General features: G+C 43.3%; 3 protein-coding genes across 9 annotated transcripts; all 3 read right to left on the reverse strand.

Moving 5' to 3' along the window:
- Positions 1-1,113: 1,113 nt before the first annotated feature.
- On the reverse strand, positions 1,114-30,079 carry syt12 (synaptotagmin XII). Of its 3 annotated transcripts, none has more exons than XM_072386272.1 (8): positions 29,489-30,079; positions 18,768-18,828; positions 18,016-18,209; positions 17,030-17,425; positions 11,302-11,517; positions 10,273-10,393; positions 9,886-10,019; positions 1,114-3,139 (listed from the first exon to the last, which is right to left on the reverse strand). In XM_072386272.1, exons 2-8 carry the CDS (start codon positions 18,811-18,813, stop codon positions 2,966-2,968), a joined length of 1,281 nt encoding a protein of 426 aa, XP_072242373.1. In that variant the 5' UTR covers positions 18,814-18,828; positions 29,489-30,079; the 3' UTR covers positions 1,114-2,965. The 3 variants fall into 3 exon arrangements, with proteins under 3 accessions (XP_072242373.1, XP_072242372.1, XP_072242374.1); XM_072386271.1 differs by having other exon boundaries at positions 18,768-18,831; positions 29,489-30,078; XM_072386273.1 differs by lacking the exons at positions 18,016-18,209; positions 18,768-18,828; positions 29,489-30,079 and adding an exon at positions 17,944-18,008.
- Positions 30,080-31,690: 1,611 nt separating this feature from the next.
- Positions 31,691-106,566, reverse strand: peak1 (pseudopodium-enriched atypical kinase 1). 2 transcript variants are annotated; one of them, XM_072386274.1, is made up of 7 exons: positions 106,368-106,566; positions 92,555-92,663; positions 67,607-67,683; positions 47,519-51,063; positions 42,754-42,995; positions 36,979-37,772; positions 31,691-35,456 (listed from the first exon to the last, which is right to left on the reverse strand). In XM_072386274.1, the coding sequence occupies exons 4-7, from the start codon at positions 50,926-50,928 to the stop codon at positions 34,101-34,103; spliced, it is 5,802 nt and encodes a 1,933-aa protein (XP_072242375.1). In that variant the 5' UTR covers positions 50,929-51,063; positions 67,607-67,683; positions 92,555-92,663; positions 106,368-106,566; the 3' UTR covers positions 31,691-34,100. The 2 variants fall into 2 exon arrangements, with proteins under 2 accessions (XP_072242375.1, XP_072242376.1); XM_072386275.1 differs by lacking the exon at positions 67,607-67,683.
- A 6,244-nt stretch (positions 106,567-112,810) lies between these two features.
- Positions 112,811-122,785, reverse strand: hmg20a (high mobility group 20A). 4 transcript variants are annotated; one of them, XM_072386279.1, is made up of 9 exons: positions 122,711-122,785; positions 120,156-120,245; positions 119,804-120,013; positions 118,459-118,591; positions 117,672-117,709; positions 116,097-116,172; positions 115,684-115,899; positions 113,514-113,646; positions 112,811-113,309 (listed from the first exon to the last, which is right to left on the reverse strand). In XM_072386279.1, the coding sequence occupies exons 2-9, from the start codon at positions 120,219-120,221 to the stop codon at positions 113,306-113,308; spliced, it is 876 nt and encodes a 291-aa protein (XP_072242380.1). In that variant the 5' UTR covers positions 120,222-120,245; positions 122,711-122,785; the 3' UTR covers positions 112,811-113,305. The 4 variants fall into 4 exon arrangements, with proteins under 4 accessions (XP_072242380.1, XP_072242378.1, XP_072242379.1 ...); XM_072386277.1 differs by having other exon boundaries at positions 115,663-115,899; XM_072386278.1 differs by having other exon boundaries at positions 115,663-115,899; positions 122,732-122,754.
- Positions 122,786-144,179: the final 21,394 nt, after the last annotated feature.

A 144,179-nucleotide genomic window follows, 5' to 3' on the forward strand; every position in this document is an offset into this window, starting at 1 on the left:
GACTTTATCCGGCATAACCCCGCCCCCCGCCTGCGCCCCTCGTTTCTGATTGGCTGATAGAAGTGCATTGACCTACTTTTGAGACTAAAGGAGTAAGGTCCAAACTCAGGTCATCCGCTTCCTTAAGTGCTCAGAATTTCTCTTTGTTTTGTCACCGTTAAACAATGAATGTTGACTTATAGCTAAGTGATTTGTGCTGGAGTCGAACGCAAAAAATCTTAAAACTCCAAAGCTCCTATAAACAAACAGATCACAGAGTTGATGCAAACACTTACTACCCCAATAAACCTGTTATAACTTCTATTTGATTTATCGAATAGTGAGCAACACCGCTGTCATTTACATGGCCACAGGGTAAGATAAAAGAAATTCTGAATAGTAATTCTGAGCGAGAAGTACATCAATGGAAACTGTTTTACGTTACAATGTTTTATCACATTTTAATCCATAGTTAAAGGTTACTCTACTTGCATCGTTTGCATTTTCACGATGTTTTTTGCTTTTTTTGCTTGCTGTCTGTTGTGTTTGATTCTTAATCAAAGTTTCATAATTAACTCTGGATAAAGCACGATGGCATTAATAAACTTAATTATGTAGTTTTGCGAAAAATATTAAAATCAACCAAGAGTCAGTATCATGAGATAAATTACTAGGTTATACAAAAATTAAAATAAAAGAGTAACTTGAGCATCAACAGGGGAATGTGTATGTAAACTGACCCTTTAAAAAAAAGGAGTAATTATCCATCCCATGATCTGCACAGGAGGATCATGTGATGGATACTTAGCAAAGGCATGCTCATTCATTTAAAAATCTGTTTTTTTAAAGAGTTTACAGACTGTGAGGCGTGATAAGGCACCCAGGCTTTTATCTGCATTAAGGCCTTACTTGGTGAATTTTCCCAATATAGTTTATAAGGTATATTTAAATATCAGGAAAACAGATTTCTGGCCAGATGTTGTCCATGTTCCACAGATTTCCCGGTCGAAACCAACAACCTTTAATTTAAGATGATATTCATTTGTTCGAGTACCAATCCCATGACTACCAGTGGCAGCCATGCTGAATGTTTTTTGCCGATCGAGATCCGACAATTCAAGCGCTTCAACAGTCTTATTGTTGAACTGATTTTTATTTGAAACAGCATTCACACAATACACTGGATTCTTGAGGCACATTCACATCAAGTGCTAAATAACTTCATGCATGATCGAATGTTGGCTACAGCTCTGTGGAATCAAATGCAAATTCTGACTGTAAATGAAAATATTGCTTCATTATTTGGCACAGTAGGAAATATTGTGTATCATATGAGCAAAGGTGTTACTTCCTTTTTTTTTTTTTCCTCAGAGAGATTTTCAAATGAGAAGAGAACTGGATCAAACAAACTCTGCTTGAAATAAATAAATGAATAAATCAAACGATGCGTGAAGCTGATTATGCTGTCAGAGTTAGATCATTTACATGATAAGTTACATTCAAAAGTTACAACAAAACACTATTTCACAATGTTGTGGAGAATACCTCAGGCAGATAAAAAGCCACCTTGACAATCTGACAATATGAGACCGCTTGTCACACTGTTTCCATTTGAACTGAAACCTCTTGTTTTTTTTTTTTTAAGACTTTTTCCAGTCAGCTTTCAAGCTCCAACATGTTGCCGGTTGAATATAACTTAGAACAGCTTCAGTGCTGATTTTAAAAAGTAGCTCTACGACAAAAGCTAAAATACATGTGACAATTGCCTGGTGAAAAACAACTATAGATTTATTCAGAATATTAAGGTGTTTTCTCCAACATAAAATTAACCCATAGAAAGAGGTTAGTATATTTTACATCACAAGTTAAATTCCCAGAGATGTTGTAATTATAGTTTTATAGTCAGCAATGGTATCCATGTTAAATATAGTGGTGTATGATGGAGTTTGGTGTTTATTGATAGTCGTACAGTGATAAACATGATTTGCACCCAGAATTTTGAGGAACAAATGTCAATGAGAAGAATGTTGTAGTGCACTATTTACAGTCGTAAATATGCGTATGCAACTGGTATTGCATTAAAAATAGAACAATGTTAACATTACATTTATTTGATGATTACATCTGATTTGGCCATCCTGCAACAACTGCTACAAGTTACGATTATTTCACCTGGATTAAGAGTACCTGGATATTTTCAAAAGCACATTAAATACTGAACATACCAAAACCTCTGCTATTTGTCAGTCTAACGGTTAATACATTACACAAGCAAATCCAACAGAGCTAACTCGAGTCAGTTCAAAATCCAATACGGAATCAATCAAGAAGGCGCAATCAATGACTGATTTGAAAAGACAAATGTGTGTTTTCCTGAAAGAGAAGCAATGTCACCCCTCCATCTAGTCCACCATTGTCTACAAAGCTATAAGAGGCTACAACCAGAGTTGGCACCATGCAGAGGGAGGGGCTGCGCCCGCCGAGGCTGGGCTTCTTTTTTGAATTTGAACTCACCCCAAAGTGAAAAATGAAAGGTTTAATCCTGACTTGTGAGAAGGAAATAAATGCTCACATATTTACGTCCCCTGCTGCTTTTCGTAGAGAAGTAATCACATTTCAAACATATCCCCCTGTTAAGCCAAATAAGCATGGTAAGGATGAAGAATACTTACCATCTGAAAACCCACCACTTACATGCCAGCATTATAAATACCAGCCTTACTTATAATACACCTGATGCAGGATTGAGAAGAAATATAAATAAAGGATTAAACTAGATTTTCAGATTCTTACCCCTTTATAATGAAGATAAGGTGTTAATTCCAATGTGTTATCAGAGATAGATACCCTCTGTTGGTCTCAATTTAATTAACTAAACACTGTAACAGATCTAAACATGGCACCAAACAAGGCAAGAGTCCAAAGGAACGTGAAGAAGTGAGTGTTTTACTGCAGACGGGTCGGGTGTGAACGTGAGCAAAGAGGGCTAGATCCTGCGGAGAGGGTGCCACATGGATACAGGCTTCCTCAGAGTGGCCAGCATCTGATTCCAGTGGGTGATCCCCATTCCGCTGGCTTCAGGGCCGATGATCACGTGACCAAGGTTCTCCCCCCGGCCGTCGTCTGTGGCCTCTGCCACTGTAATCCTCAGGGAGAGCTCCTGCAAACAAAACAGCATGGTTACAAAACAAAGTCCGTAAGCATGAATCAGCTCCTTTTCATCCATATCGTCATGGAGATAAGTGTGCGACAGCATTACTCACTATGTATTGCTTTTAATTTTGCGACCTCACCACATTTCATCCCCATTTCATTTCACTACCGTCTGGCTAATTTGCTAATTGTAATAAATGCAATTGCGTTTTTGGCCAATAAAGGTCCAGTGTATAGGATTCAGTTATATCTGGCAGCATAAACTGAAAATTGTAACCAAGTGATCAGCCCCGTCTCATCCCCTCTTTTCAAGAGAAGAGGAAAAAACTACAGAGAGAACTTAAAAGGCCTGCTGTAGAGCCGATGTTTGGTTTGTCCCATGTGAGATTATGTAAATATGTTGGGGTGCAACATGTTGGAGGGGCGAGGAGGGGGACCCACTGCATCTATAGATAACTTTGATGTAAAAACAACAATTCTTTTACATGTAATTCTGCTGTAATGTTTTCCTGGTTATGATGTTGAAATTGCATTTTTACCAATAAATCCCCATAAATGTAGCACAGTGGAACTTTAAAGATCATTGAATACTGATGCATTTATCAAACAGGCACATTTTACAATCCAATAAGATTTTAATCAGGCTGCCATTATTTGGGTTAAATGTAACCACATAAACATTTACTGATGGCAATATAAGCCTGTGATTCTGAACCTGAAATATTTCAACAAATAGTGACAGCTCTGAAATTTGGTACATACTTTTAATGATACATTTGTTGAACCTTTGCACTTGATCAAGAGCCATATTGATTATTAGTGAAGACAAATATCAGATCATGAACATAGTAAATATCATCTGCTAAAAGCTAGCATGCTAATGTTCTTAACAGCATGTCAGCTGTTACATCCCAGTCAAATTAACTCTGGCTGTTTCGACTGAAGTGGACTCCACAGGGTATTCGGCAATGTTTTGAAAAGATTCCAAATCATAGAGAGCAGAAATCAATTCAAAGGGAAGTCAAAGTCAGAGTCAATTAAAAGGGAAATGTGAACAGTGTTATATAGAACTGAACAATTTTTTTTTTTTAATTTAAAAATGATTTATCAAAGAAATTATGTTCTCATTTTCTTGTAATTCAATAGTCTGTTACTCAAAACAATGTTTAAAATTCTAACATCTTTAGGACAACAATTAAAATGAGCCTAGTATCTAGTCAAGTATGAGGGGACAGGGATGCCGAAAAAAACTCCTTTTGTATTTGACAGCTTCAAAGACTCTCTCCCTGTAAGGTGACCTGGGTGTTGGTTGTATGATAAGAGTCCCAGGAATCCTCAATACTGTGAGGGTGGGGGGAGAACAGACAGTTAATAATGAACATAAGAGTCTCAAAAATCCTGCTTTGTTATTGTTTCAGTAAGAGTCCAGGATTCCTCCATCTCGCCTGTTAAGCTTTACATCTGGCTATATCAGACTGACCTACTCACACCGTGAGGCTGAACTGCCAGGGATTGCAAGAATGCCCCATACTGTGAGGGTGAACAGTCAGGGTCTTTGTTTTAGTTCACAAGTAAACAGATTAAATAAATCTGTAACTGATCGTAGGATGGGAGTAGAGTAAAGGTGAAGAATCGGTGTATAAAAAAAAAAAAGTGTCAATACAATTTCTTAGGAAAGAAAATGAGAGTTGAAATCCACAGACTTCCATTGAACAATTCTGAGGATATCTCAGGACTGTTCAGCAGTAAGTAAACAGCCTTAAGAATGAATGTATATGTATGTATACTTATATTCCATCATGACGCATTTCTAACTCTTATTCTTCAGAACCCGTTGCAGAGGATTTGCAGGTTTTGTTTTAACACAATCGGACTACGGTGCTGTTTGACATACGAAGTGATTTGATAAAAGAACAAACAATTATAGCTACTTACTGATCTGATTAGTGCTGTGAAGGTAAGCTGTCAGTTAAGGTCACAGTGTTCCCTTTTACACTTCAACTTTCCTTTCTCTTCATTGTGTGCTTATCAGCCTCGACATCACAGAGTAGTGCGTGCATGACTGCGTGTGTGTGTGTGTGTGTGTGTGTGTGTGTGCACACCTCCAGCTGCCCTGTTGTGAAACACTGCAGGCATCCCATGCTGTAAGAGACAAGACAACCACAAGAGGGAAAGGTCTCGTGCAAACATACCAAACAATATAGAAGCATTCAATAAGACACAGAGTACGCCTACTTTTCTTTTTCTTTTTTTAATGTCCAGCTACTTGTGAGATATTAGTTCATATATGATAAGGAACATAGTATAAAAACATTTTTTTTAAAAAGGTTCACTGATCTGATGGAACAATGTGATCATTTCACCCTGTTTCTTACAGAAATCAAAGTAATTATGCAAAAATGTCAAGAAAGATTATTCAAGAAAACCCCTAAACCAGGTTAATCTGCACAGGGAGCAGTTAATGTAATCTCACACCAGCTGTTTATCTGCATCTGAACCGGGCAAGAATAACTCAATAAACTGGCTTTTGTTGCCAGTATAAAGAACATTTCAGGAACCTTGTTACTCATCCTTATAACTTACTCAACATTTAATTAGCTATATTCAATGTGATCTTCATTGCAATTTATTATTAATCAAGGTAATCCCACACAGCCAAAGACAAACAACTAAGTTTTCAGTACTGCAGACATTTTCCTGTGTGTTAATCTGAGAGAAACTTCATCCGAGGTCAAATAGTAAACCAGACAGATTTGTCGGCCTACTTCAGGTGGGCTACTTCTAAATAGGAGTCGGCACACCTATTAACTAGCCCAGAGTGAATGAAAGCTTTAAAAAAAATTATTCTTTCATTATGCTGCAACAGCAGCGGTAGGAATTTTCATGAGTGACGATAACTGTTGTGCAACAGCCCTGAAGTCCATCTCCTTGGGTTGTTTAGAGTTGATATTAAGAAATAGAAGTTAAAAAAAACACACAGATGTAAAAAACCTCCGAACAACATGCAAAGGAAACAACTACAGTCAAAATAAAGTTTTCAAACAGAGTGCAACATGTCAAGATGATTCAATGAAAGTCAGCATTTAATAAACTTCAGAATTTTATTTTCCAAAGTGGAAAAATTATCACCATCACCTGCATGGATTAGCAGTTTAGTCATGTATGTTCTCATGAGATAAACCAGGGCACGCCCAAGTGATTTGGCAACTACAGGCTTCGGAAAACTTATTTGGAGATAATGGTAGGTCACTTTTTCAGCAGGGTTCCTGGTTGGACAATGGCATTGCACCCCCATAAGGCTTTGTGGAAAGCTAACTCTTGACTGCATTTCAGTGTGTGCGCATTTCAGTCTTTTGCTGCTGAGAAAATTTACTCCACATTTGAGTTAACAGCTCGCCAGTAACAGCAAATGCAGGATAGGACTTGTACGTCTAACTATCTGTTACACATATCAAATACAAACATTTAACTGGAAATTCAAGAGATCTCAGACTAAAAGATGGAATCAAACATTCGTAGTTCTCAGGGTGACAGCTGAGAACCTGACCCTGCTAGTTGCCTAATCATTTGGGCGTGCCCTGGTTTATCTCATGAGAACATACATGACTAAACTGCTAATTCATGCAGGTGATGGTGATCATTTTTCCACTTTGGAAAATAAAATTCTGAAGTTTATTAAATGCTGACTTTAATTTAATCATCTTATCACTTCTGATCACTTCGTGGTTAACTCGATGCTCAGGTGCTTTAGGAACATGCTGCACTCTGATTAAAAACTTTATCTTGACTGTAGTTGTTTCCTTTGCATGTTGTTCGGAGGTTTTTTACATCTGTTAGTTTTTTTTTTTAACTTCTATTTCTTAATATCAACTCTAAACAACCCAAGGAGACGCACTTCAGGGCTGTTGCACAACAGTTATCGTCACTCATGAAAATTCCTACCTTTACTATTTGACCTCAGATGAAGTTTCTCTCAGATTAACACAAAGGAAACTGTCTGCAGTCCTGAAAACTTAATTGTTTGTCTTTGGCTGTGTGTGATTACCTTGATTAATAATAAATTGCAATGAAGATCACATCGAATATAGCTGATTAAATGTTGAGTAAGTTATAAGGATGAGTAACAAGGTTCCTGAAATGTTCCTTATACTGGTCAACTGAAGGTAGATAAATCTTTTAGTAGAAAAGTAACAAAGTATTTTTTGGGGCAACAAAAGCCAGCTTATTGAGTAATTCTTGCCCGGTTCAGATGCAGATATACAGCTGGTGTGAGATTACATTAACAGCTCCCTGTGCAGATTAACCTGATTTAGGGGTTTTCTTGAATAATCTTTCTTGACATTTGTGCATAATTACTTTGATTTCTGTAAGAAACAGGGTGAAATGATCTCATTGTTCCATCAGATCAGTGAGCCTTTTTTAAAAAAAATGTTTATACTATGTTCCTTATTTCATATGAACTAATATCTCATAAGTAGCTGGACATTAAAAAAAGAAAAAGAAAAGTAGGCGTACTCTCAGTGTCTTATTGAATGCTTCTATATTGTTTGGTATGTTTGCACGAGACCTTTCCCTCTTGTGGTTGTCTTGTCTCTTACAGCATGGGATGCCTGCAGTGTTTCACAACAGGGCAGCTGGAGGTGCACACACACACACACACACACACACACACACAGTCATGCACGCACTACTCTGGGATGTCGAGGCTGATAAACACACGATGAAGAGAAAGGAAAGCTGAAGTGTAAAAGGGAACACTGTGACCTTAACTGACAGCTTACCTTCGCAGCACTAATCAGATCAGTAAGTAGCTATAATTGTTTGTTCTTTTATCAAATCACTTCGTATGTCAAACATCACCGTAGTCCGATTGTGTTAAAACAAAACCTACAAATCCTCTGCAACGGGTTCTGAAGAATAAGAGTTAGAAATGCGTATATGATGGAATATAAGTATAAGTATACATACATATACATTCATTATTAAGGCTGTTTACTTACTGCTGAACAGTCCTGAGATTGCCTCAGAATTGTTCAATGGAAGTCTTTGAAGCTGTCCGACACCCCTGTCCCCGACTCATACCAGACTCAAATGTTGTCAGCTTCTTTTCTAAAACTATCTGCATTTTGACACACATTGGCACCTGTCTTTTTTTTTTTTTTAAATCCGACAGCCGATAAGAGATCAATTTCAAACCGGGTTATTTTGGCTCTGATGCAGCAGCGCCTCTCTGTCTGTAGTCTCTACTCTGTCTCCAGCATTGTCCCACCCACAACACCATCTGGTTGGTTACACACAGAGCCAGGTAACAGCACACTGATCACACACAGCACAGAGGAGAAACTGTTTTGTAGAGAGAAGCTAAGGAGAGCCGATATATGTTTCCAAGGTAAGTTAAGGCAGCGAACTCTCCCAAAATTGTAATAAACATCCCAGACCCCTAGAACTCACAACTACTAGTAACGTTACTGGGAGCCCACTAACATTATATAAACATAAGTGACAGATCTGCTCGCTTGCAGCCCCTCCAGGCGAGCTGCTGAACTTATCGATATGGAAATAGAGAGAGAGAAACAAAGCTAATGAACTCAGTTCAGTCCAGTTTTATTGCAGGGAACCACGTTGAGGGGATGGCCGGAGAGCAGTGTGAGTCTCTCCTATTGCTATTGTACTATTCTTTCAGCTATAGTAACATTAATCGTTAGTAATGTAGCAGCCTTGTTTTGAATGACAGGGTCCCTGCTATCACGTTAAAATATAACATTTACAGAATAAAATCAACTACAAGCGTCCCAAATGCTGCAATAAATTAAGCATTAGACACACTGCTGAGCCTTGGAGCTCCCTGCACTTTCTGTTAGACAATAGACAAAATTCCAAGAAAAGAAAGCTTTGACATTTTCTGTTATCTGAAAATCTATTTCATAAACATATGCTTAAAGGCATTTAAACGAATTTAAGTGTTGGAGTTTGTATCATGCAAAATTTTGACGTCAGTATTTTCACTTTTACTGGAAATGAATATCGGCTCCTAATATCGGTTATCGTCCTCCTTGACTACTAATAATCGTATCGGCCCTGAAAAATACATATCAGTCTATCTCTATCTAAAACTTACCCTTTCCTATTTTGAAATGAACCATCCTTTTATTTATACATTCAACAGATATATTTCACTCTAATGTCTTATTCACCTAGCTGTAACCTGCCTAAACCCTCCCCTAAACCCTCCCCTCTCCTAACAGCCTCTCAGAGGCCACCTGTCAAATTAGTTTGATTGAAGGGTGCTTATATATATATATATATATATATTGTTTATTTTGTTTGAGGAACTCATTCAAATTCATCAAAAGGGGTGCCAGCATCTGTGTCTGGTGAACTTTTCCTGTCTCTATCGTTATTTCACCAAATTTCTGAACCAGTGCTAATATTTGTTTTATGGTGCTGTTACACTGTTTATTATTTTGTGAATTTATTGCATCTTTATTGAAACAGGAAGTGTCTTGAGATCTTTTTTTGGATGAAAGGAGTCCACACGGAGTCATAAAACACACAATAAATCTGTGACAAAATAATAAAGAACAATAAAACAAGACCAGGTTTGACGGAGACGGGCTTGTTGTGTTCGGCTATAGCTATTTGCCAGTGCTGTTTTCTCACTTTGTTTTTCCCACTTTAAATATGAAATTAAGAAATAAATTATGGTCAGTATTTGTTCGTGCGGGAAAAGTTTGGGCACGGTTAAAGTGTCACCTGCAGGACGATGGACGGCACAGAGAAGATCATGGCTTCATTGAAAATGGGGTTTGTATCGTCCCTCTTTGTGGAAGTCTTCTTCTTGCTGATCTTTCTGCCATCTTGCAGGAGATACACTTTGACAAACGGATCTGAGGAAGAGAAGGAGGAAATGAGTGAGCAGCAGGTGACCTGAATGTTTGAGTACAAATCAATTAAGCCCTCTTTCTGAGTGAAGATTCATGTTCACGCTGACATTCAAAGTCAATTATTACTGAGTCCCAAAACATTTTCTTGAGGAGGGAGATAAGAGTCCTTTTGCTAACTTTACACACCCTGCATAGTTCACACAAAAAGAAACAGAAACGCAGAAAACAGTAAAAAAAAAACATGAATGTCGCTGACCTGCAGTGTTTTTGTCGTTGGTCCACACCAGGTTCTTGCACTTGGCCACGACCACAGTGAGGCGCTCTGCTGTCGGCAAATAGCTGAGAGACAACAAGATCTCACCAACGGCATCCACAGCCTGTTGAGTCAAACAGAATACGGCAGATAAAAAAAAAGGGGAATCTTTGAACTTTTAATGTTAATTAATGTGTTAACAGTGTGGATTTGGCTGCTCAGAGCTTCTGATTCCAGACCGTGAACTGTATTTACATTAATTTCTAAGCATTTCACTGCTTACAGATCTTTAACTGAAAGACACTGTTACAAAGTTAAAAACGAGCACTACATGGAAACTGTGAATGTTTCAACAGACATTTTATTGAATGTAATAATTCCAAAATATTAAACATTCAAAATCTTGAATTGTTGGGATTCAATTTTAACATCAAACTGCTTGATCGATTTACCATTTAACGAGGAATTCAATTACTGCAAAGAAAGTGGAGACCGGATCTCTTATTTGACGTCCACTCTCTTTTTGCTCTTTGGCAGCTTTCATATGATCATTCTTTGTTTTATAGGGATTGCAATTATAAAATATTCAGCTGTAAAAAAAAAAAAAAAAGAATGTGTCTATATTTCTAGGGAATATGTAGGTAACAATGAGGTATCCTGATGGATCCAAAATATTTTTAAAAAATTTTAAAAATATTTTTTTATTAGAATAAAAGCAACAACATTACTAATAATGTATTAACATGAATTGTTTTGGGAGAAATTCACTCTACTTAATCTACCTGAAATGCTTCTTTACTGTATTTATTGAATCTGACATGTAGTTTTGTTTAATGTCCAGGAGGGGGTCTCAGACACCGTCGTGCTGTGCAGACAGTTATTAGATGCTTCAGGTAACATTAAAAGTCCGCAGGCTACACATTAAACAGAGGAAAAGTGCTTCAAATCCTAAACAGAACCATTTACAATTTAGTATTCTTCTGTTATGACACGTTACGGTACTCTGCTATGCATCACCACTTTCCAATGTACCTTATTGACATCTTGAAGGTAGAGCCAGGCGTTGAATGGTCTGATGGTCAGGTCCAGGTCTGACAGCTTGAGCTCTGCTAAGCCAGCACTGATGTTTCTTTCATCAGCATCAATACCAAACGCGGCAAAGCGCAGGCTGCACTCGTCCAGAGCAGACAGGTCCATGGGCACAGAAAAGCGCTCATCAAAGATAACGGTGAATGCATTCGCCTGGACCTGCGGGAAGCAGATGAAGAGAGGCTGAAATGTAGGCTCACCTAACTTATTAAAGGAGAACCAAATATCTAACCCAATGTTATGGACACTGCAGAGCTGTGGAAGCTTCTATCAAACTTGTTGCGTCTCCACTGATGAGAACACGTACATTCAAGTGAAAAAGAAAATATACCTGCTTTCAGTTCTGAGGTTGTATGTGTCAGGGCACTACGAAAAATAATGTGATCCTTACCAAGTCTTAAAAACAAGGGAATCCAGCCTCAGATGAGCCAAAAACAAATTGAAAATTACACCAAGTCATGATCTATTTTACAAAAACTAACTAAACTAAGTGTACCTTACGATTCAGCTTGTAGAACCACCTTTAGCAGCAATAACTTAAAGTCATTGTTTTCTGTATGACTTTTTCAGTCTTTTACATCTTTATGGAGGAGGTTTAATCCACTTTTCCTTACAATGTTGCTTCAGTTCAATGCTTTTTTCATGCACAGCTCTCTTAAGGTCCCTCCAAAGCACTTCAGTCAGGTTGAGGTCTGAACTTTGACTGGACCACTGCAGACATTCTGTTGTAGATTTGCTGCTATTTTGGGGATCACTGTTCTGTTGGTGACCCAGCTTCAGCCAAGCTTTATTTGTCGGACATATGGCCTCACATTTGACCCTAGAATATATTGGTATACAGAGGAGTTTGTGATTGTCTCAATGGCTGTGAGGTGCTCAGGTACTGTAGCTGCAAAACAAGCCCAAATCATCAGCCCTCCACCACCGTGCTTGACAGTTAGTATGAGGCGTTTGTGGTGAATTGCTGTGTTTGGTTTTCTCCAAACATTCTGCTGTGCATTATGACCAAACATCTGCACTTTGGTCTCATCTGTCCAAAGCACATTGCTCTGGCTTTACAAACTTAAGCCTCGATACGCTGTTCTTTTCAGAGAAAAGAGGCTTTTTCCTGTTCTCTGTCTTTTTCTTTCTTTGTTATAAACGTTAATAAATAAAACGCTAACTGAGGCCTGCAGAGTCTGAGACGTAGCTCTTGGGTTATTTGGAGTTTCTCTGAGCATTGCTCAGTCTGACCTTGGGATGAACTGGATGGGATATCCACGACTGGGAAGCTTGGCAACTGTTTTGAATGTTGGTTAGGTTGTATTTACCTAAATTTAAGACCTGGTGGGGACAGGAGAAGTTGTAATTATGTCCAGTCATGTAAAACCTTAGAAATGACAGAAAATGCACTTTCTTTTTCTCATGACGGTAAAAATCACAAGGGGAACAAGATCATCAAGGCCTTCCCCTGTGTGCCTGATATCTGAACGGTCCTGCACCCTGCCGCTACACGGTGCTTTACATTCATGCCATCTTGGAAACAACATGAGCAGTATAACCTGCAGGGTGAGAATGCCACCTACCTGCTTGGCAGCCAAACAGATTTTCACAAACAGGAATACAGTCTAAAGGCACTTTGGGAATATTAGCAGAACTCATAGTGATTACTTTAGATCAAAATGACACGATACTGCTGCCAAAGCTACATCTGTAATGCTTATTTAAAGCCTTAAGATCTAGAATCACCAATGAGGTCCAAAGTTACCGAGCACCTAGTAATGTGAAGACGAGAGCCGATTTCAATAGAGCCCTTTTTCCACACATGCGAGTGAAATACAGTGAGAATTAAACATGTTTCTGTAAAAATGGCTTTCAGATTTTGCACCAGCCGTTACTTATAAATGGTAAAACATCAACTCATCATGTCATAAAACAATTAAGAATGCACAGGCTCTTCAAATTAGCTTTTGAGGCTAACTTTGGACTGTGCCTCTTATCAACCAGCAAAACAGCAGCACAATCAAACACTCAACACCTACAGAATGAAAGAAGAAGCTGCAGAAATTCACATGAAAGTATAAAGTATCCAAAGCAGGAGGTACCTTTCTGCCAGCCCTTTCCTGCATGCACAACATGAAGCTGTCTGTCTGCAGGGTCGGGGGCTTAATCTCTCGGGAGATAACAATGAGGATGTGTGCGGGGCATAAACGAGGCAATAAAAAAAAAGAGAAAGTGTGTGGATAATGTGGGAGTGTGAGCTAGAGACAGAGAGATTATTACAAGCCAAACAAAAGCAAGGAGCAGCCACAGCAAGTAGATGGGGAGAAAACAAGATGAGAGGAAAAGAAAGGACAAGCGAGAGAGGAGAAGAGGGGGACAGATGGGGAAAATACAAAGCAGTGACAGCGACAAGATGCTGGTGAAGAGAATGAAGCAGGAAAAGCATAGAGAAGAGGACAGAGGGGCTAGATCATCAGAGGCGAGTGGAGCTGACATCAGCATTTCCCCTGGTATTCCTTCACATTCAACAGGGAGCTGCTACAGCATCAGTGGCTGCATCTAGCATTATCATCATTATTATGATTATTATTAGTTGCAGATAATATCATAATACAAGCCTGGACACATTCAAACCACATGTAAAAGACGGAATCTAATGAGTCTGTGTGTGCATGCGTGTGTGTGAGTATGTCAGCCTGCAAAAACTGTGCAGAAGCCAAGTCACATGGCAGAGCGATGACTCACAGCCAGGCCGGACTTAAGAGTATTTTTTGGCACCGCTGAGCTGAGAGCAGAAGGCAAGTGGCAGGCGTAGCAGATGGAGGAATGTGGCCGCCTTCTTTTCTTGTCAGAACGTTTGTTTCATATTAGAATTGAAAGCTTTCTTATCAAAATGACTGATGGTAATGTGAGGAAAAGAAAATCCACCCACTCTCAATTCTATGGTTTTTCATATCAGGGCATAATCAAAACAATATCTGGTCCTACCAGATCTTAAGGTAGCAGGCACTTGGCTGCTACTTAAAGGGTAAGTAGCAGCCAAGTGTCGTTCATCAAATGTACTGGATTAAATCATATAGAGGTGAGCACCTCTATAAAAGCAGGAGTTTTGCCCATTCAGTGGTGTGATGAAGGAAAGACATCAGCAATGATCTTAGAGAAGCAATTGTCGCGGCCCGTTACTCTGGGAGGGATTATAAGGTCATTTCCCAAATATTTGGAGTCCATAATTCTAACCCTAACCCAAAGAGAAAGATTATTCACAAATGAAAAACATCCAAGACAGTTGTCAAACGTTCATGTAAGTTCACCCCAAGGTCAGACCGTGCAATCCTCAGAGAAACATCTCAAACTCCACAGGCCTCCGTTAGCATGTTAGCATAAGACTGATGAGTGGCACCTCTGCAAGGGAATGCTTCCAAAAAATGTCAGTGTGGAAAAGACAAAGGATTATGTGTTTTCCCCCTCTTTTCTGTCTTCTCAAACCCCAGCTGGTCGAGGCGGATGGCCACCCTTCCTGAGTCTGGTTCTGCCAGAGGTTTCTTCCTGTTAAAAGGGAGTCGTTCCTTTCCACAGTCGCCACAGGCATGCTCAGGACGGGAGATTGGACTGAAGACAAGTTTCAGTGCAATCTGTTGGTTTCCTTAGCTAGGATATCATTTTTTGAATTGGCTCTATAGGAATTAATTGGATTATGATTACAATGAATTGAATTCCAATTGGCTTGAATTGTACTATATTATTTAAGTGCCTTGAGATGACAATTGTTGTAATTTGGCGCTATATAAATAAAATTGAATTGAATTGAATTATATTAGATTTTTAAAGGAAACAACTTAACATGCAAATAACGAGGAGTTTGCTTTTGATATTAACTGTGAAATATTTTTTGTAAAAAAAAAAAAAATCTGTTTTTGGATAATCTGGTTATTGAAGAGATCAAATAACTCCATCACATTGAGTTGTCTCTCGATTTGCACAAGTTTTCAAATACATCCACAGATTGTTTAAACTGGTTTATAGTCTGTCACCTGGAGTCTCACTGTATGCTGCTACAATGCGTCGTCATTATCATCTAAAGTACAGGTAATTACAAGCTACAAACTGAGGGAAAGTGTCCATTTAATTTGGTCCTCGTGACAGTAAAGGAAAGTGAACTCAACCTTCCTGACTTCAGCTCCTAGGAGACCAGCCCCTCAAGCAAATGACATGGGCTCCTCTGTTGGACAGGAAACGACTGGCTTGTCAGGCTGCAGGATCGAGCTTCTTAACCCGCGGGACGGATCGCTGTCTATATCAACCGTGTTTCAGCTGAGCTCAAACCGAGAGATTCAGTGCAACATTATTCCTTTTCCTCAGTATCTGATGCCACTCTTTACCTCCGGTCCTGTGCTTTTAAATCCTCTCACTGCATTTTAACTGCTAATCACCAACCTGAGCTATGCTTTCCTTGGAATCCCTTATGCATTACCACTCCAGAGGCGGTTCTACTCTTTTTGACACGATATTGCAAGCTGATGGGAACCCCCACATCTTAAATGATTATATGTTTGAAAAACTGAAAAAAGGAGCATATTATATCAATATTCTGCAAGTAAGGCCCCACTTGATTATGTATTTATGAGTTGGGGCTGAAATAATCAATCAAAAGACTTCGCAGAGGGATCACATCACTTTTCTTCTTTTTTTTTTTTACCCTTTTACAGTCTTACTCAATGGATGGAACTGTCAGTCAGTCCGCTGCTTGGGCAAGATGTGAATATTTCAACAAGTTGGCAATCGGCCTGTCCCAATGACTGCATCGCTGCCTGATCACTTTGTATAATGAAATGTCATTTTTCAAATTTGACATTTGGCCATCAGCCTGTTGGTCTTTTTTGGAGCTGGAAGTGACCATATCCGGACCAGAAGGTGGAGCTGTAGAGGCTTAAACTTGTAAGCTGATTAGACAAAAATAACTATCTTTGAGAACTAATATTTCAGGACCCCCAGCTCACTAATCCCAGCGAGGGAATCCAGCTAATGACACTTTAATGACCTGAGAGAAAAATAAATACGATAACTTTGTATCGCATGACAGAAGTAGATGTTGTTCGAATGGTGGTTTATTTGAGCAAGAGCCACTACAACATCCATTTTTTATGCAGTCCATGCTAAACATAAAGATACATGGATAGGTCTTAAGTTTTAACCCTTTGATTCTGTTTAGATTGATGAAATGGTGTAAATTCCTGAAACACTTCGTATGAAAAACATCTGAATAAAACTCATCTCCCCACATTGGTTTTGACAATTAACTGAGAGTAATAATTTACACCATTTTAACAATCTAATTGAGCCACCGTCTTCTGCTATGGACATGTTATATTTGCATTTTTAATTGTATTTTTATTGTATTTAAATGTATTTTTAATTTAGAGAGCCTTAAAGCTTTTTTATGTCCTTGTACTCATATCCAATAAATGGTTGTTATTCTTAATCATGGTTCTGTAAGTTTTTTTCATTTTTATTAGGCTTGTAGTTTTAACTGGCACAAAATTAAAGGAAGACAATACAATTATAAATTACAGTTATTTGAATGACAAGCAGGCATATTTGTGTTCTTGTAAGCTTTACAAATCAATAAAGTTGGTCCCCCAGGCTACATATATGTAAATAGGGGGAAAATACAAGAAAGGTAATTTCTTACCCTTGTGACTCCCACACTAATCTCCTCTGGCCCCAGCGAGACTCGAATAAAGCAGCCAGGAAAGTCTCCTTCCTCCTTCTCCAGCAGGTCTTTGCCCTGGTGCAGGGTGATGTGGAGCATTCCTGTCCTCTGCCGAGATGGCTCAAACTCAAGGGTCACTTCCAGCTGGCCGACCGTGAAGTCATGGCCGAAGTTGTTGGCGATGGAGGATATGGAGCTGAGCGAGTCGGTAGAGATGGATCGGTTGAGCTGAGCAATGCCGGTCGAGTCCAGCTCCCTGTTCATCAACTCCAGGTGACCCAGGTCTCTGAGACCATCAGGGGTGTCACCAAGGGCCAGGCTGGGCTTGCGGCTGGAGGTGGTTGAGGTCCGCCGGTGGTTGTTGGCCGCCACTCTCTTAAGGGAGGGAAGGAAAAAGGACAATTAGGATTAGTTTTGGTTTGATTTTTGGCTTTTTTATCTACAAATAAATGCTCTTCCCTTTGTTTTTCACCTTAAGAATTTTATCACATAATGCATTTGAAGAGGCTGTCTAACATATCTATACTTACTTATTCTTTCCGAATAGGGAAGGTATATGTAATAACTTCCGTACTCACTCTTTATATTTTCTAAAATGATGTATTATTTTAGTTTAGCAGTATATTGTATTCAGTGTTGCCTTGTTGTAATAACTTTAACATTAAACCTGGATGAACAAATTATGCCACTTGGGGCAGTGGAAATGAACACTGGCAGCATCACTATTTATTATGGTGATCTTGTCTATAAAAAGTTTTAGCAGTTAAGCTCTGAATTATGCTCACTTGCTGCTCAATAAACGTGTTATAATGTTGTGCTATGGGTTATGTATTCATTATGTAAATCACACAAGAGATAAAGCTAGAAATTGTCAGTTATGTTCTATCACGTACCTACAGTTGCTACAGGCAGCAGCGACCTGCTCTGGCAACTGGTGGCTCACATTTCTGCAAGTGGAAATCTACCTTTTGTCTGACTTCTGAAAAGGAGGTTCCATATTTTTCCTGCAAGTATCGATAGTCAAAGTTAGGGAATGGGGACGGTGCGGGGAAGGTTCCAGATTTCCACAACTTCCAGATGTTGAGCCCGGCTGCGCCCAGCAGCAAGAGGAAGCCCACCAAGTAGATCCCCACCTCCCAGCCTGGTGGGTTACGCACCACTGAATCAGACACACAAACAACAAATCCATATAAAAGCAATCCTGATACACTTCGATTCCATCTACAAGAGCCTCGTGACTATACTTAATGGCTGATGGGGGCATTCGATCACTGGTGGATCAGTTTAAGTTCCTCTCTTTAACAGTGAGTAGAGACTGTCTGAACACAGAAGTTTTCTAAATCTGTTTGAGGAAAAAATTAAAAAAAAAAAATATAGATAAATCAAAATGCCTCTCTGCAAATAAGTGCTTGCCTTTTTCATCATGACTAACACCTGTGGGGGTAGATTGACATCTTTTCAGGACAATAAATAAACCACTTATTGTGCAAGCTAATGTGTTTTCAAGCATCAGTGATGTTTAACAACAAATGAGGCCAGATGTGAGACACCTGCTTTCAGACAGACGTCAGAACAAAAGACACGAGGCAGATGCCACAGGTGGTGTCCTTCATACATTAACAGTTCAGTCGCACAGCTGTCATGCATTCTTCCACACAATGGATGTGTGCATGCAGAAAAATATAGAAACGTGCCACAGTCAGTGGCATCTACTCACCACTCAGATGGTAGCCTGCTATATCTTCGCTTTGAGCAGAGGACATGGTTCTGCAGCCAGCCTACTAACACATCCAAACAAGAATCTTTTCAATCATCTGCATTTCACATCTGAAAACCACAACATCATTTTGCACAAGTTTCATTTGAATACACGGCAACCATTCTGGAAACGGTCACCATTACAACACCTCACTCTCTTCAATCTTCTCCGTTCAGCATTAATCACAGTAAATGTGGCTGCGCTAACTAGTTTAGGGACACAACGTGCCCAGAGACCCTTATAATTCCTGACATCCAGGATGCATGAGCAGGCAGAACGTGAATGCAATAGCCTCCAACCATAGATCTATTGATTAGAACAACTACAGGTGGACGGCGAAACCTCTTTAGTGATTGCAGATTGATCGAAAACCTGCTGACTTTAGGTTCAAAATGAAACAAATAGCAGTCACCTTGACATCCTTTTTGTTTCAGCTAATCGCACAACCAACTTCTTCTTATCAGCAGGACAATAATGTTTCATCAGTCAAGGCACATGAAGCAACTAATGGTAAAGGATAGATTGTAATGGTGGTGCTCTGTTTTAGCACTCCTATAACTTGTCTTGACCTAAGGTGAACAATTAAGAAGAGACAAGAAAAACTGATTTTATTTGGACTTTATCGTCTAATTCCAGCCCCGAAACCAGCAACTCCAACTGCAAGTATACAGTGGTGTAGCACCCTGTCTGACACTGTTGAAGAGACACTTGTTGCCCCATTCTCAGTTCACAAAAAGCTCCATACAACATTTTCACATATTCGGTTGTGTTTTCCTTAGGTGTGTAAAGCTGCATTCCCCTTTTAAGGAGCCATTTTGATGGCATTGATACTTGGACACAAGAGAGTTTATGGTGGTTTGAATGAACATGCAAAAGCATAAGATCTTTGCTGCAAATTCAAAAGAAATAAATAACTTCAATTTACATGGTCTTTTCTTATCAAAGAGACAAAGAAAAACGAATGAATGCGCCCTTCTCTTCTTTAGCAAACTGAAAAAAGAAGGGGAAAAAAGATGGTCGCTGGTGTGTGACTCATTCCTCTTGCCCTCCTACTTTGCTTGTTGGAATCTCCCCATTTCTCAGCAGCTTGGGGAAATGGGAGCATTACACTAATGATATAGAAAAAAGCTGGGGGATGGCAGCAGGGTGTGTGTGTGTGTGTGTGTGTGTCTCTCAATTCCACTGAGCACTTTGCAGACCACAACCAGGCAGGCCAATTAAAGTGGCTGACGCAGTGCGGGGCCCACTGATAGTTTGTGATGTGCAATTAGCAAAGCGTGGAGAATCTCTGACACAGAGGGAAGCTCTGAGAACCACCCACACATGGGCACAGTGTGATTCAGTGTGGCTCACCTGAGCGTAAGGTAATATATCTGAGTAAAGGAGCTCTGGGAGGAGCTTTAAAGCTTTAAAGAGGAAGAGGAGCGAGACAAGATTGAGAGCGGGGAGGGAAAGAAGAGAAGAGATATTGAGGCAATATCTCAGACAGATTTAATAAAAATGAGGCAGCGTACTAACAATGAGGTCGAACATATTCCAACAGAAACCTCAAAGACTGCTACGCTTACTTTAGTGCCCTAAAGCGTAAACGGTGTTAATTTCAGTGCCAGCGTCTTTTTGGAAGCTATTTAATCAATCACAGAGCTGCAATTATCCTCTGACACAGTGGTTCCCACAGTGTTTTACTAATTGTTCATTCTGGTCAACTAAATATTAGAATCTAGACCAATGTGATCCAACATCGGAACTGATAAAGTTTTTTTTTAAAAAGTATATAATTCAAGGAGAAAAAAAGGCACCGAACTCAAGTGATGACGCAGTTTTGTGTCCTTACTAAAAAGAAAGTACAGAGTAGTAGTACAGAGCCATTTTCAAATGGTGTCTTTTGGCAACTCATTTTAAGTCACAGTTTCTTTAGTAGCATGCACAAAAACTACCAGAGATAATACAGTTTTAAACGTATAACTTTGAGAATCACCTCGTTGGAGCAAAATTATAAAGAGCTATTAACCCAAAACTTGGCATATAACTTCTACATGGCGTGCAGGGCGTTCTGAGAAGAAAATTAGGATACTGGACAAGTAGAGGACAATAGAAATGGCAGGCCTACTATCTACAGTCAGATGAGCAAGATTTGAAAATGGTATCCTTAAGAAATAGTAAAAAAATAAATAAAAATCCAGCGAAGACATGACACAGGACCTGAGAGACGTATCTGACTTTTCAGTTGATCCATCTACCGTTCACTGAAGCCTCGTCAGAAATGGTCTCCATGGAGGGGCGGCTGTCAAGAAGCCAGGGAAGGAAAACAGGGAGAAAAGACTCAAGTATGCCAAATAACGCAATCACTGCCAACAGGTCCAATGGAGTGATGAATCCGTTTTATGTCATGTGGTTGCAGCTTGTAGACACAGAAAACCGCAAACCACTGCAGTCTATATGCACTGAATATGTTATCACCCATGCTTTTCACAGAATAAACTGCTCGCCTTTTACAAAAAAAAACAAAAACAAACCTCCTACAGCCTTTAAATGGCATGGGGTGGGATTACACCTTTTACCGGAGTATGTTCATCTGGTTACAGACATATCCTTACCCAACGACATGTGACACCATCTGTCCCGTTTACTCAGACTGTTTAAAACATCTAATGTTGGGCTACTTCAGCTGTAAAATGTTTGAAACTCGGTGCATCTGAAGAGGATGAAGCTAAGTTATACAAAGTTTGCAATTGGAACTACCAGAATGTTCACGTCTTCATTTTCTATAATTTTCTACAATATTGGAAATGTGCCATTTGGCTCACTCCTTTCAGGCTACAACTGAGAGAACCGGGTTAGTCTAAATCTTCTATGTAGAACAAGCAGGCTATCTTCGCCTTTCACTGTACGTGCTGCTCTGCACGTTCACAGCAGAAATCCACAGCCGCAGCACTGGTGGGTGATTCTGCCCATTATATGCACTGCAACAAATACAAAACATCTTAAAGACACATTAACAAGGTTAAAGTTTTTTTTAAAGATTTTTGTTCTGTTTTCTGCTCCACTTTTGTCTTTTTTAAGCAACACTGTAAAGAAGACTGGGAGAAAACTCCTCCACAGTAACATCACACGGGACACATTCATTTCAAGTTCTTGCTTCAGAAGGTGGTTCTAAAAGCTGTTGAATTATCTGGTGTACTGCTTCTGCATTTGAGCACTTTGCCTTTTAAATGAATAATGACAACGTGCAGCATGTGAAGTGTTCTTCATCTGAGCTTATATTTATCTAATTCTAAGACCTGGTCAGGACCATGTGATTATGTCCTGGTATATGTAATCTTCTGCGAATGTATGTTAGAAGAAGGCAGAGATTTCAATAGAGTTGCTGGTTCCGGTGAGTCGATATAACTCACCGGCAGGCAAAATTAAAGACTTAGATGGAGGATAAGAAAAATAACTTGTTGTTTCTTTGGGTTTTGCTGTGGTCTCAGTTCCTTTTCCGTGATTCATCTGAACGTAAATGCGGTTCAGACACAGATTTTTAAAAAAACCTATTCAGTCCACAGAGGATTATGAACACGCTGGATTTACATAAACTGCTGTTTGCTGCTCACAACAGCGAAAAAAAAGAGGGGAAAAAAAAGAGGAATGCCTTCTGTTGCAGCTGCATATTTAAGTAGGCTTGTTCAATAAGAACAGACACACTGACTGATGGTGTCTTTCTTCCACACTCAATAAAAAGAAAAGAGGAGAGGCTAGATAAGGAGAGAATGAGATCACAATCAGATAGGTAACGGAAACGGTAAGTGATAAAAAGAAAAAAGTGTGTGTCTGTGAGGGAGAGCGGTGAGAAACGCACTGGGTGGGAGGAATACAAGAAGAAGGGATCACAGGCCTGTCAGCTGCTCTCGTGCTCTTTCTCACTCGCTCTCGCAGCAACCCAAGCAATCAATTCTGCTTTTAATCTTGCCCAATAACTCATAATCAAATGCTGCTACGCTTTGATATAACAACACAGCACTCTGTGTGCAGCAGGCACAGAAATACGTCTCTGTCCCTTTCCCTCCCTCCTCCCTCCTCACATATCAGTCAGTTTCCAAGCCAACTACACTTTGACTTTCTGCCTTAGCTCATTTGGTGCATGGTTAAGTAAAAGTAGCACCCACTGGCAACAGTTTTTAAATGTCAGCGTTGGCACCAAGGAAGGAGGGAAGAATATGCGCTTTAGCCAAATAACTCCATCACTCAGCTAAAACGACAAACCCGGGGTTTTGAAGCCTTGTTGAGAACCTTCCCCAATCTAAAGGCGACAAAAAGGGTGGACACGTATTACCAGCAGTACATAAAGCATGAAACTACAAAAATCCCATTAGATCTAATCAAATTAGATCTTCAGGACAGACTGTTCATGCTGTTATGTGCAAGTTATCTGCAACAGTTGCTGTGGTAACGATGTAGGTGTCAGTAATAGCCGTCAGGGTGTGTATGAGGGACCCAAACACAGGTTTATTTCAGCTCTTTATTTAAAGATAAATAAAGAACTAATTCATTTGTCCATGAGCAACATCCAGGGCACAAAAAAACTTAGTATCACAGAGCAAAACAGGAACAAACAAGGAGGCAGTGATGGCAATCTGGCAAAGAAAAGCTAAAGTTAGGAAGTGCAGATGAATTGTTGCTCTAAGGTTTCTGATTTGGCCATTTTGGTTGGATCTGGATTCTCTTCCCCATAAACAGCTGGGGAGCTGCCATGAGGGCCGTGGCCCTGTACACCAGGAGAGCCTTGGGGAAATCTTGACAGCTCTTTCGGCTTCTCTATTGCAAAAGGGAAATCTGAAGCAATTTGTCAGATATGTGAAGTCAGAGACTTTTGTAAAAAAAAAAAAAAAACAGGTTAACTCAGAACCGGAGAATTGTGGTCCCTCACCAGTGATAAGAACCTCTGTGCATCCAAACTTTGTGAAGACAGCTTGGCACCTCTCAGTGACATGTTTTGCTAAAGCGTTGCAGAGCAAATTACACACCTGCCGTATATCTTAAGAAGTATTCGTTCAAGAGCAAACCATAGAGAAGATCTAACACCACCCCCTGCCTGCTAGGTGGGTCTGTTGTGAGCATCAGTTCGCCTGGTGTTGGAGTTTCTTGGACACAACTCTCACATAGTTCCTACCATTTGTTTTATCTGTGATGTGATCCTTGGTCACCATACAGATTATCTGGCAAGTTGATCCTTTGCTGCTCCTGTTTGAAGTTTCTTCAGGACATCCATCCTCAATCATTCTAAGACCACTTTCTTTCTCTTTATCAGCATTTCTTCCTCCTTCTGACAAGGCCATCCTTTTGATATCCTTCTGCTTTTATCTGATTCTTTCCATCCACACACACAATATCAAAGCTGAACCTAAGCAATCACACCTGAACCTGCGTAATTCTGGGTGGCATTCTCTCAACCCGAGTAGTGTTACTGTTATCTGTTCACACAAATAGACCTGGCAAGTAACCAATCAGGCGTTCACATGCCCTGGTCACCACAAGGCCTCTTTCTTGATTTGTACATACATTCACTCTGTTGAAGTGAGACCCGTGGATATGAAGATGACTCGTCTCCACAATCCATCTGGCTGTTTTTGTCTCAAGACTACCCTGAGACCACAGGAAGAAGCATCTGCAGATACAGTTTTCTCTCATGTGGGGCTATACTGAGCCAACGGAGCATCTGAGCTGATCTTTCTTTGGATTTGCCAAAAATTAGATTGGGCTTGGCAGTCTGAAGGTTAAAGCCACCAGCCACATAGGTGCCTTTACAAAGCTGAACTGAGCTGAGTACTAGATATCAGATTGCTAACATATACAAGCAAAGTGTGTTTACATGGCACCAGAAAAAAAACTAAATGTTTTGTTAATACGACAGAAGCCAGACTCCTAAAATACATGTAAACACGTTGGTCCGTCCAAAATCGGACGAAATCGAGTTTTTCTAAACCGGATAAATACACACAGAGAATGCAATTGCTCCCCAATTTACCCCTGCGTGTTTGCGCTCAAATAAGACTCAACTAGGCAATGGCATTCTGTACATATGGTTCCATCCTCTTGAATCTTTTATCAAAAATAGGAAAGTAAGTGTATATTAATGCAGCTGAAATCCCAAAAAGCTGCTTTTATTCACATATTTTTGTGTTTTCTTTGTCTGATGGCTAAAGACATCAGATGACATTTCATTAAGATTATGTGTGACCTTGTGATTACTTAAAGCCATTCCAGACAGTGGCTCTGCTCTAATAAAAATCCTGGTTTTATAATTACAGCATCACCTGACAAAATCCCCTTTCCAGTAACTTAAAGACATCTGTGCAGTGAATTCAGCTAAACTCACATTCTATGATGATCTCCAGAAAGATAGTTAGAAGCAGGAGAATGTCTTAAATATTTTCTCACACAGTCCGCAGCGTCATGCATCGGACAATCATTCCAGTTCATGTATACTAATACAAGGATAATGGTCCAGTTTGTGATGTAATTGTAGCTCCGCTCAACTGTGTATGCAACAGTTCTAATAATGCTGAGTGGAACCCTTTCTATACTGATAAAAAAAAAAAAACTGCTAACATCTGTTTTTTTTGTGCAAAGGGGGAAGTGTTTAATTGGCATCGGCGCTGATGGGAACACAACACCCAGGTGCGCAAATTCATTTTCAAACAAGGTGCTGCACTGGCGGCTACAAGAGTGGGCACAGCTCCCTTTTTCTTCGCAGAAATCCATATTTGCTGTCTCTAATGTCTCACATAGTAGGTGTGAAAACGATAGCTAAGACTTAAAGACAGCAATGATCGATTTACACCTGACAGCAAGCCAGCCGGCAGCTCACTTTCTGTCTCACTGAGTGGGATTAACGCCTGTTGTCCAGTAAAAAAAAGAAAATAATTTGGCCTAATTTTCTCAGAGTTTTGATCATCAGAAAATGTGATCCAATAGAGCCTTGCAAGATACAGTGTTGCAGTGTTGTTGTCACAGGTTTGTCACCTGTGAGGTACAGTAGTAATTACTGGAAAAACTGGGAAAAACATGCTCTACTGGAAATGTGAAAGGATGTAACTGGCTTTTTTTAGCGACTGTATCCTGTTTTTTTTGTTTGTTTTTTTAAATGTAAACAGTATAAATGCACTTATTTGGGGCAAAACCAGCACAAGAGCCTGTTTTTTAGCATAAAACACAATTTCTAATGTTACTAGTTTGGTAGGTAGACCTATGTGGCGACCAACAAAATTGTAGCATTGACCAGATGGTAGTGCCCCATACAAGACAAAATGAGACAAATGAGATAACAGTTAGTGACAGCTTTAAATGAAAAGTTTGAGCTTGATTTAAGTTGTTGTGGGCACCATGAAGGTTTCACAATTTCATGGATTCATCTAGAACAACCCTGCATTTATTCTACACCTCTTTACCTCAGTTAACTAACTTTAATAGATCTGTAGAGCTGCAGAGTGAGACGCAATGCAAACCTCAAGTGTGCTAAAAAATAATGCCAAGCACAAGCACCCCGACAACTCCAATAACTCCCCCAATATGGAATGGGATTTAACTCGGAGGTTCAATATTTTCCCTGTCTTCTCAAAGGCAAACAGAAGCTCCATCCGCATTCTGTGGGGAGTTTGTGAGAGAAAGTCAGCAGCTTTCACTCTAAACGACTTTAAACATCAGAAAGTCCGAAATACTAACACTCAGCATTGAGAGGATGGGTCCACACACAAAGCCAGTCCAATAAATGACAGTTAGAAGTGTCCACGTATTTCCACGCCTTACTGGAACATTTCCATCCACTTTTCATCAGCTTTGTAATCTTGAGCTGCAGTCTGGTGCCTTGGCATAAAACCGCTTTTTATTAGAAGATACATTAAGTGAGATTTACAACCTCACAATTAAGCAACACCAAAAGCAAAGCAAAGGCACTTAATGGTGCAAAGACGCCTGTTAGACCTGACTTAATGTTTAGGCCAAAAAGTTAATGAACTTTTGGTAATGTGAAAGTAGGAAGAAGGACCAAAAGTCTCAGAGTGGAGAAGGGCTGTGAGTGTACTTTTATTGATTAGCTATTTGATAACTGCACACGTTTTTCAGATTTTCAGCTTTAAAGTAAAACGAAAAGAATTCTCCTCACTTTCAGTTGCATGAAAAAAAAAATACAAGGCGAGCACATGAACCACTCCTTAAGGCAAAATGGAGAAAATTAAAAAACTAGTCGAAACGAAATATAGAGATATCTGTAATTCAGTTTTGTCTTGGCACAACTATGACGTCACTTGGGATTTGTCATTACAGATACAATTCAGTTGCAGATATCTGCTGTGTAAATTACGGATATCTTTAAGTGAATTACGACTAGTAGTAATTCCAGTTTCAGATATCTACAACGTCATTTCGCCTAGTCAAAACTTAATTTAAGATATCTGAAAAGGGACATGTAGATAATTGAGGTGAATTAAAGATATCTTGAACTGGAATTATGACTAGTCAGAATCAAATTGTAGATATCTCAAACTGGAATTACTAGTAGTCATAATTCAGTTACAGATATCCGTAATTCACATAGTGGATATCCGCAACTGAATTGTAGATATTTGTGACACATGAACGGCAAAGTGACGTCATTTGTCCAAGCGAGAATGTAGTTGCGAATATCTAAAATGTTCTTTCTGACAAGGCAAAACTGAATGCCAGATATCTGCATATCCAGTCTGGCTTTTAAATGTTGAAATGGCTTGCCATATCCACCACTGTTTAATGCTTGATAACTTCTCAGAGCTTTCATGTCATAAAGGTGATTCATCTTCTGATACTTGACTTTACGATTCCCCCTCCGGCCTGCGGCGTCACCAGGCATCTGCAAACTGCTCTGACCAGAGGGAATCTCCATAAAACGAGACAATCCATCACGGGATACATTCTGGAATTATTAGCTGAGACACATTAAGGCCTCAGACACGGCTGGGTGTGGGTTTTAGGTGTGTAGACTCACAGAGTCTCTGCTGTCCATCTAAGTGCTCTTAGTTCTCTTAATGCGATCACACTTCTCTTCAAAGGAGTTCAGCGAGGACAGCATCTGCGCGTGAGAGATGGAATTAAATGAATAGCTGAGATGATTGCAAATGCCGGTGGAGGAGATTTAGTTCTGAGCAGGTCGTGTTTCAGCTCAACGAAGGGAAACCTGTTCAAGGCACGCTCGCCCTCTTTATCCCACTTACGCAGGCTTGGGCAGCCCAATGAAACACCTTAAAGTCATTTCACAACTGACTCTAACCGGGACCCCAGAAATTAACACCAAGTTCTGGTCCTTATGAGTTCTGGGACTGCAGGTTATGACAAGGTTGGAGTTCACAGGTCCTGAGGAGTAGACAAAAGTCGAGTGCACAAACAAGCACACTTGGTGACGTCACATCGGGAGAAACGACAACAACGAGTTTTCTTTGTGTTTGAAATGTCAAAAGAGGGTGTTTTCAATCTCCCTTTAAATTCTAAATGTGCTTTATCCTATTCGATTGTCTGAAGTCTGCTCCCACACACCGGTGCAAAAAGCTACAATCAAGTCTCCTTGACTGACAACAAAAGGGAACCGAAACGAGCTTCAAAAGTCCCTTCCAAGCATTCAGTCACTGGAGAAAACACCAGGCAGCTTCTGAGACCGAACAGTCAGGAGCATCCAGCCACATTCTAACATTCTGCCGCTGCAAGGGATCATTACGAGCATCGTTACCAACTAAACGCCCATTTTCCTCACCATGCACGGATAACTAACCACTTCAGCGTCTGAACGCAGAATCCACGTGTAACCCCCTTGGTGGAGGTTGCATAATGTCTGAGCTGTCAGCAGCTGAGCTGGAGAGTGACGTTATCTTTTCAGACTGTGTCATTTGAATGAGTAAAAAGCAGAAATGAGGCACGGGGTCGATGTGTTGGGAGGTTTAGGAGCTGAGCACAAACTACAATGTGACAGCCCCTTGCTCTCCATCTGGCCTCTCTCCATTGTGGAAAACAGCTCAGGGAAAGCAAAAAAAAAAAAAAAACTGCTGGCATGATGGGAAGAACAGAATCTGACTTGATCTGGCACGCTGGCGTTCTTATCCTGTGGGACTTTAACTGAAAATACATTCAACCGAAAGGTTTTGTAGCTTAACACGTCTACGTTACAACTGCGCTCCAGGCATACCCAACTTTACCCCGATTTGCGTGTGCTGGAGCGCTAATGACACGCGTGCACGTCTCCGGGATCTGCTCAGCCTCGTACTTTCATCTGTTGCCGTTTTCCCCACTAACAGCCCTCGGCTGCTCACCAGAACAGCGCCAACTTCAGCGTCTCCGTGCCGCACGGATGGCTCACGGTGCCATTCGTTATCCCCCGCCTCTCATCCCTGCCGCCACTGAAGGCCAACAACCCAGCTCCCCACTCAGCTCCACGAGCGAGTCAATATTTGGCTCGAGCATAAAAGGAATACGCCGCGCCAGAGCAGATCTACCATCCAGTCTGAGGAGACGCATTCAGAAGCGTCGCTAATCCCCCGCACGCTTTAAATTAATCCGCTCGGTGTGCACAAAGACGCCGGGGAGAGGAGAGGAGAGACGCATGCGGGTCTGGCTGCGATGCCTTGCTGTTCATGGAGGAGCGCAGCGGCCTGAGTGAGTGAGCACGCATTTCTTACCCGGAGTTTTCTTCTGCTGCAGTAGGGAGGAAGAGGGGGAGGAGGAGGAGGAGAGGGGGGGTAGACCAACTCCACCGGCTCTCCTTTTTTCAAGCGCCTCTCTCCATCCAATGACTCCCGGTGTGCGGGTCGGGTTTATCTGCCCCGGAGGAGGAGAAGCTGGAGAGGATGGATGAGAGGGAGGGCAACGGCGTCCAAACCTCCTGCTGTCTCAGCGCATCCGGAAGCGGTTCGAGACGCGGTCGGTAGGAGGAGGAGGAGGAGGAGGAAGAGGAGGGTGAAGGTTTCTCCTCAACTCTGAGGTGTGAGTCCGTCCCTGCTGCTCGGCCGAGTCTGGGAAGCTGCGGCGAGATGCATCTCTGAGCCACAGCTCAGCCCCGACTGCAGGAAGAAAGTCCCTCCCCTGCAGCGCAACTTGTTCCACCGGGCCGCTCAATAACAACACGACCACCGCCGAGGAGGGCCCGCCTGTCTACCTGCTTCACACACACACGCGCGCACGCACACGCACACTTCTACCGCTGTTACGCAACGCGATCACTGGGAGGTGTGCGAGTGTTTGGGGGACATCCTCGAAACTTTACAGGTCTTCCCTCGGCATCCCTCCCCAATCTGATTCTCATTAAACCCTCCCGATTCCCCCCCAAGCTGATCAAATTAGCCCCAAAGAACAACCCCACCTCCTCCTCCTCCTCTTTTCTCCCTCTGAGATCTAAGCCGTCAGGAATGATTCAGTGTACCGTCATCTGTACAGAAGGCGGACAGGGTGCGAGAACAACACCTCAGATGGCAAAAACGCATCTTTATTCCACCTATCATGGAGGCATTACTCAGGCTCTTCATCCTCGTGCCAAAAGCACAGTGGCTCCACAGAATACGCACTTCATTGCTGTGTATCTGCATGTGAAACACACATCCCAACCTGTAGGAGAAGGGGATCAGCGCACGTGTTCCGTCTTTTCACAGCCCATTCGAGTCCCCATCCAGCAGCTGTGAATCCCCTAAAAAGTCCCCCGTGCTCCTTAAAATGGGACATTTAAAACTTTTTAAATTTTTTTTTCGAAAATGACCCGTAAAATGAAAGCTCTCCAGACTCACTCGGCCTCTCGTTTGGACGTTTTCTGCACACAGCTCGCGCCGCCTCATCAGCTTCTCAGAAACCTCCATCCACTGCCAGCTGTTCGGCTTTGACCGCGCTCAGCTCGATTATCGATTAAAGCGGTGACCCGTAACAAGAGACCCAACGTGGCTGGCGAGGACTGTGATGAACTGCCAATACTGGAGGGGAATGATGAACATCACGCGCTGTGGGACTCCAGCGTAACGCCGCATCCCGCGTGCCCCTGTAGCACTGACACGGTCCACAGTGAGCGAATGTTTGTTTTTTTGGCAGAAAGCCTTTTCCTCCTCTACAGTGCAAATGAATGGGTAGTTTCTTACACAGACGCAGATGATGGACCCCCCCCCCCCCCCCCCCAAAACAAAACATCTGAATAAAACTCACAGAAATGCCATCTCCCACATTGTTTTTGACAGTTAACTGAGAGTAATAATTTACACCATTTAAACAATCTAATCGAGCCACCGTCTTATGCTCTGGACTTGTTATATTTGCAGTATGTATTTTTAATTTAGAGAACCTGAAAGGCAAATAGACATCCTTTTTACATTTTTTTTATGTCCATTGTCACTTGTACCCCCCCCCAATCCTGACATCGGATCTGCACCCCTGCGGGCGACACACACATAGCTTTTTGTATCAAAGCTTTCTTTCACTTAAACACTAATACTTTCACCCAATACTTTATGTTAGATGAGAGTATAATCTCATCCTTTTCTCCATATTATCTGTAAAGACATTCACTATGACCCTCTGAATGGATGATGGCGTCTGCTGAAGCCAAATAAGCGGAAGAGGGGCTTTCCTTTGCCTTTAGAATGTCGCCCTCTGGTGGCAGTGGACTGAAACGGCATGTTCTGATAAAAGCAACCGAGTAGGCGCTTGAAAGCGTTTTTAGTTTCGGTTTAGACTCTGAATCTGGACTTTGAACTGCTAAAAAGACTAATATGTTTCCAGCTTTAGTGAGGCCAGCATAAATAATTGAAAGGCTCATTATCACCCAGTCCTGACAGTGTGTGTGTGTGTGTTTGACGGCTGGGATCAAATCAAGCCCACTCTTAGAGACACAAGCACACATGAAGTATATATAAAAACATATATTTATTGTTCTGTTACATTTGGTTAACTTGATCGACAATAAATGGCGGCAGGTCAGCAGACAAACTGTACACACCTTTAAAGGAAAGCCTTGTTTTGGGTTCAGTGGCAAAAAAAAAAAGAAAGAAGAAGAAACATTTTCCGTTGTTTGTAGGTTGATGAGAGTTGGGTTTCAATGCTATGTCCAAAAGCCATCCTTCAGCCAAAGTGGTTCTTCTCCTAAACAGGTCAATTTACACGAGGGGTAAAAACACTGTACATTGTTCAGAGTGTGACTGCGTTAACCTTCTCTGATTGATCCTTTGTGAGGGACAGTGATAACTACTCATCTTTTTTTCTTCCCCCAGAACATGCGAGGTGGAAGAAAGTCAAGTAAAGCTTTAAATGGATAAACGATTATTAGATTCTAAAAGACAGAAATAGAGGTGCTCTGTACTCGACAAAATAGTGTGTGGATTAAAATAGATAAAAGGTTATGTTTATAATATATAAAGGCTTAAATCTCTGGACACAAGGTCAGCCACCAGTGCTGTCCCACACACACATTCCTCAATACACTTAAAGTCAGCAACACACTCGCTTCTGCTGCTGCTCATTTTCACTCTGTGGACCATCAAGTTTCTGCTGTACATCTGGAGAAAAACAAACACGGGACGCTGATCCCAAAAGGACGAGCGCGAGCTGATCTGCTGCGGAAAGACAAACTGAACCAGAGCAAAGGAACACGCGAGAGAGCAGAGTTGAAGATGTCGCCTGGAGCTGGCAAACGAGAGGCTCTGTGCAGTACAGCAGAGTAAGTCTGCAGACTGACAACCAGGAAGCGCAGGTGCAGGATCTGGCCTGTGATTGGCCGGATAACAACAAGAGGACGGGGAAACAAGGCAGGAGGAAGGGAAGCGAGTCTCAGTGGTTGAGTCGTCCCTCGCTCTTCCAAGATTTCTTGTACAAAGTGGTTGGATTGGAAGATGAGTGCGTTTCTCGAGAGAACGAGACGAGGTTTGAATGTCTGTTTCAGTCCGAAGAGAAACGGCTCGCGAGACGAGTCCGACCCAGAGCCTCAAATTCACAGGAACGTTTCCCCCCCGACTTCAGCCTCGCCGTGACCTCCGGGCTCCACGGAGACGCCACCGCTCAGACCGAATGTGCAAATGTGAGCCGTAACATGGAGCCGTTCGAAAACGACGACAAAAACAAGCGCGACAGACGAAGAAGAACCTTTTAATCCGGTTTCAGTCCCTGAAACGTCCCATCCTCCGGAGGAAGTTCCGTCCACTTTAACTTCTGAAGTCGCAGGATCGATATCAAATGAATCAGTTTATGTGCCACAAATCTAATGGAAGAGAGAATCAGTGAAAGGCTGCGTGGAAAGGAACTGATGCCGGGACCTCCAGACGAACTAAAACAAAGACGTTAATTGCACATACTCGGACGAGAGTCCAGACCGGCAGCCAGCTCAGACACTCACGATGCCACTCAACCAGACTATCTGAGTGATTTGCAGAGTCTCAACTATCAGAAATCCACCTGCTCTCACTCATGTGCAGCTGTGTTGTGCAATGAAATGTAACATTTCTGCTAAAAACCTGTCAAAGCATCTTTAAATGGACAGAGTGTGGCTGTTCTTTGGCTTCACTGGTGACACGCGGTCCCACCTTAGCGTCTCAGTCCAGGCTCAAAGCGCAGCGACGCGGTTCGATTAGCTTTTCATCTCTCGAAAACCTTTGAAAAACACCGGTTTTCCTTATTCCCTTCATTTCAAATGCTCTCCTATCATTTCTCCTTGCAGTCCAGAATAAATCGGCGCTTAAAAACATCATGTAAAAATAAAACCTCTGCCAATTTCTGATGCCGTCTCAAGTTTCTATTCCAAAATTCTGACTGCGGCTTGCGTTTCCGTGCTCAGAGAAACTTTTCTATAGACTATTAATGCGCATCGATATAAAAACTCTGGTTTATTCCATTTCATACTCTCGAGAAAAACCTGCAGGCAGCTGCCATGCAGACTGTATCCAGATCACATCCCTCACAGCTTGCAGTTCTGGTTTAAAATACATATTGAATCCAGTCCTGGTGAAGTTAAAAGCACACGACATGTGAGGATGTGGAGTTCTCCGATGAAAGCCAACAATCTCTGTGTTTAAGTTAGTTCCGGACTTGATTTGGGAACACGGCTGCACTCTGCGTGTCACAGCGGTGACCGTGACGTGAAGCGTTCCCGTTTGATGAATTAGCGTCTCTCTGGGAGAACTGATGGAAAAAAAAAACCAGCTGTGAGGTGAGCACCGGATGCTGCAACAAGGCTAACTATTAGATTACATCACACCCCGGCATCAGCTGAGGGACCACAAAGGAGAAGTTGGATCTGTTGCCATGGTAACAGTTGGGCAGAGGAACTCAGAGTGGCTGCGACTGAGCCAAGTGCAGTGTGTGTGTTAGGTGTGTTTGGGTTTGGCTGGGCGCCGCCTGCGTGGGCTGGTTCTGGTTGTGAGACGGAGGGTGCTGCTGCGCCTGCTGGAGGATGTGCACCACCCGGCTCAGAGTCTCTGTGGTGGCAAACGCCAGGTACTGGCAGCACAGCCAGTCCTCCAGGCTCACGCTGCAGGCCGTGTCCAGCGAGCGTTCGGCGAACTTGATCATCATCAGCGTCCGCTTCAGGTCCAGCCAGTTCTGCAGCGTGGCTTCGCGCTGGTTTGCGGTGGCGCCGGACATGGGGCCGGTGCTGCTGCAGCCCAGCGCCTGGAACAAGTCCTCCCGGGGGCCCCAGAGAAGGCACTGCAGGCAGGCTCGGGCCTCAGACATCCGGATCCTCTCAGAGGGGTTGACGGTGAGCAGTAGCCTGGCCAGCTGCTGGAGGCCCTGTGAGTAGAGCGATCTGACGGGCAGCGGCGGCAGGTCGGCCCACGTGTACTCGCGCTCCTTCAGTTCCGGCGTCTCCTCGAACGGGTTGGGTCGGTGCAGCATCTCATAGATGAGAATCCCCGTCTGGAACTCGTCACATTTGCGGTACTGCGTGGCTGTGATGATTTCAGGCGCCAGCCTCGACTGGTCGCGCAGCGCTCCGGGGTCGGTGGCGATGAGGTTGCTCTTCTGCTTCGCCTGTGAGAAGTTGCTGATGATGAGGCGGGCGGGGCAGGTGGCGTTGGCGGCGGCGCTGGCGGCGGTCGCACCGGAGCTGCCGCCGCCGCTGCTGCTGTTGTTGTTGGGCTCAAGTATGTCCAGATTCCAGGGGTTGCCAGGTTGGCACTGGACCAGCAGCAGGTTCTCCAGCCTCAGGTCGCAGTGGGTCACATGATAGGGTTTCATGTGCTCCAGGCCGGAGCACAGCTGCAGCAACAGCAGGCAGACCTGACGCTCGTACAGCTCGGGGTTATGAGCATGTCTGGTCAGGCCTTCTCTTACAAAGTCAGCCACTGTCTGGAAGGGCACCTCCCGCGTTATAACAACCACTCGGCTCCTCAAGCGGCCTGTGGTGTTCATGTTACCTGCTGCTGGGGCTTCATCTAATTCAACATGTGGAGCAGACGCTTTGGTGTCCATCTTAACTTCCTTCTCCGTCTCCGTTGGTCCTTCTTCCTTTTCACCCTCTTTTGTCTCCTCCTCTTCCTCTACCCAGGGCAGCAGGCGGGTGGGGACATCAGCCAGGAAGTGCCCGCAGTCCTGCTGGATGTTGAAGTGCAGCGGCAGGCTTTGCCTCACCGCGAGGCTGTGGAAGAACTGCTGCTGGGTCTCTTTCACGTGGCTCCGACAGATCTGGGGAAGCAAGACAAACAACATATTGGTTGACATTCAGGTGTGAGTGACGGGGCTGTTTTATTGAAAAGAAAAGGGATCTATAAAAGATGATCTTCTCTGAAAGTTTTGTACCAATCAAACGCTCCAAAAGCAGGTCTGAACAGTTCAGACTGCGCTGATCCACAGTCAGACGGGTCGTGTAAAAAGGAAGGGAACTCAAGACCATTGTTATTCCCGCCAGGAGCCTCTGTTCCCCTAAAAGAAACACTGCTGCCCATCTGCAGTTGGTCCATGATCACATGAACGGGCCGGACTTAGATGAAGGACTGCTTGTTATCTGTCATTATCAGACATTTCTTTTTTTTTCTGCACTGGAAGAGGCTCGGGGCTACACCTGCAAACTGAATGCTTTCATTTTCACCCTTTTAAATACCACGTTGCTGTTATTGCAGCGCTCCGGGTTCACAGGCAGTTTAAATTCACCGATCTGTCTCTTTTTGATGTTACGCTGATGTTTCAGAGGTGCTGTGAAGTTCTGAAGCTCACCGAAGTCCTCGGAGAGAAGAGAAATCACACGCAGAGGGTAGATTATGAATTATTAGCGCCGGATTAAAAATATCACAGCATGTAAAATCTCATTTGCAGAGGGGCCGACTGCACTTTGGGGCTTGAGGAGGGTGTGTTTAAGCCACCTTCAGATGGGGACTTTGGGGAAAATCTTGTGTTTTGCTGCTCCCGGTCGCCTTATTTCATAAAGCATCAAAACAAAACAGGACTTCTTTGAAGTCTCGCACAGCCCAGATTGTTTCATATTCTGTGAATAATGCAACCTCCAACCGTATCTACTTTGCACTGAGCTTCAGAACTCTTCCAGCAAGCTCTGCCCCCGCCGCCCACGTCTCTGCAGTCCTACAAAAATCACACGCACAATAAGGATCAGACGGCTGACAAAACCACGACGAGCGGAAGGAGACAGAAAGAAAAACAAAGAAAAAAAAAAACAGGTTTTATTGCTCAAGGTCCTCCCCTCGGGGTTCAAAGTTGAAGTGCCGCCATTTCAGCATAAACACCTTCCCTCCAGCTCTGCGGAGGCAGCGAGACGAGAATCCACAAAACAAACAAAACACGAGGATTTAAAAGAGAAAATGCATCTATTCCAAGAGCAACAACAGCCAGACAACAGAGTTATTTAAAATCCCCCAAAGCTGGGAGAATTCAGAGCTCACTCTTTAAAAAAAAACGAAAAAGAAGCCCACGGACACTGATTAATTCCTACTGATAACAGACTGAAAACGAAGCCGCTCCGCCCCGATCATAAAGCGTAAACTGGAGCTTTTGGGAAGGAGTCGGGGGCTGTGATCGGAAAGTAGGACAAACCTGTTTAGGTTGGTGTTTCAGGCTTGAACAAAGCTTTCGGGGACTTTAATATAACACGTATTATCCATCTAATCATGACCCAGTCTAAAACTTTAAGAATTCTCTTGACTGGTACATAACTGTGCAGAACTATCTGATCTAAAACCAGACAAAGACATCTCACCTTGATTGCGTAGTTGACCAGTGGGTCCTTGGCATAGGAGGCGGTGTAGTAAACGGCGTCCCCCGCCTCGCAGCACGGTTTGCCAGTGGTCAACCTGAAGTGGGACCAGCTGTCGGTGCCAAATCTCAAGTGATCCTTCTGGCCAGCCATGAAACGATCCTCGCACTTTGATGACAACTTGCGCAGCGTATCTGTGTGGAGCCCTCGGATCCTCCCTACCACTTCGTCCCAGCTGTCCAACCCCCTGTACAGGGCAGCTCTCTGTGGTTTGGAGCCTCCTCCTGCAGCGGCGCCCCGACCTGCTGTGCGACCCCTTCCGGCCAGAGACTCTGTGCTGGGGAAGACTCTCCTCTCCCTGCCAGAGGCCTGCCCACTGGGTGCAGCAGGCGCAGGCTGGGGAACCAGGCGGCTCTTGTTACCAGCTGCGTTAGCAGATGGCCTCTCCAAAGAGTCACCGCTCTGCTGAGCTTGATGAGGCTCAGAGCTGTGGGAGGAGCTCTGGCTGGCTGTCTCCCAGGTGGAGTCCAGGTCGTACAGAGGGTTGGCCACACTCAGGTTGGTTCCTCCTGGTTTAGCCTCAGCCCGGGGTCTCAGGGCTCCCTGGGTGGACTCTTTGACTCCCAGGGCGGGTTCAGTGCTGGAGCGAGGAACGGCCTTCTTGGGGAGCGGTGGGGGCGTGGCTTTGGGTGCCGGCTGCTCGGTGAAGCCGTCGAGGTCGATGGAGGCTAAGGTGTCGTTGGATGCTTTGATACTCCGTGGCTGTTTCAGTGGGATCATATTGGCTCGTGATTGACCTAAGAAGAAAAGAAACACGTTTTACATGAATTTGATTCAAACAAACACGCTGAGCTATGCCAAGGTTTTGGCAAATGGCTCGAAGTTAAAAGCAACTAAAGAAATACGAAAAAAATGCTGTTTCTTTGTACCAGGCTGCTCGTAACAAAGTGTCTAAAGAACTTAAAAAGGGTTTCTTTGCATAGTTGTCCCTCATTTGGTGACACAACACTAGTTCATCAGTTAGGTGCCATTTTTATGCTTGCGGGGAAATAAAAGAGGGAAAAAGCAGCCAATGTCTAAAGAAAAACTAAGAGGCTCTCAGAAAGCCTGAAGAACTATGGCTGAAAACTTCTGAGCAGCACCGTAAAACAGGAAAATAAGATTTTTTTTATTGATTTTTGGTACCAGCCATGGAAAAACGGTCAGGATCGAGCTGAACTTCAGGAACCAGTTTCAGACGTACAAAACAGCACGTCATCCTACAGGATAATGTGTTTCAAGTCAGCTGCATCAAAATAACTTCTCTGAAGCTACTGACAGCACTAACATCCTGCTTATATGACAGAAGAACTAAACATAAAAGTCTGAACACGATTACTTTGTTTACCCCAAACAAGTGAGAGAGAAAAACTCCAACTTATAGCCCATAAAGACCCAATGAAACACACACAAATGAATTCAACTTCCTGCCTTTCTTCCAGCAGATCAGCCTCTGGAGTTTATTTAGGATTTTCCATCTTTGGATTATTTGAGCATTTTTATTCTAAAGACACATTCAGAGGAACTGTGAAAGTCAAAAGTTCCTCAGTTTGTAAAGACTGAGAGTAAGAATGAGACTAAAAGTGATATATTTGAATGAAGCTTTCATAAAACAAAAGTCATCCTGAATTCAAAGCACACACAATCAACATCTGAATCTCCTCCTAAGCTACTTGCTCCCAGGATCCACCGGCTTGTTGCCCCACGTGGCAACGGCGGGCTGACGACTGCTTGTGTGCCGCGGCACGTGAGGGAACCGGTGGCCCTGAAGAGAACTGGAGCCAGAGAGCAGAACAGCTGGGAACAAGCTGTCCCTCTGACCATCCGGCTGCCCGACTCAATCTGTGCTTCTGCTCTGCAGCCAAGCTTCCAGAGGCAGCGCCGAGAGCAAATTCAGCAGAGGCCTGACACGACCTTGTTTTTCTGAGATGGCTGGTTGGTGGAAATCGACGGGTTAAGGGGTTGATTGGACTCAGTCTACATTCTGAAGTTGAGGGCCGCAGAGGCAGATGAGTCAGAGACAAGTGTGCGACAGCACGAAAAGAGCAAAGAGGTCGCCCTGTTTGCACGATGGGAACGAAAGAGCCCGAGAGATGACCCGTCTGTGCTGACTCAGCTCTCCAGGGAATACCCCCTTTTCTTGAAAGATAACAGATAATAAGAAGAGGATTTCTTCCATAGCCTCCCTCCCCTCCCTGTAGAATTCCTTCTCCCATCCCCGGAGTAAAGGCGTCCACTGAGGAACTTATTATTTCTACTTGCTACAGGGAGCAAATTCTAGTTAAACTGGATGAGTAACTCCCCAAGTCACGCTGCCGTCGTCTTAAGAATGCAGCTGAAGCCTTAAGATGGAGCCGTCAGGACAGAGTAAATGAGTCTTGGTAATCCTCCCTGGAACGAATACATTTAATGTGTTCCTCCACCAATCTTAAATAATCCAGGCAAGCGGGAGTCTCCTTCGTCCTTCGGCTCTTTTATTGCAGTAACGTGGCCGGGACTCAACTGAATTACGTAAGACCAGCACAGTTACACTAATTCATCTAAACAAACCAAAAAAAAAAAAAGGTCACTGAACAAAAAAAGCTGTAAATATCTTCGAACCCGGGAATCGATATATGCCGACTGGTCGGTTTGACGATCAACAGTTTTTAGTGTTTCAGGTGCTTTAATGTTACTGTGAAGGGATCAGAGCGGATTTAGAAACTGGAAACCTGCCTTCTAATCTGAGCCTGGAGATTCAACCGAACGTGTGACAGAAGCAACCTCCCAAAACAAAGCAAAAAAAGCAAAGCAAAGTAACTGGAAGTGATGAGCGCGACTTTCTTTGATGTGCATCTCTCTCTGTTGGAGAGAAGCCAGCAGAGATTGAGCCCGTCTCGTCAAAATCGGTTGAGTTTGAGGGATGTGTTCGAAATCGTTCATTTATTATTGCAGCGAATCCATATTTAGCCCCCAGTGCTACTGATCTCAAAACTCATCAGTGTTCAGATACATTTACTGCCAAGTCATCCCCTCACAGCCTGCAGACAGCACAGCTACAATTTCAAATGGAAAATATATATATATATAGCTCTTAAACTTGATTTGCCAACATTTCTTTAAGAAGGGGATGAAGAACTTGTTGCGGCAGCAGAGCGATGACTGCTGAGCCGCCGTAAAGCCACATAACTAACTCTGACACCGCAACGAGAGGAAGCGATGGAGGAGGCGGGGAGAATGAAGAGGACCAGAGGGTGAGAGCGAAGCGAGAGCAGAGGAGTGGGCGGCTGCTGGTGGTGGAAGCAACGCGGGGCGGACTAAAGGAAAGAGGCGAGAGGCTGAGCAGGAGGCGCATGAAAGGCCGAGATGAGAAGGCGATGACAGAAATGAGATAACAGAAAAAAAAAAAAACTAGAAAAACAAGCCTACCTCAATTCCACTAATGACTCAAAAGTTTTCGCAGCTTAACGCGATGCAGCAGCTGAGTGGGGGAGGCGGAGGGAAAGGCTCCTCTCTGCTCACATCTCTGAGTCTGCGAGGAGCCGCTGGTGCCAGCAGGCAGGCTCAAACGCTCCCAACACAGGAGCTTTTTCTCAGCGAGTGAGGCGGCGAGCGCTCTGCCTCCTCCCGTCTGACGCTCTGATTAAAACACAAGTGCGTGAGAGAGAGAGAGAGAGAGAGAGAGAGAGAGACACTTCTGCTCGGGGAACGGGAAGAATATGCAAGAAAAGGGCGAGCAAAGAATCTCGAGAGGGGAAAAAAAAAAAAAAAGTGTTTTTTTGGGTTTCTCGAGGTTTGACGAGGAGAAAAAGATGAGACGGATGTCAAAGAAAACGCGCTGCCAAAAAATGACGCACTGCACTGTGCAATGTCTGTCAGGAGGCAAACGCTTGCTTCGGCACGCTCTCCTGTCGGGCTCCTCATTACCCGCACGCAGCAGAGTAAAATTAGACTGTCGGCGCCTCGCCGCACACCATCCAGGGAGCTTTTAACACATTTACAACGCGTCTACCCACAGAAATACAGCACACGCAGTGCCAAAACGCGACCGAAACGGCCCGATTAGTGCCACGGGGACGCCGAAAAGCAAACAAACACGTTGTCCCCGATGAATCATTCAACAGGAAGCAACTCACAGACCCACGCGTCCACATGTGAAACACAAAGTGGAGACCCTTCAACAATCCATCAGCTCCACAAAGCCACACTCTCCACCCGATCGCTTCATGTTTCTATTTCTTTCGCCACTTGATCGGAGCGAGACGCTTTCCCAACTCGCTTTGATGATTTAAGTGGCCCGGTGCAGCCTGACGGCTGCGCTTACCTTCCCCTCCTCCCACCAGCTGAAGCCTGCTTCTGCGCTCAAACCTGCGACACCGAGCGGCTGACAAAGTGTACGGATGAAACGGTAACTGTCAGGGAGAAAGGAAGCAGTCCTCAAACAGAGCTCCATCGTTGCTGTCTGTATTTTCCATTAATCAACGCCCGGCACTTTGTTGTCGTGCCTTTCACTTATTGACCATTTCTATAGGCCAGACAGACTGTTCAAAAACTTCTTCTCTGGTTAGACTCTGATGAGGCCGTGTCACAGCAGACAATGAGGATGATTCAGAGAACAAAGGGAGCGTATAATTGCTACTGGATCATATTGGGAGTCGGCAGTAACAGCCAACCTGAAGTCAGTCATGCAGTGAATGGGCTGATCGATGCACTGATAGTTTCATCAAACCAGGTACAGTTATGGTACCAGACAATCAAATTAATTTGATGTTATGTCAGATAACCCGTGTCCTCGGTTAATCTGCGTTTGTATCGCTCACACCGCCAGGACAGCTCCGCCCCCCCCTCCACATGGAGCAAACTCCATGAGGCCACTTTTTGGATAAACTGTAGTTGATTATTATGTCATTTCTAGATGTCTGGCCAGACTTCTACATGTCTCCATCCATCGTGTGCACAGCTTTGGGCACCGAAACTGAAAGTTTCTGGAAAGATTTTTACTCCAACAGTAAAATCCAGCTTAAAAATGTAAAGATATTACTTTTAGTCCACATCCTTCAGCCCTAACTGTGGTGAAGTCGAATATATCCAGATAATCCTGCAACTTATGTATCTTGAATACAAAACACAAACACAACAAACAGGCTTAAGATGAAAAGAGGAATAATTCGAATGAGTCGTCCACTCAAATCAGTTGGATGGACCAGAGTTTTGATCCCAACGGGGTCACAACCAGAATCCCAAACAGGAATGTTTGCATCAGGGCAAAGATATCCGACCTTTAGCTGACAAACAATATTTCAAGTTACTCCCGGGTGCAGACTGAGGGAGGCGAGGTGTGTTGAGACTGTGAGCGCCAGTCGTTTCAGCGGGGAATAAATTAGGACTTCACACGTAAAGAAGCGTGTTGATGTTGGAGAAAAGTCAAATCAGCCACTTCGGGGGGGGGGGGGAGAGAGAGAAGTGTACACACTGAACAGTGAAGGCTTGTGGTAAAATTCACCCACTGGTTTGTTCTGTTTTTCTGCTTTCAGCACCACTAAATGAAATCCTGCTGAAACAAAAACCTTTTCGAGGTTACAAAAACAATCCCCAAATTCCATTTTAACATTTTAATTTCTCTTTACTTCTTTAACTGTGACACCAAAGTCAGTACGAGGGTGTTCAGTACCATCCTTCCAACTCCACATCAGCAGTCTTCAGCACCAACGCAAAGCATCTCTCTCACACACACAAACGCACACACATCTTTGTTCTTACCCAGGTTGCTGTAGGTGGCACTGCACTGGCTGGAGGCGGGAGAGTGGGAGTGATGAGAGAGGTTCCCGTCCTCCTCGGGTTCTCCCAGGCTGGCGCTGCCCTCGCTGGCGGAGGCTGGAGTGACAGTCTGGCTGGCGTGGCCCTCCTCTCCCTCCCCAAACACCAGCCCCAGATTGACTTTGGCAGGCAGGGACGTGGCAGTCGGCGCCTCCCGATCCCTGGCATCGCTGACCGGCACCTGGCTGCACACGACACAGAAAGGCGTGGCTTTTTCAATTAGGAGCGCGTGGAAAACTTGGCTCGGTTAAAACACTTATTTTCCCTCCATTTCTGCTTATTACTTTAGTTTCAGACGAGGTTTATTTGTGCAAAACAAGCAGGATGATAACAGTGAGTGTGACTCAGACAATAGTGCCGCTGAAAGATAAACAAACTGCTTTTGATAAAGATTTCAATCTATCATCTGTCACTTGGAGCACAAAAGATGAGTCTACCGAAGATTACGGGATCTGAAAAAAAACAAAAAACACATTCACTGTTTCAGCACACGTCCTCTATCTGAGCAGATGATGGAGTGGAGACTGAGCGGCTGTCAGATTTTTTTGGGGGGGGGGGGGGGGGCTTTTGATGTCTTGAGGTGGAAAGAAGAGGCACAGCGGGTCACAGAAGAGTGTGATGACACTCCCCCCCGTGACGGGGAGTGACTATGACTTGAAGCTTTAATAAAGAGGTGGGATATTCTATCATTATAGTTCTAATCATAGGTTATTAAACTTTTTTATTTCTGCTTAACAAAAGAATAATGTGATTAGCAACACACTGCATGACCTCTTTGTGGTTTTGGTTGCATTTAACCCATGTTGTAATCCTGCTTTTAAGCATGTGAGCACATGATGCCTCCAATAAAAACAGGAGGCAAAGTCTCTCTGATGAGCTGACAGGCCGATTTGGGTCATATCTCGCATGTTTCTCAGGTGTTCTCACGGTGAGAGCTGAGATTGCAAGAAATAACTCAAAAATGAGCTCATTCGTGGCAGAGAAGCACCTTGTGCGGGATCTTTCTGTCTGTGCTCGCAAAGGGAAGTGACGGTTAACGGTTCCTCCACAGCGGTTGTGTGCTTTCAACATCAAATGTTTGATCTCCTGCTGTTAATTCCTCTCATGTCAAGTCAACTGAAGCACAACTGAAAAACAAGAAGGAAGTAAAAGACGGTCTGTCTTTTACTTCCCTGGTTTGCACCAATCATACCTCAGGATATCTGTGGACCCCAGAGTAATAAAAAATAAAAAAAACTGTCCCGGTCACAGTTCAGCCCCTGTGTTTCCATGTAATCTGCCTGAGATGTGACAGCTCTGGGCCACCCAGACTGGGCCCTGCCAACGTAACCGTGTATTATTCTTGGAATGTCCGAAATGCCTCAATCTTTCATGTTTAATGTCAGAAAAACATGTCATAAAAGTAAAAGGTCACGAAACGTTCATAGCCACAGGTCACGTCATGGGTGGGACAGACTGGTAATGAGGTTTGTCCCGATGTGTCATTTCCTGCGACTGTAACGGTAATTACACAGCTCCCTAATGTGACTAATGGTTTCTGAAAACAGGCAAAAAGTCCACAGAGGACTGGCTTAAGAGGCTGACCACTGAGGGTTTTGTCCAGTTTAATGCACCGCAGGACACTTTGCTCCAAACCTCGAAGCTCTAACTGCTGTCGCCGACATGTTATTTAAAGCCAGTCAGCGGCGGCGTAAACATCAAGCATTCACACCTTCCTGCATTCACTCATGACAGATTATATATAACTGTAAGTAAATGTGTTGTTGGGTTTAGCCTAAAAGCAGACGTTGGAAAAAATGTCAAAACATTTGAATAATTTGCTAAAACGAGCGTCAAAAACAGAAGAACAAACAAAACGGTGCGGCGACTGTCCGTAGACGACTTTAAAAGCAAACCTTTTCTGTACTCCAATTCAGATTCTATTCTTTTCTATCCTCCAGCTTCCGTTTGCTGTAACAAACGCAGCCGCCACAACAAGGTGATGAAACGAGCAAGGAGCTCTGGAGGAGGACACCTCAGCTCACGTGTCAGTCTCTGTCCTCAGGCGCTGCGTTTGAGGAAAACATCCGAGCAGACGCGTTTATGGTGCCTCTGTTGGGCGTCTGCGTCTCTTTTAAAGACAGCGGAACCGCGCGCTGCAGCACTTCCGATGAAAATAAAGATCACAATGTTGTGAACCAACGAGAACTCGGAGAGGGACGGAGGCTCCAAGACTGAAAACCGAGAGGCGAGTCGAGGAATTAAAGAAGAAAACACCACATAGTGTGTTGATCTGGTAGGTGTCAGCTCGATTTCCTCCTCCCTGTTCTTTACGTGACACAAGGAAATAAATGACACTGCTGCCACACGGCCAACTGATCAATAACCTCCCCATTAAACTGCCTGAAAGGAAAAGAAAATCTCAAAGCATACAAAGCACCCAGAGCAAATACACGCCTCGAGAGGCCCTTGATACAATAAATACCTTTATGGCTGCAACACGTTTCCATGTCAGGACCTGACTTGTTCAGACAGCACAGGCGCCCTCTGTGCATTTCACTTTATTCTCACATCTGCGCTGCAAATGCCCAAAGATAGAAAGCAGACCAACTCAAAACGTCCCTCCACCCTGCTAAGTCAACATTACTTCACCTGACCTGGGTGGTCACAGGTTACAGAGGTGTGGAAAAGACTTCAGCTCTTACCCACTGTACTGGCTCACACAGCTTCCCATCTGGCAACCCTGAAGGCAAGACAAAGACGAATTCACATCCCAGGTCACGTAAGGCAGGTTGGACCGGCAGGTGGGATTCCTACAGTGTCGTTCCTACGTTATGTTCCCTCTTCGACGTCTCTCTCTCTCTCTCTTTGAATGTTTTCACCTGTCTGAGGTAATGTGCGCTTTTGCCAGCCCAGACGAGCACGCCCACTCGTCACCAATAAAACCGAGTTAACCCTTTATTTGCCAAACAAAACCAAAAGCTTTTCAGCGTGTAAAACCTCAATATGCACAACTAAAACACCTGGGGCCATATATTTGATCTTCTTCCCAGCACATCACCAAAGGAATACATTAGCTACCAAGGACAAAGCTTTTGGGTACAGACAAATGGCATCTGGTATCTGAGAAATCAGCCATCAGTAAAAAAAAAAGCTTGTAGGTTTCTGGCATCAAACGTTTGGGCAACATGTTCCCTTCACTACGCACAGCACATCCTAGCTTAGCATTAACCAGATATCCGGTATTAATAGCTAACCGAGGGCAAACTCGACTCTTTTAACGGTTGTTGTAAAGTGAGAGTGAAGGAAAGGCACGATGATGACAGTTTAAGCTGGAAAAGTTGGAAAAGAGACAGAATGAGGCCGAAGTTATGACAGCACAGAGGAGTAAAATATTTAAGAGTTCACAGTGCGTCGGGCTCAAAGGATGCAGAAAGAGTGAATTAAGAGCACACAATTAAATTAAACAGAAAGGCATGGTGGGAAACAGAGTTTGTCAGGGGAGGGGAGGGGGAGGTGTAAATCAGAAAACCATATAAAAGACGACAGAAGAAACACCGCAGCTGTGCAAGAAGAAGGTATGAAGCATCCGGATGCTGCGAGACAGCCAGCTGCTAAAAGCTGTCAGAGATCACAATGTGGCACTATGGCGTATAGCATCAAACAATAAAAACAGGAAGGTACTCGTTACTCAAACCCTAAAATAGCAAGAAAACATGAAAATACTGCGACATGTTGAGGAAGGGTTACTGATAAAAATAGTTCCTTACAGCTGAAGTGTTACATAACAAAGTTAGAGCTTCATATACTAAATAAAAGTAAAGTGCGTCTGTATCTAACATCATTAGTCATGCAACATAAATGTCCCCTCCGGACGTGCTGAGGTTAATGGCAGGGCAAAGACAAATCATGAAAGTACAAGACTATAACTTTTAGAGAGACTATGTGTACTGAGTGAAGCTTATTCAAAATTTGGCTCCAAAGTGTTTAAAAGAGCGAGTTCAAAGGCGGCAGGTCAGGAAGCATAAATAACAGGAGAGACCACAGAGAGCAGTCAGGTGGGCAAACTGCCAAGCAGACGTGCCAAAATCTGTTCATGAGGAAGGTATCTGTCAGAGGAGAATCAAATCTGCCACGTTAGAGCAGCAGCTGACAGTTGAATAGCTTTATTTTCATCTGAAACCCGAATGTCCACTCCTGGAGATTCACATCAATGGTAATGCTGAGTAACATGTGAAATCATTCATTAGATCATCCAGGGATAACAGAAGAACTGAGCAGACAGATCGCTAGAGGTTCCCTCTACTGTTATTACCTTTACAGAGGGGGAGAAGTTGTTCACCTGAGTGATTAAGTTTGAAATCGGCGTTCAGGATTTATTCTGTTCAGCGTTGTTGGAGGTTTCCAGTCTGAGGCCACTCTTACTTCTTCTAAATGAGCTTTAACCGCTAAATTTAATGTGGAAACTTGGCTACTTTTTAAACGCTAACCAGACGTTACAAATAGCAATACCCACTGTAACCAGGTCACTGTAACTGGTTCTGAGATGATCAAATATATAACTGCCAAATCCTCTTCAATATAGAGTTAGTTTCCTGCATAACGTTTAGAAGACAAATAAATGCTGGTGTTGTGATCTAAAGCTACATTTTTGTTTAGAGTAACACATTGAAGCAAACTCTGCTGTGATGTCATCTGTTAATGAAAAAAAAAAGAAACCTGGACATACCTGATGACTTCTCCTTCGGCGGTTTCTGAGGATGGCGTTTGACCTGAGCTCGAAGCTGCAGATTCCTTGCCCTCATTGGCTGATACGATATCAGTCTCTCTGCACTCCTCTATTCGCAGTTCTCCCTCTCCGTTGCCAGGACTACCGCTTGTGTCTGGTTTGAATGTGAAGATAATTGTGGGCTTCTGGGTGGGATCCTCTGGTTTGGCCTCAGCAAACCAGTGTTGGTGCTGGGCAGGTGGAGGTGGAAGCACATGAATGACTGTCCCATCAAGCCCGACCAGCTTGCCCTTCTCCTTGTCCTTCTCAGCCTTCTCTCTCTGCTCATCCTCGTCTTTCCGCCGACGGAAAAAGCTCTTGAAGGAGATCCAGCGTTTAGGTTTGGAACTTTCATTTGGAACACGTCTCCCCTCTCCGCCGGGGCTTGCTTCGCCTTCACTGGGTCGTACGGGAGAACTGGACGCCGAGCTCTTCGTCCAGTTCCCAAAATGTCTCTGGAGGATGTTAGAAGCATGGTAAGGGGAGGATGTGGATCTTGGAGGGGGGAAGGGGGCACTGGGCTCTGATCTGGGACTGGAGAGTGGGATAGCAGCAGAGGCACTCTGGGATTTTGACAAAATCTTTGACGGGTTGTCCTTCTTTGGCTTGGAAAGACAGCCTTCATGGGTGGAAAAGAGAGACTTAGGTCGACTAAGTGTCTCCTTCATGGCATCAGGTGGGAGGGCGTACAGCTCCTCAGAACTGAAAGTCTTTGACTGTGCTGAAGGTGACTCTGGAGGAGACTGAGGAGGCTGGATGGAGGCTACAATCTGTGATAGCACAGCACTGGCCTCCTCTCTATGGCTTACCGCCGTCCCAGACGACAAAGTTAAGCGTGCGTCATCATCTTTAACACAAGCGACATCTCCACCCGTCTTATAAGAATGTGTAACAGCATTAGCAGCAGGGCTGCTTTTAGTTAGGTTCGCAGTGATGGCAAGGCTGGCGGGAGCATTTGTTGATAAAGTAGGAGAGAGGGCCCCAGCTGTGGAGGTCCATACAGTGCTTGATACAGTGCTCGAATCTGTAGTGGTTCTAGGTTGCAAATTTGCTGCTTTCGATCCCGCTTCAAGTGGAAGTTTCGTCTCCTCGAACGAGGCTCGTGCCGATGTGCCTCTACCAGAATGAGTTTTCTCAGTTGATGAGGACTGGACGCTCTCAGAGGACCCAATCTCTTCATAGGTGTGGCTGGCTATCCTACTGCCAACCCCTTTTGCCTGTGGCAGTTCTCCATGGAGTCCCAAGAAGCTCTTATACACAGCTAAGTTGTCATATGCACTTGGATTTATGACAATAGGTACCTTGACAGCATTCTTTGAGCTGCGGGCATAGGCAGGCTCATCTCGAATAATAATGGGAAACGGAGGCATGCCTGCATTATTAAAACTGTTGAACTTGATCTCTGATAAATTCGGGGATTTCACAGGTACAGTTCGGGAGGAGGACAGCCCGGCAATGGGAGAAGTGGGAGCTGACTTGTGACTGCAGAACTGGGTAGTGATGGAGGGGCCAGGATTACCTCCAGCCCCTAGGTCCACTTTCGCTATCTTTTGCCGAGGACTGGTGCTTGAAGTCCACACTTCCTGGTAGCGTATGCTGCCTGCTTTCTTTCGGGGGGACAGAACAGCAGAAGGAGGCGACGTTGGCATCAGAGGAGAAGATGGAAAAACGGGGGACATTGGCGAGAGGGGCTGGACTACAGGAGTGCTACTGAATGATGCAGGGCTGGAGGGCTTTGACGGGTTTTTGGGTTGTAGGGAAGAATCAGGAAAGTGTTCATCTTTATTAGCCATGGATGCAGACACATCAACTACAGTGTAAGGCTTACATATGAGTGATTTCTCCAAATTTACTACGCGGTATGGTTTCGCTTGCTCTTCCGTGGGACTAAAACTTATAGTGACTGGTTGACCAGGGAGTGCTTTGGGCATTGGCATTCCTTCTCTGCCATCCTGGTCTTCTAATCTAATTGCCAGGACGGCCTTGTGTGTTTCAGCCACCTTGAGTGGACTGAGTGCTCTGCTAACAGACTCCTTGTTTGGGGGTGAAGTATACAGGGCGGGTGGCTTACAAGATTTGGGTGAATGTAAACCATTTCTAAGGGCGCAGTGGGAACTGCCCCCACTGCTGGAAGTTGTTCGAGAATCTTCTGGTAGTGATGATGATGATTCTGGAGAAGTAGTAGTCTCTGAATTTGACAGGAAAGCACTGCCTTGCATGTCACGAGTACCATAGGGAAGAAGGCTTCCATTGGAACCCATTGAGGGGTATCCATTCAAGATCTCATCATAGCTATCATCATAGTCCACGGCACATATCCTCTGTAGTGAGCGGTTGCGAAGTGGCACGGTGTTCCATTTTTTCCCGGCAGCGAAGGGCACAGGAGACAATGTGGCAGCGCGGAAATTTGCGAACCGCGGTTGGCCTCGCATACGGATCTCCATGGCGAGTAGCTCCTCGTCACTTTCATCCCAGCTCTCATGCTCATCATCATCTTTCTCAGTCTCTTCATCCTCATCATCATCCTCCTCCTCATCGTCGTCGTCATAATCATCATCATCATCATCATCATCAGCCTCACCTTCACAGGAAAACTCTGGGTAGCAGAAGCGGCCACCTTCTGTGCTGATGATCTCAGTACTATCACTAAGGGATACCCGTTTTTGGGCAGTGCCACCTCCACCGCTGTTGCTGCTTCCCATGGCCAGACAGCTGGAGGCTGGCAGGCCTCTTTCTAAGGACCTTTGATATGAACTACTGATTCGTCCCCAAAATAAGTCCTTGGACCCAGACGGGGGTGTGAGGCTAGAGCCAGGGCCCAGACCAGCAATCTCCTTAAGGACATCTGTCAATCCACTGTTGTTGTTATTTCCACTAGGCGTCCTTGGGCTGAGCTGCCCATAACCCTCAATCTCCTCGCTGCCGTCCTCTCCTTCGTTGTTGTTGCTGGGCCCACCGGGTCTCTTACGGTTAAGTCCATTGCGATTGCACACCGTGAAGACTGATGTTTTGCCTTGCTCTACTACATTCGGTGGTTGCTGTGGGTTGCCATCTGAATCCAATCCAGCAGAAGAGCAAGGCAGCATCATAGTGGGCTTAACAGCAATGGTGGGTTTCTTTGCCACTGGTGGACGGAAGTGTCCTGAGCGTGCAGATCCACTGCCAGCCCTCTGGGAGTGCGTAGTAAGGTTAGGGTTAGCTCTAGCCCCGGTAGGAAGGGGATTTTGTTGCTGATTTGATGCAGGCCTCTGCTCAGACGGAGGTTTCACTCCACCACTCTGAGCCAGACAGTGCAGACTTTTAGGTTTAAAGCAGTTCTTGCACTCGCCTGGTTTCCACACATGCTCTGTAAAGGTGCTGCAGGCTGACATGGCTGCTGGTCCGGAAAGGCAGCCTATTAGGTCAGTGGACAGGAAACCCCTCCATTAAGCTACAGTGTACAGGATGTGACTGTAGAGTAACAATGATCTGCACTATTCAACCATCAAATGTGGGGGACACCGGCTCTGAAAAAGACAACAAGAGAGAGGACATTTTAGACATCATCTATTTTAGAATTCATTGTTAGGTAAAACATTAATTTGATTGATTTGCCACAAATAATTCATCTGGACACAAGGCACACAGTTGAATCTTAGCTAACAATAAAGTGATACCAATGCAACACAAAAAAACATTGACCTAAACTAAGAAAATTAGATCACACAATACAGTGGCACTGAAAAAAAAGGAGTTACACTGATTTAGAAAGAAAAAGGGAGGAAAAGAATCTGTGGGTAAGTAGAATGATGGCAGTGCTGAAATGTCTCCCCTAGGTGGCAAACTTCCCCAACACAAACCCAATTCATCCTAATGGGCAGTGATCTGTCTCCCTAACCCACCAATGGACCTGTAAATCAAGAAAAAGGAGAGAGAAGGAGGATTAAGAGAGTTTATTTCCGAATAGCTGCCCTTTGTCGATGTTGGCAGTTGTTTCAGTTAGGCTTAGGTGAGATAAAAGGCACTGATCCTGAGACTGAGAAAAAACCTCAAAGTCAAAAATCTTTCAAACACAAGCAGCTAAATGGAAATCACAACCAAGTGGAGTTCATGTGCGCTGACAGCTGATGGTGTTTGGGTAATATTGTTAAAGTTTGAAGGTAGAACAGAGATAAAGTTGGATTATACTACATCAAACCACACTGATCATCTAGTATCCAAATGCATCTTATAGATTTTTTATTTTATTTTACTTTTTATTTCACATACAGTCGATGTCTCTCAGCACTTCATCCGATGACACGGGTCACTACAATTTTAAAACAATTTTGGAAAATGATCTTTAAAACATAAAATTAAGAGAGGGTTAGTTTTGAAAGTCTGCGATTGGTCAGGTACTGACTGCGCAGAACTTAGATTTTCTTTAAGTTTAATTTGTTCAGTACTACTTCCCTCCATTAAAGAGGGAGACTGCAAACATTGGCTAATATTTCTATACACTTTACACCGGATTGAAATGTAAACAACCGTAAACCTGAAAGTAGGCATTTAAACCTGGTAGTCATTCTTAAATTCAATTAATGAAATAATCTCTCGACGAGAAGCTGCCAAAAAAAAAAAGGGAAAAAAACTAGAGACCAGTCTGTATACAAAAGAACTGGGTTTTAAAAGTTCACACAATTGAATCTGTAGGATAAAAGCTGACATTTAAAAAACGTGGGCCCGAGTATGTTCTCAGGTTATCGGCGCCAGACACATCCTGTTTTCTCTGCTAACCAGGTCACACTTCTATACTTTTACAATTACACACCGGCAGAGCTCCTGCGTTAAACCCTTTCAGGTTATCACACACACCAGACCCCAGTTATTTGCTAGATATAGTCAAAGAAAGAAAAGACGGGATTAAACGTCTTTGTGGAGCACGTGTTAAATTAGTTTAAGCCCCATTTCAATGCAAACCGTGAATCTAATGGAGGCGGAAAGACAAAGGGAAACCCATTAACATTCAAATTTGCTTCATCCCAATTGACCTGTCCACTTTCACACAACCAATTATAAGAAGCTCTCAAATGCACCGTTTACATCAAAACCCGTGGATAATAAGCGGTGTGATGCTGAAATAGTCAATTAAAACGGAACTGTTACCCCTCTTTAAGATTGCACAGGAGTTTGCATGATAAATCATCGGTTTTCACTTCATTTCTACAACTAGCTCACTCCGCAGAGCTTCTTCAAGGACTTAAGACACAGGATTAAGTACAAAACAAAAAGTATAGAAAAACCTTGGGTCGAAGAATGGAACAGTAATACAAAAACAGACAAAGAAACTCAGTCGCTTAACAAAGTTTAGTTACAGAGGTTTAGTTTCTTTTAAAAACTGCCTGAAAGTACATAATGATTAACAAATAAGTTTACTACCTAAAGATCTGAAAAAGAGAGAGAGACTGGCTTCAAGGCACATCCTGTTTGATGCAGTCCAAAGTTCAGCTTTAAACTGGGTATCGATCTTCCATGAAATTAGTATAAAACCAATAAATGATGCCAATATGGATGCTTGATCTGAAACCACCAATATTATCGTTTTTATCTTGATTTAGAATAAGGAAAAACTGGAAGAGCTTTATCAACTGTACCAACCAAAAGACAAAACAATCCCTGTCGTTAAGGAAAATATCCCGACCATTTTCTCATCATAATGTGAAATTTAATTTCCTCCATGGAGCTTAGTCTTTGTTTTGAGGCAGTTCCATCAGGTTCCTAAAACTTGATTAAGGGATGTTTGAAGCTTAGCGATATTCCATCTATTTGCTGGGCTCCGATAGCTCATTCTGCAATGTTTGACATATAAATCCCACTTATTATTAGGGACGTCTCTATCAAGATCTTCGATCCGAATCATTTAAAATTCAGTCTCAATCCCATGCAAGCATTTTCCGACGGCACCCAGTTGCAAACGACACACTTTGCAACTTTTTTACAACTAAGCTCTCATTTCTACTTTCAATCACTTTCAAACAAATCGATGGGGACAAAACAGTGCAAACAGAATACAGGAAAAGCTTTATTAGCTTAGTGCAACAATTCAAAAATAAAAACTGGGACACCAAGAACCGAAGAATCAAAAACACAACCTTGGAATAAGCATTTAGCAAATGCTAATTTGTGCTATGACGACAGTGAATGCAGCATGTCTGTCTTCCACTGCCTCACGGGACCCTCTCCTGGTGATTCAGCAGCAGGTAGAAGGTAAATACACATGTTGTGTATACCATCAGTAAATCACAGAGAAATAGCTTTGTTAATGCGTAATTTCACATTGAGCGCTGCTGTTGTGGCTGATGTAAAACAACGGAGATCGAGAGTTTAAGTGCACTCGATGACCCTGATCACAGACACCTGAGATCCGATGGAGACATCCCCACATATCATGGAATACTTGGTCTGAGTACGCTTTACAGCAAGTTCTAAAGAGATACTGCAGTCAAAATAACCAAATAACAACTAAAGACATTTGAAAATGGCTCCATGAAACACTTTAAATACAAGTGGAAGATGTTGTCTGACCCACAAGCTTTGTTTTAAAATTCAATCCAAAAGCCTGTGGCTTTCCTGAAAACATCAAAGCATTACCTCACGCAACCAAATCTGTGACGATTTGGCGCTTTTTACGAGTGAAGCGGCCGTCAGCTTTATCAGATCGAGGTGGGGTTGTGAGTCACAGCGGCTCTGATATTGACAGAGATGTGTGAATCAGTCTTGGACTCCTGTATGTCAGATCCTGTACTGACGGATGTTACCGCCCCACCCACCACCAGACACAATACAGCAGGAACTCCCCAATGAAACTTTGCTGACCGAATGGCAAAGGGTGGGAGAAAGATTTATCCTGTTCCAACAGCACGGGCCGCATCCTCACAGGAAACGCCGACTATAATTCACAGGATAAAATTTGAAATCTGCCAGTGCGGTGACATGTACGTAGGGGGGGGGGGGGGCTGTACGTTTGGCTTTCAAAACAGCCAAACGTACAGCCCATGAAAAAAAAACAAAGACAGAGAGAGAGATAGAGAGAGAGCTGTATGTCTAAGCTGTTAATTTACAATCATAGGATCCAACTGTTATTGCACAATGCTGCACTTTGTAGCTTTACAATATTCATGTGACCACCAGCACAACCCGCAGTTGGTTGCTGTGACAACTGCTTTTTTTTTTTTTCTTCCTAAAATAAACTCTTTTTCTTTTCTTTATTTTTCTAATTTTAACTTTGCCACCCCTCGTCTTGTCGTAGCCGCTGTGACAAGTCAAACGCATGCCGGTAACCTAATCTGGGGCGACAATTACGAGTCAGGTACTTGGGTCTGATGAGCGATTGTTAGGCTCATTTTATCTGCATGATAACTCCCTCTGGAACAATGTCATCCAGTATTCTGAGCTCACACAGCCCACAGTGTGGGCCAGATTATCAAAATATAATGAATCCAGCAGGAAACAAGCAGCCCCCCCCCTCCTCTTTTTTTTTTTTGTTTTTTTCCATCCAATTGTCTTTTTTTGTCCAAGATGAAAACATAATTTCCATCTGGGCTTATCTTTTATTCAAGATAAGTGTTCCTACTTGTGGCCATCAGCCAAATAATAGAGCTGCTATTTTTGTGTTATTATGTAACAGAAGTTATGCAAGGCAACAGAGACGTGATGAATTACAAAACATCAAATTGATTTCAACAGAAGACCCATCTGAACATTAAAGATCCTCAGTATTACAGTGTGGGGGGGGGGGGGGTTCTGCTCAGTCTGTGTTCGGGATGTTATATATCGATGGATTTTGTTTTATTGATCAAGTCGCCGTGTGTCCACGCCGTGATGCTATAAGACAGATGTGGAGCAGCACTAAAATCGACTACTGGAAAGCATCTTTCATTGAATTCCTGTCTGTTCCACTTCTTCTGCCATTCTACTGTAAACACCTTTGATACACCTTAGTCAGCGTCCTCTTGTCTTGCTTTGGTTCATCACTTACCTACATTCTGCGCTCAGTTACTGATGTTGTAAAGTCAAATGAGCAAGTGTAACGAGCTGGACGACTTTGACCAGAGTCATATTGTGATGGTCGGGGCAACTGGGTTTTATTGGATGCTCCGAGTATGAAGCGGTTGGTACATAGCGACGGAAAAGTAGGCCACGACCAATTAACTGGTGACAGAGCGATGGGAGTCCACGGTTTAATGTTGAGTAAGAACTGGAAGGCTGGGCTGTGTGGCCTGATCCCACAGAAGTGCTTCTATGACACACATGGCTGAAAACTTTATGATTCAGGCTTCAGTGGTCACGTTGCAGACTGCCTTCATAAGGCCTGCAAGTTAAGGTGCCCCACATTTTCCCTTAAATTATGTGGACAGCTGGATATGTTGCACCACAAGCGACTACATACTGAAAGATGGCAGCAGAAGCGGCACGACCCTTCTTGGCAGTTGTATTCCCTAATTAACTTCCATGGCAGCTGGATTACAATCCCGGGAGTCATCCATCTTTTGAGAACACAAATGTTCAGAGCGATCTTTAGTCCATTCTGGCAGCTACAGGTGGATTTTAGGAGTGATGGCAGTAAACAGCGGCGGATCTCACTGGTTGGAGGTTGATCCTTGCACTGATAGACGGACGCTTTATTTGATCAACTTTTAAGTTGCCCCCTCTCCAAAGGTTCCTTCTTATTTCCGAATAGATTCTACAGGGGATTTTCCAGATGGTTATGTGTGAAAAAACACTCTTTGGTGTCATGTTAAGACCCTGATTGTGATGCCCTTCTACCCAACCCCATCCCTTATAGAAATAGTTAGGAAGCACATAAATTGTGACCTTCCAATCCCCAAGGCTCAGTCCGATAGTATCCAAGGGATGTGATCGATCTCACATTTATACTACAACAACGGGAATCTATTGTACCACGTTTGCATTCAATTTAAGTCCATGTGTCTGTGTGCTTGATCTGAAGTGTGTTAAATAACGCTCAGATCATACAGTTTGTGTCCCTCTGCTAATTACCTTCTGTGGGAGAGTAGCTGGAAAAGATGAGGTCAGGTGAGAGATGCCTCACTGCAGATCATGCACTGATTATCAGTGTTGTTCTGTTCTCCCCTCCTCTCCTTTCTGCCTCTTCCTCCTCCATTTTCTCTCTTTCAAAGCTTTTCTTTGTCTTTTCCCCCCCTCTGCTTCAAAAGGTTCCTGCTCTGCTCTTTCTCCATCTTCCTGTCCCTACACACCTCGTGTTGATTCAGCTTTTTCTGCACACTTTCTCTCACTTTCAGCCTTCTCCACTGAGACACACAACTGAAATGGAATCTAAAATAAAGAAAAGAGTCGGGTTTAAAGTATGCAGCAACAGATTTGGGCATCTGCACTGAAAGTGTAAAAGCTTCGTCGCAGTAACATCCACTCTGCCGTACTGAACTGGGTTTCACAGGCCTTTATGACACGAATGCAGGTAAAAAGAAAGAAAAAAAAAAAGACATGAACATGAACAAGTCGATATATATAATAATCAGAACTGTGAAACAAAACCGCTGAGGATTATAGCCCAGCCTTTTGTCATAAACCAAGTCTATAAATGAGCCATTTTCGGTCTTAAAAACATGATTCGAGTCAAGATATTTCCAGCTCTGAAGCTATATTTAACAAGATTTATTATATTGTTTTTATGTTAGATCAACTTTTGGTTGTGGTTGTGTGTGTGTGTGTGTGTGTGTGTGTGTGTGTGTGTGTATATATCTGGTTTATCTAAATAACTGTTGCAGGTTTATCCATTTGTTTGGCTAAAGTGACCATGGATTGAACAATGTGCGTTTGTGTCCAATGAGAAACACGGTGATTTCTCCTCCATTTCTGAATAATCTAAAGCTGTTTTTCTTAACCTATAAACCAGTTTATTTTTCCTTTTTCTTCTTCTTTTAATATCAGTCCCACAGCAGAAAACCGTTGCTCCCATTTCCGCTTCCATTCATTCTGATTCGTGGGTATTCCGCTGCCGTTACGCACGGCACAGAGAGAGAAACTAAATCACACACACACAGTGTTTAATTTTAAGTGTTTACTCCCAAATACCCACAGAAATCTTGAAACGTCAGTGGTGCTACTTGTGGCTTTGAAAACAACAAAGCAGTCGTAGAGATGACAAACGTCAAACAAAGCTTTGCCTCATTAAAAAACAAAGTCAGCCAAAGAAGACGGAGAGAGCTGGAGGCTATGATTCTGCTTCAGTCATATTTTTCTGAGACATTACCGGCTGGTGCAGAGTTAGCTGTACATATGAGATTCGGTGTTGGACCTCGATCTGTGGCCATCTGCTCCCGATTTGACTGCAGCAAACGCCGTCTGGTTTGGTGCCAGTCGGAGACTCGCTCGACACCTGCTGCTTGGTGGCAACAACCACCGAGACACGAGCCCCATGGGACTGCCAAGAGAGACCCAGATTTGTAGTGGGATAAGAATAACTTCTGAGGAGCGACTTGTGGGTTAGAACTTTATTTACCAAAAGCTACGCGAGAGAGGCTGATGCATAAAACATGGTGGGTGACTTTTCAAACATGAGGAAATAGTTCAAGTACTTTGAAAGTAAATCAACAGAAAAAGAAGACGCTTAATGGCTGAGTCACATTCCCAAAATGCAGAAGTATGGTGACGGTATGCAACATGTTGCTAATGAAGGAATGCAAGTTTCTTCCCTAACAAATACAGTGTTTTTAACATGGTAAAAAGGTAAAAGCCATGTGATTTTGGGCCTTTAATTACCGTTACTCAACAGGAAGACGTTGAAGTCTGCTTTTACACTCCACACAGAGACAATCTTTCCATCTCTCCCCTTCACCTTTCCACCCGAGGCCTCCCTCATCATTTCCCCATCAGTTACATCTCAGTGAGCTGACATGCCAGAGAGATACTAATCCTGAATGCGATCGAGCATCTGAGAGCTGCCAGAGACAGACTGCAGAGATGTCCCTCTGTGTTTAGCATCCGGTTACATTTCAGCCAGAGTGAAGCACCACCTCTCTGACCTCAGCTTGACTGGCTGCTGCAGAGAAGTGGATCTTATAATGGTGTCTGTGGGTGTGTGTCAAGAGTGTATGAGTGCTGGAAATCTTGAGAATGTATACAAGAAATGTCAGCTTCTCGGTTGGTGATACAGTCCAGTATTATACTAACGTGGGGACATTCACACAGAAAAACTACATGCACCTAGTTGTTCCCAGCGTACCTGCTTGAAGGACGGATTCAATACATAAACAAAGCATAACGAGCCACTCTGCACTGCAGATAGTTTGTGTGATCGCAACAAACCGACGGCTACACCTTCTTTGTGTTTATCTCACACCGCTCAACTCTTGCCTAAAGCAGAGTGCAAAGAATGCTACAAACAAAAGGAATGCAACATTATCTATAACAGGTACAAGCTATCCAAACTCCCCACATAGCAGACAGCTGATGGCGGTGGTTTGAGGTGAATTAAAAGGATTAAGCGATAAAATAATGACATAAAAAAAAAAAAACAGTATCAGGAAAATGCATTCAGTGCCATGTTGGATTTTAAGGTCAGGTCTGACACAGTTCCTCCTATTTTCCAGCATGGAAATGCAACTTTGTAGGCCGTTTCATTTGATTTTAGGTGGAATGCGTCGTTAGTATGTGTTGACACCACATTCCAAGACTGAGCTCTACAGCTCCCCTTAAATAGATGGACAAAATTAATTAAGTAGGAAAAGCATTGTTGCTCTGCCCCGGGCAGTAAGCAGAAGTAAGACAATCCACACAATTCTGAAACATGAAACAGGATGATGCCATGACAAATGTCCTGTGACCAATAAAGCTAATCTGAGAGGTGGGATCCTCCAAGCTGTGCTGTTTTATTCAGCCAAGGGCACAGTTGTGATTCCAGTCAGTCTCAGCTGTGGGGCAGCAGGGTGCAGGCAGATGGGAAACTTGCCAGAATAACTGACCCAGGTCAGTAACAACATTTCCCAATAAGGACTTTGTTTACAGTGGCTATGCTAGCAATATCATTTAGTTTAGAGCCAATTGCAGAGTTCCTCCAAAGTTCCTTCCTAAGTTCTACTGGACGAGACTTGGCCAGGAAGGAACCTCACAAAGTGAATTGAAAATATTCAGGCTGCATTTAAAGGCGACGCTGTCAGAAAGGACATTCAAACGGGAAGGAAAAGACGAATATCTTATCCTGATTATACTGGGATGTACAGCTGTAAAAGGTAGAGACTGCGGGAAACATGGAGAGAACGGGCCACAAAAAGGAAAATCAGTAACCACGGAATGGTGGATGTGATGGATGTGAAAGATGGATGTGGAGAAGCGAGGCATCAAAACAACAGGCTGGTGTTAAACGTTCAAATCGGATTCTAATACACTATCCCATCAAACGAGAGGCAATGTATTTCCCCACGAGAAAAGGCGGTATGATGAGGCTCATTTCCGACACACAACACGTTCAGTTTACTGCGAGTGGAAGCCCGCCGAGCCTGATATATAAAAGAGAATAAGTGAGACTGAAGGGTGAAGCTATGAGGAGATGGGATATTAGATTGTGATCCACCTTGCAGAGGAGGGCTTGAATAATAACACAGCAGCGGCAGAGGGATGGAAAAGAGCAAAAGCAGCACACTGCATCACCGAGTGACGCCACGGTTTATCCTCACGCTGTGTCAATCAGCTGTGAGTAGTTTCAGAAAATATTCTAGAATTTCCACAAAAGGCAGGCAGCCCTTAGCTGTTTGGTTTACAAATTTTGGTGGCGATGCGATTATGAGATCACGAAAATTAAGCTCTTCTTAGTCACATGGAAACGCCAAACAAAGCCAACGCATGAAAAACGGTCGAGAAGCGGTCCGGCAGTTTGTTTGAAGGGCAGTCGGCTGCATTTATTGCCTCATTTCCTCAGATATGTTCATTTCATTCAGGGATTTAAAGTGATGACCTCGAAGCACCTCCCCAAGCATTACCAGGATGGAGTTACTTGCCTGGTTGGTGCTCAGCGTGTCTATTCCGCTGTATCTTGTCCTTGGTTGACAGACTCCTAAAGGTGGGCTGATTTTACTGACGCAACAATGGCTGCTTTGGCAACATTTCCAGACGACCATATTCGAACGTAAATTAATGTGTACGTGCTGAGGAGTGTTGGCACATACTGATACTGTACTAATCAGCTTTCAGTTTCAGCTGGACACTGAGTCACGGCTGACTTGTTCCACACAATATCCAATTTCCAGCAAATTTCAGCTTGTGTCCACAGAGAGACGCTGCCAGAATGACTCCGCTGCGTGTCACTCCGGCTCCGAGAGCTTTCTTTCCGCAAGCACGACTCATTAGCTGCTCAATTGAACTCGTGTTACCGGTAGAAATAACTATTCAGCAAACATAAAACGAGTGCTCGGCTTCATAACTAATGTAGAGGTTCTCATTAAAATGAAAGTGACACATCCTCTCAGAGCTGAGACAGACGGGATCAAGGCTGAGGGGAAGGCAGGAATGTAAGTGAATCTTTTATGAAGTAAAACAGAAGCATTAACCTGCTGTGGAGCATGACGACGAGAGCCTGTGTGGCGACTTCAGTGGGTTTTTTGAGCCTTGTTTAAGATGCCAGTAAACAGTTCATCTCTTATTCCACATGTACATGGAAGAGTTTGAGGGTGGAGGCAGCAATCACACCGCCTGGGTCTTATTGTCTGTATGAGAGAGACTCTTACGGCTGGAGTCCATGTAACACTTTTCTCATCACAGCGCGAACCCTGAAAAGAGAAAAAAGTGGAAGATAAACTTGTTGTTGGTGTCTGACATACAGCTGAGACACTGGCAGGTGACAGCAGAGCAGAATGTTGTGCTTTTGCACCGCGAACCCCCTGAAAGGAGTCTCTCTTAAAAAGGTTCCTTAATAAACCTAAAATAGGCCCTTGCTGTGAGAATGCTGCGATTTTCATGGCACTGATGTCTCTGACGGATTGCGTTGCACAGCAAACTCTCCCCGCACCAGAGCTGCCAAGATGTTGTCGAGAAAAACTCATTCTGCTGTCAGTAAGGGGGCAGGTTCATCTGCCGCTCGTGGTGAAATAAATAAGAATGGATAAGAATACGTACTTGGGCGGTTAAACGGTTAAAGTGTAGAATGCTGCACGGGTTAAAATGGATGCGTGTTGTCACCATACTGCTGTCATAGAAATGAAAAAGCGCTCAAACGCTGGCAGGAAGCGCTTCCGAGCTCGCTGCCAGTATGTTTCTGCCCGAGAAAAGTGCATCAACTGAAACAGGGCCAGTGGAATAAGGAGATGGATTCTCATAGAGTGGTAAGTACCATTAAACAATACATGCTCCACATAACAAATAAATAGCTAGCAGACAGGCTGCAATTAAGAGTTATTAGTTTAAGGGATCCATGTGTCTTGAGTACACTAATTCAGTTACAAACCAATAAAGCAGTGAATCACACAATTAAAGTTAATTTGACCGAAACAGAACGCAGGAGGGGAAAAAGATACAACGCCAAGTAAAACAAAGCCCTACTGCTATGGGAGTTATGAACCAACAAATGAGAAGTAGCGAGTGACATCGTATATCCACAGATTTCCCAAGAGGCGCCTTCAACCATCCAAACAAGTCACCGAGCTGACGACAAACAGACCACCGAGGGAGAGAGAGGCCAGGGAAAGTAGGTGGAGCCACGGAGGCCGTCATTTATTCCACATCACTTCAGCCGCTGCCTTGTTCACAGCTGACTCAGAACGCTGCCGGATAAACGTGACGCTGAAAGTCGTGCAAAAAAGCTGCTCGTTTGAAAACCCCGGCGTGAATTAGTGCAGGAACGAGACGTCGGCAGCCACACCCACAAATGAGCTTCAAGGGTGTGGCGCTGCAAAAGAAAGAGGGGGGGGGAAAGGCATGTGAAAAATCAATTCTGAGGTGAGAACTGGACTCTTATGCTGTATAAGCTGGGCTTGAAAATGTTTGCTCATAAAGTCCATGCTGCACTGAGAGGTCAGATATAGTGACGGATGCTCAGAGTTCTGTCACTTGCTAAAAGCACGACTAATTATTTTTCTCTTTTTACCCCTAATTCACTTAGTTGGAGTGAGAGAAGATTAGATTCCTCAGGCCTCGAGTCCAACAGGGAAACGTATCGCTAACTATTGATGAGCAGTAGTTTGTGTTCCTGCCAGTGAAACACTGCTCTGTTTTATGTAGGAGAGCAAACAGTTGTTTCCATGTGTGACAGCTAAATGTGAGCTTTAAACAAATAAGGTGAGGGAGGGGGGGTTGGATAATGTTTTTTGAGCTCTACTCCTCTACACAAAATAGCTAAATCCAGATTCCGGAGTAATCTAAACTTCTCTGAGTCATTAACTGTGCTAAATGAACTGTGAAAGATGCGCAGCGGGTAAATTCAGTCGCTCCGCTGCCGCATCCACTCCAGCTCCTCTGTAGTAGCCGGTCTTCTCACAGTAAACAAACGGAAATAATGAGGTGTGCCAGCCCTCTTAGTGGTAGCGGTGTTGACAGACAGCTATGAGTAATGTGACATCCAAATCACCCCATTATAAGCTCGTCTCCCACAGCTGATTCGCTGACAGATTTGCCTCTGAACAGCCGAGCAAAACGAAAGAAGAAGAAGAAGAAGAAGAAAAGATGGCACTGTCAAAACAATGTCCTCGCTGCGGCAGTGAGGCTCAGTCGTTGCCCCCTGGCAGTCCCGACTATCTCAGTCTGGGTTACTGCAGTAACCAGAGGAGAGCGATCGTTTGTCTTCAGCTCCTGAGTGAGCTCAAGTGAAGAATCCCTTTCTAAAACTGTGCCAAAGACATAATAATATGTCTCAAGTGTGACGGCCAACTGTAAACATCAGGTAACTATTCTAAAACAGTGCTGTACATGAGGAAGTATGAGTGTGTCGGACATGAAGCTGCCTATTTCAAAGCCTTGCCAAAGACAAAAATAATAAAAATGTCCCTCAAGGTGAAGACTGTTAGAAGATACGCCGCATAGAAGTCTCGAGATGTTACCTCTGCAGCCTGAAGGCTGACGATACGGTTTCTGTATCTGTTTCATGCAAACAAGGCAGCTTCAAAAGAGCATTAATGTCTCATGATGCTCTATAAGTTTGCCTGTTTGCAATCACATTCAACGCGAAGCCACGGCTCAGAGCCCTGCCTCAGCCTCAGAGAAACAATCAAGAGACTGGGGATAAATAGACAAGAGAGTCAAAGCCAACTGGGGGGGAAAGAAAGAAAGAAAGAAAGAAAAAAAAAGGAGGGAAATGAGAGGCAACTACATTCCAGTGCAGTGTTTGGTATTGTGCAAGCTCTGGGAGAGTGGTTGCAGTCTGGCCTGGGAAAGAGCCGGAGCAGGTCCCCCGAGGGGACCGATCCACTGGCCTCCAGAAAAACACCAGCAGAGAGGCAGAGCAGACATGGCCAGATGTGTACGAGTACACAATGCATGCAAAAAGAACACACACACACACACACACACACATCACTCAAAGGAAATATGACTGGAATTCATTATATAACATCTGACTGGAAAACACAAAATATGTTTGAGGGAAGCTCGTCTAACAGCGAGGAGAAGCTGCACATATGTGTGTTTTTCCAAAACTCCAAAAACAAATGGACAAAGCAGCCAGATTTGAAAAGTGAGGCCCAAAAAAAAACTTTTAAAAGAACGCGTCTTCAACAGGGGCAGCAGAGGGTAAGTGCTGTGAATCTAAATGACTTTAGCGTCTCAGTCACTGGTTCCAGGTCCTTTTCAAAGCAGCTAAATTCATAAATGATGCTTATTTGGAGGAAAACAGACAAAGGATGGCATATTTTAAGGAAGCAGCTATCATGCGGGCTTCCACTGGACCGAACAACTGTTCCACTTTCGACAGGAATCAAGTTTCCACCTAGTAGCAAAGTGACATCATAGAGAACTTCAGATAAGTCCCAGCTTGCTTACACACATTTATAATTGCACCTGGTCACATAATTCCTGAAGAGAGACAAAGCGTTGCTTGTTTTGCAGGTAAATGCAAGCGCAACCCCAGTGTCCTCGTCACCGGAGCAGGTAAAAGTCTGCAACCTTATATTGTCAGATTAGTGGCTTGGCTCTGCACTTCTCAGCGTTTCTCAGGGGAACTTCAGCCTCACTGAGCACTGTGCAAATGCCATGTTATCCAAGACAAAGACCACAAAGGGAACAGTCCACAGGAGACCATTAAAGCCGATCCGTACAGGAGGCGGTTCGACATGAAACCTGATGGCGTCTTGCATGAGCCGCATGGATTCTGTAAAGAGGAAATACTCCCACACACCGTGAATTACATGCAGCGTGTTTATATCAACGATGTGAGGCCACCAACAACAACGATGCGTTGCAGTTGATTTTGTTTTCTTTTTTTTCTCCATCTTTCACCCCCACGGACACGCTCTCGTATCCACTCACACTCTGGTGTACAGCAGGCATGGTGATGAGCCAGGGGCAGCGTGCCGATGACTGCGGAGAGCTCCAGAAGGATTTCTCGCCCCTGACAAACTGCTCCCCCCCTCATCCTTTCTCCCACCCGCTCTGCCCCGTGGGGGGAGAGGTTTCCTGAGGGCGGCGCGGCACTGAGAGCTGGATCTTATCAGGGTGCCGGTGGGGAGCAGCTGGGAACACAAAAGAACCCGATTCCTTTAGCTTTAGATTGGAACATTTAGCTGGTTCCATTCTAGTCCAAATATTCTGGTCATCTCGAGTACCTTTTGTGTAACTCCAGTTTGTAATCATCTCAATTTTAACACCCATTAAAAACCAGATCATTTCTCGCGGTGCCCTGATTTGTAAGTGATAGCAGTTGGACCTTCAGGAGCACCAGCCTACCCAGGCCCGAGTTACAGTTTCTATAGAACAAGCATGAGAATATAAAGGCCGAACGCATCGGAGGCTACGGGAGTCGGCAGCAGCCCTGAGATGAAAATTAAGCTGGAAAAGCTTGTCCTACTTTCTTCAAAGGACAAACGCTTGTTTCTGCTGCGGCTCTCAACTCTGGGAGAAAATAGAAGGAGGGAACAGATTTGATAACGGTTCCCAATTACCGCCAATAAAAAGAAAGTGGGTTTCTGTGCGTGGAGACATTCTCCTCCTCTTCCCATGGTAGCGTTGGACAGTGTTGGGCTGATGGCATTGGAGGACAGGCCCATTTCACTAATGATTGGACCGTGTCTTTGTTTCTCTGCCTGCTAACTGTGTTCTCTGGAGAACGGCTACTCTAATCCAAAAAGCCTGGCTTCGTTCGGAAGGCATTCGCAGCTGCCTTCTTGTGCTGGGTCAAATCGGGGCGGTTGTTCCCAAATGTGACAGTCTTTGAAGAGAAAGAGAAAAAAAGAATTCAATCAAAAAAGGAAGGTGGGAAAAAGTCATCTTTTAGAGAGTTTTTGTTTAAAGTCAACGAGTAATTTCAATATGCTCGTCAAAAACAGCAAAGCGTTGTAGCGATACTTTCCAGCAACTAGAGAACACAATGCCACCTTTTATTGCTCCAAATTTAAGAGAGGAGGCAAGCAGAGTGGGCTGAGAAGCAAATGCATCAAATGCATGAGAGGCAACATGACAGCGTCCAATAACACTCAACAACGCTTAATCTTTCCTTAGCTGCCGAGTGCAAAGCTAAAGCTAATGGACACTGGAAAAAGCAGGGGACGGAGGGGTGCTAAAACCATCCTTAACCACTTTAGCTTCCAGGTGAAATTCACAAGGGATGGACTCTCCTGTCCAAGCTTTGATGCCTTTAAATCTTCTAAATTTCTTTAAATCTAGGCTAAAAACATACTTATTTCAGATGGCTTTTAATACCCAGTAGTATGGTGACACTTTTATATTATCTTATTCAATTTTGCTGTATTTTATTGCGTTTACTGTTATTTTATTGTTTTGTACTTATTCTTTTCTTTATTTATTATCTGCTGTAAAGCACTTTGGCACACCGAAATGGATTGTTGTAAAGGGCTGAATAAATAAATTACATTTCCATTTAAGTCAAAAGCTTCAACAGTAGCCCAAAGGAAAAGGTGGAACCTGCATTTCATCCTCCGTGCTTCCTCCAACCTGTGTGAGAGTCTCATTAAAAAGAGAGAAAGAAAGACGTCTGTAAAATGTACAACACATTAAGTATCTATTATCAACACACACACACACACACACAGTAACATCTGTGTTGGGCGCGGTGGAGTCTGAGCACATGCAAACTGAGCGGGACCCAAACCTGCCGAGACACCCCGACGCAGATGGCTGCCTCTCACCCATCTGGCACTGAGACGCGTGCAATCCGAGATCATTACGGAGATAATACGTGCATGACAAGGTAAGCACAGGTAAGTCATCATCAAACTCCTTCAAACGAGCAGAAAAGGAGGAACTTTTGCTACATTTGCAGCATAGCAGTCAGTGTGTTGATGGCAACCGATCAAATGACTGTTGAGCGTTTTACTGTCTTTCAGTTCATCTTTGGTTCCACAGGACCAAAACAACTCGTCTTACTGCTCATCCCTCATCAGGACATTTGTACACACAAAAATCAAAAGGCGGCAAATGCCAGAGACCAGCTGACAAACGCATTTAAACGCATTTAACTCACGGGGAAGTTTCTAAGACCAAAATGTACCTAAAAGCCCAGAAACACATCTGCACCACTGAGAATCTATGATGAATGAATAAACAAACAAATAGCTGTAGCCATGATGGTGAAGTGTTCAATTAAATCCATGCAGCAACCACCTTCACCGTTATCCACGATGTATCGAATGTTTGGACAAATCGCTTTAGAGAACTTTCTATTTCACGCAATCTCATTCCGTAATCGCTTCGTAAAGCGCGAAGAAGAGACTTGGATCCACGAAGAGTAACCAAACTTTTTCTAACACCAACTTACAGTGTGAAAAATATTCAATAATGGGGAGACAGATACTGCAGAGGGAAAACTAAAGAAAAAGGAGACCCAACAGAACCCAGATGGACAAACGAAGCGAGGAAGGCCCGCATAGCCACACCAAACAGAAGTGAACTCACAGAGCAATGAATCAAGCTGCAGCACTGGCAGCCATGGAGTCCCGGTTGGTGGAGCAGAGAGGACCGACTGCTGGAGCCTACAGATGACAGAGAGACAGAAGGCAGAGATAAACAGAATGCACAAAGGTGGGAGAAAAGAGGGGGGCGAGACAGAGAAAACAAAAAAAAAAAAAAACATGGAGGGAGTGAGAGAGAGAGAGAGAGAGAGAGAGAGAGAGAGAGAGAGAGAGAGAGAGAGAGAGAGAGAAGGGGCGGCGGGGGGAAAGCATTTTGTTACTTTGCCTGAAGCAGATCTCTGAACACTGGCTCATTTTCAGAGCAACTCATTGTTCTGGCACAGCGTTACAAAGCAGCTTCAGATTCACCGTCACACCGATACACAGCCATCTTAGGGCTATAGACACGCTATTACAAAAATGTTCACATCTCCTCTGGCCTTACGGCGACCCTAAGGTCAAGTTGGCGCAGGACGGTAAATAAAACAGCTCAATAAAGACGGGGCAACTAAATCCAACACATTCTGCATCTAGTTTGTAAACTACAGAAAACAGCAACAGGTCTCCTTCAAGGCAACACCTCTGAAAGTATGTGAGGAGGGGAGAGTTCTCAAGCTCATTCCATACATTAGGAGCACTGAAAGGAGAGAGCACTTTTACCCAGCTCACAGTTTTGTGTCTGTGTGTGTGTGTGTGTGTGTGTGTGTGTGTGTGTGGGGGGGGGGGGGGGGTATTTTAATCTATTCCTGAAGCTCAATTCAGCAGCAGCATGTATGCATCCATCTTGTGCTGAAAATAAACCGGACAGCTACAGTTCTCCTAATCCATTTGGTGGGTTTAATGCCAACTGTGAAGGGAAGACATACTTTGTGCCACAAATCGAGGCGGCTCAACCCATCGACAAATTCTATCCTCGCCTTTGTTGTAGGATCCCATTTGAGGTGTTGTATTGGACAGAAAATGGGTGTTGCTATGCAACCGAGAAAAATACGTGCAAACAAAGCGAAATCATCGTCCCGTATTTAATACCGCGGCATGTTAATGCATGCGAGGACGGAGCGTCGACTTTGGAATAAAAATGACAGCAATCATCTCTGGAGGCCCCCCCCACCCCCCACCCCCGTCCCATGAGTCCATTTATTAGCTTTAAATGAAAAAAGTCATCTTTCAAACAGGAACAACTGGAGGAAATAAAACCTGGACAGTGATGTGATAAAACCGTCAGCGTGTTAGTGAGTAAATGCAGTTTGGTTGCAGAGCTGTGCCTTTGTCTGCGAGCCGTTTGCAGTTCCATGCTGGTTAGAGCCGGGTTGGGTTGGTTTAACAGAGATTCGAGCAAATCTTTAACACAAGACTGTTGCACAGATCCAGCAGAACTACTGACAGTTCTTTACGGTTCATTTTTTTTTCGAGAAATATGCTCTGGTTACGATGGCGACTTTAATAAGCCAGCAAGCTGATTTCCATTGAGCCTTTCAGAAAACACCTGGTTGAAACTCACTTGCATCACAGCAGCAGTCCTTCCCCAGACGTCTGCGACTTATCGTAGAAAAGCGACCGACTAAACGAAGGCTAACAGAAAAGCTCGGTTGTGTGAGCGTTGCCCTGTTCCTCTTTTCCATCTCATCACTTGTGCTCGTCTTTCACGTCCTGAACAGTGCTTTTCATTTGAACCAGGAAGTGGGAACTTCGGAGTCACATTTCCAACTCAAAAAGTCAAGCTGCAGCTGAAGCTTCTGCTCTGTCGGATTACATTAAAAAAAAAAAAACTGAGGTAACTGTCTTTGGAGCCAAAGATAAACGATTGTAAGTCACCACAGAGCTTCAACCTATAAATCTAAACACTACCAACCAGGCCAGAAATCTGGGTGTAGTGATGGACTCAGACCTAAATTTGGACAAACACATTAAGGCAATAACAAAGTCAGCCTACTATCACCTTAAGAATATATCAAGGCTAAAAGATCTGATGTCTCAGCAGGACCTGGAAAAACTAGTCCATGCATTCATCTTTAGTAGGCTTGATTATTGTAATAGCATCTTTACAGGTCTGCCAAAAAAGTCAGTTAGACAACTGCAGCTCATCCAGAACTCAGCTGCTCGAGTCCTCACTAAGACCAAAAAAGTGGAGCACATCAGTCCAGCTCTGAAGTCTTTACACTGGCTGCCTGTCCATCAGAGGATAGACTTTAAAGTTCTGATGCTGGTCTATAAAGCTCTAAATGGTCAAGGACCAAAATACATCAGTGACCTCCTGACCCACTATGAACCTTCCAGCCCCCTCAGGTCACCTGGATCCGTTTTTTTTTTTTTTTTTTTTTTTTTTTTTAAAAAATCAGTTCCCAGAGTCAGAACCAGACATGGAGAAGCTGCATTCAGCTTCTATGCTCCACATGTCTGGAACAAACTCCCAGAAAGCCTCAGATCAGCTGAAACACTCAGTGTATTTAAGTCCAGGTTGAAGACTATTTTCAGCTGCATTTGAATAAGCTTGAGTTTCAAAACAGAATCATATTTTAACTATTGATTTTATCTTTCATATATATACTTTTTTCTGATTTTATCTATTGTTCCTATTTCTTTCTTTTGCTTAAATTTTAAATCGTGCTTTTTATTTTTTATTTCTTCTGTTTTAATGTCTCTGTAAAGCACTTTGAATCACCTTGTCGTTGAATTGTGCTATACAAATAAACTTGCCTTGCCTAGCCTTACATACTGCCATCGATGCGTTTGTTCCTGTAACTTCATATGAATCTTTGGAGCAAGACGGCATGTTGTTTTGAGAAAACTCAAAACTGGAGCTGGAGTTTTGTATTGGATTGCATAAAGGAAGAGACGCTGTCCTCGGATGAAGTACGAGTTGTTTTTCCGAGCTACAGACTTACTGTAGCACAATAAAACCGTCAGGAGTGGAGAAGACTGGCTGTTCAAAGGGCTAAAAAGAAAAACTAACTCGGAAAAAAGGGACATTTTCAGCTGTTTCCTTCCATTCCTGCATTAAGCATCGCCAGCTTAACACGCTAAATGAACTGTTCTGGCGGTGCAGCTTGCCGTAGTTCGAAAACCATGACTCATCAAAGACCGTTTATCAATGACGAATCAGGAGAATGAAAAGAAACCGATGCCTGATTGCCATCGTTTTACGACAAAGATTACGCTGTTTGTGTTACATAACCCATGTCTGAAAAGAGTTTAAGGATCATTTGAAAACTGAGGGCAGTTAATACCCGTTTGTGCACAATTAGTTCCACGAGATTTCCATTATTACTCAATAACAGAATGATGCTCCAGCAGTGGCCACCCACATATAAAGCGCCAACATACCTGAGAGTGTACTTTGTATCTGACCCATAAACCAAACTCCAGCTGACTTGGAAGCCTCAACGAGGTATGACAAATGCTTTTTGTTCCACCCTTCTGCCTCATTTCATCACCATCCTGCTTCTCTCCAATAGAAGCAGTCTGATCAAACCCTCATTTCACAACCGCTATAACGTGACATCGCATACTGCAACGCTGCTTGGTTTGCACATCTCGGCAGATTTCAAGAAGTGCTGTTTGCGGGGGCCATCGCACGCACGTCCTCGCCTCTCAACGCCGTTGACCACACTCCCTCCCTCGCGTCTGGTAAACAACAGCTGGTTGTAGTAGTCCATCTGCTACCTGTGAATTCCCTTCCACGGGGCTCGCAGCTCTTACATAGTACTAGCTCGGCTCCTCTGAGGGGGTGGACTTCCAGTAACAGCATGAGTATGTGTTGATGCTTTTACAGCACGCTATAATAATAGCGGTTTGAATTGTCGACTGGCACACTCAGCTGTGAGCAGGCTTTTATAATTGACGGTCTGTGCTTTTTTTTTTTCCCCTCAAAGCATGACTCGGTCATAAATAAATGGACTGATTATTGCTGTGGCTGTTGTCTGGAAGGTGCATTCAATGTCTCAAGTGTATGCTGGAGAATTAAGCTTCCGGCTGGTCCGATGACTCAGTCCGCTCGTGTGTGTCGAGCTGTTATTCGTACATATCGGACATATCTGAGATGTAATGTGATTTTAACGACTGCATTTTCAAAAGTCAGCGATACCCGACCAAAAAAGATCAAAAAAGGCTGTGATTGGTGCAGCTTTTCCCTCTTTCCTTCCAGGTCACCTGCATCGTCCTCGATTTGCTATCTCTCTCTCATCGAGTACTCAAAACACAAAGTCAAGCTTCTCAAAACACCTCAAGATAATGTAGCTAGGGATCACATCAATCCTGCTTGCACATGCTCAGTTAGACTCGAGTGCTCCTAGGAGCTCCGTGCACGCTCCTAGGAGCTCCGTGCACGCTCCTAGGAGCTCCGTGCACGCTCCTAGGAGCTCCGTGCATGCTCCTAGGAGCTCCGTGCACGCTCCTAGGAGCTCCGTGCACGCTCCTAGGAGCTCCGTGCACGCTCCTAGGAGCTCCGTGCACGCTCCAAGTTTCCATCTGTTTGTGAAAACAGCAAAGCATCAGTTGATATCAATAAAACTGCTCTCATTCACAGCTGTTCTGCTTCCAGACTCTGCGAAAATAAAAGTCTGATTTCATAGCTGCAGAATCATCTGACAAATGGCCACGATTCCAAGTAACGGAAAGGAAACAAAAGTCTAAATTCACTCTGCAGTGCGTTGGGTTATGCTCACATGAGCAATGGTCTCCCACAGAGAAAGTTAAAAGGCTCTCTTGAACATCTCAAACAATCCACAGCGACATATGGGCTCAACATGTGTGTACCGTATACTGTTGCAGGGGCGACGGCACGTTCGAGCTCCACTCAGCTGTGCATTTAACCGTACCGACTGCAGACCAACAGAGATCACAGGCTCCAGCTGACCCACTAAAACAAAACAAAAAAAGAAAAACGTACGGTGACAGTAAAGTTAAACTAAACTAAAGTAAAGCTGGACATGGGAGTTTGGTACAAGCCCCAGGAATGAGTCATTTGATTTTAATTGTGCGTACTGCCTTTTTGAAAGATACACACACAAGATACACAACACGATGATGACCGTCAGCCTCCTTTCTTCCTCAGTGGCATTTCAGCAGCACTGTGCGATCCGAAGGGCTCGTTTAGTTACAAAAATACACAAACAACAACACAAACTCCAGAACACAAAACTGTTATTTGTCTCTTTAGGTCTGTGAGTCGTCTACTTAATTTAAGGGACGGCAGCGAAGTCTGTCCTAAAAGTGCAAGACCGGTGTTTTTCTTCAGCACAGCGCGATTCTGTGGCTGAGTACAAAGAGGCACAGGAAGCTTTTACACAACAACATGGCTCAGTGGAAGACCACAGACAAATCATCACTTAAAATCCTGAGCTCAGTGGCAGAGTTGACGCCACACGGAGTCGCACACAAAGGCCGGTGCTGCTGGCCATTCAATGGAGTTTGTGTTGGTCCCCATCTTCTCCCGCCTGTCTGATCTTTGTCTCCATAACGACCATCTCCAAACTACTGTTCGTCTTTACGACCGGATGAATGACAATGGTGGCGAGCGGTGCTCTACCACAGCTAAAACTACCGGATTAATGGGAAAGGGAACACACACAGGTGAGCTGGAGCTAAAACAGAAAGTAACGGTTTGACGTCGAGTGTCCAAAACTGTCAGTTTCCCTGTTTCTATCCAGAGAATGCTTACTGACGGACATGTGGATTTTAATAATAAATAAATGAATTATCATTACAGTGCCGAGGCTGCCACTCGGAACATGATGCCTTTTCTGTCATCAGCTGATGCTGACAAGACTTCTGCTCCAGTTTTTGGAGACATTTACACTGACTGAAGGCTTTCTGATTGTATTTAGCATGTTCGTGTAAAAAGAAGCAGAAGAGCAACAAAAAATAACCTTCCAACTTCGAAGCAGGCCTTCTGCTTACTAATACAGCTTCTCGACCTCTCATTCAGATTCTTTTTTTAATCTATGCCATCAATCTTGATGCACAAAACCTGACTGAGAGTCTTCAGAACTAATCACGATGCGTGTTGGCAGGCGACGCTCCTTGATCACAACAAACCTGCAGGGATTCAGCTCCCTTTGACTATACAATTCTGTTAGTGTGCTGGAAAACACTGAGGTGTTCGCCAGCCCTCTTTTATCTTTATGTTTATGCATTTAGCAGCCGCTTTTATCCAAGGCGACTTACACTGGCAGGCAGTCAGGGAAGGGGATCTTGCCTAAGGACCCCTACTGGAGGTAGAACCCTTCATGCAGGGGATTTGAACCCATTTGAACCCCCACATGAAAGGTGGCAATCTTACCACTACACTATCCAGACCTTTTCTTAAGAGTTCAGTTTCAGCAGACGATCCTAGCAGTTTTGTATCTCACATTTTCAAGAAATTCAAATGCTTTAAGCAACACGTCTTTGGCAAGTTTCAGTTTAAGCTTCTTAATTTGTCTATAGAGTCGGGAGAGGATGGCTTCCAAATGATGCATTTCCCAGTCAGTTGGCTTTTGTATTAGCCTGCCTTTCGGCTCTCACGCGTGAGTGAAATGATGATTGGGAAAGGTATGAAACCGTGCCAATCAACACTTCAATGTGCCCGGGCTATTTTTAGGGTGCAGGAAAGGACCGATGTAACAGAACAGTGAACGCAACGTCAACTACTCCGGGAGCCAGCTTCTCTACAGCACCTCTGGTTTTGTGACATCACCTGTGTCATCACTGGGATCTCAGCAGAGATTCTTCACCTCCAGTGCAGGAGTCCTGCAACTGCAGCACCATGAAATAACGCTCTCGGCTTTGCAGATGTGTGCGCTTTGTGTTTTTCTGCTTCAAGTTGATAAGCAAAAACCAAGTGACGGAGGGGTGGGATTATCCAATATCCATCAAGTGAAAACAGTCACAGATAAAGTACCGATCAAACTGTATTAACATGACGGCTCGACAGGGCGGATTTCACTTCTGGAAAACAGGGAAAAAAAAGCAGCACCAGTTTGAGTTTCCCTGTTTGAGTCTCAGTCTGCAATTCTTTTTTTTTTTTAACCCAATTTCATGCTCCAGTTTCATAGTTAGCTAAAATCATGTAAAAATCATTTTGTTATGGCTGGAATTTCTTTGAGGATGGTGCTGAAAATGCAGAGTGAAAACGAGAGTTCCTTTCACCACACAGAGCTTTCTCTTGTTAAAAGAAAAAAGAAGAAGCTGAACAAGCTACTCCAAAACAAATTAAGTATTTAGAGTGATAAGACAAGCGCAAAGTTAAAAAAGATTGCATAAAGGAACCAAATAGAACTTAATCTCAGTTTTTGTCAAGTTTTGTGGGCAAACCCCAGGATAGCAGAGACACAAACGCTCTCATTGTTGCCCCAAACTACCGTACTGCGCAACTAAGGAAGCTCTCATTAAAATGTGAGCCAGCTTGTCCACACATCCTGCTTAATTAGAGGGTGTCCCGTCAGGCCTGAAAGTCCCTTCTCCAGTCACCTGACACAACAGACAGAAGAAGGTATGATACAGACACTTGTGTCTCCACCTCCCCTGCTCCTCCCAAACCTCACTTCATCGAATCTATCCCATAGCAGCAGCATTTTCTCTGTGGCCCTCTTCAGTCCTGTGTGATCATCCTGTCCGTCTGCGTCTCTGAGCCCGTCAGCCTGCAAGCAAGCCTCAGCCATACGGAGCAGACAGCAACAGTTGTTGAAGCCCTGATGCACTGGATGAGGAAGGAGGTGAGGAATGAACACCGACAAAGACGCGATTGTGGCAAACTACTTACAAAGCAGTGGTGTGAATCCAGTCAGTGGCCGAGGGTGTAGGAGAGGAGCCACGTGAAAAGCAGTCGAGATGAAGTCGATGCGTGAATGAGAGGTGGGGAGGGAGGAAGAGAACTAAGAGCTGCGTAAGAAGGGAGGGAACGAGAAGGAGAGGGGTTTAAAACGGGAAAACCAAAAACATGACAGGGCAGAGACGCTGAGGGAATGAGAGGGTGGGAGAAGAAGCTCGGACAGCGCAGAGAGTCTCATTAACTTCTCATTTACGGGACGAGAAAGAGAAACGCCAAGTGGAAGGGAAGAAGAAGAAGAAGAAGAACCCTGAGACAGCCAGATGTGAGAACCTTTCCCCCCTCTCTGTAGCAGTACTCCATGTTTAGTTCCCACATGTGACGAGGCCCCTGAAACAGCCGCATCAACTGAGCACATCAGGGGCTCAAGAAGTTCAGAGAGGGCAAGAAAAAGAAAAAAAAAGAAAAAGAGGGAGACAAAAGTGAGCAAATGAGGTTGAGCTGAATCATCCCGGTTCAACTGAATTCCCAAAGAGACGGACAGAGTCGAGCAGCTGCCAGCCTCTCCTTGATATGAATTCAAGCACAGGCAGACCCTGTTCTGCCAAGTACGGATGGAATAGATGTGTCAGTCGCTAAATAAGCTGCACAGCAAATGTAGGGCAAAACTTTATACTTCGCTCGAACAGGTGATAAAAGGTTAAGAAACTGCATTACCTGAGGATCCAGTTTAAAAAGGTTCCTAAATACAGAAAGATAACTAATGTCAGGTTTAAGCTGCAGGACGTTGCAAATGTTAATGCTTTACAGTAAAACATGACCAGATTGAACGGGAGGGATGTTTGAATCCCTGCGAGATGGAAATGTTACTTGAAGTCATCGCATTTTTTTAAGAAAAACTTCCATTTCAGAACAGAAAAGGGAACATCCTTTCAATTCAGAAGTGGTAAAAGGTACGGAAGGCAATTCAGTGTAGTGAACAAATCCAGTCATAAAGAAGGTAAAACTCAAAAGGGTCCCTTTTCTTTTGGGGATCAAGCAGTGGAGGTCATCCAGACCTTCAACTGGAGCTTTTGGGGTCATGTATACATACATATATACGTCCCATAGTCTTACTTTCAGCCAATTCAGCCAATCAGCTGCCTGTGGTGCAGCATTTCTTGCCAAATGAAATATCTACCAGAAACTATCATCAGTACAATCACCAAATGCAAGTTCAAAACAGTCCAACCTAAACAAACCCATCAATGTTTCCACAGCTCCTTCTCCCAGTTTCCACTGCCTCTAAAACGCACAAAACACATGTGAAAATAAAACGTGCCTGATGATTGACTTTTTTACAACCAAAACAAATCAGAGGCATTCCGGCGAAACGCTTCTCAGCATTTTGAAGGCAGAGACAGTTGATGACTCCCAGGTTTTTTCCAGTGTTTAGTCTCAGAAGCACTTCGGCACTAAATGAGCTTAAAAGAGGCCGTTTCCTCCGCCGCAGAGGTCCTGCGCACGCAGATGTCACTGCAGCTGGCGAAGGATATGCCGAGGCCTGCGTTGCCCCTGAAATCTGTTCTGACATCTGGATGGCGTGGCTTTTACACAGCAGGAGCGGGGTCCAGATTCAGAGTAAATTCAAGGCATTGGGGCGTCTGGGGGGTGCAAGGGCCCTACAAGGACATATTCTGCAATGAGGACAGCAGGTAGTTCATTACAAGACTGCTGTGCAAGGCAATTGATCAGGGGTTACAAAGCACATGCGGGTTCTATTATCCGTGTCATACACCCGCTCTATGGCAGGTGCGAGATAAAGCACGTAATAAGCTACAGACATAAAAGATGAAACTGAGAGCTTAAAAAGAGCAAAAGGCGCAAACCAAGAAAAAGATAAGAAATAGCATCGAGGCAGGAATGAAAGCCGGTGGGATTAAAGTAAGGCGAAGTGGGTTGGGGTGAAGTCAGGCTCAAGGGTCGCTAGTAATTAGCCACCCTAACAAAAAACAGACAGCTGATACAAGCAGGAGTTTCCTGGGAATTACCACTCCATGAAAGAGGAGTCCATGAAAATATCACCCATCTAGTCGCTCCACGTGAAGGCGAGAGTCAGCGGCGACGCTGTGTTTACCGAACACGGCTACAAAGATGCTGAATAGCTCCTCGAGTTTGAGATCAGTGGTGAAAAGGCTAAATAAAATATTATGCAGACAGGGGCACGGCTCTGCCAGGGGAAGAGAGAAAACACTGATTTAGAAAGTTTCTATCCATTCACAAACCACGACTACTTCCTCTCCATTCACTTTGTCCGGCAGCTAATGACTGGCTGAGCGCGGCAGAAAAGGATTAATTCCCAATCTATTCACATTAAGGTGGTCATACAAGCTGCTGAATCAGTGGGTGCACTTCGCCTTTCACACTGCAGAAAGCTTTTGGCTTAGTTTTTGGATAAATAACCCAATGTAGTATTTAGCTAGTTTTGAGACCTTGTAAGGACCAGATGTTTTTTTTTTTTAAATGATATATGTAAAACCTAAGAGTTGAAAGAGCACTTGTACTTTCCTCATGAGCAAAAATGCTACTTTTTTTTTCCTTTAACCTCACGGACTTCCATCCTATGACTCAACCGTTACAAACCTTCTGTTACCACACTTCATGCGACCTGGCCTCCAAGCAAAATGCCCGCGGTTAGGCACCACTATGCATGGCCAACCTGCCTATTATGGTCTGCCACCTTTCATCTGTGAATGTTAGTTTTGTGTTTGTGTGCGAGGCATAAATACTGCTGTCATGTGCGCTTCCACACGCAAACACCGCCGACTCCTCAGCTTGCAGCTGCTTTTCATCGCCACCCTCGCACATGTTTGCACATCGTTCGCTTCACCGGCCCCATCACGCTCTCTCTGTTTATCGGGGAGGCTTTTCTTCAGTCCTCTTTTATTCCCTCCCAAACTAGAATGACGGGAAATATAACGGGATCATCCATCCCTCCGCCCTTCACTGACGGCTGTCCTATATGCAGAAGGAAGGACTCGAGCAATCACATTGACTTCCCTTTACATGCACCGTGGTAATACAGTGAGAGTGTGAAATGAGTCTTGACCCATTCTTCTTTTTTTGATGGGAGGTTTACCCACTATAAATCAATTTTCCTATTGCACTCTGGGATAATAAAAGCTCTAACAGCATTATAACAGGAAAAAACGTAGCTTATCACTCAGTGATCTGACTGATATGTAAAGTGAGATGAAGAGGAAGGAAGTGAAGCAGTGCTCGGCATCAGGGGTCCACAACTTTCCCATTAGAGCTTAGCCACACTGGTTAAATCAACAAATCCCTGCGAGTAAGCGTAAGCGGGCTGAATCTCATTATCGTGGCCATTTATTTTTGGCAATTTCTGACATTCCAGTCATGATCTTTGATGCGATTACGGTGAGCAAGTCATGTATCGAGGCTCTGCTGCAGCAGGTACACGGTGCACGTGTGTTTACACCGACGGATTTCTTCAATTCTTTGCTAATCTTTCTCTACAGAGATTCCAACAAAACTTTGTACGTGGACACTCAAAGTGGTCTGATGTGAAGAGTGCCAACTCGTTAAATGACATGCACAAAGTAAGCCTGGCACTAATCTGCATGCTGTATAACAGAAGGAGTCTTATTTCCCCCCCCATCCTCACTGATAAAGAAACAGTTGCCCAGCAACGGATTTTTGTGTTTCAGCGTCGCCTTCCAACGAAGCAGCGATGTCAACAAACACAAAGAGACACTCATCCCGCTGTCTGTATACCAGGGGAGTGAGAAAGCGAACTCTGACATCTCGCAGAGTCGGATCCGGCAGAGCTGTGCGAGGTGACCGCAGGAACTCCACTTCCACCCGTCATGTGATCGCAATTCAACAAATTACCCTCAAAAGTAGGGACCTGCGCAGAATACCGGGTGGTCTCAGAACAATTACAAATCCACAGAGGCACCAAAAAAGAAAAAAAAAAGACCAATTAAACAACCGATTCCTTACCAGCTGATGGAAAATGCCAGGAAGTTTGAGGCAGTGCCAGCTCAGCCCAAAATGGCTCCAACGTGTGCGGAGAGGAGAACTTTTCATTCCAAGCAGAGAAAAAGCACATCCTGGGTTCCATTTCAATCTTGTGACTGAGCCGGTTCATTTCAGAGGAGTCTGTTCCGATGTCAACAAACAACACCAACATCAAAGAAAACGTGGAGACCTTTGAATCCATGTGGATAACATAGCAACGGACTAGCTTGGGTTCCAGTGACTATGCGAAAATGAAATGGAGGAGTGTCATTTTTAAACCATCTTCGACACAGGCAGAGCGAGGAAGACGGAGAAACAGTTGAGCTCCTTGGCTCGCTTGCATCCCCAGTCAGCGCTTTCCTTTTCAGCCTTTGCCAGTGAAATGGCCCCGATGCCGATTCCAATTCTTTTATGAGGCCATCCAGAGCCAATCTGCACAGGGAGTCGAGGGAAGAAACAGTTTCCAACAGCTAGGGGTGGCATGGTTGAGATAAAGCTGGGCCGTTAAAAAGAAAAAAAAAAAATCATCAAAATTGCATCAATAAGAGCCAGATGAACAATGAATGATATGTAGGGTGCAATGAAGAAGGTGTTCTTGTTTCAGTAACACTCGATCTCATGAAAAGAGTCCTTATATAACCATCATTTCAGCCTCTGAGTCACAGTTTAACAGGTGACTATCACACTGTTAACGTAAGTTAAAAATCCAACTGTGTCCGTGAAAGGAATGTTGCCTTTTGGCAAAGAATCATTTCAGCCCTCAGGACCTCATCTGGTTTTTCAAATGCAGTGAAGATGTCAGGAAGGACAACACAGACTTGAAACCTGATCACCACAAAACACTCCAAGTCCCCCCCCCCCCATGTCTCCCTATCAGTCCACAGCATTCTGCTGCTTTCTAAATCTGCCCTTCTTCTTCAGCTGCACGGCAAACAATTATTAACGGGATCAAAGCATATGAAAGGGCTTCTGCGTCAGCGAGGTTGGGCTCGGGGAGCCGAGAGACTGAAAGTGATAATTGCAAAGCGCTGAATTGTTTTTCCTCTGCGCGGAGTGAGATACACGCAGAATGTGTGTGAGCTCTGTAAAAACGAAAGAAAGAAAAAAGACGAGTCACTTGGCCGCGTCAGACTGAAGGAGCCACGACATTCTTTCCCTCTCGATTTGGATCGGCTTCGGATCACAGAATCGCGCTTAAAGAATGGTGACACGTGAAACCCGCCGTTCATCAGCATGTGGAACTGACACAGTGCAGATTTAGATGTTTTTCATACCAAGGGGAGAACGGCTCTGGGACACATTCAATAACAGCTTTTATTGTGTGTCTGAAAATATCTACCGCCGTAAAAGAAAGAGGAAAGAAAACAGCTTTAGAACTTTGCTTCACTTTACTGGGGCAACAGTGGCCTAAAAAACGTCTTATCTTAGGTCGTAACCCGAATATGGAGGAGAGCATTAGATCAAAAGCGAATAACAGCAGAGGAGAAACGTCTTTATTTGTATTTATCATGATCTCAGACACACGTCACATATGTTATAGGTCGTTGTAACACTCGCACCTTCACACAAGCCCTCATACTTTGGCTATTGGAACCTATTAAACAGTATTAGCAGCATATATTGCTGATTCCTTCCCATTTTGAGGGCAAAGAACAGGATTAGAATTGCAATGACTACATATTAAACTATGACACATTTCACTGAGCCAGAAGTAGGCATCAGTCATAAAATATTCAGAGGAGAGGGATATTTGATAGCTTAACCAGAGTACGGAGCGGAAAGTGGTGCGAGTGATGAAATGGGGCAATATCAATCTGTCTGTAGCCATAAAATCCTGAGTCAGAGTTTAACTATGCACACATGGAGCAGGGCTCAAAACTATTATCTAATAGGGCAACCATGTTTGGCTGCCCTCTGAGAAAATGAGGGGGTTTGGAAAGGTGTAAATTAAAGGAGATCAGAGACTGAATCGTTTACGGTCAGTTTCACGCAGCCTTTGAACCCGGTTTCCACTCTCCCACCTTTGGTTGTATATCATCTACATTTTCAGCAACCTGAGGCACTAAAGCACCACAAGCTTAAAGATCTACAGGGAAACGCAAATCAATGCTGGCCTGCCTCGCTTGCTTAAAGAAAAAAAAAGGCAGAATCTATGAATATGCAAATATTGTTTATTTTCAGAGTTTAAGTTCTGGATACAAGATGTTTTCTAAATCACTGATGGACCACTCTCGGGCTATATGCTAAGCAGACTGCTTATTGCACCGGGATTACTTTCCACATCAGTCACGACGTTCTTTTTTTTTTTCTTGCAGCGACAGGCCGAGATCTGAGTCGTTCAGATGAGCTCAGAAAACCCTCCACTTTCAGAACTGGAAGACAGACAGACTTTCCATGTCGTACCGGCTCGCGTTCGAACAGTGAGGTCCGCGCGGTCTGCCCTGCTGCACGCCGGGTTGCGTTAAAAGGTCGAAGAACGAGCTGCTTCCGCTGTTTCACTGATCAAATGAATGACGAGTGAGTGGCAGCTCATCAACACGGAGTTCCCGTCGCAGCGAAAATGGGTTTTTAAAATAAGAACATTCTAAATGAAAAAAAAAAAAAAAGTGGCACGGCCAGATCGATCTTCGCTTGGAAAATAGAAACACTGAACGGACAAAGGCAGATGACAGCTTGTAAGGAACTGCCAGATGTTGCCATTTCCAAAAAAGAAGGAGAAAAAAAATCTAATTAATGAAAGACATATTTCTAAGTTGTACTGGAGTCCCAAGTGAATTCTGATGAAATGTGACACTGTGCCCAAAAACCGTTCCAAAACTCAAATAGACGATATTTGACCCTTTTATGGTTTAAGTGTTGACGAGCCATGCTGAGGATGTGTACAGTCAGAATGCTGCAAAGCACAAAAATCCTTTAAACGCGAGTAAACAAACTGTCATCATCTGAAGACAAATGCCCCGATTTCTTCAGACTTTTCATTGACTGCAGAATCTCTCATTTTCGAACATTAGCAGAACACTCGGCTCATCTAAAAGCTGTCAGCTTTGGAATATGAGAGCAATCTCTGCTGTGTTCACTGGAAGTGCATCCTCTGGGTCAGCTTTCACGGCCGCAGCGCATTCTAGAAAGCAACTGATACAAAAAAAAAAAAAAAAGCTGAAACACAGAGTTCCTACAAAACAGTACTTGGGAGAAGTGAACGAGGGGAGGGGATGTCGGGAAAGAGAGCGAAGGGTCATAATTGTTAGTGGAGAATAACGCTCTCTGCATAGCCTGCTCATGTTGGCTTCCTGCGTTTGGCTGATTGCTGAACGTCTCTGAGGACCTCTGACAGACAAAATACATGATAAGAACTTGTTCAAGGCCCTCTGAAAGGCCGAGACACACAGCAAAAAGGCAGAGGAACCAGAGGCAGACAGCTTGGACTGTACAGAATAACAAAGAAATGACAAAAGAAGCTTACTCTGTTAAGATAGAGAGAACAACAACAAAGGTGTATGTGATGCTCATATAGTCAGACGGTTACTCCAGAAGCACAGTCAGAAGGTGTGTCTGATTTCTTATAAAAGTCACATGGCTCTTTAAGAGCAGAATACTTTCCCCTCATGATCAGAGTTACAGATATTATGACCGAGTCATCACAAGACGGCAAAATCCATCCGCACCGCTCGCAACCGCACACAGATATCATCAGAACAGTGACCAGAGGCGTCCCCTGCAGAGTTTACAGTCTTGTGTCGCTCGGCTCTATTTTTAGGACGTCAGCATGAAACGAGCTCTTTGAAGCCCGATTCCTAATATTCTCCAGGTAATAATCCTGAATGGGAACAGAACTGCGTGTTTGCAGAAAGCAGAGCTCCATGCTGACAGATGTTCTGATACATTAGATGCCAAAAAGGTCAGAAAGGATAGCTAAGGGAGGTGGAAAATGCTACGCTTTGAAGGAGTGTGAAGTTATTTAAAAGAAGACTAGACACTCACTATATCTAGAGTGCACTAATATTACTTTTATGGGAGGATTAGATTAAACTATATTAAACACAACAAGATAATGTGCAACATGCAGGACAGGTTTCCCACAACGAGCCAACACACGCAGGAGAAATGTGCAAACGCTTCGTTAGAGATGCTCTGCTGCACTACGCCGAAGCTCGTGCACCTCTGTCAGTCTGTCGAGAAACATTTGGAGCCCACCAGCCCCGCATTCCACCGACAGCTGAGCCTGTGAGAGACAAGCAGCGACAGGACGCAGCAAACCAGCCGCAGCCACGGTTGGGAGATGAAGGTTTAAAGAGCCGTATCACGTTGCAACCTGACAGGGTTGTTCGTAATAACGGAGCAAATGGACTGCTGTGAGTTTTACCCTTTGGACTGTCACCATGAGCTCAAAGCGCTGCGCGCCACCATGTGACCGGCTGGGATGTGAAACCGACTCTTTCTAATACTGGGGAAAAAAAAGAAAAAAGGTCAGAGTAAAAGGTTTGAATAAGCCTTGAAGAAGATGGGGCTGCAGAACCAGGCAGTATCTGAGTAAACCGTACGATCTGCTGCACATAACTGCAACCCATGGCCTTTAGACGGATTTAATGTGGACATTTTACGATCCTTCATGAATACTCCAGAACTATTCTTTATGATAAAGAAAGTTTTCACTTTACTTTATCTTAGTTGCACACCTCCACCGCCCATTTCCCCCTGGATAAATGATACAAGTGCTTCCAGACAAGGTCAATATAGACGATCTAAGCAATCGTGTTTGAGCTCAGAGAACTGTGGGGATCAGTCTATTACCCAAGGCTGGGAATCTCTAAGACCCTCAATCCAGTTACTTTTCAGAAGGTTGCAGTGACATTGTAAAATGATTGTTGATTTCTTCTTTTCCAATGCAGAACTCCCTTTTTCCCCTCACTACTTCCCCTACTCCCCTCACTACGATTTACTTTGGATATAATTCAATAATAAAGCAAATGGAAGAGATGTGACCAGTTAACTGGAATTTGACATTTGCCGACATATTTCCTGGACAGCAGAGCATCTTGAAGCAATCTGCCAGTCATGAGTGAAGGTTTCGGTGACGTATGACTCTGTGCCAGTGTGGCGTGCATCACATGTTAGAGCTATCCTCCCTGTTTTCTTCCTCATTGTAGAGTTTGACGATCCCCGAGTCAACAAAATATCTTCACGATGGAACCCAAACACGATGGAATCATAAATAACAACCGTGGCGATGCGAGTTCAGAATTTTTCGCCCCAATCAGAGTCGGGATGAAAGCTTGATGCCCCTCTGGTGGGCAGCAGCCACGACCGCGTGGAAGCAGGTAATGAGATTTCTCACTCCTCTAAAGTTCTCTCCCGTCTCCCAGCTCCAAAATCCAATTTCAGTTTGGCCATTTGGCAACAGAAAACAGATCTGGCTCCGTAGGCCTTCTGGCAAGAGGCAACTCAACATTTTCCAACACAAAAACACAATCAATCTGTCGATGGAAACTTATTACCTTGTGACACTGGAGGGAATCAAAGAAATTTGCATTTATGAGCTGTGATTGAAGAGTTTCACACGGGAGCTCCTCGTCTTTCCAGAAGCAGAAAAGGTTTTTGGGGTCCGGTTTACCCCTAGATTCCAAGAGATCCTTCGATCGCGTGCTGTGGCCTTTTTCAGCTTTTTGTTGACAGAAACGTTCGCTTAAACGGCGACTAACTGGGACCCGCTGGCATGGCCCCACTTTTCAACACCAACAATTCACTGCGACGGAAGAATCGATGAGCTGGACTCCACTTTTCAACTTGTCATACCGGAAACATTTCACCCACGTAGCCTTGAATTTATATTCCCAATAATCCTAAAATGATGGTGATCATCACCATGAGCCGTGGATCAGTCTTTTCAGGTGAAGACTTTAACATAAAAGATCTCTCGTCTTCTCAATTTAAACCATCTTAAATGACCCACTGTTCACACAAAGGTGTCTAATTTGTAGCGAGTTATGCTATGACAGGCACAACATGATGACCTTTTGAGTGCATTTACATTATCTTGTATACAAAGCCGCAAAACCCACAAATAAGCTTGAAAAAGTAAAGCAGTCCTTCTGGTACAAGTTAGGAACTGGACTGGATAATCTTCTCGTCTTAAATCATCGCTCATTCTTTCCCACCGACACAGTTTGACTGTAAAAATCTACCACAACGCTCCCCGTCTGCCTTTTTCAGACGCCATCTTTGCTGCAAATCTAACTGGCCGTGTCATGATAGCTGAAACTGAAACGCTGTTTCAGGACGTTCCCCACGCCATGTAAGCTCCTTTTTAACTGCACATGTTAAACGCCGCACTCCTCTGTGTCGCCCGGCGTTTATGTGAGGAAACAAAATAACCTTAAAATACAACATTCTAATTCATGTAACTTGGCTTAAAGTCAACTTCACATTCAACAACCACTAAAACTAGCAGTAAATTATTCATTTCTGGGATTCTATTGGATCATAGCAGGCTTTGTTGAACCCAAGCACCTAATTAAAAACAAACCAAATAAACTGGAATATCGTTCCAGCTCACTGTGCACGTGATTGGATGGAAATGTCAGAGCATCGGAATAATTACAGAGAATTTCAGCTTGTGTTGAGCAATCGGGGTTAAAGTACGACAGAGAACAGATGTTTTCTTATTAACATAACCCTGACCCTGCAGACGTGCTGCCCAACCTTTTGAGGCTCCCCGTCGCCATCTGTGGAGTGAAGACCAAGAAGAGGACTGAGGGGAGCAAACATTCTGAACATCTTACAGAAGAATGATCGCCCATTAGCTCCGAGGCCCATTTTCATACTCATTAATAATGTATGATAAACACACTTCTGCTCCGTGCTCGCAGACCATGAGGCCTCCATTATTTGCCATTAAGAAATATGTAATATGAGAAAAGTCTAATGTCAGCATAAAGAGTGTATCTGACAGTGCAACTTTCAATCTTTCCATTCCCTGCAGACTTCATGAGATGGAGGAGGTCGGCCTCCTCGCTTCGACAGTATTACCACCTAATTACTTACAGCTATGTGCATCGTTTCTTTACCAATCTCCTCTCACTGTATTTCTATTGAAAACTCAATTCTAGCACATTTTCTTAAATAACCATCATAAATATTCTTAATGTTTGGATTTTATTTGAAGCTACCATTACGGCCAATATACCATTCTCATTCTGAAATAAACATTGAATAACTGAGAATTTTGCACTTTCTTTGACAAAAACCTGTTCTGGACATGCACAGGAGCCCAGGAATGGCATCTTTGCACCCAGTCGAAGGCAAAGATTGACGTTAAGCCATGACGGACGTCAGAGGTCTCGCACAGAGGAAGGCATTCGACCCACCTTTTAAGTCTCGTACAGCTGGCAAGTAAACACAGCTGAAAAAACCCACTGAAGAGGGAGGGGTGGACAGGGTGTGAGGCGGGAGGCATCGCAACAAGACGAGGGTAAACGACAGAAGTGTCTCACTGGCCAACATCATGAGAACGGTCACAAGTTACGCTGGTCTGAACCAGCATTTTCATTCGGCTGGGTGCAAATATGGCAAGAGCGGAATTCTACAGTAGCTGTACAGCTCGGTCTTCTGAGACTAAATCCACGCAGAGTCAGAGTTTTACATTCATGTGAAGACAGCCGAGGCAGCTGCTTCTTTGTGTTGATTTATGATGTGTGATTAAACGGTTTTCAGAAACAAGAGCAGCGAGGACAATATAGGCAATGGCTCCAGGTGCACCACTACTGCTCACCTTTGCTGACTCATACTGACCAAAAAGAGGCGGCTTCGTCTACTGTATCGGTATGTCGTTTTAAAACGGCACGTCTGGTTCAAAGAATCAAAGAAAACTCAAAAAGATCGGAGCTAAAACTAGCTAAATGGATACAACAGGGACGTTCTTCCATGTTTGCTAACTGGGAGCAATTCAAAAACAGATACACCTCCTTTAAAATGATCTGATGTTGCTGTAAGTCCAAATCCTTAAAGCACAAGCCGCACAGGGGCACAATTGGTGTCCAGACTGAAGCGTTTGGTGCAGATCTAGTTAAAAGTCTTCTGCCAGACTAGTCGCCAATAAATCCGACACACAGATTATATGACAGTAAGTGAAGTAAGAAGCTCTTTATTCTAAAGTCAGGGACTGTCCCCGTCTATTTCTAACCTGATCTGAGAGCAACAGAAAGTATACTGAAAGATATTTGGATTTCTGCAGGACTGCCCCATAACAGGTAACCTGGACAACAGGCTGAGCTCGAAAGGCAAAACTATGGCCGTCTATAAGAAGGGACAGAGAAGACTCTACTTTTTAAGGAAGCTTGGGTTCCTCGATGCTTTCAGTAAGATGCTGCATATCCTGGAAATGTCTGCAGCCATCAGAGCCAGTAACTCAAAGACACTGAACAGACTGAGAAACAAGGCGGGCTCTGAGGTAGGAAATGCTCTGCAGCCCCGTGGAACCGACTAGCCAAAGAAGAATGTTGCGAAAGCTGCTTAACATAATGGACAATGCTGTGCATTCTCTGCATAACACAGTGATTAAAGTGCGTTTAGTCAGAGGCTTCTTCAGCTCAGCTGCGACAAAGAACATTCCAGGAGTGGCCACAACTCGACACGACGACTACTGACTGGCAGCTGTCCCGATGCGTCATTTCCCATCTAATTATTCAAAGAGTATTTCTTTTTAATTCAATAATTAACTTTAGATCAGAAGTTGATCGTGAAAGTAGCACTCAATTTCCTTCGGCAGACGGCTGACACTAACCCAGCTCTGGAACTGATGTTCTGAAGCTAATACTGCACGCGGCATTACTGTGGTTATCAGAATCAGAATCTCTTTATTCGCCAAATGTACAACGTACACAGGAATTTGACCTGGTGTAAGAGCGCCACAGGACATTCAATAACAGTTAACAGGACAAGTAAAAAGAAGGTGACCTGAATACAAATAAAAATACAGAATGATATGACCGGAAATATGTGCAAGATCTTTGGCAGGGATAATATTGTAGAAAAGATGGGGGAGAGTGCTACTGTTATTTCAACTGTCTTTGGGAATGGTGAGGGGTGACCAGTATGGTTTGCTTAGAAGGGTGATGGCGTGGGGGGGGAATCTGTTCAGGTGTCTGGTGGTTTTGGTCTTGATAGACCTGAACCTGCGGCCCGATGGGAGGGTTATAAACAGGGAGTGAGCTGGGTGTGATGGGTCTCCCACACTAGCCCTCTGCCTGGATCGGCCATCGTGCAGAACACACACGGGCTCCTGTTCTGGGCATGTTAGACGGCTGGCTGTTTACACGATGCGCTCCAGTCTGTGGGCAGAGGATGCATGGTACCGCACAGTGATGCAGGAGGTGAGGACACTTTCAATGGTGGCTTATTAATCCTTCAAATTACAATCAAACAATAAACCGTTCGCCTGCACAGGAAACAGGAACTAAGCAACCAAAGGTCAAACCAAACCTCACGTACACATGTGACTTACCCATTTCATCACAATATAAACATTTCACTAAATGACACCAGCATGATCTGTAAGACGCACACAAATATGACACCGATACGCTTCACCTGTGGCTCTTGCGTCTTTCATTCCACCAAAGCGAACAGTGAATGCCTTCAGATGCTTTAATACTCAAACATTACACTGAAAATCATCTGTAACTTCTAATCCCACATGACGGAGACGGAATACGCAAGGTCACTTACAACAACTCCTACACAATCTAAAGAACCTGAAGAAAACACAGATAAGCCCCCGACAAAATAAATATCTACAGTCCTCATTGATAAAAGTGAGCAAGGTTACGTGTGGGAAAGCATGTCCATATCTTGGCAACCTTGACTAAGTACTGGGGAGAGCCATGGCAAGCCATGAGGAATGATGACCTCTTCTCATGCAATGGCGCATTCCTGCCATAGCTATGCAGAAACAGGCCTGGGGTAACTGTAGCAGGCAGTGGAGAGTCGCAGCTCGGTGCAATTTATGGGAAACTGCCACCCGCTTCTGCTGTATGGAGAAAAAGATAAACCCGACCCCATTTTTTTTCCCCTCGACCTTTGTTCCACCGGCAGGTGACGGCAAAGAAAAGTGACCAGAGGGTTCTGAGCCACTCGAAAAACTGGCATTTCTCAAAGAGTTGCCCTCAAAAGGAAAATGTTTCACTTCGGGGACTGTGTACAGTGTCCCCAAAGTGTCACATCTTTGTGACAATTCTTTGATAATAACGGCCTGACTCAATATTTGTCATGATTAGAAAGTGTGGCAATATCATACTGTGAGTCATCAGCGTATCCCCCGGAGGTTAACTCTGAATATCAGCTGAAGAAATGGAGCGCTGAGCTGAGCCATACATCATTTCATATTGATGTCTCAGACATCTGGGACTCTTTTTAAAATCCATTTCTGCTTTCTGATGTGCCCTGATGGGAACTCCAACAGCTGCTTGCTTCCACGCGCCACTTAGTGGGGCAAACATCAGAGACTGGAAGGCAGACCAGGAGTGCGATGGGACTCCCACTAATTCATTGATCGCCGCTGACTTTGTCTTCATTGACGCGATGGCCTTCAAGGACAGACCAGGTCCTTCTCTTTCACCTTTCACACAACCTCTTCCTGTAAAGCTAGATTCGTTCTGTGGCATAATTAACTTGAGCCTTATCACATGGATCACAACAGGAAAGCTTGACATCATTTGCTGTTAAGGATAGCTGACAAACACACTTTTAGTAACAAATGTCAAACCGTAACTATAGAGGTAAAAAGCACAGGACGCCTTTTAATCTATTTAGTTTGGGCAATCACAAAGCGGAAATGCAACAATCAATAAGTAGAGCAACTTTAAGAGCCTCTACCAGGCAACAATGTGTCATCTTGATGGATCTTTACATGTAATGTATACAGCCAGTCAATATACATCGACTTCCTGAGAACTCAGACACTGAACAGTGGCTAAAAAGTAGCTCTTGGCTTATGACGCGCACTAAAAACAGAAAATATAAATGCGATAAAACCTAAATATGAACTCAAGAAGAATTCAGCAGACACTGATTCTTCAGCTGAAATTAAACTAACTTAACAGTTATACACGAATCCTTTGTGCAAGTTAGGCTTATGCCTCAGATTAATGATCTTAAATGACTATTTTAAAGCAGGCAACCGATTCTTTAACTAAATACAGGGTCAAACATTAATCCCTTATGTTAGGAAAGGGATCTTTGGGTTCATGCGTCCTGCCTATTAAGTGCACTATCTGTCTGAGATCTAATACAGTCCCAGTCTCAAGGTGGGGAAAGTTTTAGCTTTGGTTTTGAAGAGCATTGTATTAGACATGGTCCCAGTTGACTCTTTGATGAAATTTGAGTGCGATGTCACAATAGCAGGTTTCCAAAGAGGCCGCATGAACCCTCTGCACGCACCACTGGCCGCCATCTCGGCCCTGTTTTTCCAGTGAATAGGACTATAGAGACAAACTAGAAGATTTCATGAGAAATCTGCTCTCAATCAATTGCTCCTCCCTCCTAAAGACTCTTAAAGTATATTTTTAATGAAAAAAATCCAAGATCCAAAAAAAATTAAACTGTTGCCAAAATAAGAAAAGATGTTACCTTTCCAAAGCTTTGCTTGTTGTGGAAACACTAAAACATTGGGAGGGGGCCTCTTTCTGGAGCCAGCATCAAGAGGCCATTACAGGGCCTTCATTATATTTCACATATGTTCTCACTGCCCTAAATATATCACAATCAAGCAATTTTCAAAGGGACAGCTGATAGCCTGGATGGATAGCATTATTTCTAATGAAATGGTCCCTGATAAGCGACACCACCCAGTCACACATCCAGTGTTTAAAACCATAAAACCATAAAACTATATGAGTTCTGCAAACACTACCAGAAATCAAGCTATTCTTGCTTAAAAGGAACCCAGACTAATAAGACTTTATACGTTCCAGTTACCTTCACATGCTAAAATATGCTGTTAAAAACAAATTAAATATTTCTATCATTTGAAAAAAAACACAAAAAAAACGCTTTTCACTCAGTTTGAGCCTCAGAGGCTGCCGTAACTTTAGATGCACAACTTCAGCCACCAGCAGTACGGTAATGATAGATCTAATTAAACAAGCTGCTACTTTTGGTTGTAGTTTCAGGTTTAGAAGAACAAGAGAAGCGATGCACGTTTGTTAGAGAAAATAAGTGAGTTTTCTTTCTTTCATTAGTCCCTGCACCATGTTAATGTTCATTTCTCATACACCTCCTCTACGAGCTGTTGGACAGCAGGCAAACAATGCTCGTACATTCAACCAGAAGGAAAGTAGCTTTTCAGCATATTAGATCAGAGATCTTCACTGATTATCTTGCAAGAGGGAGAATCTCATAGAATTCCTTACTTCTGGTTTGATTCTGTGTCGTGTGAGGTCACACCTTTGAAATACCAACACACATGAAGTCATGAAGGAATAAAATCTTTCCCAAAAAGAACAGATTACTTCATTATGTAAAAGAAATCCCTCCAAATCAATTCAATCATCATGAATAAGACACTGACACACTCTTGAACTTTCCCTTTATGTGATCACAATGCTATGCACGTCGGGCCTCTTATGTCAGGTAGACGTCGCTCAAATACAGCTGCGTTCTGCAAAGACCAACACTAAGTCACAGACAAACACACCCTTATCCACATAAGCCAAATTTACAGGGCAAGGCTGTTCATCTGTTTGAGAAATCTGACTCATCTAGCTCTCAAGGCAAAGAGCCATCAAACATCAGCCTGCGTAGCAGAGGTAAAACTGAAGTGCACGGGCCTTTTAGTCTGCCTGTGAAAGCATGACAAACCCTGTGGGTAACAGATGAAGATTAAAGCAAATATCAAGTGGAGTCAAAGGAATCGCAATGAGCCGCGTGTCTGGTGCAGCGATCTGTTTGTACAATTGAGCATCAGTCATGGTTCCCCAACTCTCCCAAAGCTCTTAGTGAAGAAGAAAAACAAAGAGGGGGGAAGAAACGAGAGTATTAAAAAGTAGAATTAAAGTTATAGCTCAGAGAGAATGCTGGCATGAAACCATGACACATGACAAAGGAAACATGGCTCCTTGTGATTAACATCCAGAGAACCGTGTGATCAAATGTTTAATAAAAAGAATACTTGTGACTTGTGACTTAGCTCACCTGCCAGGTAAGTGTCTCCCTGTTGTCTCCAGTATTCTCAGGCTGACAGTGCTCAAACTCGCTGTTTCAGACGGCGCCACGGGGCTTATTCAGGCTGCAGCCGATTTCTCTGCAGACAAGGAAAGCAAGAGATAAGATGACAGATGTCGGCTTAATGCCACCGTCACCTGCGAGCTCCAACTTCTGACATGCAGGGAAGCAAGTTTGTGAAAATAATTGCATTTCTTTTCCTACATACATATATGAAATGACAAACTGTGCGCAGAACTTTGCCGTATATTTCTGTAAACACCGCGAGATGCAAAAAAGATTGTCACACATTATCTTGAAATGATCTGGCAGTTCATTCTGAAACCATCACGAATAGTTTGGGGCCAGTGCGTCTCCGCTAGGAACAGAGCTGAGGCTGTGGCTGACTGAAACACAGACCGCTCCCTCTTCATGTACGATGATCTTCATAAGCAGTCCGATCACCCTGCCAAAGAGCCAGCGTGCATTAATAATGCCAACAGACTAACGAGCTATTCCAAAACCATTCTCTGAAAACATCCCACTTCTCATTAAAGGCAGTGAGTCAACAGAAATTAGACATGAACCACTCCCCTGCCCTAAATTCATGGCCACAGGCATGGCATTCTGCTTTCACCCCCTTATACTGTAGTCTGCTCCAGCAGGAAAACAAGCTATATAAGGAATTGTTAGTTCAGAGCTCAGCGAGTGGCTCGAAACGATTAGAGTCAAGGGCTTAGAGGTGAGGACTCTGTTTACACTCAAAACTTGATTTTTTAGCTAGAAGAGGTACCACTTGCTAAACACGACTCAGTCTTTCATATATAAACCAAAACTAATATTAGTTTCCACTGGGCAGGCGGGCGGAGGGAGGTGAACAGAATGAGTCTGTGAGAACATATCCAGGTGTGCCAGTTGGCTGCATTTAAATATTTTCACCCACATGTGTTTGGTGAGTTTTTATAGACTTAACTGTTATTTCTATTAGCAATCAAGCCTCTAAGTATTTTTCCAAGATTCTTAAATGTTTTTGTAACAATCAAATAAAGTGAACTTTAGATCAATCAACAGACATAATACCCACATTTCTGAAGGTGGAACAAGACAATGGAGTCATGCTTTCATGTGTGGGTGCATAAGAGATAGAAGCACCCAATATAAGTTGAACACTTTCAGTTTGAACTCAAGTTAAGTCCAAAATCCTCCAAAAATCTGGGCTAAGTGTCCCCCGCGGGCTTCGTTTTTACTCCTGGCTTTAGCCTTGACCACTTCCTTCCTGGGTCTCCAATTAGCAGAGCAACACAGTAGCCTTAAGGAGGCAAACAGCTGACCAGCACCTCGTGTTTTTATGGAAGTTAAGCGGCGGTAATCGGCACAGACAGAGCTGAGCGCGCAAGGCAAACTGTTTTATAGCATCCCAGCAGCACGCCTGCAGTTTGCACCCGCTCCGAGAACAGCGCCTGTACAATCATGACTCCACAGGCGCTCCTGGTTTACAAGCTGTTGTTATGACAGTGTGATGGACATCTTTCGTGCATAAAGTTTGGCAAATGATCACTCTGAGACCAAAAGTGAAAGTCAGCGTCAACGTGCCAATACACTGCAGTTGGGAGGATTTTAAAGGTTACGACTTGAGCTTTGGAAACGAGGCGTTTGATCTTCAACTGAAGCAAAACTCTAAGATCCCAACGGGTAAGAAAACATGCCAAGCTCAACAGAGGCTGAACCAAAGACTTTCCATTATACTAGCCCTGAAACCACTTATGAGATTACAGTATTTGACTGGAAGCTTACGATTTTAAAGATTCCGTTCACACCAAACCATGACAAAGCGATTCAACCACTTATTCACAAAGTAAATAGTCTTATCTGGACAAAATGCTTTTTGGGGGGGGGGGGTAAATTCCTTTTTTTCACCTTTGAGAAAACCCTTCACAACTGCTTGTAAATAAAGTATCCTTCCAGTCGAAAAAATGACACAAACATGCAAGAATAGAGACGGTGCAATCTTTGAAATGAACATTCTTGTTTGTGGATGAGGTGCACAGATGTGGCGTCCAAGCTAAACAGTCTGGAAAGCCACAGGAAGGGCAGCCGATTGGTCCGTGGAGCCGAGACCCTGTTCCCAAGACGACAGAAACTCCATCGTGACATTTTCAAATGCCTGGAAAGGTGGGTTTTCCAGACTAAAGAGAGAGAGATTCAGAAAGCATTCGACAATCCTCTGATAGACAAACAAAAGAGAGGTAAAGTCAACTCTGGCAACAGAATGAGTGGATCTAACATTCATGAAAGAGGAGGCCTGAAATCTCAAACATCTGTACAAATGACTGGAATGGAGAGCGACCCAGTCGTATGTCAGCCATGATGTCATCACTGTGCATCTGGAGCCAGGGCAGAAAAAGCAGCAGATCTGACACAAGAGCCAAATTCTTGCATCACTTTTAGATAGCATCAGACACTATATTTAAACATGATTCTGCAGGCCAGAAAAAGAGTGCGAGGTTACCTAACAAGCCCCCTCTGCTCCCCTTTTCTTAATCACAGTTTTTACAACACATACTTCCTTTTTCTTCCTTCAGCAGTATTGAAACACATTTCTTTTACCCCCCCCCCCCCTCAGTGGGCATGCTGTTCAAATCCCAGGGTGGGCAGTTGGCCCTACATCTGACACATATGAGACGAAAGGGAAACTCCAGATTGTCGTGGTGAGGGCAGCCACCCGTGGCAGTGCTCAGTGGGATTCCAGTTGTTTATGGTTGGCACTAATTGCAGGTCTGCAGACTCACCCCGCTCTCAAATCTCCAGTCGGCACAAAGAAGAAGGAGGACCGGTTGTGACAGAATTACAAGTGACCGTTCGAACGGGAGTGATTGCTGACACTCAGGAGCCAGCTGAGACTCCACGAGGAGCTTGATTCACTTCTTTTCTGTTCATCACAACCCTGAACTGTGCTGTGGTCAGAGTGCGGAGTCCGGTCGCACACAACTGAAGTCAACATCCCTAACGTAAGCCTCAAATTCTGCTTCACAGACAAAGACCACCGTCACACTGTTATGAAGGTGTTTTACTCCCAGTCGGGGACTTGTGCTGCATATCTTCCCCATCACTAAGAAGTAAAGCTCAAACTGGGAACGACAAGAAATCAAATCTAGAAATTGGCAACTTTATCAACAGTATGCCCCATCTAAGGCATCTAAGTAAAGAACAAAAGCTTCTCGTGTATTGAGTCTTTGAATTAACCATGTTACAATGTATTCCAACTCTCAGGGTTGACTTTAATAGTTCTTAAATGTAAATGTAGGTGACTTGACTTGAGCCGGCTGAAACAACTGTATCGGGTGTCGACCGAGGAAATTAAGTAAATCAAACAGAGTCAAGAGTGTAAAAGAAAGTCAAATCCAACGAGCCGTCTCTTTGAAATGTACTCTGCAAAGGAATGCTCCATCCAAACACAGCGGCCCACTCGCCAATCAAACACTCGGGTATTTTCCTCCCTGCTTTGATTCCCCAGTTTTATAAAGTGAAAACCAGCAACCACTTTTATTTCACTTCAAATGTAAAGCACGCTCCACCGTAAGTCATTTACCAAATTCTAACCACAGACCATAGATTTTTGTTCTTTTTTTTTTTAAAACAAGAAACCGCCTCTTGCCCAACCCAAACTGAAAGCTTTAATCCTGTTGACAGCCACTTTGTTTTTTTTTAAAAACACCGATGATATCTGCAGAGCCTTCATCACATGTCGGTGCAGGTGATCGACTCAATATTGGCCCAGAAAAGAGGACTGTGTGCTGGCATGAGGCAGAAATATGCACGCCAGAGTAATTGAACGCATGAATTTCTTCTATATTCAGATCTTATCTGCTCTTTGGGGAAGAAAAACATCTTGAACAAATGGTTTCTTAACAGCAGCAGAGAAAAAAAAATCAAAGGGGAAGCCAATTTGTAACAGTCAACATCAAATTTTCACTTTAATCTTACTATTCGCTGACCCGGTTCTGAGTCCAGACCTATATTGTGAACTGAATAACGGAGCTTGTTGTGCTGCGGTCTTGTTTACCATCATCACGCTCGCTGGCTAGTTTGTGCACAGCCCCTGTTCCTGTCAGTCAACAGACCTCTGAATCGCAGCCCTCCCACCTCCTCCTACTCTTTTTTAGTGGCTCGGTGCCAATATCTGGGCAGGACACCCTCTGAATATCACAGTCACAGACTCACATTGAAGTTTCAAAAGCAAACAGTCCGGTCAAACATAAAAATCCATCATTTTCTCTCGTCTTCTTTCCTCTTTCACACCATTCTCAGACAGACGCGTCACACCCGTCTCATCCACTGTGGACGTTTAGTCAGGGCCTCCCCACACTGGCCTGCAGCCCTGATATGGTTGTGGTATGGCTTGGGACTCTGAGCCAGGGTCTGAGGAAATGAGAGCGTTTGTTTTCTTGCCACTCTCATCTCGGTGTGATTCAGATCATGTCATGCACCAAACAGCGAGCACAAACACAGTCAGGGAGGAGTTAGAAAGATAGGACTCGCGCTATTATTGCTAATGAGATCACAGGGTGGGTGAGCTGTGCGAGTGTGTGTGTGTGTGTGTGTGTGTAGTGTGACAGAGAGCGAAAAGACTGTCTATTAGTTAGGTAACCTGAGAAGTGCTCTCACTCAGCTGGGTGACTTGAAAACGGGGTGAGTCTGCAAATTTAATTTGAGCAGCACCAACAGGATTATTTGTGGAAAACAGTCTTGCTGTGTCAGGGAAGGTCAGGCAGTGGATGTTTATTTACAAGCGGTGGATGCTGGGAGACATTTTCCCCGTTAGTGTTACATAATGTCTTTACCACCTTTGGAATGCCAAGAGAGAAATCCAGCAAGCCTTGAACTGGTCCTCTCCTCCCCAGTAAATCTGCTGTTCCAGCTGTGCAGCTTTTGCATTGCCCTCAATTTAACTTAATTCCAAATGTAATTTACTCTCAGTGTTCCTGCAGAATCTGGGAAAGATGGAATCTTACCGAGCCTGACACTCATTTGGGAGGGTTAGGGCCTCCAAAATCCCACCGTAGCACATCTTGGCATCAGCTTGATTAACAAGACGGTATTGAGGTATGTAAGCAGCCTTCACCCAAGCTTACACTGTAGCTCAGGTTCACCACAATGATAAACACAACCATGCAGCCATGTATGTCTGAGAGCTTTCAGCCCAACATGTCGCGGGTTATTTTAAGATGCCGGGTGAGTCCCACAGACTTAGTGAGCTACAAAGCTTTTCGACACGTTTCAACGAGTCAGAGTTGTTTTGGCAATAACTGTCGCTACAGTCACTCGAAAATGTTTCGCCTCAACTCAAACAAATGCATCACAGAAGACAAAATCCAGCGAGGAGAGATTATCCGACCATATAAGGTAGCAGAAGTAGGGATCTTGTAGCACATTTTTTTAAATTTTGACCAACATAGTTCGGAGCTCCGGTCCATAATTCTGCGTGAAAAAAGGAGGACGGACGGGGTCAGAGAAAGGCCTTCAGTTTCCCTGACAGCGTTTGTCAAGAGAATTTCTGCCGACTAGTTTAGTAGCATTTGTCCAGAGTAAAGGAGCCGGTCTATCAGAGGAAGTAAATCCGGTAGAGAAGTAGCCACTGGGCCAAACTGCAGCAACAGCCTCTTAAATCAAAAGGCAAAGCTGACAAACAGTGTTAGAGCAGGGGTTGAGGACACAGTGAGGACAAGCAAGGTGAGCCCAGGTGAGCTCTAAGGCATATAACTGCATGTCCCTTAAGTATTAAAAAAATCTTTTTGATGCATTTCAAATTTAGTCATTTGCTTTACCCCTTATCCTTATGGGGATATGGGCGCAGCTATTCTCACCTCACAAGCTGTTATATCTTGAAGTCCATCTTAAAAAAAAGGGCAGAAAAATCCCATTGCTTTTGGGATTCATTGACTTCACCGGTGACATAACCAAGACGAGAGCTGGTGCCATCTTTCAAATGAACAACCTTGTTTGTGCATAAAGTGCACAGCAAAACAGACTTGCGTGAAAAAAAGTCCCATAACCTCACACACCCGTCTCTCAGACATGACCCTCAGAACTTGTCGTGATATTTTCTTTGCAGCTGAGTGGACAGAGCACAGGATCCAGTGGTCTGGGACACAGACAGAGCGCCCCTCCTTTTTTTATTTGCGTTCAGGATGATCGCACTGAATTGCAAATCATTTATGAACTCCATCGTGACACTGAGATTTGAAATCAAATTGCGAGATTGCCCAAGGTTCCCAACCCTAATGTCCGTCCACACCCAGATTTAATCACCAGGAACTCAGAACCGTGGGACACCGCCGGAGGGCATTCTGCTGCTCAATGAAACTGGAAACCAGATTCATCTGGGGATTTTTCATCTCCCACAACATTGTTAGCCCCCTTTTTTTTTCCTTTTTGGCCATCTTCCTTTCTACCTCCTGGCAGAAAAGACTAACAGAGGGATTGTGAACTAGGATTGCAAAACTACGAAGGAGAACATTTCATTTAGGCACCGTTTCTACACTTCCTCGTTATCAAAAAAAGAATGCTGGCCTAATCTCTTACATACTCTGTTACCAAAAACTAAGAAAATACAGCGGGGTTCTCTGCTGGAAATGGCAGAAAGAGAGAAAAAAAAAAGCATTGAGCAACTTTATTAACAAAGTTACTGCATGGCTCATATATTGCTGTTTGGAGACTGAGGTCAGATATCCACAAGAGTATGAAAACACTGGAATTCAAACTCTAATTTGATACAATGTTAGCACATCGCTTAGAAAGAATTTTGTTTTTGGCCCTGATGCTAAGCTGAGTGTGAACAGAGGTTATACCCTGTCAGACTTTCAGTAGGAGAATCCATCTGATTTTGACCTGTCACTTGTGCAGATAAACAATCTTAAGAGCAGCTCATGAGCACAAGCCTCGCAAACTAGCAAATGTTAGACCAGGAGACATTCTCATAAAGGCTTGAATCAAAAAAAAGAGAACAAAAGAGGAGATTTTTTTTTAATGTTTTCTATGAATACACCGAATTTGGTCTTTGCAAGCAGGAATCTGTGAGCGTATCTATTTAAAAAGGTGAAGATTTGTTTGGCCGAAACAGCAAATTTATTTAGTTTAGCTTTCCAACTTCTCTTTAAAAAGCAACTATTCCAGCAAAGAGCTTTGGGCTGTCTCGATTTTTGCTAACAGCACCACTTACCGCTCCCAGTCTGTTAGTCGGTGGCAGCCTGAGAAATAACAGAACACATCATGCCTGGAATGCAACGTAGCTGGAGCAGACTGGAGGGAATCCCTCAAATAAAGCCTCTGCTTTCAGGGTCGGACAGCTTACTTGAGCGTGTGAAGAAATAAATAAAAATAAATTTAAAAAAAACTGTCAAGACCCTAATATTCAATCACGGTTACGAAAAGTCTGAATAATGTGAGTAAGCTGTTCTTGTCCATGACCGAGGCCCCCATCTCAAGCCATCTATGTGCTGCTGGAATGAATGAGCATTCATTCTCCGTTCTGCTGCGTTATTGTCCCTGAATTTATCCACTGACCATCACGAGCAACAGCTGGTGTCCTCTCTGACGCGACCCCCATCAGTCATCTATTAAGTAGACATTAACAAGGCATCGTAGTGCTTTTTACGAGCTGAGAGACAGGTGAGAAGTCTGGAAGACATCGACAATGAAAAAGTCCAACGTCGCTACTGGCCCTGGTTCAAGCTTTGTTTTATGAACCTCGCAGGACAGTGCAGGACGGTGGCAGGAAGAGTCTATCCGCGCTCAAACAGCAGACTATCTGACATCATTAAATCACCGAGCGCGGCAGCTTTAGCTCATGAAGTCAGTTTGGGATACGTGGAATAGCTGAACTCTGGCAGACCTGGGAGAAGGAGCCACACTTCTAAATCACACGTCTGAGCGAAAGGACAGGGTTAGACAGGGCCCGAGTAGCTGCAGCCAGCATTTAGCCAGAGAAAAGTCATTAGAGTCATAACCTATGCTTGAGTCAGATGTAAGAGCTAAACAAAGACGACTTGAGCTGCTAAAGGTATTTAACCTCTTGTGACCCCCATTTGGATGCAGGGAGGAACGGCTGTGGCATAACGATAAAACAAGCATTTTTTGTCAAAAACGTAATCATAAATTACTTTTTCTAACTAAGGAATGAAAAATAACACTAACACAAGTATTTCAAGCCACCTACTTGACTGAGTTCTAATTTCATATACACAATGCTGCACCGACAAACAACTCAACTCTGCTAATAGCTCATTAGACTTCCATTTCCAAGGTCAGAATCTAACTAAAGAGCTTATCAGCGAAGCCAAAGCCTTGGGTTTCCCAGATAATCACAAATGTTTACAAAGTCAACATTCCTCTAAAAAGGTCACGAAAACTATTTCAAACAGTGAATAAATGGAACGGCAACGCAAACGGCAACGCCGGCGGAGTCCAGATTAGCGGCATGAATACGTGCAACTCAACCTCAGAATAAAAAGAGAAAAACAAAGAGAACACAACGGACTGCTGAGCGTATATCAGATGCTGTTTGTTTTTTTCTAAAATCTCACGCAGGAACAAATCTTGGCCAACGTTATGAATGCTGTAGACTAATGTATGCATATGAGCACACAGATAGTCTCACATACAAACAGAGACAATAATGTAAAGTCTCTAGGAGATTAAATATCCTGCCAGGCGTAGATAATCTGACTGATATAATATGTCGTTGCCTTCATCAACAGAGCGTCTTCCAACACTGAACGCTCTTGATCATCCCACAACACAGTCATGTGACCCACATTGAAAATGTCACGCGGGTGACTTCTGGGGTCCAGTGGCTAACTTTAATTTGTTCTGACATCTTCCCACCTGCATGACTCAATTGGCATTAAACTGATATTTGGTCGGTGCGCTGTTATTGTCTGACAGCAGTACAAAGTGTGTGATGAAACCAAAAATGAAGCTTCAGCTTTGTCTTGGTTACAAGAAGACCAGAATAATTCTGAAAAGGAAACTACAGACTGGGAAAAGGACGGCGGTCTGACTAAATTCCACAGTCAAGCTCTAACTGTTGCTCCCCTCCACCGTGCACGTAACCATGCTGACCTGCTGAGCATTATGGTAATATTACTGATCTATTAATGTTTGTTTCACTCAGGTAATGCCCAGAGGTTAAGATAGTATAAGCTACTTTGTACTGCACTGCAATTAGTGATTATCTTTACAACGGATCAATCTGCTGGCTTATTGATGGCACGGTTATGATGAGCCTTAAAGCGAATGTCACAAAGTTGGAACACAGAGTGGCGGGAAATGACATGTTTACAGAAAGTAGAGGCAGATCGAGTCTATTTAAATCCAACACCCTGGGACCTCATAACCAGGAACAGAAATATGAATGAGGAGAAATAAGACGTGAATCTGGCAGCATTAATGCTCTGATACAGCTGTGTGTGCATATGTGTGTGTGTGTGTGTGTGTGTGTGCGTGTGTGTGTGTGTGGCCCTTAACCTATAGCTCACACCTGTTACTTTGGTAAAGCCCTGGCTAGGGGCGAAAGGGCAGATTTGGGGTCATGGTGTCACATGACACTTTGTCAATGATCCGTTTCAGAGCCCATCTGCACACATTTATTACTTCACCTACAAAAAAAAATACAGATTTTTTATTTTTTTACAGTACACCACTGAATTCTTTGCAAACAGTCCAGCTAAATATGGATTCCTATTTCTGTTGAGACAACACACCGCCTTTCATCTCGGGCTGCAAGTGATCTGACGGCGAATCAGCGAGCTCTAATGAACGAACGCGAATACGGCAAGCAGAAGTGACACGAGGAAAAATCTGCTGAATCTTTCCACCAGCACGACTTAAACCCCATTTTAAATTCACAAAAGGGTTTTGTCTAAGAAGTCTAGCAGAGGAGTGCATAATTCCACATCCCTGTGGTAAACTAATACATGCAAATGAATATAAGCTAATACATTTATTCAAAGCTGAATTATGCTTCTTTGAAATTCAGATGATGGGGAAACCATCATGTGTGTTGTACACCAACAATAAAATGGAGTCTGACGTTCAAACTATTCTAGTTTAGTTAAACGTAAATATGGAAGCTGAACTGACTGTGTCAATGCCATCATCCTGCTCGTGAATAATGCTGTTTAAACATTCAGTGCTACCTTATTAGCCCAAGCTGCAGTGATTCTGAACTGGAACACAGCTTTCTGTGTATTTCTGTAACAAGCTGAAAGGTCACACAGTAAACATGCAATCTGAAAGATTATTTATCTACGAATCTTTAACAAAATCCTATGCGTCTGTGAAAAAAAAGACAACAGCAACAAATAAATAACATCAGTAGAGTGTTATATGAAGCAAGATTATTAGCTTAACATTAACTCTCTTAAACTAGATCACCGTGGTGACTTAAGATGAACAAATAACCTGCTTGGGACCAGGTAATGTTCAGAGTCTGGGACAAAATAAAAAAATAAAAAAGAGATCTATCGTTTCCAGCAAAGTCAGGCTGAGGACATTTAAATGTTGTCAACAACTGAAGCTAAACCTGACATTTGCAGGAATGCTGACAATGCTTGATTGACGCTGAACAAAAGTCAGACTGTCAAATAAGAGACATAAACTTAATTATCAAACCTTAAACTTAACTTAAACTTAAATGGTGTTTGGTGAGTTTTGCTCAAATATCTCAATCTCTTAATTTAATCATGATAACATAGCATCTTTCCAGAATTTAATCTAAGAAATAATTAATGATTCTAACCAAAAATTAGCCCCTTTTCGCCTGAAATTTGCATTCAATTAAAAAAGTTGCCAGGATTCTCAGCTCAGGGAATTGACGGTCCCTGGGTGGGAATACATTAAACAACGAATCCTCGCTATTCATGAGGCTGGGAATTTAACAAATGAATATCATCGGAATATAAAGGTAGTTGGTCTCAAATGGCCGCAACCCTAAAATGGATTAAGCGGGTAAAGAAAATGGATGGATGGATGGTCTCAAATGGGATTTTTACGACATACCAGGGAACATGTGGACCATGGACATTAACATCTGACCACAAATCGGGGTTCCTGATGCTTAGGTATATATATATATATATATATATATATATATATACACACCTCATCTCTACCCTGGAATCTTAAGCAAAGCAAAGACTAAATGCATATAAAAGTCTCAATGTCTGGTCATACTTCAAAGAGGGATTTATCCACAAAAATAAGGTGGCAAAGACCCCAATTATTCTGATCGGCGATCTGCCATCTCTCGACTGAATCCACAACGCCAGCTTGATGTGTGCGAGCGCATACCGACGCTGTGCTGACCCGCCTCTTTTTGGCACGTGCGAATTACCAGAGAGGAACAGGCGTGTTAACTCGGAAGTCTTTTTTTTGGGCGGATAATGACTGAGGAAAGATCAGAACCAAAGTTGTAGTTCTTGCCAAGAACAACAACAACAAAAAAAAACCTGGCTGTGTTGAACTTGCTGTTTTACACCACTCCGAGGATAAAGATTCTTCCACTTGCTGCTGCAGGGACGTATTGAACCTGCCCTGACTGAATGACAAATAATCTCAAATTAATCCACCCCAATTGGGAACCTGAGATTTTCACATCTGCTTGAACATTAAAAACGATGACACAGACGTTTGTTTTTATGACAACTGTGACTGATGTCGACTTTGATGAAAAAAAAAACGTGCTAAGCCTCAGTTCAGGTAAAGCTCGGGGTCATGGATCTTTCTGCTAAACACTCACAGTTCACAGTGTGAAGGGACACGTTTTGAACATCTCACTGCACTGCTATTTCAAGATATGGGTCTGGCTTGATGACTCATCCCTGACATTCACAAAAAAAAAAAAAGACTTGAGTAAAGGGAAAAGGTAATTTAAGTCACACCCCTTCTGCATCTCCAAGATCAATACCCCTTTGAACAAGTGTGATGGGCAAACACAGACATGAATGGCAAGTAAGAATCCTTTAACAAATGTCATGAAATGTTCTGATCACTTCAGCATGCATCCTACACCTGTCAGGCTTCTGCTCTATCAGTAAAACACACTGTGAATAATAAAAAAAAAAGCACTGAGAAAAACAAAGACCAAGATAACCACAAACACTGTCATCCTGTTGCTGGCCACAAGAATGCAAGGTATTTTCCCCAACTCAGAAATGTAGGAAACGATCCAACAAATAGTTGTTGCACATGCGTCTTGGGACACGCATCCCAGGAGGCAACTCTGAAATGTCTTCAAACAGCCCCCCCAGCCCCCATTCCTGCCTTCTGTGCACAGGTAAAGAAGCAGCAACGACAGACAACCTAAGTTGTTGACTCTGTCAGTTCAGGAGGAGCAATCAAAACACGAGGAAGGAGCAAGTAAAAACAAGAGCCGAATAGTATGGTTTGTGCACAAAGAGGAGCTCATTTATCAGGAGCAACAGAGTGTGTTTTTTTTGTTTTTTTTGAATGGGCCAAGGCTGAGTGCAATAATGCACTTAGACATTCACTGACCTCAAGCCTGGTGCTTAAAATTACAGATGAAAAAACGATGCAGTTTGGTTTCTTTTTATATCACTGAGGTCCTCCACGCCACATGTCCACAGCTAATGACTGGTGCAGCGGACCATACTTTGAGATCAGGACCTGGTCCTCGTGCGTAATGAATGACAATAATATCACCTCCAACAGTCAGCAACTATTCTCTTCAGACCTCAAACTGTCGGGCGGCCAGGTCTGCTTCAACATTGAATATCTGCTGTTTGCTGTAATGGCCTCGATGCTCCATCTCCCCTGTCAGGTGGTAATAATCAGTAAGTAAAGGAAGTAAATCAATCAATCAAATATGACATATCTGTTGCATTCTGTGTGATAGCCAGTGCTCCGGGCTGTAATTTAAGTGATGATTTACAAGAGAGGACACATTCCATACTCACAACAAAGCTCACATATAAGCATAAGTATTCACAGCAGCCAACTAATGTAAAAACTTGTAACACATGTTCCACTCTGGCGTTCTGCGTGAATAGCTTGTTATAAGTATTATAACATCGGTGATATCATTACATACTTGCGTCACACATGTCACTTACAGAGATCATGTCATAAATCCGCACATAACTCGCACACTAATACGCCATCGTCTTTTCACTTGTCCCCGTTTATCACCTTAAATACATCAACAATTCGGGACGATGATGTATCGTGGAAATTAAAACAATCTGCCAACCTCTTAACAGACACGTTGTGGTCCCGGCAGGACCCCGGTTTGGTCATCGGTCAGTCGGGCGCTGTCTATCCCATTTTGTAAACACGGACAAAGTTGGGTTTTGGTTTGGGCTTGTCACCGAACGCTGAACTAACTCAGAGCACACAAGCAGCACCTTTTATTTTTTCCCCCATTCTTAAACCAAGCTGAGCTGTACCCCAACATTTCCCACCTCGCTCGCTCAAGTTATGACAGCAACGGTTAATGTTGCAGGGTTATGAAGTCAGCACGCAGCTTTGCTATCAGTCAAGCAGCTCGGCGAAACGCGCGAGCGGCTAGCAAACTTCTCCCCGCTGTCCTCACATCCCTCAACACAGAGTGCAAAATAACTGACATTTGGCGCTAACGTTCCAACGCAGAGCCGCTAGCTTCTTCGCAAAGACACGGCATTCCCCAGTTGTACAAACTGGAACTTGGCAGCTGAGAGAAACTGACGAGACTTATGGCTGAGACACTTTCAATTAGGCAGAGAGAAACCGTGAGCTAACTTTTTCATACCTTTCAGTCGCCGAACGTCTCCGCGTCGGTACTAACACTTCTTAGCAGCCATAAATCCGGGTTTGGACAGCGTCGTCCTCGACGAGAAGAACGAAAATCCAAGCGTGTGGAGCTCAACTCTCGGCTGAGACATAGATTTTTCGAACACGGCTCCTCACTGCGTGGCTCCAGCAACAGCCGCTGCAGTTTTTTTTGTTTTTTTTTTCACCAGCCTTCCGCGAGAGCGAGCGCACCGGGGATACTGGGCTGGCCAGAGAGGCGCGGGAACGCGCAATTTACAAGGGACGCCAAACTGACTGTACCAGTGACAAGCTGTGCTTTTCTGCTTGGATATTACATTATGAGATACATGCTACAGTCTGCTCCATGAAATAAAGCAGACACTTTCTATTGAGATCACTATTTTACTTGACCTAATTTATTTTACAGCTGGCAGACCTTTCTAAACTTCACAGAATACTCTCAACCACAGAAGGATCATGGGACAACGGGCCCCTAGGCATAAACTTGTAAAAGCCCCACACCCTTCAACCAATCTAAACAACTGCAAACGAGGCAGATGCGTTGTCGTTCACTTGATGGTTGTTTTGTGTGCCTTTGTAGTCTTTTTCTGTGGCAATTTGTGGTCATTTCGCAGCAAGAATTGGAAGAGTCCCCCTCCTCGTGTGGGTTTAGTGTCTCTGTGCAGTCATTTTGCTCCTCACAGTGGTAATGTTTTGTCTTTATGTGGTCATTTAGCCTCTTTGGTCAACTATGTGCCTCTTTATGGTTATCTTTTGTGTTCATTTTTGTTTTTGTTTATGTCTTTGCATCCCTTTGTGGTTGTTTTACAGACTTCCCATCTAGAAATGTTTGGTCCAAGTCAATTCAGACGCAAGCCTGGGGGCCCCAAGGGGTCGGCACCATGTCAGCATCTGTTTAGAATGCACATTAATTCAAGGAATTAAAGTATGTGTCCAAGAGAGATAAAGAGAGTGGATAAGATGTCCATCTCCCCCAGTGGTGATCAATGATCAGAGGCGGTACAGCAGGATAAATATCTGGACATTCGTGTCAACAACAGGCTCACTTTTCAATCCCAAGTCAATACTGTTTTAAAGAAAGAAAATGCACCTCCTGCGTAAACGTCACAGCTTTTTTAATCAGTCCCCACCTTCTTCTCAATGTGCTGGCTGGGGTTACTCTCCCCCCAGAGAACAAAAACAGGCTGCAGAGTGTTAGTCAAGTATGCAGCAAAGCTGTGTGCCATACCCTGAAATGACCTGACAAGATGACATCATCTCCAGTCACCGAAGAGGGGCGGACCCCCAGCAAATCATATGGATGTGTGTAAATCAAATCAAATGGATTTACAAACTTTTATCCCAAATGACTGCGATTTATTTCTGAAACACGCATGCTATCTTCTTTCCTGTGCATCGGCTGCTGGCTGCACAATATTAACTCCCCCACGGAACACAATGAAGCACTTTAATAGTGCAGTTATGTTGCCGTTTTGAAATTCTGTCCACTCCGTAACTCCAATTTCATTTTCTTAATGTCAGTAAAGTTAGTTTTATTCAGATGTATGATTGGAAAAGACACCTTGGATCAGCAGAGAGCCACAGCGAGCGTGACTGTGATGGTTATTGAAAAGCGCTGAGTGGAGTCCTTTACTGATATAAAGCATCTGGTGAGTAATAATGCCCACTGGCAAAGGGAGATTCCCTCCACCCGCCCCACCTCCAGGTCCTGCTGGAAATGGCTCCATTAGAATTAAAAGCAAAGTAAACACACAGGGGAACTGTGAAATGACTTCTTTTTCCAAGTCTCTTGTCTTTATTTTGGCTTTCGCAAAGAAGTGACACCAATTTGCTGAATCTGGTCTTTCAGATGGGAAGAAAAATGTTTGCCTGGAGCAACTCATTGAGCCTTTGCTTCGGGCGCTTTGCTTAGACCGGCGACATTTTTCAACCTGAGCGCTTGGTTAGGATTCTACGAGGAGAGCACTTTGAAAAAGAGGAGAGAGAAGCTGAGCCAGAGGTTGACATGTGGGAATGACTCAAGTTTTTTTACACATTCCGCACATTGTTTCCCCCTCCTCGTTGCCCAGGTCCCAGGCGCTGAGGCCAAGGATTTTCCAGGGGTGGGGGAAGAAAGGAATGGACTGATGAAGGAAGAGGAAGGATGACTCCCTTTTTCCTTGTTTGCCATGCCCACAGTAATTCTGTCTTTCTCCAGCTAAATAAAGAAGAGTCAAACCGATGGCGTTATTCACCTTAATCGCTTTGAGTTTTATATAATTTGATGGCGATCGGTGTCTGAACAGTCGTTTGGGACTTTCATGTGAAACCTTTGCCGTCACACACTTTTCCATACGGATGAAGAGAATCTTGGTGCAAGAAAGTCACATGCAGCATACAAAATGTCCCTGCTTTTTCGAATGTAATCAGGAGGGAACGCATCACCAGAAAACACTGATGTGCATCACAGCAGGATCTCTGAGGCTGAGGCAGAGCCCGGGAGGCGTGAGTCAGGGGCGGCTGAGCAAATGTACTGACTCACCTCAGTAATGGACTTTAAAAGAATAGCACTGTCCCTGATGACGTGAAAACTAGAAAACTGACATGTCACTTTCCTCATATGGAACTAAGAGCAGCGAGGAGAGCATGAAGGGGAAAACACGAGTTCCAGAGAAGCTGACCGGTGAACAGAGAATTAAACCACTCCTCTGAAAACATTTCTCTCTTCAGTCACTTTTGAAAAGGAATTTTGATGATTTATGAATCCCGTTAAGTTGTCTGAGCACAGGCTGAATAATTAATCCTCCCATTGTACAGGCATGTGAAATAGAAAGCTCATCCTCTTTATAAAAAAAACAACCCAAATCCTGTTTCTTACCATGTCTTAAATTCAGATAAATGTAAACTCAGATGAATAATGACACATCATCTATTATACAGTCACGTAATCTATTTAACAAAACTCAGCAAAGCAAAAGTAGAGTGTAAAAACTAATGAAACCAGTAGCAGCCAGGTGCCGCTAATCAACAGCGTTTAATGAACTGATCGTCATCAGGTGTGAGCACCTCAATCAAAGCAGAAGTTATGGCTGTTTGCTGGCTTTCAGGTGTGTGTTAACACGATGCCACGAGAAAAGACACCAGCAATGATCTGAGAAAAGCAACTGCTGCTGCCCATCAATCTGGGAAGGGTTATGAGGTCATTGACAAACTGTTTGGAGTCCATCGTTCTACAGTAATAAGAGATTTTTCATGAGTGGAAAACATTCAAGACAGTTGTGGATCTTCCATGGAGAGGGTGCCTCAGCCAGTTCAGCCCAGGTTAGACTGTGGAATCCTCAAAGAAACTGCAAAAAAAAACCAAGAGCTACATCTCAGACTCTACAGGCCTCAGTCAGCATTTCAAATGTTAAAGTTCAAGAGTCCAATTAGATAAAGACTGATAAAGTTTGGCTCGTTTGGAAGGGTTGTCAGGAGAAAGTCATGGCAGCATGGCGCAGGCTGCATCTGAACAAGCTCATAATATTTCTGGAACAATGTATTCTGGAGTCAAATGTGAAGCCATCTGTCCCATCTGCTGAAAAAGAAAAGAGGAAAGCTGTTGCAATGGCTAAATCAACATCCAGACCTAAGCAGGACCATGCTGGGACATTAAGAGAGCTGGTCATTGACAAAATTCCTGCAAAATTCAACAAACCGAAGCAACACTGTCAGGAAGAGTGGGCCAAAATTCTTCCACAGTGATGCGAGAGATAAGATCACACAGAAAACAATTACAATTAGCAGTAATTTGCAGTAATTACTGCTAATAAAGGTGATTTCACACTGCTTCTACCTTTTTGGCGTAGCCGCACAGCATAATATGTGTTACTCATCTGAGGTTGTATTGAGGTAATCTTAAGATTGGTTGGGATCAGATGTTTTTTTCCTTATGCGCTAATGAAAGAAAGCCTCAAAAGCAGGAAAGGTGTACCTTATTTTTTCCCCCACATGGCTGTAAATAGTCACCTCCCACCCCAGTAATCTCACAGTAGTGACTCTCTAAACTCAACTATCGAGTCCATGCTGTCAGTAAAAAAAAGGCAATCAATCTCTGTTGCTTCTCACTAGATATGATGTCAAGATTTCCCATAGGTTTGTGAGCCCACATAATTAAACCAAAGCTCCGTGGATTGAGCCCGAGCGCCTGACAAAAGGTAACTCGATTTGACCACGGCTGTGCATGCTATTGTGGATCCGGAGCCAATTCAGCACATGATGCCTGACTCATCCCCTCTCCTCTGAGTCACTCCCTCCCTCCTCTGGTCCAGGATCTGTGGCTCGCTGCTGGAGCTGGCTCCTCTGTCCTTATGTCAACCCTCTGCTCCCCGGGCAGGAAGCCGGCCAACAATGCAGACATGGCCCCGCTGAGGAGGTGGAGAAGATGTTTGTATTCCACTGTGTCTCTTTGTTAAGACAGAAGACTTGGGGAGGTTATTGTGGCGGCAGGAAGTGGGCACGAGGCTAGACAACATGGGGGACTGGAGCACAAATTCCTTGCTGCAGAATTCTGTCACGTCTTAAAACAAATCTCACACAGAGGGAAGGCAGGACATCTGGAAATGAGTGACACAGGTCATCTTGACGAGGAAGAAAAAAAGGGTCTGAGCCATTACCGATCCCCATTTTACTCGCGTCTTTCTTCGCGCTGTTTTCAGAGCTTTGGGCCAACATCAAAGCAAAAGAAAAAATAGGCTGCGGTTAAGCTCATTACACAAATGAGCTTTGAGACCTGCTGCACACACACACACACGCCGCTTATATGAAAGATGATCCCAGACGTTACGACAAGGTAAACAACTCTAATAAGGGACAGGGAGTCTCGCAGGATGCAGTTTACTTTTCATGTTGCATTCAGCACACTCAGAAGTTGTGCATTCTTTGCATTTTAGGCCATCGCCCCAGGGATGACGATACTGCTCAGTCAACAACGTTAGAATCGCCATGAAGGTTAAATCTGTAAAAGAAGTCATGGTTCTAAGAGGAGGGATTACTTGTTACTTTGGCGATTAGTGTCTCCCGTCAAACCTTTGTGTGCAACTTGCTCCAGATATCTGTGGTCTATCTGTAGCCTAACCCTGGCCTTTAGTAGTTTTTCAGGGACACCCAGTTTCATGTGACCCAGGACTACTAGAGATTATGCTCTGGATCTCATCTGGGATCAGGGATCCTGTAAGAAGAACTGGAAAACAGTAGTAGGAAGCCGGATAAACGCCTGAAAATGGGAAGATGGATGTTTACGATGCCCTTGTCAATCTTTTCTCTACAACCCCAGTTCCAGAAAAAAAGTTAACATTTTACACAGCGTCCCAACTATCTTGGAATTTGGTTTGTAGCATCGCTGAGACATCTACTTTTTTTTTTTCTTATACAGACAAATCTTTTGTAGTGACCCTCATGTTTACCAGATGGTGTGGGAAATGCATATAAATGTGCATTTCTTCAACTGTATATTATACGTTCATTTTTCCTGGGTGCCAAACCTCTTCTCAGGATATAAAATATCAGATAAGACACTTATCTGACACTTAAATGTGCCATTCTGTCTGTCAACAGACCCTCAGCTTTCAGGGACGGAAATATCAGAATATAAAAAAAAAAAAAGTCATCTTGGTCTGAGACGAAATCTAAACTCTTTGGGGAAAACAGTAAGAACGCTTTTATTTCCTTCAGTGAAGCACGGGGGAGTCAGCATCATGCTGTGGAAGTCAGAAGCCCTTTTCACGTATCGGTTATGCCTTATTAATACCAAATTGACATCCTTGTTAACCTGCTACTGTTCCCTCTGTGATTCACATATGCCAAACAGAGGCGACTCAGCCCCGCATCGCTGTGTGCTAACACACATCAAACCAGCATCGAATAGGCTGAGTGAGGAGAGCATAGTTGGTTAGAGCAGGGATATTGCGCAATGCTGGCTTGCCCTTACGCACACAGCTCGTTTTGTCTCTGTTACTACCTCCTTGGTCGGCTCCGAGGCGTATCAGCAGCAGAGCAGTTCTGACCCCTCATCCAATCTCTGTATTTTGACACACGACACCAACGCGCAACAAAGGCAAAGCTCGAAAGTCATGTATGAGAAGGCCTGGAGAGGGCGAGACGCGTGGGAGTGATGAATGCAGACAGAAACGGAAAAGGGATCCTTGAAGAAAGACGGAGAAAAGCTTTCTCGTGACCTGTTGGGAAGGATGGGAACGGCCCAAATTCAGGTGCGCAATGTCCCACAAAGACAGAGTGTGTTAGTGCTGCCGAATGGGCTTCTATGACGGAGAGATTCAAATTGCAAAAATGAGTAGGATGAAAAAAGAAAAGCGGAGTTACCCTGAAGATCAAACCTGGATTTTCATTTCATTACAAGCAATGAACCTGACAAAATAACAAAAAAACACCTTAACCTTCAGATGACGAAAAACACATTTATTGAAAATACAAACACTTTTTACACTGGAGAAAACATAAAATGGCACATTTTTCCTTCAACAGTGCATGAGAAAAAAGGACAGACGTTTCAACGATATTTCTTAGATATAGTAAATACAAATGCACAGACAACATGTTTGATAGTGGTGGTATAGCATCTGCTATTGATGGATGATGAAGTCGGTACAGGAGAAGTGACACAACTGGCTCGTGTTCTGTCGTCTGATGACTACATCTTTATGGATCAAGTCTCACCAGAAGTTTTTTTTTTAAGAAAATGTAGAAAATAATAAATAAATGAGCCACCACACCATGTTCACTTATATGACAACAGCAGAAGAATAAACAAAATCTTGACCTCAACTGGGACGTCGACAAGGAGGCCCAGCGTTAAGGAGTGAGGCTTCCAACTGGAACGAGTCTCAACTTAATGTTGCTGAGAATCCCAATCTGTCAGATCATCTGAACTCGGTCCAATTATCTAGTCGAAACAACAGCAAAGCAGAGACAAAGGGCTCAGAGTTCAACCTAAGCATGCACAGGAGACACACTCAGCCCTGCTGAAGCATTTTAAAAGGCTCCAGGACAGCTAAATAAACAATCCTTGAAATTAAATTGCACGAATCAACTATAAAACATCATATTAAGCAATAACTACAATGTCCTTACATACGTCTAGTCTTACCTGTCCAAACGGTTCACCACGTCTCTCACTGTATTGATGAGATTCTCATGCTCTTGAGGGTTAGTGATGACAATGCTGTGGAGCTTCTTCATGTAGGAGTCGATGGTTTCGAGGGTGGGCGTCTCTCCGCTAACTAGAAGACAGAAGAGGCCAAGTATGTGACGTTAGAGCATTGAAATTTAAGCATATGCGTTTGTTTTCCAGGTCAAATACTGTATGTTGAGGAGAAAATCTTTTAAAATGTGACATTTCTGCAGCTGCTACACCTCGCTGCCCTGTTTCAGAGGCAGTCTGTGGCCACAGTCGTATAACAACGCGAACACAAGTGTGTTCTGGGCCACACTAAAGCATCACCTACCCATCTGAAGTGGCTCCACACAAGCAGTGGTGTTTCCAATAAAATGTTTTTTTCCCTCTCTGTTCGGGTAACTGAAAAATTAGCGCGCTTTATAAATAATAAGCAATGCAAACTCACGGGATGTGTCATTAACTTCCTTTTATGTCAGTGTCTGCTGTGACAGTGAACAAAGCAGCTGTGAGCACAGTGCCAAAGGCTCCTGATCTGTCCTGTCACTTCCTTGGAATCGCCTCTGAAAAGCTTTGCCCAGATGAGCCGTGCATATTTTTGCTCCCCAAAACTGATGTTTTAAAGGAAGATAACAAAAAAAAACCTTAACACGAGGCTTTGGATTGAGGAGTGGAATGTGTCCATCGATGCAAACTACAGTCAGACAGTAAAGTTGCTGTCTATTCAGAGCTAATGTTTTTTTTTTCTGGCTTCCAGCTTCAAAGACTGGTTTCAGGCTGTGTTTTCGACAGCATTTGGACTCTCCAAAAGCACCAGTCAGTTATTTGTAAACCCTTTGATTTTTCCTCATATCACATTTGTTACATAACCAAACTTAATAAGAGTGTAAAAAAACAAAAACAAAACCTCAGGCATATATGAAACCTGTTAATGTTTGCATGATGACCTACTTCACAGAAGCATCGTTCGAAAATTACCGCAAGACCAAAAACTAGTCAAACGCCACAACTTCGGCTGCTTCTCGTTACTTCCGATAGCTTCATCTTGGTGGAAGAATCAAGGCAAGGAGGAGGAAACGTACGGCTTTTCATCCAGGCAACTGTCGGCAGTTAAAATGCGCACAGCAATAGGTTTGTTGAAACTAGGGAGATAAAAGTGAACGTATTCGTTTCCAGCTTTAAGTTTGAGACACTCCATCGTCCCAAAACAATGCAACCAGATGCGTCTACAAGTGTTTTGGCTTTAACTCTTAATTGTTCTTCACTTTGTTTCATTACAATGGAGCGTCACTGTTATTTAAGGTCCTTAGATTTTCCTTTACAACTTCTGAGCTTCTTCACTGTAAGAGTTGCAGCCCATAGGATCCGTTTTATGCATTCAACCTACTGAACTGAGTCTTATACCTGGATTCACGCACGCAGGTACAATGAAGGCACAACCAAAGAGAAAGAAAAATGCAAAAAAAAAAAAAAAGCTAAGCCTTTTCTGTGTAAAGTCAGCAGCAAACAAGCTTAAACAGAGGAATCTTTGATGCTATGCGTTATCAATTCACCGGCACATTCCCCATAACACAAACTACACAGAGCCTCCCTGGGGCCAAACTTCAGGGAGTACTGCAATCATCTTTGATTGTGTTTGCTGTTATGAAATCATTTCAGAGCCGTTAGGGAAAACGTCTGATGCTCGCGGAGTCTCAGCCTGTGCTTACTGAATAACACGAGAAAAGTTGTGGATGTAAACACGGGCGTGCAAACAAAGAGGAAAACGCACTACTCACAATACAATAAGTCAGACTGACTCACATGGCCAGTCCCAGAAACTGGGAAAAAATATCTACGAAACTTATGGATGCCAAGCTGCTGACATGTTTTCGCTGTTTGGAGCAACTAAAGTGAAGGACAAGGTGATGATACTTATAAGATATAATGATAATAAGACGCTGAACGCAGCGAATAACATTTAGATAACAGACATATTGGAGAACCTGGGCCCTCATGCTTTGGAGTAGAATTGCATTTTTTTTGTGTTATTTTTTATGGTAACGCTATACTGACTGCCGTGAGGACGTTATATGGAGTTATCGTGTGTTTGTTAAGTGGGAATCCCACTACATGAAGTCACCTGGGTCCTGGCTATTTTCACCTGGCAGAGGCACAGCGGAGAAGCTGGAAGTGAGCGCCTGGCGCAGGGTCTCCAGGTGTTGGCGGAGCAGCCCGTTGCGTCCCCTCTCTTGCATCACGTCGCCCTCCAGCCGTTCCACCGCCCCCCGCATGCTCTCCACATGCTTCTGCAGGGCTGCGTTACGCTCCTCGTACTCCATGTTGGTCTTTCGCAGCTGCCTCATCTCAGCTTCTCGTGCTGAAACAGCACAGGGAAAACGGACGCAACGGTACGCAAGTTAGCTCCTCCATCGATTCTTTATTTGCTCTGAGTTCAGGACATCACTTAGAACTATTGTAGGATGGGGAAGTGAGATGTGGCGAATGTGTTTAATGGTGTGTTTACAGAAAGAAAAAAGGAAAGCAAAAGGACGCTAAAGTGTTTGCGCTCTTTACCTTTGCTGTGGTTGAGAAACTCCTCTGTGAAGATCGGTATGTCAAACACTGTTCTGTCCTTTCCTTCTGCATCTTTCTGTAACGATGCCAGAGAGGGACGGAGGCAAGTTAAACAATAAAAAACCGCACAGACTGACGGCGAGACGTGGTCATTTATCTAGCTGGGCGTGTGGGTGGGATCCTAATTGATTTCGTATCTGGCCGCAAGGGAAATACAGTGGAACAGATTTACGACATGCAGAGGTAGAAGTAATTTCATTGCGGCTGCTTCCGAGGTATCAAAGGCTCCGAAATGCTGAGCAATAAAAAAAAAAAAAAAAAACGCGTTTTGAAAGAGAAGCGCGAGATACAATGCAGGTTTTATTGCCTCTTCTGCATCATCCCTCTTCATTTCTTAGCATAATCACATTCATCCCAACTCCCGAGCCCTGAGGAAACAATGCTTTTCCCAGAGGAGTGCTGATTTCAGTCACCTTGGCTGTGACCCTACGGGGCACTCTGAGAGCGCCACAAAGGAAATGCTCTTGATTACGGGCTAATTCATTCATATAAAAACAAATGACGCACTCAGTGAGAGCAAAGTGTTTGGATCACAAACGCAAGCTCCAAAGCAGATTAACCCAGCTTTAGAGATGCAACAACAAGCACTTAATATGTCGAGTCAGAAGAGGGCACGACACAACTGGTGGGTTCCTTCTATGTAGTTTATTGTTAGCTTTTATATAGCTTGTTAAATCTTCATTTGTAAGTCGCTTTGGATAAAAGTGTCTGCTAAATACATAAACATAATGTTTATGTATTTAGCAGACACTTTTATCCAATAAACAACGCACTCAGGTTCCTGGAGGAGAAAAAAAGAAGAAAGGCACTACGAGACTATTCAGACCAGGTATTAGTCTGAGGCGATCTGATCAAAGGTGGACAGCACCTAGTACTGAAAAGCATAGGCTTTCCCGTAATTTACACATGCCAAACCGAGGCGGCTCAGCGCCTCATCACCGTGTCCTTCCACCCATCATCGCAGAATCAGCTGGGTGAAGACAACACCGCTGCTTTGAGACAAGTTCTGCGATGTTGACTTGATGTTTTTAAACACACACACACACACACTCCGACAGACTCCAACTCCGCCGTATTGGACAGGAGACAGGAGGGCCAGTGGTGCTCCGCAGCTTCTCTGAGTTAAACAGAGCAGCCAGTCGACAGCAACTAAGTCTATTTGGAGTGTCCCATTAATTTGCCAGACTATCATCCCCAGAATTTTCCAAATAAAGTAAAACCCTAACCCTGATTTAAAGCTTTTAAAAATGTCCACAAATAATTACTCATTTTACATCAGCACCAAAGTGTTACAAATCCTTTTCCTACTCATTCCTTCTACTGAAAGTCATTTCCCCCACAGCATTTGGGACATAGTGATGTCCCTTTCTGTCGTTTCACGAGTTACTGTTTTACATTTGAGCTTAATCAAGTCTCTTCCCGGGCCCGAACATGAAACACCTCGTGAAACTTGGTATTTTTACTTCTACACAACAGTAATTGCGAGAGTGACCGGGCAGGAAAAGACTTACTGACCTCATGAAGTGCTTCGCTGGCAACCTGGTGCCCAACATCTGGAGAGGAAGGAAAGGACAAATGTACAGGACATCAGTTGAATCATATTTTCTCTACTGCAGAGTGCTTTTACATCATCGTGAGCTAATAGAATGAATAAAAATCCCTCCCCCCCTCATTGCTATTTATATCAACCGAGTGAAATGAGCCAAAGCGTCTGGTTAAGTGGGGCAGTTTTCCACGATGTTTAACAAGGCAGAGCCAATGAGCCTCAACCTTTGTTAGATGTGAAATTAAAGAATTAGGACCAGTTAACAAAATAAGTGGCGGACAAACATTCAATTTTCTAGTGACTGGGCAAAAGAAACTGTAAGTTTGGACTTTTTCTTAAATCACAAACTAAGATTTAAGTAGAAACATCTGCAGGAAAAGTGGGAAAAAGTACATTCATAATGCTCTGGTCTTGCTGTTTTTGCACTTCTGTCCATTCCAGCACTCTTAAGCGCCTGAAAGAGTAGCAACGGTCTTACATTTCATGCAACAACAACCAAAAAAAAGCTCCCCTGGATCATCTCATGCCTTGCTCAAGGGCTCCTTGAAGAACATAAACTTTCATTTCGAACGGCTAACAGAAACTTATGACTTTCATTCCAGATTCCAGTTCATCCTGTCTAAACAGGATTTGTCCACCAACCAGTCGCTGTTTATCCAAACACTTCTCCAACAGGAAGCCCCGAGAGGGAAAGTGAGCTATCAGTCTTTACTGGTCGATGCCAAGCCAAGCCTTTCAATTCTTACTAGTTCTCACCTCCCCTGTGCCTCTTGCCCTTCTGCTTCTCCTGAACCTTTCTGGTGAAATGTTTGTACGCCTCCGTCTTCTGGTACTTCTCCAGCTCCCGCATGTAGCGCTCCTTATCCCGCTCCGCCTCATCCAAGTACCTCTGCAGTGACAAGATAGAAAGGTGAGAGGAGGTCGCCCCCGAAAACGAGGACAAAAAGGAGATTTGGCACGACAAGATGAGGGAGCATCGTGGGTGAGATGGTACGACAAGTGGGAGTGATGATCACTTCTCAGGATTAGCTCCTTCCAGCAGACAAAGAAAAAAAAAACCCTCATTTCCAACGTCATTAATCTACATTCCCTGAATTCTTCTGGCAGAAAATGAGCCTTGTATTTCTGATGATAACAATACAGCTAATTTGCGGAGAAACTAATAAAACTATCTTCACTCGGAGATCTCGTGACGAATCAGACTAAGCTTTAAACAGCACCAAACAACACAATCTGCAAAGTTATCTGGGCTCGAGTCCACCGTTGGATCTAAAAACAAAACATGCCCCGACTTTTCAGTCTTTACTAGGAAAGAGAGATTGGAAGGACTCCCACACCATAACTCAAAAATAGTAACACTGGTGAGCAGGAGGTATTTTGCAATCAGATATTTGTGTGGAATTTTTGAAAAACAAAGCGTAAAGCACCGAGAATGTTTTTGCACTGAAGCCGTACGGCCTGAGGCGAGACGACGCGAAGCTACTCCACAACGACTATGAAGGCAGCTTGAAAAAGAGGGCGGAGCGGATATCATTGCCTCAGCAGGAAACTTCATCCGTTCGTTTCTGCCGTTCTCGCATCAGAGGGGTTAAACTCGGACAGAATTACCAGCGGTACAGAAAGTAAAACGATATCAGACAGTCGTGGGAAAGGCAAGCTTTTGCCAGCTGACGCCATGGACCCCCACAGGCTTTAATACAAACCGAGTCATTTCAGACCCGGTTGGATCTTAGGTGATGGTGTTTATCCTTCTCCAGTCTCTTTGGGAGACACCGTCGTCACACCTGAAAGCCAATACCAACCTCAGCTTGTTTCAAGAACTCTAAAAAGCTTCTTTTTTTTCTCCCCACCCGCCCGCTGGCCGCTTCTTTTTCCCTGATCCGTTTATTTCATTCCGATGTTTTTCTCAAAAGTTAAGCTGCCCTGGTTTTTGATAACAAATCCAGACGAGTACTTACAGATTTGTGACCTTGGACTGAGTCACACACACAAAAAAAAAAGGAAAAAAGAAAGAAAGAGGAGAGGAAATCAAGGCTTTGAGACATTTCTCTTCGCAGCTGTTTGCTCAGCATGTAATCCTGTTTGGAACTTCTTTCCTGACCTGCTTTTCCTCGGGGGGCAGCTTGCTCCACTCGTTGCCCAGCATCCTCGTGATCTCCGGAAAGGGCACGTCTGGACGCTCTGCCCGTAGCTGCTCCCGCCTGTCGTTCATGAACCGAACGTAGCCCGTCAGGGGAGCTTTGGGTGCGTTGCTGTCCTTCATTGGCTTCTTTCGCTTCCTCCCTTTGGTCCAGCTGCCTCGTCGAGGTTTCTGGAAAGACAACAGCAAACGGAGGTGATCGGATGTTGGAGGTAGCTGCTCCCCCGTGATCTGCGCCGCCGGGACGCTCTCACAAAGTTTGAGTTGGAAAAACTGACAATTGTGCCATTTGGCATCCGTGCGAACCTCTCACCTCATCTCCATTTCTCTGGTTGTTGCTGTCGGTGTTGACTGCAGGAGAGCCCGTCTGCTCCTCCATCACTTCTAGGAATTACAGGGAGATCTAAAAGGGTGGGGGGGGGGGGAGAAAATTTAGGATTCAATAAGTATTACTATATGATTAAATAAGGCCATTGTTAAGCTAAGGTAAGGGTTGTGCTATCCGAGGCAGTTTGTTAAGTATTTAGACACATGGTTGGTCAAATATGGAGGCAGTGTCATCGGCAATGCCAGGAAAAAGGCCGTTCCTTCTGCAGCAGTCTTATTTTCATCAAAGCCCCTCCTAGTCTTGGCTCAAAAATTCTTCCTGGCCAGTCACATTTCCTCTAATAGAAATTTCTGGCTGCAATCAATCATTTTTAAGCAAGGGGAAAAAAGATATTTTTTTTAAAAATCCCTCCATAACCTTTGGCTTTTAGATGCTAAAGTAGCCTGTATTCAACAAGAATGGGGGGGTTTGTAGCAGACTAAAGCTTACTGATAAAAGGACAGCCAGATGCTAAAGCACTCTAACGACACTTTTGGTCTCTCTCAGAGTTCAAAATATCTGGGTTACACAAAACTCTTGGCGAGCTTAAAAACAACAACATTTTTCACTCAAACCCACTTTCAAACTAAAAGGCCATTTGAGCGCAAAAACGTCAGAGTAACCGAGAGAGCACCCGCTTGAACCGTGTGCCGAGTCACTCGGGGCACTTGTACAGGTTGTGCTCTGGGACAGGAGCGACAGCGCGTGCTTTAACCTTTGACCTCTTCTTCTCAAATCCCAATTAGGGAGTAAGACATCTGCATCCCGGATGCACTTTCAGCAAAAACCTCTCCATTCAGATCTCGCAGGAGAGGCTGCAACGTGGGGATGCTGAGCAAAAGGCACGTGCATATTCCCACGGCTGCTTTGCTTTCCACACATCTCAAGATGGCTGTGCTACAGTGACCTCTGCTGGTGCTAAACGCATAATGAATGATACACACGTGAACTGCAAGGAGTTGTACTGAGAAACAATAATTCACCATCTCATTATGTCACAATGAGATGGTGCAGAGTTTTTACTGTCAATATGATGGGACTATGACAGTCTTTTTCATACTAGTTAACCTTACAACATACTACAGCACTGGGCCAACACAGCACAAAATACAAAGACATAACCAACCTGTATTACAAACCACAATAGACTGTCCAACGAGCATTTAATCAGTCCTCTTTGTTGTTATGATACTATGAGGCATGGCACTTAAAGCAAGCTGGTAATGGGTACCAGTGATGGGAGGGAAACCACAGATATGAACTCAAAAATCACAATGAATGTTGGGGGAACCTGGTTTCCTAAAAACTGATGTGAAAATGTAGCAGCGGTGCATTCTTCATCAAAAATTCACACGTTTGAATGAAGATCCTCAGCAGAAGCCTTGAACATAAGACAGACTTGATGGGTTTGACATTTTCTTCTTCGACTTTGCTGACACAGAGTCAAGCATTTTCACGGACAGGACTTGGGGGCACATCTTAAATCAGTTTAACAGCCAATGGATGCCGCGTTTCCACCAATGAAAAAGTTTAGAGGAAACAAGTTGGAGAGTTGCGCGTCAGTTCTGGAAACTTGCTAAAAACAACAGTTCATTGTATGAAAGAGGAGACGGATGTGTGTTGCTATGGAAGAAGAAGAAAAAAAACACGGATTTAAAGATTTTAACAGACAATCGTCACCCAAGCTTAATCCGATGAATGCACACAAATGTTTTTCCGTTAAACCAAACTTGAGGTAATTCTATGTTTAAATGGTCTGTTTTAGATGGTCTCTTTGATTAGTCGCCGATTTGCATACGTTTTTCATAAACAAAAAAAAAGAAGAGGAAGAAGCGGCTAAACTTTCACATTAGGCTTTCTAACATTAGGCTTTCTAACGAACAAGATCGACACCAAACAGACAAGCAAAACAGGTCCAGAGTATCCGCTATGAAAACAGAAAACCGATGGTTTTCCCGTAGTGTCTTGCTTTAAGCTAGCTGACATAAAACCAGATGAAAGTTAATGTGATTATATATCGACACTGCCCAGCGAGAGGTCGGACTCGCACTTAATTGCCTAAGCTGTATTTCCGTAGGGGTCATCGCACTGAATCGTCATTTAACCGGATTGTTTGACTTGCTGGCAAAGCGCACAATTACAGGCTAACTAATGCTAACATATGTCAGCTAGCTAGTGCCAACTTATCGACGTCAATTAATAAGACGTAGTTTTCGGCTCTAAGACTGCCATGTGTTTCACATCATTGACGACTGTCGTTAACCGTACAATTCCACATACCAGGTTATCATTAGCGGTGCTCCAGCACATTCAAGTGCTGAACCGACAGCTAGTTGTGCCCCCAGCTAGCATTAGCTCTCTGTGATCAATTTGTTGGCTAGCAAACGGGCACGTCTAACCTTCTGTTTTGATTTAGGTTAACCCGTGAAGACACCTCTTGAAACGTTAACATGCGACATCCTTAATACGCGTTTAGTGAAATCCACCCAGTGGAAACTAACCTGAGTTATTGTGGTCCGTACCTGTCTAAATTATTTCCCTCATCAAAACAATACAACAGCCACGCGATAGAATCCAAGCAAATAGAAAAGCTGCTTGCTAAAGCTTCGAGACAACATCTTTAAATTATGTCATATTGTGTGCTTGCGCTTTGTTAGATGTGAAAAAGTAGTTATAGCATATCGTGTTTTGTTTTATGTATCTATTTATTTGTTATTATCGAAATAATTAATTTGTGCTATTTGAAACTGTTTGGCTGTAAATGTGTGACACATCCCATTCGAGGTACACACCAAAACTTCTATTATCTTATAAGCAAGTTGTGAAAAACACGTCCTTCAAACTTAAAAAAAAACTTAAATAACTGCCCGTTGTTTATAGTGTGATGGAGAAAACTGTTCTATACCTTCTAAATCTGTGATCCCTTCTCGGCCTGCGTTTTCTTCGTGTACAAATGTCCAAACATGCCTGACACGTTGAACTCGCTGCTGCCTCCTGGCGACCAGTTTGTGTAATTCCACTTATTCAGTCGGATAAAACGTTGAGATTCGGCTCCACTGAGGAACATGGATCCAACCTCATGAATCAGATGACAATTCTGCACTTGAGGGTGTGTGAAATGTCATCTTTCTTGTCATTTGGACTTTATTTGGGAAAACTGATGGCAAGCTTTTAATCTTTTTAACTATGAATTCTTCATTTCAGTGTACCACCCCCACCCCTTTGTTTTCAGAATATACTTTAGTCCTGTCATAACAAAGAGTTTTTTGCAAAGAGACCACAATCCTGCATGTACAATCATACTGTCATACTACATACGCAACATGAAAGATGCATTTGAAATATAAGGCCCGACTCTGTTGGTCTACAAATCCAAAAAAGGAAAATTTAGCAGAACATCACTGTCCTGTTATAAATATAAAAAAACTATGTGCACTGAGTTGCTTAATAGAAAAAAAAAACAAACAAAAAAAACCATGTGAGGAAGTACTGTGTTATACTCTCATTTCAAATGAACAGATCACAAAGACCAGTTACATGAGTAACCTAACTGTAGCGGTTCAGTCTAATTTAATTCAATCTCATTCCAACCATCCAGCCGAGTTCTGAGGCTCATTACACACAGGTTGGACTAACAATTATATACTGTATATAGATACATATATAAATGTATTTTTTTTTCAAAATTTGATTTAGAGGATAATCAGATCAGTTCCCGGTGACATGAGATATCCAACACTTTAAATCATTCATCTATAGCAGGGATGTCAAACTCCGGTCCTCGAGGGCCGCTATCCAGGAAGGTTTTAGATGTTTCACTGCTTCAACGCACCTGAATCAGATCAATGCATCATTAGCAGACTTGTGCAGAATTTAACAATCTTTCGAAGAGATCCATTTAATCTGAATCGGGTGTGTTGAAGCAGGGAAACATCTAAAACCTGCAGGACATCCCTGATCTATAGTGTTCAGCTGTTGTCAGAATCTGTTTGTCTACTTCCTCTTGAATCAGAAAAAGACTAATAAAAAATAAACAGGACATAATTTCCAGCTGTTTTTTTTTTTTTTAAAAGGCACCAGCCCTGTAATGAAATATCTCATGGCTGCATTTCCTTGAGAAGCTTCTGTCTGTGGAAAAATGACCACTTTTGTCTTTTGCCAATTGGAATTCTCCCTGTGTTGAACATCTATGCAAAAAACAACGAATGTCCACAGTTTCTGTTGGAAAACAGAGACGACCGAAGCTGATTTTGTTACTCCAACATGCAACAAGGTCAGAAATGAAAGGTGCCAGAGGCTGATTTTCCACGAAGGCAGTACATGAAGCTGTATTTTTTTCCCAGAGGGAAGTAAAACAATAACAACAGACAGGTACACAAATTAGATATCATAATTTTTTGGTTAAAATAGAATCATCTGTCAGTAATATGGTAATCTCTATAAGTAGAGGTTTTTTATTCTGGCTCAGCAACAGGCATGAATTAATAAGAAGCAGCACTGCTGTGAGGAATCATGTTTGTCACTAATTGGCTGACTTGGAAGACAGAAGTGATGCAGGCCAACTGTTCTGCTCCCAGCAGAAGCATGTCTTGCTTGGTTTCTCACTTTCTCCTTCCTTTTCTTCTTTCCTGTTATTTTCAGAATCAAGCCTCAGTGGTCACTGCACTGTGGGCAGTGTCACAGCAAACAATACATTGGAAATGGAGAGCCAGGTTCAATCAGCTCTCAGACTCCTTAGATCCCAGCAGGCCTGCAGGGCGCATCATCACGGCTGTCCCCTGAACCGTTATCTACCTGCTATGCCATGGCAAATCATCTGATCCCTGCTGGACACGTTTGGTGCAGAGGAAAGGTTTTACAAGCCCATCTGTGGGCTGCTCGGATGCTGTTGCTAGTGTCCCTGAACATTGGGAACACTGTGACACAAACATATGCACACTGTTCACATCAAGCCTTCCTTATCCCTCAGGATATCAAGAGTGTGACAATGACGCCTGATGTCTCAGTGGTGTAAAAAAACTGTTGATGGTTGAATTAGAAAAGCTGCCTATTTGTGTTTTATGATGCCCCCATCTTTTATGACATTTCAGTTCCTCATTCTTTCCTTTTGTGTGCAGCTGTGGCTCAGGTGTTGGAGCAGGTTGTGCTCTAATAACCGTGTTGACGGTTCGTTCCGTCTGCTCTTCTGCTCTCGAGTGTCTTTGGGAAGAACCCTAATTTTCTCCCGGTCGCAGGAGAGCATATTGCAAGGCAGTTTAGCTGCCACTGCTGGGTGTAAATGGGTGATTGGGAACCACTTTAAACAGCTGCGAGTTTTGCTAAAAAGGCAAAATGCTCTGAAATGAGCACCAGTCATTTTGTTGTATTTTCAGTGTTGGTCAAACGCACCTTCTTGCAACCGGGTAATTTGTCTCTGTGTTGAAATTTGCAATAAAAAATCATACCAAGCGACAATGTAGAGCACATCAAGATCAAAACAAATGCAGGAAATCACCCAACAAACAACACAAGGCCAGATGGTAATTACTGTGGTCCACAAGAAGAACAGTTTCTAATTCACAATGCAAAAAGTTGGGATGCTGTGTCGAAAGTAATGTAAAATGTGAATATTAACAGAAGGCAATGATTTGCAACTCTCATATCAAAACTGTATTCACATAGAACACAGAAAACATAGAAAAACTTGAACGTGAGTCAGTATTATTTCATAAAAAAATATGAGCCCATCTGGAATCCGATGGCAGCCACACGTCTCAATAAGGTTGGGACAGGGGCCACGTTTACCACGATTCCTTTGTGGACTGCTGAACCTCTGCCAATTTTTGCTTCTCAGAGACTCTGACACCTGGGTGCTCTTTTTATACCCAGTGGTGTTACTTACCTGTTATTTACCTAATTAGCAGCAGCATGTTCGCCCAGCTGTTAATCGTTGGCACCACCTATCTTTCCTGCCTTTTGCTGGCCCCGTCCCAACTTTTTTGAGACATGATGCCATCAAATACAATATGATTCAAAAATTTTCACGAGCGAGTAAAATGTCCAATTTACAACATTGGATATGTTTTCTGTGCTTAGCTGTGAAAAATGTTGCTCCTTGAGATTTACATACATTTCACATGGAGTCTGAACCATTTTTGGGAATTGAGGTTCTATTTAGAATTTAATGACAATGGACGTCTAATGAACTAAAAGGTCCTTTCACCCTAATAGCGGGTCATCCGGTGCGACAGATTGACTTGCAGATGCACAAATGGCACATTCGTACCGACACTAACACAAACATCACTTGAGACAAAGGTGATACTTGCACCACAGCTGCCCCCACGGGGCAGATAATTGGCTCGGATTTTCAGCAACTTGCTGCCAACATTTGGAAATTCACGATAATGAATTTGTTGCAGCTCCTTCGTGCCCTGTAAGATAAGGAGTTAATATTGATGGGACCGCGTGTAAACACATGCTAAATAAAGCAGTCATTAGCTTAGTGGGTGACCTTATCAGCATAACTGGTTATGGTTCAGTGTACGATGACTTTGGCTGCATTGTGGGAAGCTCAACTGCCTCATGCACATACAAAGCACAGCTGTGAGCTGCTCTAATATAATACTAAACAAGCGCTCAAAGGACACAAGGACTCTTGCATCATCTTGTTGCTATGCAACAGTCTAATTAGTCTTAGGCAGCTAACTTGAAGAATCAAAGGGATATGATAATGAAAAAAAAAAAAAAAGGATAGCTGAGATTCATGGGTGTCGGCACATTATCCTCACTGAGAAAGCACAGCATGGAAAGTTTTCTCAGCTCTTCCGGAAGCTGTGACTACGGGCTGACATGTGTTGAGAATGTAGGATTTCTTACCACTCAGACACTATAACACCAGATAATCTCAATGATGAGTAGCGTCTCCCCCGTCTAGATGAAGTCAGTCTGCGAAAACCATCTGCATAAAGGCCCAGATCGGTTCAAAAGCATGTAGCGTGTGTAATCATGACTGTCAATCATGATGGCTGATGATAAATTATCTGAAAACTGATCATTATCATCATCGTCTGATCTCTTCTCATCGAAACTGTTACGCCTCATTTTCGGTTTTCTAGTCTGGCAGTTTCTAAGTCTTTCTTTTTTCACTATGAAAATATTTTCAGAACATCCGAAGGCACAGCAGCGCGGCTCTTTTTTGGTTTTCCATTGGAGGTGGTACCACGTAACTGATACAAAAAACCCCTCTCAGCCACTTACAGGCACAATACAGCGACTTGAACAACCGATTGGTCAGACAGGATCACTGACTGTGGGCATAAACGACAACAGCTCTGCAGCAGCGAACAAAATTACACACTTCCTTGTTTTATGAAGCTGTTTTCGAAGTCTGGATATGTCATTTGTGAACATCGATCAAATATTCTTTGAATGACTAATGAACACATGGGCATGTTTATCATCCACAAGTATGAATTTAGACATTAATCTGGTTAACTCCACTGACCTGAGCTGAGTTTTGCATTGCTGAGTCATTATGATCACTCTCGAAAGATAACTAAACCCTTCTGTACTTTAAGCATGTCATAAACTAATTCCCAGCAATAATCATTATATAGTCCTTACTTGCAAGTCACTTTGAATAAAAGCCTCTACTAAATCACAGAGGGAGGTGATGTGTCTCGTCTTTATCTCACTGCAGTTTCACACGTGCTGCAATGAAAAAATGGCTAATCCTGCCCATGTCAAGGGGATACTGTCTGCTGTGAAAAATGAGACAGAGAAGAGCTGTGCAGAGTCAAACTGTCATTCAAAAGGCCTTTTATATAACCCCCCTCCCCTCAACACACACATTTGTGTCTTTTTTTGCCTTAACAATTAACATAAAAAATGACTCACGAAAGACCTTTCTGAAGAGCTAAACTTAATAAAAAACATGACAGAAAATATGCCTTCATTACTAAGATTTAATTTACTCTACAATTTTAGACAATTGTTATTTCATCTTGTTGATTTTAGTAGTTGTTGCACTCTGGAGCCCAACGCCACCGCTTTTTACTGTTTCTCTGAGGGCCAGGGGGAACCGATTCGGTTCAAAGTGCTGGGCTGCAGCTGAAAATAAACAAAGACGTCAACAAATGATTAAGGTCATTATGAGAATATGAGAATATAACAATAATATACTAAACTGCTCTGTCTGCTTGAGTTGAACTGACTCGTCTGCACTTTCTTTCAATCTTTCAAATATTTAAAATCAAATTTCCTACTTCATTGCCAAGATAAAATGACATACAGACATAAAACTTCCCCAGTTTGGTTTGTATGATGGGTGTTGTTTGGTTTACCTCCTGACCTGCAAAATGTATCCTTACCCTAAACTGATTTTAACATTTTGGAGGAAATGATTTCAATCTTTTTTTGTGGAGAAACACAAGTTCTCTAAAAATGACGAACTACTTTTAACAGGAACAGCCAATTTGAAAGTTATTCAAAATTATTCAGATTCCCCTCTCAGCTACAGCAAGGCAAAAGGTGATGTAATGTGCCAGTGAACTGTTTAAAACTTTCCTTTCAGGAGCTCCCTTCACTCCCCTACTTCTTTGCAGTTTGAATCCAAAGGCAACTCCTGCATGTTTTGTGTCATTAGCCATGCATTACACATACTTTAGATAAGAGGATCTGCATATAATAGTACATAATGATCCCTTGTTGACAGCATAACTTATACTGTATAAGGACCATGGCCCCCCATAAATAGTCTCAACCAGTTTTCTTCTGTAAAAACAGCTGCAGGCACAGCTGTACACAGCATACTGAGCCTGTCTTGATGAAACACTGGCATTTCAATCCCCAAAAATGTAACCACAATACAACATTGATTAAATGATATATGTCCAGCATATAATCTTTTAAGACGTTGATCCAGAAAGGATTTTCCATTTAGACCAAAAACCAACCATTTTGTAAATAAATCAACAGTGAAACAGCAACGTTTGCTTCCCAAGACAGATGAAGTAGAAGGATACCTTCATTTTTCTGCGTTAACGTTAAGACGTAACTTAGACTATGTGACACATCAGGTTGAAAGTTCCAGCATACCTAAAACCAAGTCCCTTTTTTTCACCCATTGGCCTACTGTGTACGCAATTGACAAATGACAGACATCAGTGAGCTTTGGGGTAGCTGGTAATGTTGGTGTTAGTAAGCTAGCTTGTGCTCCCTAATTCCAGTCTTTATGCTAAGCTATGCTAAGTGTTGCACGAGTCAAACTATATAGCTCACAAACTTGAAATTAATATCAGTCCTCTGATAAATCCTCCTCCTGTTGACTTTGTATTAAAACTTTTACACAGAAATTAGAATTTTGTCCAAAAGATCAGTATACTTTTCAATCTTTTGTAGCCTACTGGTTCTCTAGATAAATTTTTTTTTAAATTCCAAATCCAAATGGACCCCCACATAAGCCCATCACGTTCCACTTGTCCACCAATACTTCCCCTCTAAACCTATATGCTATAATTTGACTTTCCAAGCTGTGATGATGTTGCTGATTGAAATGTGCATCATGACTCATCAGCATCCCAGCATTTTGCTTTGTGTATATCTAACACGTGATGAACCTGAATATTGACAAAGGACAGACGCCCTGCAAATCACTGCTCGAATAAAATTAGCATTTGAAACAGGCACACAAGTTCAGCAGAGAGGCCAAGCAAGTAGAGACGCAATACTGATGCAGTAATTCTGATAAACAAAGGATGAAGCTGCTCAGAAGTCCATGTTAACTTTGAGAATAAAACAACCTCACTGGTATTCAGTCAAAATAAGAGGAAAACAGATGTGCACAGAAGACATGATAAATGTTGACTTAATGTAAATTGGAAACGCATACAGATTGAATTATTGAATAATTGATAACACAGAAATCCTGTCTGCACTTATGTGAACACTATTACAGTTTTATGGGCATGTAGACTTTCGAGGGCAGGTATTTTCAAAGAAATACACACAGGCGGATTGAACTGACCAGACCTATACTGTGCTACCCAGAATTCAAATGATGCCTCAAAAGTGACCAGAATGCCCTTTGCAAGGAGCTAAAAAGGGAGGAGAGGAGGTGACAGTGGATAATAACTTGATGTATGACACTCGTGCTATGAGCTTTAAATGTCTTATCTAAATTCATACACAGTGTCAGTGTCTCTCCCCAACCATGTCACGTTTATCATTTTCACTGCACCACCTGGCAGATAATGGACAATAGAAAATCAATAAGTAAAATTTGACTAGATGAATCATGGAGCGATAACAATGAGCACTGATGAATGCGCTCTATTCTCACCCATACGGTACAAACTGTGAAGGGTGGCCACGAGCTCTGTTGAGAAGGCAAATAAAGCATTCAATTAAACAGAAGCAGTGACTCTTGAATGTCTGTGAACCCTTCAGTTTTTATATCACATCCAGCTCCGTGTTCAGAAATATAATGACATTTTATAATCTGTGAGGGGCAAAAGCATGTGAACCCCTAGGACTGGCAGCAAATTGGAAGGTGTGAAGTTAGCGGTTAGGTCTTAAGTTTTAACTATGATGACAGTCAGGTGTGAGTGTCCTATTTTAAAGAATGGGCGTCTGTCGATGTCTGTTCTTCACAAAACCTTTTGGAAGTCTGTGGCATTTAGAAAAAAGTATTTGATGCTCGTTAGTCTGTAAAAGTTTACAAGAGCATTTGTAAAGAGTTTGGACCCTACCAATCCACATCGGACAGGTTGTGCACAAGTAGAGGTAGGAAACTACCCTCTATGCAGAGAGGCTGACCAACAAAGATAACTCTAAGAGCAAGATGTGCAATGCTCTGCGAGACTACGAAGTATCTCTACTGCTAAATAATTGAGGACCTCTCTCACATTGGACAATGGTAAATCTAATCAGTTCACCATCAGAACGCTGAACAACAAAGCCATCGCTCTCCAAACAGAATACTGCTGCCTGTATAAAGATCATATGGACTGAGCGGTGTGCAGTGCATGCAGATTCCCAAGCACATTAATTATTTGCCCCCAAAAATGGGTAAATGAGAACAAAGTAAAAGTTTCAGAACAACCAAGTCAAAGTTCTTATCTAAATACAATTTTTTTTAAAGTAAAGCAACCCACCAACATCCCAGAGTTGAAGCTGTTCTGTAAGCAGGGATGTGCTGAAATTCCTTTAAGCTGTTGTATGTTTAGTTGCAGTTATTGCTAAGCAAGGACACTGAGCAAAACATGCTCACACTTTGGATTCTCACAGTTACAGTGATATTAAAAAAGCTTTTCTTAATTAGTATCTTGGCAGGTAGTAGTCTTTATTTTGAATGGGTTCATTTTGTCTACTTTTGAGACCTCGCATGAAATTAGAAAAACATTTATAACCATTACTTTCAACAACAGCCTTGCTACTGTGGTTATAGCTGGATTCCATTTAAATCTAATGGGCTGCAAGAAGCAACTGAAGAGCACACTCATTTGTTATAATGCCATAAAGACAGCTGAGAGAAAAGCTCAAAGAAAAGAGGTGAGCATGCTTTTCAGACACTCAAAAAGAAGACATACCAGTCAGTCTTCCACTTAAAAAGCACTACCGAAAGGTGGAAGTAACACCAGTATAAAAATTCATTAAATGTGCTACCGTTGTTCACAGTATTTCAACTTTATAATACAAGCAGCATCTCTTAAAAACAACCAGCAATCACAAATAATCCCATTTCTTTAAGAAAAAATTTTTTCTTCATGTATATATTTTTTGATGTAAGGATAGTTCCTCACCTCCTATTTTTTGAGTGTCGTTAACTTACCAAAAGAAAAAGGAGGCAAAAAATTAAAACACACATGTGAATTAGTTGACAGCGATGTGTACATTTTCCAAATATCCTATTTTTGTGTAAATATTGTGATCACGAATGCTTTTGGCCACAGTAATCGTATCGATTAAATCTGTTATTGTGACCTCAATAGTATGCACCAACAGGTTGTTGACTGAAACTGTGACCATATCCAGTGATGGGTGTAATATATGATTAAAGACAATGCGTTTTGCACAAACTCAAATTTAACATTGTGTGTTCAAAACGTAATAAGAACTGTAGGACCTCAGTATTTCCCGGCGTGACGGCATGTGAGAGCATCATGGGAACTGTCATGGCAGCACTCTGCTGCCGTGCAGATAAGTGTGTAATAACCCGTGGATGTCCTCACCAGCTCCTCTCCTTTGGGTGACAGTGATGGACCGCTCGGGACACAGGCAAGGACACCAGCTGAGCACTTTTGTCATACATGTATCTGCACTTTGCTGAGTGATATGCATTTGTAGTCTTGCAGCAAAACGCTAACACACCGAGTGGCACCAGGGAAAAGTTGTCCAAAATGTCCTTTAATGTGCATGATGGACACGGAACAGAAAGACATATTTTTTTTAACTCCTCGATCTGGTCACACAACGAACCCAGGCCACTGAGGTGCATGTGGCACTGTTTGATGTACATGTAGTCCATGAAGATGGACTCAGGCCTGCACGCTTGGGTGCACAGCACATGCATTTTCAGTTTATGACATATCATCGACGTATCTCAAAAACAATTTATTTAAAAAAAAAAGTTTTTTGAGTTCAGATCAGTTGCAGAACACGGGGAGGATTCTTGGCAGATGCCAACTATGAGAGCTCTCTTTTATGTTACAAACGGTCATTTCATCCCCAGTTTTACTGTAAAGCTAAAAATGATTCACTGTAATATGAGGAAATGTATTTTGAAATTCACTAATAGCAATGATTTCATTACGATACAATCAACATGTCTTCAAGATACACAACTGCGCATAAATATGGGACCTAAAGTGAGTCTCTGGGAATGATTTTCCCTCAAAAAGAGACTGATTTTATACTAGTCCCTTTAGTGGAGCTTCTCTTGAGCCTTGCTTAAATAATTGGAGCTTACATGTGCAAGGAAACAGCTTCTTTCAACTTCTATAACTTGTGGTATTAGAACATGGCGGATCAGTGACGTTATTCATCGGGGCATGTGTTTAATCCCCTTTTCATCTCTTTCTCTTTTCCCTCTCTACGACCTAACAACCAAGTTTCCTTTAGTTTTTTTCTCAACCCTTCTTTCCTTCATCTCACTATCCCTTCCACCCCCTGCCTTTTGCCGGTGGCAAAGTTTTGCTCGAGTGCATGCAGACTTTGTGCAGTTATGGTGTTGGACTGGCTGGTTGGAGACGCAGTTTAATTAGCAAGTCAGGCGATAAATTACCCTCGCAATTAAAAGGCAGCCTCTCTTTTTGTTTATGCCTATGGGGAGAGCTCCATAAACAAACCCCGACCCTTCACTGATGAGCGCACACGGGTCCAGTGCAGCCGAGCTCGCCACCAAAATGATGGAAATACAGTTGTGAGTGGCCTTCTCGGAAGAGCCAAGCTCCATTTCCTCCTGTCTCGGTAACAGACGAGCTTTATCTCCTGTTACAGAGCTCGGTCTCTTTGGCTGAGGTCCAAGAAGCGCCAGTGAGAGAACAGAGTCGATTTCAATAGTCCACAGGCACAAATGCAAAAAAGAATTGTTGATGACTGAACACACAGGCAACCGAACCCATCGAATATACGTGGACGAAAAATCAGTCTAAGGGCTCAGCCGGGCTGCCCTTTGTGTTTCACATCGCGCTGATCAGAGACTGAAGAGGTGAAGAGTCCTTCACTGGCTTTTTGTGAGTCCAGAGGGCTCTTTGAGGAGTGGATCTCAAATCCTTGTTTCTCTCTTAATGCCTCTTTATAATTAATTAGTAATAATGATAATCACTCATTCACTGCAAAATATAGTATTTGTGGCTTATAAATACTGCGATGACACTGCAGGAAAAATCCAAAGTACCTTTTCAACCAAAGCTACCAGGGGCTGAGAGGCTCTCATGATAGAGTGAATCAAATGACTCATGAATACCAAGGCAAACGTTACTTGGTATATCAGTCATCAAACCATTTTAAAGAAGCTTTTATGGCTATTTCTAACAGTTTGAAAACAGTGCATTAGTGTCATGTCATCTGTGATGATCATAAAGAGAGTTTTCGCACAAATCTGCAGCTTCTGTAATGTGCACAGATACATTTACACATGTAAAGTTGACCTAATTTGGCGAAGTCCAACGGTGCTCTTCACAAATTACCATGCTATCAGATTCTAAGCTCTGTTAGATGTCAGTTTGTTCATTTGCTGCTATGAGTACCAGTTACCACAGACATGAATATGTAGACGCCACCTTGGTTGTCGGTTCATGCATCGGCGGCGCCAAAATATCAACCGTGGCAACTTGAACAGAACTCTGAGGGGGACTGAACGGGGGAACGATGCTGGGATCATGTGCATGGGCTGTATGAACTGTAACTCCCTTCAAAACAGATCACAATTAACTACTTTCAAGTAACAATAATGAGTTGGTCATTTTAACATTTTGGAAAGTCTATTCCTTGGCCACCATTGTCCGAAAACAAGTCGACCAAGCGGCAGCGGCAGCGACATTTGACAGGCTACTGAGCTAACTGATTGACAGTTAGCTAACATTCCTTTCACTTTGAAGGTTTCCATAAGAGAGTAAGGTAAGGAGGCAGAAGGTCCTCTATGCTGTGCAGTGAGCATTTTAAGCCAGATGACTTCGACAGAATAGGCAAGATTGTCAGGTTCAGAGACAGTTTCAGTTTCCCGAATCATCTTTAAAGAACAGGTATATCACCAGGCCCAAAGGGTTTGATAACAGTCAGTCACACGCTGCTGAAAGTGTTTGTTTTTTGGTGAGGTCTTTGTCTGTATATTTTTAGCATTCCAAAAAAATAAAACCCAACCCTAAATCGTTTAAGTTTTAAGTATATTTTATTCCCTCCACTTCAGCAGGCTGCAAAGAAGGCTGAGCAGAGTTTGTCAGTGGAGTGCTTCCCAAAAAAACTGAACCAAAGAGTGATTGTTTTAGTTATCCCCCAAACATCATGGCCCATGAGCATACACAGACCTCACTTTCACTTGCTTTTCTTCTCTATCTTTCCATTGAAATCCTCTTTACAATTTAATCAGTCGGACTTTCAAGAAGCAATTTAGGTGTAAACTAACGAGGCAGACATTTTGACATGTCTCAGATACCTGCAGAACTATAAATCCAAAACTCATCTAAATTTGATGCCTTCAGTATTACAGCAACGGATGAAATATAAAATTATAAAAATTGCTTTCTCACTGTCTGACTCTCATGTACAGACTATGCACAGAGCAGCTGTGAGTGGAAAATAAAAATTTTTTCTCCTCGAGGACCGTTCCTATGCAATACCTGCCTCTCCTACCATATTAATAGACTAAATCAGTCGTGCTCTGGCTTGGGTGGAGAGTCTGGAGCGGGCAAAGAGAAACCGACAGGACAAAGTTGAGACCCTTCACTAAATTCAGATAAAATAGAAGGCAGTGATTTGATCATTAAAGATGTAGATTTGCTTATTGTTAATTCTAAGGACTTGAATACAAGGCGACCAGATTATTGATTCTTGAGGATGTTTTGCCTTTTATCCAAAAGACTTCATCAGTTCTAATGGATTGGTGGGGAGTTCCAGCCTCATGAGCTGTTGGTTCGAATCCCGGCTGGGGCCTTTTTGTGTGCTATTGCATGTTCACCCTGAGGGAGTGTGAGTGTCCATGGTTGTTTGTCTCGTTTGTCTCTGTGTGGTCCTCCCCTACACCTGTGGCAGCACCTGCCTCTCATCAATACTGGTTGCATTTATGTCTGCTCCTGTCATCTCCCCTGTGCCAGATTGTTCTCGTATCATGCCAGACTTCCCAGCGTTCTTTTCCAGGCTGATCTCCTGTTGCCGACCTCGCCTGTCCCCGACCTGCCTGCTTTGTCTCTGCCCTGGATATTACCTCAGTCTTCTGTTTTTTTGTCTGCTCGGCTCTGCGTCTACACGACTCTTTACTGAACCTGTCTATAAATTAAGCCATTACCAACTTACTATCTGTCTGCCTGTGCTGCGTTTGGGTTCAAATCATACCCTTGACACCCGGCCTCTTAACCGGTGACCGCTGGAACAGGGTCCGGCCCCCCAACCACCCTAAACTGGATTAAGCAGGTATAGAAAATGGATGGCTGTTTTAAAGTTTCTCTTAAAAACAATCCTACATATTGAAACTTTAACTGTCTTGCATCATTCTGATTTAATAAAGTGGAAATTACTTAAAGTAAATATTTCACTAATACACATATAGCTCTAATACATACAGTATATAAGTCCTTTTTTTCATAATAATGATGATGATAATAATAATACACTAACTGAAAATTATACAAGCAAATACTGTCATTTCCAGTTGGACTTCATGGTGGCTTTGCTTTCTCCCTGTTACACTGCCTAAGCCCAGACAAAACGATACAGACATGTGTCTATCTGGCTTATTCTCAACATAACATGATGGTGCTGCAGCCGTTTGAGGATATAACTCAGACCAATATTTCCCTTCATATCTAAAACAACTTTGCAGCATGAACATTTAGCTGAGTTGATGAGGCATTAGCTTTTGTGCCATTTATGAATTACTTAATTAAAGGCAGAACTGTAGCATGAAAAGGATAAAGCTTTTTTGGTAGTGACCACAATACACCCTATTAGCAATTCAGAGTTGTTAGGACTGATTAGGAGATTAAACTGTGACTAGAACTGCCCCAGTCTTTGCCTGGCCAAATTTCCAACCTGTTAAGCCAGAAAATCTATCAAACACTCCATGAAAACCTGGCCCTCAGTTGCTTTGGCCACAGCTGGGAAATAGCAAAAGCTTGTGGATGCTTCAAAAGTCTTTAGTCTGTCAAGACAGAGATCTGCTTTAGCTAAAAAGGCCCATGGAGGATGCCACATCAATGCTCACCCCCAAAACTATTAAGCAGTTAGTGCATTGTGCAATAACCGCATTGCAGTAATTATGAGCATGTGATTGCTATGCAGAGAGATTTAAAGTTACATGAGTATGCTGTCAAAAACTACATGATCACATTTGTACATATTCTGCAAAGGTTATAGCAATATCATTATAATGATATGGTAATAACTGTTAGTGGAGATGACAAATACGTTTCATGGGATCAGCAGTAGAAGCTTCTAATTCTAACTGAGAGCTATAGTAGACCCGCATCTTTGAATGTGGCATCATTACTGGAAAAAAACATTTTTTAGAGAGACAGGCAGCTCAGTTCATTCTAGCATCTGACAATCCCCGGCTCAGATTGAAGGCCCCAGAGCTCAAGATCTTCCACCTCAACAACCGCCAACAGTATCTCCCAACGGAGTAAATTAGCTTCATGAAATTTGACGAAGATGTGTAGCTAGTCATTATGATTTTGACTAAGGGGGGCCGTTATGTCCAGCATCATCACCGAGCGCCCTCGCTGCTTCTTCTGTAGCTCCAGGAAATCGTGTCAGACTTATCGCCGAACGATTAATGAGTGGGAGATACATAGATCAGACGCACATGATGGCTACACGATGAAAGCATTAAAGTGCTAAGACGGCCGGCCTTTGTTCAACAGAGTGGGAGAGCGGAGGGTAGCGGAGGGCGACTGGAAAAATTAGGCAGCCTTTGCGAAATAAGTCTATGTAATCCATCAGATGCCAGGCCTCATTATGGCTGTGGGTACAGCATGAAAGAGAGCCCTTTATCTGGGCTTCCTGTTCTTATTAGTGGCACTATAGCAAAGGATAGAATTCCCTCCTTCTTCCTTTACCTCAACGTTGAAGGGCAGCTGCTGACACAGAGAAGCAAAGTCATTCTCTGGCCTGTGTTTCCTGGCCAGCTCCGTGGCCAGCGTGCCAAGTTGTGAGAATGAGTGCGTCTGTGCTTTTGTGGGTCGTCTTTGTGCAGAAGTGTGCATGTCTGCACACACATATCCGGAGAGGCTCAATAGCCACCGTCAGAAACCTTTTTTGCCAGCTGCAGCACATCCGCCCCTTCACTGACAGTAGCCAAACCCAAAATGATCGGAGCTATTTTAAGCTACTCATTCTCAAAGTGGTGACACAGAAAAATGATTGGAGTGAACCCGGTCTCGTAAACACGGGGCAAACCTTCAGCAGAATACAAATGAGGGGATCTTTTTTTTTTATTGCACGCTAGTTTGAATTTTTCAGTGCTTAAGCTCTCAAATTCTTGTACCAATCCTTGTACAACTTTAGTATGCCACCCCATCCGCAACAGCTTACAAAAAAAAACTGCTGCATATATATGAGGAGGAAAGTGTCAGTTTGGGATGGAATGCCACACCAGTGTGCAAAAATTATACTTGGTGCATCATGAAGATATTGGTCCCCTGGGAATCCTCTGCCCAATGATTGTCCTTTTGTTCCTTACAGGGAAGTCCATTGGGAAATACACAGACAAACTTAGGTCACGGCTGCATTCATGATTACAAGCAAAACAATTCCCGCTACATCAAACATTTCTCTTAATCTCCTTTTAACTGCGAGCCTGCATGTTGGAGAGTATGCAAATGTGATGCAATACCTGATGACATCAGCGGAGGGCAGTAGGTGACAGTAATGGTAGAAATAGCCGGTTGGCGCTGTCCAAATGAAGGGCAATGAGGGCTGTGGAGCATCAAGGAATCCTGAAGTATGGCAGGTGAAGCGAATAATACAATGAAAAGGGAAGAGAACAAAATGGTACAAAGACAGCAAATTAGCCCATCTCCAAAGATGAGGGCCTTCAATTATCACAGCCAGAGGCTGGCAGGCTGTGTGAGGGGAGCTGGATTGAACTTTTCAAAGAAGTGGCGTCGCAGTGTGAGGGTTATTAAAAAGAGGGGGTGCCACTTGACAAAATGAAAGGTGACAAATAGTCCTGGACTTGTGCACTTCGGACACCAAGGGCTCTTGAGGGGCATGAAGGAGGAGAGACAGACAGATTCCTCAGTATGCAAGCAGTCACTCTGCTGCCCCATTCCCTCCCTCCCACTATCTCTCTGCAGGCTCTCGGATTGTGCTTTAATCAAGGTGGCGGTCTATAGAGGCCCATTTGGGTGATTTACACACAAAGAGCGCGTATTCAGCTTTTTACATGTTCAGGAGCAGCCTGAGCTTTCACCATGAATAAAACAAAAATGATACAGAAATGAGCAGCGCGGGCCTCTGTATATAATTATAAGGATAGACATTAGTTTTTCTTTTAGGAGTGCACGTGTGGCTGTTATGTTTGCATTTAGACTCAGCAAACACCTGTCATGCGTGCGCCGTCATCAATATGGTCCTATCATCTGTGTGTCAAAGGTTACCAAACAAGCTCATGGCTGAGCAAGCAGCGGGATCAAACAGAGGAGAGCAGGAGGCAAATCAGTTGACTCTTCCCCCGGACGGGATGACTACTGACAGCAGCTCACAGCCTCAGTGCAAACACACACAACACTGACAAACACATGCTGCGCTCGCACACACACACACACACACACACACACACTCCTGAGAGGTGCGCACACATTCGCCTCGCTTGCAAACACAGATGAATTTTATCTCGTTCTTCACCATGCACGCAGCTAATTGGGGCCTGATGAAGAGGCCCGATGAACAAACAATGGAGCAGGCAGCCGAGGATATCTCCAGCCAACACAATTGGAGACGTAGAATGGTTCCACTGATAAAATCTCCTCCAGAGCGTCCACACTCCTATGGGAGTCTTTTCTTCAGGTGCTGGCAAGGATGAATACGAAGGGGACCTAATTGAGGGTCATTTCCTATTATTTGCTCGGCCCAACACGCAGCCAGGCTGCTCTTTTTCCATTTCTTTCTGTGCCTCAGGCCTTCGTGCTTGCCCCATTTCAGTCCATGAGGGGCTCTTAGTCTGGTAAAAGTGGATGGGCAAGCCTGGAGGACACGAGGGACAGAAGGGGAGACTCTTGCGTCTTGCATGACATTGAGAGCCTGTTCAAATGTACTGTTTTTGGACTTTGATTTCATTGAGATAAGAAAAAAATTAATAAATTCAATATCAGTTCAGAGTCTCAATATCTCCCAGTGCTCTGGCGACAAATGTGAAATTTACTGTTGTCTTAGTTTTCAACTTGCCCTTAGAGTTGTTGCGTAACACCTTTGCCATCTCAGTGCCGCTCCGAAATCACCTCAGATGAACTAATTAAATGTGATTACACACCACTGGAAACAAAAAAAAAGCTTTGTTATCTTGGTGCATAGCCCTTACAGCTCAGGCAGTGATATCCCAGCAACCCTGAATTTATCCCTCTTATTCTCTCCACACTCGGCATTCTTCTGAGCACAAAGCTAATATGCGGCGGGCCTGACAGTCACTACTGCGTGAGGAGGCATTTACATAAGCTTGTGTATACGACCATTGTGATGATAATAGGCGTGTGATCTCCTGTGTCAGCGAATGAGAAAAACATCTCATCCATTCAAACAGACATGTCAGCCAAAGCATTAGCCTCCCCTATAATTGGCCGCAGAGGTCATCCTGGCAAAGCTGAGAGGCGACATTTATTGTGGCACAAGAATCTGTTGTGCTCATTCAACACCACCCCAGACAAAATTGCTTGTACCCGGCTGAAATGTGACACCCGGCCCGCTCGGTGCCAGTCACAGCTGCTCATCCAAGTGTTGTCTTTCTATGTAAGATTTCTATAATGGTTTCCATTAATATCACTTATGTCTACAGTCCCTGCAGAGACATGTGGCCCGACTCATTCTCCTAATGCATCATTTGTGCACTCTGTGGCAAAGGGCCATGACAGTCAGTTCAGAGGATTACAAACTAACATCGAAACCTGACCTTGCAGGGATGACACTGTCGTATATCTCGGCCTACTAGCTTTATCTATTTTTATATCATAGGACCAAATGATAGAATGAGCTCAAAACATTTGAAAGCACAAATAATACCAGAGCAGTCAACAATACCTTCCCAACACTGACATAACTGGACACTGACAACTTTACCTCAACTGATTACCTTTAACTCTCTGTAAAAATAAATTATTATTCTACATCAATTCATTAATGCTTTACCTATGAATCTCTCACATCCCACTTCATGTATTTGTTAATACTTTTCAATCTATCCTCTGTCATCATTACAAAAAGACACTTGACAGAATGAAAAGCTTATATATATATATATATATTCACTATGACGATCTACAAATTGAGGCCTGGAACCTTGTAATTCCTAAGTATTTAATGAAGCTTCACACCACACCAAACAGAGGAGCAGTTGAAGTGTTCAAACCGCAACAAAACAAAGTCCCTTTGTTTGAACGAAGAAATCGGTACGTGCAGTTGCAGGAACAGGTTGTTGCCGCACGTATGCAGTTCAAATAGATTTACAGCGAAGCGGAGCCACAGAGCAGCAACAGGGACCGGATACCTCGCACACGACAACGCACTGTGTGTGAATACAAGCATCAAGATCTGATCTGATGAACAGGCTGTTAATGAGTGAGTAGGTCTGACCTGACACGAGACAAAAGTTAATTAGTCCAGAAACGACCAACAGAAGCCGAGCCATCAATTTTACTTTGATGCCATTATCTTGAGATTATAAGTTGATAATTCTGTCATAGCAAGATAACAATACTAATTTGTGCATGATAAGTCCATTTATCTCGCTTTCTCATGAAACCGGCCTTCTGTTTTCTTGACACAACACAAGCTTTAGCTTCTCAAGCCCAGAAGGTGAAAAAGGTGAGCTCAAAAATGAGCGTTTCCTCTGTTAAGACTCACTTACTGTTCATTATCGCTGTCAGAAGAGTTCTGAAAGGATCTGTAACATTTATCCATACACAAAACATGTGTAATTCTTCTTGTTGCACTGAGTGAAACAAATGTCTCCATTTGAGCACAAGACAGTGGCGCCAGTGGTTGTAAACGAGAGCTGGCCCCGACTCTGTGGCGCTTCAGCCAGCAGCTGCCCTTCAGCCGCCCTTGAGGTGACAGAAAAACAGACCTTACAAGGCTGACCTCGTAAAGAGATAAGATAATTAACCCATCTTCACTCCAAAACAAGGTTAATTATCTGATGATAAGAAAAGAAAAGATTCCGTAAAAGCAGGACTTTCAAATTGCGCATTGACATCTTAGTCCAGATGATGCAGTTGGAGGTCAAATCAGTCCTCAACTCAAAGTTGCTCCACGATCAGCGTCCAGTATCACGCAGGAAGAAGTAACAAAAAGAATAGCCATAGTGGCCTTTGGCAAGACTGTCCATTAAACTAGCACAAATGAACGGGGAGTTGTGTTTCTACAGGATCTATAGGACGCTATAAATGTTACATTTTACAGCCAATTTGTTTATGATATACTGAACATGTGTGGTCCTCAATAACGTAACACTTTAGTAATATCAACCTCAAAAGGAGATTTTACCATGTTAGGTTTCCAGTAGCTAAAATGTATGCGGTCAAAAAAATTATGTAAAAAAGGCTTTTTGGAATGGACGTGGATTTATTTTCTCGGCCTAATTTCATGTTCATTCTATCACTCATTTCTATCCTCTTTTGTTTTGAAACAGTGGAACAATATATTCTGACATATTCACATCACGGGTTGCTGTAGTCATGGGCCTTTAGTAAGAAAAATGATCATTATTTTGGTTTAAACCGTTTCTGGTGGTTTTCACTCCGAGTCAAATCGAGAACGCGATGGACTTGCTGATCTATCACACGCTGAACTGACGCCTCACTACATTTAATGCTTTGAATCCGAAACGGCAGCAGCAGGAAATGATTGCATTAGCAGTAACTTAAGGGAGTGAACGGTAAAACGGATATGCATCAGATGCATTGCTTTATGTGGATCCTTCCCTGGAAGGCAATTTTAATTCAGAAATGGCAGACCTTTCCATTAACAATATGAAAGAACACATAACGAGGTGCATTGATGGGTTTTTTCTGTTTAAAAATGCACACAACGATTAACATCACGATGGCTTTCAGTGGAATTCTTAAATAGAATAACGTCACATGTCTTGTTTGTCTTTTCTAATGTATTTTAAGTCAGTCATGGCCAGATACTCGGCCGTTACAGTTTCCATAGATCTCCATAACAGATCTATCTCAGAGGATTCTTTCTCATGTTTTTTTCCCATAGGCAGAAGCTACTCTGTCTATGGAAAAATGAATTTCACTCATCAGACCTTCACTCTGTTCGCATCTTAATGCTCTGTCGGTATTTGCTATTCACACCAGATGATCTCCTTTACTTTTTTCAAAGGTATAAATTTGTTCTTTCAATCAGCCGTCCCTCTTCATCCATCAGCTGCATTTTCCCAGACCTCGTCGACTGCTGCTTAAAAAAACTTTGCAGATTTTTTTTGACAGTTTCAAACTAGCTCTCTTCGACCAAAGCCCCTGTCAGAACAAAGTCTTATTTGCCACTGATTGCCTCAGAGAACAGTTGCAGAGGACAACTGTTAGTTGGCTGTTGCCTTGTCACTTCTTTGTCTTTTTTTTTTTTTTTTTGTCATCCCACGGTGTTAATGCACCCAACTGTCAAGAAAAAAGAAAAGAGAAGAAGAAAATCCAGCAAATCAACAGTGCATCAAACACTCTATGTGTTGTTCAATTTCAGCAGGTCTCACTAATGTATTCTACCTCAGTCAGAGGCAGAACAGCTGAGATTAGAGCAGAGATTGGAAGGAGTAAAGGATGATTAGGAGAAATCGCACTTTGTTTAAATATCTTAGAGAGGTGTGTTAGAGAACAGATGTAAAATCACAAACCAAAGCCTGACACACTCATTCACCCTTTCCCAGATAATCAATATTTGGATTGTGCGTGTAAACAGGGGCCCATCTGATCGGATCTCAAACAGAGCACTGCTACGTCCTCGGCTCGCTCAACAATTCACTCCGTAGGAGTCTGAATGCTCTCCACAAAAGTGCCGGGGAAAAATAAATCATCAGATGTGGTGGGAAAGAAATGAGCCGCACATTCACCAAAATAG

Source organism: Leuresthes tenuis, unplaced genomic scaffold, assembly GCF_036924035.1.
Source record: "Leuresthes tenuis unplaced genomic scaffold, fLeuTen1.0.hap1 SCAF_5, whole genome shotgun sequence".
NCBI lineage: Eukaryota > Metazoa > Chordata > Actinopteri > Atheriniformes > Atherinopsidae > Leuresthes > Leuresthes tenuis.

What these genes read in the sequence shown, in the direction of transcription:
- syt12 (XM_072386272.1), bottom strand. Translation starts at nt 18,813, where the DNA reads ATGTCCTCTGCTCAAAGCGAAGATATAGCAGGCTACCATCTGAGTG. An exon ending in ACCTTCAAGATGTCAATAAG is followed by an intron (nt 10,394 to 11,301) that starts GTACATTGGAAA and finishes TTGACTCAACAG; the next exon opens with GCTGTGGATGCCGTTGGTGA. An exon ending in TGCCGTCCATCGTCCTGCAG is followed by an intron (nt 3,140 to 9,885) that starts GTGACACTTTAA and finishes TTTTGTTTGCAG; the next exon opens with GAGCTCTCCCTGAGGATTAC.
- peak1 (XM_072386275.1), bottom strand. Translation starts at nt 50,928, where the DNA reads ATGTCAGCCTGCAGCACCTTTACAGAGCATGTGTGGAAACCAGGCGAG. An exon ending in TGCCACCTACAGCAACCTGG is followed by an intron (nt 37,773 to 42,753) that starts GTAAGAACAAAG and finishes TTTTCTTCTTAG; the next exon opens with GTCAATCACGAGCCAATATG. An exon ending in TGGTCAACTACGCAATCAAG is followed by an intron (nt 35,457 to 36,978) that starts GTGAGATGTCTT and finishes TTGCTTCCCCAG; the next exon opens with ATCTGTCGGAGCCACGTGAA.
- hmg20a (XM_072386277.1), bottom strand. Translation starts at nt 120,221, where the DNA reads ATGGAGGAGCAGACGGGCTCTCCTGCAGTCAACACCGACAGCAACAAC. An exon ending in GGGCAAGAGGCACAGGGGAG is followed by an intron (nt 117,710 to 118,458) that starts GTGAGAACTAGT and finishes CTTCCTCTCCAG; the next exon opens with ATGTTGGGCACCAGGTTGCC. An exon ending in GTTTCTCAACCACAGCAAAG is followed by an intron (nt 115,900 to 116,096) that starts GTAAAGAGCGCA and finishes GTGCTGTTTCAG; the next exon opens with CACGAGAAGCTGAGATGAGG.